This window comes from Pseudopipra pipra, chromosome 3, assembly GCF_036250125.1.
Source record: "Pseudopipra pipra isolate bDixPip1 chromosome 3, bDixPip1.hap1, whole genome shotgun sequence".
Lineage (NCBI taxonomy): Eukaryota > Metazoa > Chordata > Aves > Passeriformes > Pipridae > Pseudopipra > Pseudopipra pipra.
Genome location: NC_087551.1, coordinates 9,117,384 through 9,246,666, shown reverse-complemented (window position 1 = coordinate 9,246,666; position 129,283 = coordinate 9,117,384). Strand labels below are relative to the sequence as shown.

The 129,283-nt window shown below is 44.0% G+C and overlaps 2 protein-coding genes and 2 long non-coding RNA genes across 5 annotated transcripts; 1 reads left to right on the top strand and 3 right to left on the bottom strand.

Moving 5' to 3' along the window:
* Positions 1–7,943: 7,943 nt before the first annotated feature.
* SPRED2 (sprouty related EVH1 domain containing 2) lies at positions 7,944–68,253 on the bottom strand. 2 transcript variants are annotated; one of them, XM_064647629.1, is made up of 6 exons: positions 67,966–68,253; positions 34,672–34,849; positions 33,136–33,304; positions 30,292–30,356; positions 11,851–12,000; positions 7,944–11,424 (listed from the first exon to the last, which is right to left on the bottom strand). In XM_064647629.1, exons 1-6 carry the CDS (start codon positions 68,010–68,012, stop codon positions 10,774–10,776), a joined length of 1,260 nt encoding a protein of 419 aa, XP_064503699.1. In that variant the 5' UTR covers positions 68,013–68,253; the 3' UTR covers positions 7,944–10,773. The 2 variants fall into 2 exon arrangements, with proteins under 2 accessions (XP_064503699.1, XP_064503701.1); XM_064647631.1 differs by lacking the exon at positions 67,966–68,253 and adding an exon at positions 42,742–43,014.
* Positions 67,595–77,440, top strand: LOC135410825 (uncharacterized). The gene is made up of 4 exons (XR_010428891.1): positions 67,595–67,973; positions 69,946–70,063; positions 70,271–75,262; positions 76,770–77,440. It is a non-coding gene; the product is annotated as an uncharacterized LOC135410825 (long non-coding RNA).
* A 21,305-nt stretch (positions 77,441–98,745) lies between these two features.
* LOC135412461 (proline-rich proteoglycan 2-like) lies at positions 98,746–99,288 on the bottom strand. Its single transcript, XM_064651259.1, has one exon. The coding sequence runs from the start codon at positions 99,286–99,288 to the stop codon at positions 98,746–98,748; it is 543 nt and encodes a 180-aa protein (XP_064507329.1).
* Positions 99,289–107,670: 8,382 nt separating this feature from the next.
* On the bottom strand, positions 107,671–107,890 carry LOC135410829 (uncharacterized). Its single transcript, XR_010428896.1, has 2 exons — positions 107,824–107,890; positions 107,671–107,732 (listed from the first exon to the last, which is right to left on the bottom strand). It is a non-coding gene; the product is annotated as an uncharacterized LOC135410829 (long non-coding RNA).
* Between the last annotated feature and the right edge of the window lie 21,393 nt (positions 107,891–129,283).

Here is a 129,283-nt window from a genome sequence, read left to right as displayed (position 1 = left end):
GGCTTGGTTTCCAGAGGATGTGTCTGAGCATGACTGGCTGTTTAAGTGAGAGGTATGGTGTGAAAGCAAAGCTGCTCTGGTGGGGTGGCTGTTCAGTGTCCAGCAGGGCATGACTGCCAGCTGAGTTTATTCACAGGTAAGGCATTCATCACAAGGTTTTTCCCACACTTTTCCCAGTGTTTAATCAGGGATGAGCTCAGCAAGAGCATTAATAGCTCTCTGTTTTACCCAGCTGCCTATTTTTATGAGGCCTGTAGGAAATTAATGTCTTTGAGGCCTCAGTTTGGTTTTCCCTGGACATGTGGCTCAAGAACCATTACTGGAGAAGACTATTATACGCAGAAGATTAATGGTGCAAATACAAGTCTGTCAGAAACCAAGCCAAAGATGAATTTGTCTTTTTATTCCAAGCTGTGATTAAATTCAATGAGGCGCAGAGCCTTAGGATCCACATCTTAGAAAACCCCATACCTGCTATTTTCAGTGATCTGTGGCCTGATTTCCAGAGATGCTGCTCATCTGTAGTTCATGTTGAAGCAATTAAAAACAATCATATTAGAAGTCTCAAATTAGGATCCAAACATCAACCAGTGAGTTTCTGCATCAGAACCCCAAAGTTTCTACGATTTGGCTGAACTGCTCACCTGGCCAGGCCTTGTTTTAAACAAAGCAGGCCTTTCACTTGTGTTGCTTGTGACTAAGACCAAATAAATGACTCTTAAATTGACTGCGATGGCAACTTAGGCTGGAGAATTTTCCTGTATTTCATTATAGGGTATGGGAAAATGCATAGAAGACCTTTGCACAAAGAAATAAAACACACAGAGGCATTCTGGTATTGTTCTGTGTATTAGCTCAGGCTCTTAGAAAAATAGCTGCCACTAATTAGTGTCCTAACTCTGTATTTTGGAGTTGATTATACTTTACTGAAGCCAGTGGGAAGTGTGCCATTGACCTCAGTGGGGCCAATGTTTTACATCTACCAAGCTTATGGGTTTTCAGGAAAAAACTAAAACATTCAACACCTCTCAGAGCAAAGCCCATTGTACTTATGAGCCTGAATACCGACTTTACACCTTCCTCTCAGACACTTCATCCTAGTTTACATTCACAGCTAGAGCATGGATGCTTTGGAAAGTATCTGAGTTCCAGAAAACAAGTATTATAAATCCAGCTCAGTGTCAGCAATCTGACAGATAAACAAACCAATAGGTTTGCTGTCTTTTCAACTACCCGTCTCATACCTTCAATCTGTTTTGGGTCTTTTGATACACAGGAGGCTTCAGAGAAACTGTACAACAACAAGGACACAACAATAAGAAAATTAAAGGATTTAATTTAAAGGATTCATAAAGGGTATTAAAAACTCTTGCCAGGAGAGAGATTTGGAGGAGGAGACACTGGCATTTGCAAAGTGGCTGCTATAGGGCCACAGCTCCTGAACATTGTCACATCTGCAGGGCTATCCGTATAAAAAAATGGCTGGAAAACCCCCTCAAACTATCACTTTAGCACTAGAAAAACCACCAGAGAAAATGGTAGAAGGGTTGTTATGGTATTTTAGAGGAATCAAATACATTTCAAATAAAAATTTGTTAGGTTTAATGAATAAACTTTCATCACTGTTATGCTCAATTGGATTTTTTTTTTTAAGAGGCACATAAACTTTCCTGCTTGAGGAGATAAATCAATGACAAATTGTCTGATGTTGGGAAGAAATTTCCTCTGCTAGCAGATGATTCCAATACAGAGTTTCTTGTATTCTCTCCCTTTGAAGTATCTGGTACGGGCTGTGGTTAGAGACAGGATATCAGCCTGATGAACCCCAAAGACATTTTCTTGTAGCTCAAAGTTCAGCTGGTCACAAACAGCAGTTGTTCTGGTTAGAAAAAAGCATCACGCATTTGCTCTAAGTTCAAAAGCTCTCTGCTCAGCACCTGGATTTGCTGCTCTTCGTGCCACATCTTTACAACCACTTCCTTCAGGAACTGGCCATAAAACGTGCTCTGATGGTGACAGCTCTTAAAATGTTATGTATGTGAGTGGGTTTGAAAACACAGCCCTTTCAGAGGTGCTTCTTTGTTTCAGGACCTTTCTGTCATGAATGTTAGTACACAGGCACCCTTTCAACTTTTTTTTTTTTTTAATCTTCAATTGGAATTTTGACCTAATATGAAAAAGGATTGCTGCCAGCTTGAAACCCTGTCAAAAATGAGTGAGAGGTGGCTGAGGGAACCTCCCTGCCAATTTGTCACTTTTTCAGTCAAAACTGCTTACTCCTCCAAAGATACAGTTTTTTTTCCCAAGCTGGTTTGGGAAGGTCCAAGTAAATGAAATGTCTTAGTAATTGGGCACAGGAAAAAAAAGAGGGGACAAGCTAAGGCGCTAAGTTTAAAACTGGGGATCCTAGGGTCCCAAAAGGCCTTCCTCATCTGTCAGCAGGACACTCTCACTCCTTTGCAGGAGCAGAAAGTGGTTCCCATTTCAAACAGCCCTTTAAAGACAGAATCGGGGAGCTGGAGCACTGTGTAGGATAAGAAATCCCTTTTTATGGACTTGGACATTGTACCCAGTGTCCCTGAGGAGAATGGGGGAAGGGAGAATCAAAGAATCATAGAATATCCTAAGTTAGAAGGGACCCACAAGGATCATTGAGTCCAATTCCTGGCCTTGCACAGAACATCCCAAGAATCACACTGTGTGCCTGAGAGCATTGTCCAGACACTTCTTGAACTCAGACAGGCTTGGTGCTGTGACCACTTCCCTGGGGAGCCTGTTCCAGTGCCCAACCACCCTTTGGGTGAAGAACCTTTTCCTAATATCCAACCTAAACCCCTAACAAAGCTTCGGGCCATTCCCTGGGGTCACCAGAGAGAAGAGATCAGGGCCTGCTCCTCTGCTTCTCCTCATGAGGAAGCTGCAGACTGTGTGAGGTCTCCCCAGTCTCCTCCGGGCTGAACAAGAAGACCATGGAAAGTTCACCTCAGAGTTGCCTGTGGAGAATGTGCCAAACCTTGAGATACGGCATCCAAGTCCAGCAGATCCCAGGAGACAAATCCAGGCTTCACTTTGGCGTATGGGATTTTTGCCACTGACTAAAGTGGAGTCAGGATTTTACCTCAGGGAACTGGAGAACAGTCTCCAGTCATCTCCTACTTTTTGCTGGAAGAAGTCCATTTGTTCAAAACCTAGGGAATAAGAAAGGCAGCAAATAGCATTGCACTGGTGATGGCTGCTAGGGTTTTGAAATTAAATGTGATTCTTGTCACCTCTCTGCCACATTGCAGCCCTTTAAATCTCCCTGCAAAGACACGGGTAAGTGTGAGGACTTTGTTCACCCTACAGACTAATCCAGGCCTGTGGCACATCTGGTCACATGTGGAAGTACAACTATGTCTCAGCCCCGTGGCAGAAACTGTACTTAAACTGTGGAACTGGCACCGCTGCAAAGGCTGCGTTGCTCTGGCCAAATGGTTTGCCACAAACCCCTCCATTTCTGACAGATGAATGAATGCACAGGCTTTCTTGTTTGCCAAAATGCCCATGGTTTCCCCACAGCCCAGTCACTGGCCCCAGAGAAACAGCATCACTGACCAGCCAGCACATGACCCTCAAGCCACAGCAAAGCAGAAAACTCCTCTGAGCAGAATATATCTCTCTGCTTCATCCTACAGCTATTTTGCTTTCTACTTCGGAAGCTTTCTCATTTCTGTGGCTGGCTCAACCACTTAATAGGGTTCTGGGGTTTTCCTCAAGATGAGGATGTTCACTGAGAACTATTCACTAAATGAACAGAGAAATCCTGCAGCAATCCCCAAGACTTGGGGTCACTGCACAGAAAACCCTATTCATTGTTGCCAAGCCACCAGGGGCAGCCACACAGCTGGAGTTTTACCTGTTTGTTTAGTTATTTAAAGGGTAACTGTCACTTGGGTTTTTAGCTCATGTTGGTAATTCCATATTTCTGCTCCAAAAGGATATGCACACACACGTGCATCTATATGTGTATATACATTTCCATTTTGGCAGCCTGTGCCTCAGTGTTGGCCTGAGCACTCCTCTTTGAGGCACAGAGCATCTGCCCTTCCTTGCAGAAATACATGGAAACTGCTAGGGTTACTTTAGCTGGAACATCAGGGCCCCATAGCCATACATTACTGTGACACTGGGAGCTTCATTTTAGGTACCCCTCAAAAAAAAAAAAAACAAAAACAACAACAACAAAAAAAACCCAACAACAAAAAAAAAACAAAAAAAACCCAAAAAAACCAAAAAAAAAACAAAAGAAAAAAAGGACTGTATTTCTACTTATGTTTCATATCTAGGATGAACCATATATCTTGCATCTGCATTCAGTCCTAGCTTCTAATCTGTCTTTTTTTTTTCTAGCTGCTCAGAGTTTTCTGAAATAAATTTACTGGAATTTGAACTTTGCAGTGTTCAGACTCCTGCACAAAACCAGCAGAGTACCGCTTCTTTTGACTGCCCACACCAAAATACTCTCTGCTTTAAGTTGTGGCCAGCACTTTTGCAAAACGTGGTTGAAAGTTATACTTTGTAACCTGGCTTTTATCATTGTTCTCAGGAAGTTGTAAAGAGTAAGCACTTTTAAAGTGAAATCACTTGAGTTCAGTAGTTCTGGAATTGGGCTTTTAAGATAGGAAATGACTCTCTGGGGCACAAGGATGTTAATGCTTCGAATTTTAGAAGTGTCTGAGCTTTTAGTTTCTGAATCGGGTTGGAGGAAAATACAATCTGCATACTGGAAATCTCAGATTTGAAGATATTTTTGAATCTGGGAACATACCAGACTTGATACTTCAAGGATCTCACTGTATTGACAAGTTCCTTTCCCGTGTTCTTTCCTGAGATTGAAATGTCATATCAAGAGCTCTATCAGTTGATAAGAAAACACTGGCACAGCACTGAATTGGAGAAATTCAGAGTGTGAAAATCAGCATAGTGCTGGCTCAAAGCAATAAGCCTGATAGTAATCCTGTCAGTTGCCTTAAAACAGATGTTGGCCAATTCTGCAGCTCATTGTGACATAACCTTAGAAAATGCAAAAAAAAGAAATGCCAGTTCGTATGACATTTTCTATAAAATTAATAATAATTAAGTAATCTAGATAAGAATTAAGTTTAAGGCTGTGTGTGACTTGCCAATGTCTTAGCCATACCAAAGCATGCATTAATTCTAGCTCCCCCATGCAACAACACTTGCTCCTACCTACCATCTGTGACTCTTTAAGTGATTACAGGGATTATATTAAGCCTGAAAATGACTTTGTACTCTCCCTGTCACCTTTGAGCATGGAGCTGTGATTGCTCATGCAGAGAGATCAGATGTGTTACAGTCCTCACAAACCTTTCTCTTTACAACCACCCAGAGTGCTGCCGTGAGATCCCGTCTCACACGACATTAGGCAGCAGTGTTGGAATCAAGCAGAAGCCAAACCAAAGTCTGTCGATTCTTCCTAAATGAATTTACAAGTGGGGAATGGGGGAATGAGATGAATGGCATGGCATGGTTGTGCATGAGTGCAGGGAAGCAACTAAAAATATTTGTGGGGGTCTAAGTATACCACCCAAAAATACACACATACTTTCCACCATTTAAATATCTTGTCTCTGGGCGAAAGCCAAACATTTTTCTATTTATTTCCACATATGTCACCAAGATTCAAAGGAATTTAATTGCCTAATTCAAAATGTTAAGAAAATACCAGTAGGCTGACCATCCTGGAAAAGGATAAGGCGTGAGGAGGATGTTAACTCACCTAGCATGGTGTGCTGAAGACAGGAAAGCATCTCCTTGTTGCTCTCAAAGAAAAAGGCTGCATTTCTTTTGTACAAGAAGCCAAGTTCTGTCTGTGGTAAGCACTGAGAACACATGCAATGATACCTCTTGCTTCCAGGCATCCTGAGAGCTACTTCTAATTTGCATTTCCAAGTGGAATTAGCAGAGAAAGGAGATTTACACACCCCTGGCTGGTGGTTTGGTTTGTGCTCCATGCAGCGAAGCTCCTGCTGAAGCCCAAACTTCCCAATTAATCTTCAGAATGATAGGAGAAATGACCTTTGGATGAAGATGGTGGTGAACTTGTGCTCAGGATACTCCAGGCCAGACTGTGCCACAAAATCCCCATATGACTTTACGTAAGTCATTCAAACTCTTGGACTTACTTGTTTTTACAACAGGGATAGGTCCATTTTGCCTATTTAAATTACAAGTTCTCCAAGTAGAGTGAGAAAAGCTTAGATTACTGAGTGATTAAAGCAGGCCAGGTGAACTCTCCTCATGTAAACATTCTGCCCCTAAAAGCAACGGTAGGCAGCTACACTCCTGAGAGTATTCTAAAATGTAATTTGTATCATGTTTACTAGTGAAACAGATTTTTTTTTAAACCAGAAAATATTCAATCTTGTTTCATATGGTTGCAAGCCTACAGTATCTGTGTCCTTTCCAAACTCAGTCTCTGTGACTCCATCCTATGAAGAGGACAGTACCTGTCCCAGATGATCAGGAGTAAATTAGGTTGCAGAAGGTTGGTTGCCATTCATGCTGTCTTGTATCTTGGTGACACTTTAATTTTCCACAGGTTCGGGGTCCAAATGTACTGTTTTCTGGTTCAGCTTAGAAATCTCCAGGCATAAGCAACACCTTTGATTCACAGATGGAAGCAAGAGGACATTGCAGGCTGTAAGAAATATGGCATAGCTGGGGCATTTGTGGGACAAGCTAAATCCAAGTGGCCAGGAACAGGGTTGGAGGAGTCCTGACATAATTAGTCAAGAGAGCATGGACTATGAGCAACAGGCTGTTGGAGTCACTCTGCAGCTTTGCTGTGGATGGAGCCAAACACCAACACAGACTGAATGATTTTGTGTGCAGCAAGTCCTGAACACAGCACCTGACTCACAGTGTCTGTGCTTGTCATGAGGACTGCAAGTCTTTTTTTAAAAATATGTAACATCCGTACAGTTGTATAATAAGCCTACACAGAAATATTTGTTTATATGAGCATATAACATTTCCAGGAATATGTAAATACAAATATAAACCAACAAAAAGGGTGCTCTTTGCCTCCTCTCTGACACCGCTCCAGGCAGCTCTGCTGTTCAGCAGCGAAACAAGCAGCAGCACATAAAAAGGAGCAACAGCTTGGCTGTGTTACCACTTACCTACGGAAAAATAAACCTGAGCTCAGCAGATGTGGTTGGTGGTGGCCTGACCAACTCTTGTTGGAAATAATTATAAAAATTTGGATATACTCACTAGTTTCCCCCGTTTCCTCAGTTGATTGGGGGAAGCCTGGTGTCCATTTTAACTGGGTTTTTCTCCTGACATCTCCTGCATTAAGTCTCTCTGAGCAGGGATGGCAGTGCCAGGAACCTCAGGAATCCCTCCTTACCAGCCGCTGCAAACCCGCTCTGCGTGCCCTCAGGAATCGAGGCGGCCCTCGCTCAGCAGCCATGTCTGTCACCCTTCTCTGCTCTCCCCTCCTCCTTGGAGCCACTCTGCTTGGGTGAAACAAAACAAAATAAAAACAGCTCCACTGCGTTTTTACCTCGGCCCCAAGCAGCCTGTGGGACGAGGACCTGGAAAGAAGAGCAGGGAGAGCAGGAGGAAGTCCCGGTTGCTGCCAGGGCCTACTGGGGCACGGTGTCACCAGGCCACATCCTCCCACTGAATGTGTGAAACACCTGAAAACCACCCAAAAACCACCTGGAAAAACACCTGTCCTCGTCCTCCCCACTGTGTCTCGGCGAGAACAGCCCGTGCCCAAGGCTAGCAGCCTTTACCACCCAAAAATGTGAAATAAATCAATATTTTTCCTCAGAAACCCCCAGGTAGCTTCAGAGACGCCCCCATTCCATTTTCCCCTCATTTCCCGGACATCCGAATAACAATAAACAGCATCATTTTGACAATAAACGGCATCATTTTGATATGATGTATTTATATTTACATGGTACATTTTAAAGCAATAGCTACACTGATCATACATATTAGAAACAATAAAAAAAGAAGTTAAGAACTAAAATGTACATCATACACTTGTATATATATTTTTTTTTACACAGAGGTAAAAAGGCTTATAAAAATCAATACAACAGGGTTTTAACTTTTAGTATATAGATACATAATGATGAGGCTTCAGGCACTTTAATTTGTTAATGTGAGCAATAGCTTGGAAAAAAAAAAACAAACAAAAAACCAAAACCTTTCCACAACAGGAAAAAAAAAACTGGTTAATGTTTTTGTTACCACAGATACAAAAATAAAATCTGAATAATTTCTCTCAAATGATTGATGTCAGTATTGCAAAGCTGACTGGGAGAACGCTACACACTGTTCAGCAGCAGTGTGGAAATTAAGGAGAAATATTTACAAAAAACCACCCATTTCTATCTTTGTGCCCTTACACCACTGCCATCACAAACCAAATAACGCACGCAGCAAAATCTACAAGTATTACAAAAACCCAAGAGAAGAGGGAGGAAGGAGGAGGGGGAGGAAAAATAAAATAAAAAAAGAGGGACTTTTTTTTTAAACTTTTATTTTCAGACATACAGAAAGGCATGGAGTATGTCTACTTTATTTAAATAAATAGGGGCACTTCAAGACCGGACAAAAAACTGTAAGATCTTTTTGTAGTGTTGTGCTTTATAGAGAGAAGATCTTACAGATGTTTGTTTACATGAAACAACTTTTGAGAACAGAAATAAAAGGAAAAGGTTGTTTCATTAATTATTTTTTTTACGAGGCTGGCTTGATGTTTACTAGACACCATTGAGAGATTTGTCAACTGCTATTAGGCACAAAATATTTATATTTCACTCAGCAAACCCAGACACATCACCCAGAGTGTAACACTCCATCCCTTTTCCACTATCATTCAATTTTTTTCTCCAACTGAAAAAATCCCCAGTAACTGCTATGAATTAAACCTACCCAACTCTATAGTGTATAATAAGCACATTGCATACTTAATTCATGGTTGACTAGAAAGCTGTGATTAACTCTCAGAGGAACCGTCGGGACATTCCACCAAGAAAGAATGGCAAGCGTTCCTTTTACATTTATTTGGCAAATTAATTATTAAAAAAAAAAATTCCTCTCTTTTAAGACTGATGTCAATGTGCAATAGAGGGAGGGAAAGGACATGCGCCCACTGGCAATTTACTGCAGAAAGAAATTATGGCAGGAACAGCAGTGCCAGCTTTGACAAGCCAATCCCTAGCTGCCTCAAAGTATTCGGATTGTACTATGCTAGTTAGAGCTCACTGCGCTAAATCAGTTTTTTTATTTTTTAATAAAAATTATTTGGCTATTCCTTGTAATATATTAGAAAAATACTCTTTTTCCAAGCTAATTACAAGCCTTGTACACAAGACAACATGACATTAAAAAAAAAAAATAAAAAAAATTAAAGTAATAATATCCTGCTGTATGCACCTTATGCATCCACTTGATAAACCTGGGTGGTGAACTGGGGAGGGGGAAAGCCAGGCAGACGCTTTGGTCTGGCTCCTGCAAAGACTCACATGCTTCATCCTACATACAGACTCACAGAGACGCCGGCTGCGTGCGCAGTACGTTGAGACGTGTAAGTATCTGGAGGATTGGGACCACAGGTCACAAACTGGAAGTGGTAGTTAAGATCCTGGCTTTGGATTTTTAAATACCTGTTTAGATTGCTAAATGTTGTTTCTACAGTGGACGCGTATGTTCTCATGCTCATGTATACAGAAAACAAGCAAACACGATTTTCCATATAATCCACCACGTAATGCAGCATTTCCCCAGAATTGCCATAATAGTGCTTTTGACATTGCATTGTTAGTAATTCTTTGCATATCAACAATTTTCCTCATCTGGAACCTTAGTGTTTTATTCACAGATCATTACACTGCTGGCTAATGAAGAAGTTCCCTTTCTTTTTGGGCAGAGCTCTGAAAACACAGTTTTATTTTTCCAATGTTATTTAGGGAAAAAAGAAAACACTAAAATTTTAAGTTTCCCTTTCAAGTAGTGGTCTGAAATGATTACAGGTAAGGAGGACTTCCAGATTCTCAATGGTTATGTGACTATGAGCTTTCTGCTCACAGAGCTTTGCGAACAGAGAAATAATTTAAGATGTTTGCTGAAGGAAATGACGATGGACTCTAAAAGAGGAACTGCAGCTTAGATGGCTATTTTAGCTTTGGAAAACAGAACAAAAAACCCAAAGAAAACCAGTGACAGAAATACTGTGTTGTGGTACAAGTTTGTTACTAGCACACCTTCTATACACACACAATAACTTGACGGCAAGTTAAAATATCTTCCGAGTGAGATTCCATCCACTACACCGCCCCATTTCTAGAAATGTCAAAGCTTGCTAACACGCTGATGGTACCACACAAGCGGAGGCAAGACAGACACAACCTGGAGATGTTCTACAATCCACCACCATTTAAAGCAGTTCTTCTCTCAAACTCATTTTAAATGAAAAAAAAAATAAAATATAAACATGTACAAGACAGTCTGTTTTGATTACAGATTAATAATACAAAAGTCTATGCTGTAGGTTAGTTAGTTAGAACAGTTGATGAGCAAATCAATGCAGTGTGAGCCCCAGACGACCCAATGTAAAGTGATCCAAACTGGTGGTTCCCAGATGCTGTCGGGCACAGTGGCTGCATCAAAATGAGTGATCTCAATGCTCCAAAACCAACGTGTTCCTTGAACTACAGGAGAAACGTAACACTTTGAATGCATCTGTAGTCATCCAGCAGCTTTGTGTTTTCCACCACAGCACCTGCACATGACCCCACAGTGGTAACAAGCCCGAAGCGGCAAGTAACAGCACATACATGGAGCAATGAAAGACAAGGCGATAAGGGCCATCCACCGGAGGCAAAACATTTCATCACTGGTGTCGCACGAGCAAGGATCCGTATAGTCTCCTTCTGGGTCGGACATACAGTGATAGAGCATAGTGTCTGCGCACCACATACAGCTCACTCGATGGATGCAAGTCTTGACGCGGTCTGGAGCATCCTGGCACTGACCCCGTTTGTTCTCCTCGTGGTTGAACATGTCCCTGCAGTACACACACCGCGACCTCTCACCGTCTTCCTTCCGCCTGGGCTTGAATTTGACAGGTTGAGTCTTTATCACAGCACCCTTGATATCTTCACCCAGGTCAAAGTCCGAGTTGTCTACGTAAGGATAAGTGTATTCGTGTTTTGAGGCCTCGCTTTTGGCAAAACGTACGTAGGAGTCCATGTCATCAGGATCAAAGTTCTTTCCTCGTGCTGGGGCATGGCGATAATCCTCATATCCAGTCATCCAGATCTTTTCCCGAGGATTGATGCGCACTATCTCCTCATCATCATCTGGAAAGTTGACATGCCGGTAGGACCGTGGTACTGACTGTGGAAGTAGGAATGGAGAGGAAGAGAGAGAAAAGATAAATAAGCTCTCTTAGCTACTGGCAACAGCTGTCTCCTTGCTTCATGAAGAACCAATATTTAACAATTTTGTCTTTCCTTTTTTGTACGCCCTTCACCGTGATCCATCACAAGAGTTTCAGCCTTTGGCTCAGGAGTGAGTACAACTGTCACAGTCCTACAGTGGCCTGTGTGCACCTGGTACAATGTCACACATTAAACCACAGTGTAATCCCTCCTCTCCCCCCGCTTTGTTTTTAATAACTGGAAGCCATTTAAAGTTAACTGAGAGGGAAACAAGGAGAGTGGAAGCGGGGGAGTGTCTTTCAGGGATGTGGGGGAAAACCACCAGTCTTAGCTCTGGCAGAGACACAGACCTTGAGGTAGCAACACCAGGAAGAAACCTTACTTGTTCTAGATGGTAGTGGTCAGAGCTATAATGGTCGTGAAGGTGTCCACGAGTGCAAATTCTTCGATGTTCGCAGGATGCAGGAGAAGCCAGAGTTCGCACAGGCTGTTCCCTTTTCTGAGAGGAGTTGGAGGAGCTATCTGTAGCATTCTGTTTTAAATGGAAAGGGGAGGGGGGAAATGGTCACACATTCAGCTGTTACCACACACGGTATTAGGAGATGTTTTGCCACTCACTGACTTTGTGCACACCTGCAATATTGGCAACACCTGACGGCTGGAGGCTTCATAAAGTTTCACATAAAATACTTGAAAGAGGCAGATCTGTTGCCAGGCCATAAAAGCTGTCGCCACACACATGGAAAAATAATATGCCATAGCCTGCCCGTGACATATTCACCAACACCACTTGTATTTGCTTGGCATGTTATTTGTTATCCTGGGCATGGCAGGACGATGAGTCGTCACTAGAAGCTCCCTCTGAGGAGGAAAGTTAAACTCCATCAAATGATGCAATCGTGTTAAGTTCTGTGGGCTCAGACAGAGCACCTACCCAGGCTACAAAAACACTGGCAATTTTGTTAACCTTTACACGTTCTCCAAACACTCACCAAATTCCAGTTCATCACAGGCTACTTGAAAAAATCAGCTTTCCTTTAAAAAGTTCAGGGTTTATTTTCCCTCTCATTTTGTCACTGCTCTCTAACGTGCAATGAACATTGGTTGAGTTTTTATATGTTCCTGGCTCACGGTGAGCACTTTCTTTAGGTTAATTAGTTACAACATTATGCAACAATGATCATGAAAGGGTGAAATATCACACAATAACACGCTGTTGCCAATACCTGCAGCTTCTTAACATATGTATTTTTCCTCCTGCAGAAATATACACAGTGGGATAACAGTTTTAGCCATCATCTCTCCAAGGCCCTTCCTAGGTTAGTATAGTTGCCATACGATATCTAGAAATTCAGGATTTTGTCTGTTAATTCTATTTATAGCTTTTGGGCTCTTTCATATTACCATGAATATCAATGGACAGCTGTGAAATGCACCAGCAAACCGGAAGCAGGAAAAAAAGAGCCTCCATGCACAACGATCAGAACAGCTGTAGCATGGAACGTGCCTAAAACATTGCTGCTTTGAAATAAGAAAAATCTCCACCCCATCCCCCCCTCAACTAACAAGATGTGCTGCAGCTACAAGTCCAAGAGAGAGGTTTCCATTTGCCTCCACAGTTAGCTAGAGACACAACGTTGAGAGCAGAGAATTGTATCAGTAGTAGAAGACTGGTTTTACCTGAAAAACCTTCTCTCCTTGTCAAGAATGCACTCTCTAAACACTGTTTTCCAATGAATCGTCCTAGACACATTTTTTACTCCAAGAATACAAGCCACCCTCATTGTGGGTATTTGTTAAATAAAACAATGCTCTGCAAGACTCTGTCCAAAGATGAGAATACCTTGAAATGTCACAACACAAAAATAGATGTTGGTTCTCTTTTACTGGTATAGCACTTAAAAAGCACTGAACTCCCAACTTACTTTGTTTAAAGCAAATACACAGATGTTTGCAGTGTGATGTAAAGCCAGTCAGGGTTATCTGAGAGGTACAACAAGCAGGATGAGTGGCTGACCCACCCACTAGGAACAGACTTTTAAGGCATGTGTTTGCTTTGGTTGTTTTTTTGCCCTTTTTTTTAAACAAGTATGTACAAGCAGATCAACTCTTAACACAGTTAACACCTCTAAAATGGAACTGCACCAATATTCAGGCTCTTCTAAAAAAGTGGTTTTATCAGCCCAGTCTTCATATCTCATTATACAAAGGCACTTCAAATCTGGGGTTTAAACCCTTCAAAGCCAAGTCTTGCACCCATAACTTCAGATCCGACAATAAACAGCACATTTTGGGGACATTTCAAAAGAAAACGAGCAGCTTTTACAAATACTTCATGATAGAATTAAGCTTACAACCTGTTTGAAAAACCTGAGGAGAGCTAGGATTTAGTTACAACAACCATGTTGGTACTCATACAAGTACCTTTTTTTTTCAGAGCTGTACATGGTGCACACCCCATAGTCTGGGCAGCCAGCTTGGTCTCAAAGTTAAATTTTGACTGACATGAACCAAAAAGGAGGCAGGCCTTAAAACCGTGCCGTGGCAGCCAGTAGAATCCTTCACCTTCACTGGATCCGTGACTGAGCCCTGCTGGGACAAGCCTTTTGTGGATTCGCTCTGAAACCATCATGGGTGCTCATGGGTGGAACAACGAAGCCTGGGAAAATTACCCAACTGGAGGTGGTTGCACATACTGTCCTGCAACTCCCTCGCTGTCCTACATGAAAATAAAAATCCCACCCAAACTGGATATAACTCCTAGATAATCTCAGCAGGGCAGCTGGGAGCTATAACCAGCCCTCCGAGCAGGGCTATTCGCTGCCTCTCGGGGAAGGCAGCATTTCTGCAACAGGCAACTGGAAAGGAGGTTGTAGTGATTTTTATCTTGCCCGATTCGTATCTACCTTTGCTTTCCTCCACACCTTCTCCTCCTTTAGACCCGTCAGGGCAACTGAGCCTCTCCTCCACATGTGTTGACACGGCTACAAAACCTGTTTGCAGCACACCACAGAGGCCGTGGCTCTGCTCTCCGCTTTCACCTTATTAAAAATTGCTGCATTTCCACATTCAATGTCCTCAGATTAGAAGGGCAGTTTGCCAACACAAATACTTACTCTTGAGAGCCCAGAAAGGGGAAATAAAGCTATCCTAGACCACGGCTCTGCTCACTGGTCCATAACAAAGTTCATGCTGACTCCTGGTTGGCGACGTTAAAGGCAGCAGCTGGTTAACAAAGGCAGGGTTATCTTGCTGACCATCAGCTGGGATAAGCACTGTTACTTTCCAACACGGTCCCTCATGGAAGCTTCAAACTTCCATAGGAGAAGAGAGGTCTTGACACATATGAATGGTTTGAAGATTGAGGAAAAAGAAAAAAAGGTAGAAAATACCCACCTCCCAAGCAGAAGGTCACCACTGAACCCCATGGGCTCCTCACCTGTGCTGGTGAGAATACTCATCAATGACCTGAGAGAGGTGAACAAGATGACACAATTTTCTGATGAAACTTAAGTTATTCAGAATGAAAGCTGACCCTGAAAACTTGCTTAAGAATCTCATAATGCTGAGAGATTGGATGTTAAAAAAAAACCCCCGAAGTGCAATGTGACGTAGACACCTTGATCTGACATGTGCAATGATGCACTCTGAGCCAGTTATTGCTGCTCAGGAAAGAGGTTTTGGGATTAAAAAAGGCAGCTCTGTGACAGATTAAAAAAAAAAAACAAGCAGAAGCAACAATCACCAAGGCATTGTATCTATCTGCTGTGCTTCCCCAGTCTGTCTGCAGTCCTGGTTCCCCTCCACCCTGCGTCAATAGAGGTTATTTCCACCATGGCAAGGTGACAGAAGCATGGCCAGGACAACAGAGGATATGGGATGGCTTCTCAACAACAGCTAACTAAATACCCTGGGTCCCTCCAGCCTGGGAAAGAGATCATGGGGGAGAAGATGGGAAGACAAGTCTACTGGACTGTGAGTCTCATGGAAATGGGAGCAGGAAGAGATTATTCTTCTAGTATCCTTCAGAAGGGAAGATTCTGAGGCATTCACTGGAACTGGCTCAGATAAGGTTCAGGTAGAACGGGGTACCTCTGATGGTGCCTACAGTTAAAATGTGGTTCAAGAAGCCATAGGGAAACCCTCAGAAGAAAATAGGTATCCAAGGATCAGAGATATGATGATGCCTCAGGCCTTCAAAAGTGTACTGTTCTCTCAGTACCACTCCACTGGGACCAAAACTGGACTTGGTGACCAGAGAAAGTCAGGCATGTTCTCAAAGAAAAGGCACACTCATCTTCAGCCAAGTGTCACTATGAACAAATGATGGCAAGACTTGTTAGTGAGGGAAGCAGTGAACAATTCCTGTCCCTCATGACAAGACTGGGTCTTGGCTGGGATTTTCTACCATCAGCGTAGCAGGGAAACTTTTGGGGAGGATGGTCAAGAGGGGAAACACGAGAGGTTTGCTGCAGGTCATCCAACTACAACACACTCACCTACAGGAATACACCTAGAAAGGACATGCTGTCTGGAGCCAAGCTATTTCACCAACGGGAAATCAGGTCCCAAACCATCGAGCCACTGGCCTGTCAGAGAAACACTGTCTTCTAAAACCTGTTGAAACCAATCCAGCTCCAGCATTTGGTTTTGAGGGGAAGCTATTGAAAACATGCCCAGTAGTCACAAAAGAGAAATGAACCCAAAACTAAAGTTGGAACAGGGAGTCTGATAAGAAACTCTGTTTCAACATGCCCTCAAATGCTCAATTATGAGACATTTGTGCTGCACGTACCAGAGCTTTGTGATTGCTATGGCGGCCCCAAAGTCTTGTGGTTTCACTGCCTGGATAACAAAATCGTTAATCATGACCATAAGAGTCATTTTATAAAACCTGTGCAACACATTTCCTGTTGCAAGGGAGCCGTACATATCTGAGCGAGCAGATGTACCATATGTGTGGTATGGCTGCTGTAAGAAACAACACCGTGCTTCTACAGGCAAATGATGGCACTGTGGTAATTTAAAAAAAGGAAAAACTGTGTCCTTGTTTCCCCCTCAGACTTCTAGAAGTGACTCATTAAATTAAAAAGCCCTAGTCATTAGTAAAGAAGATTATGTTAATCATTTACTGCAGTTTACTTCTCATTGAAATGGATTTGTTACACAAGAAGGCAAATCAGATACCCAAGTAATAGGCATAGATAAGCATCTATCAGAAAACTTTGAGAAAAAGAAGCCTTCTCCTGCTCCTGAACTGGACTGATCAACTTGCCTCTAATGGCTTCACAGAATAGGTTCATCCCACGTGATGCAATACCCAAGGGTGACTACGAAAAAGAAGAAAGATTCCTCTCAGAATTACAAAGCAATACAATCCGTGGCAGCTTGTCAGAAATCGGTTGCCAAAGGGAAATTATGGAGCTCTGTCCCTTAAAACTTCCAGAAGTGCTCTCAGACAGTTAAAGGATTCACAAGTTTGCTGTCAAAAATAATTGTGGGTCAAGCAAGACAAGATGGGGGTTTTTTATTCTCTCTAGGATTTTAACAGTTACATGAGGCAGAGGGGGAACAGAAGTATCATGATGTTGAACAATTAGTTTTGCAAGTAATAGTTCTAAAGGAATCAAAAACCCACGCCAGCTTGGCCTTTGCAAAGCACAAGCCCTCTGCAAACCAACCTGCTCTCTATTGCCACGCTCCACTTTGCTCATCTCCCCCTGACATGCGAGCCCACCCACCACATCACACAGATCCAAGGGGGAGTGCTGACACGCAGCATGGAAATGCAAAACTCGGTGGGGCTCAAGGTCTCATCTTTAGCAAGGCACCAGCCTGTCTGCAACAGCCAAAGCTCCTCACAGCAGCTTCGGGACATGTTAAAGAGGAGCCCATTGCCACATGGCCATCTGAGAAGGCATCCCCACCATTCCCAGGACAAGAAAAACAGCTCTGCACCAATTCATGGCTTGAGGATGAGCCTGGAAAAATGACAGCCAGCAAGCTGCATCCTCCTGTGCCACAGCCCGACCTCCTCCAGCCGAAACTCCCGCAAAGAGCTCCCCAAAGGCAGTCGGAGCCCTTGGAGTGCTCTGCCCAGGTGCATTCCCTTGGGAGCCCAAGTACAAGCCAGACCTTCCTCACTTGACCCGTTCCATTCACTGGCAGAGGGGGAGGCACAGCTGTGTTATCAATACAGAAAGGAAAAATGATAAAGCTGGCAAAACGGCGCAGCAAGGGAGTGATTCCGAGCTCAGCACCGGCCTGGAGCTTATCTGCAGAGCCTCCGCTGTTTAGGAACTTCACAAAGAGGAAGTCTGAGAGTTATTTCAGATGCATGGCAAAGAGACTTCCACCTTTCCAAAGAAATTAAGATAAAATATAGTCTCCCAGAACTCCCTCAGCTTAATCTTGCCAGACCAGAACAAATGCTTCCTTTCCCCTCCAGTTTTTTTTATTTTTTAAAGCCTAAAGAGATACAGCACTTTCGAGTTTCACAGAGAATGGAACGGCACAAATCCTAATTTTTGTCTCAAAACACCTTTCTCTCTCTATTCAAGAAATTTAGAAAAGGAAACAGCTGATATTTTCCATCCACCTCTGACTGTGCCCTATATACTCATGACAGCCTATTTCAAGTATTAAGAAAAAGGTTCAGCATGAAAAATCTCTTAAGATTTGAGTGCCCTGTCTCCTGAGCATAAGCTTTTAATTTGTCATGGTAAGATAAAGCCACGGAAGAAAATGTTTTGTCAAATTTCTGTTTGTTTCCCATCACCGAAGACAGAAACTGTCTTGTAGAAAATTGCTTCTATACATTTTTGAAACATTTTGCCACTCTCATCCACTGAGGATGGCTGAAGCTGAATCTAGTTCTACTCCTTAGCAAAGAGTCTGAAAAAGCTTTGTGTTAGATCATATTCCAGTACAGTTTGAAGACAAATTGGCTGTACGCAACCACTACAATAAGCATGGATTCAGACTTTTCTAATACCAGAACAGGACTAGAATTTCTCAAATGTTTGGAGTGTAGTCATCCCTTACAAAAATACCAATATAAAGTGCAGAAAGCTAGCTGGTTTTACTGCTATGTTTTTTTTTTTTTTTTTATTTTAAGTTTTTGTGGTTGCAGCTTTCAGTGCCAGAAAGATGCTGGTGGCTGTGCTGGCTGAAGTCAGCAAAACTCAGGGAACATTTACAAGAATTTGGTGCACAAGATCATCTCCATTAAACTCCTGCTAAACCCAATTCTGGCAACACTGGTCAGTTCTGCGTGGACCACAGATGTGGCTTAACAGCTCACTTTGAGGAGTAAAAAGAATATATGAGAATCAGACACGGTTAAATGACACGGCAAACTCAGATGTGGTAAGGGGGAAACCTCAGTGAGATTTTCCTGTTTCACTATTTGCCACATACAAGGCACCAGACATCTCTGCAAAAGAAGGCATTTGGACAGATACAAACGTCTGCAAAAGTCAGAGGAGGACTGAGCTAAGACAGTACCACCCATTTTACTCAAACTCAGCCCAGGACCAGAGGCTGTGAGTGGGTCCACACAACATTTCCTTCCCATATGATACCCTCTTCCCTTGCCCTTACTGTGCCACTGGGCTAGAGCATCACTTCAGTGGAAGGAAAAGTCTTTGCATCAGGTACTTATAACGGAAAACCAGAACGTTGTAAGGGGAAAAATCCCCAAACCACAAGCCCCAGCGACTAAGGCTGCTCCCCGAGGCAGCACAGCAACCCCACAGTACAGTGGTGAGAGCAGGGTGGCTCTGTACCCATGTCCTCATCAATCTGGAGAGTCCTTACCAGGACTCCCAACGTTTCCTTCTTCATTCCTGTCACTCCTCCATGCGGTGGCCTGATTGGATTTCTCCATGCTGAGACGAGCTACACTGCTTCAACAAGATCTTTTTACCTAAACCTGGGAACTGTTTAAACTAACCAATTGCTTAAAACCATCTGGGGGTAGAGGCAGGCTTTTCCTTTTTGCAAAAAGGCTCTGTTAATCCCTTTATGCCTTGGAAGTGACATCTTGGTGCAGATTACAGCATTGGTGGGATGATCAGCATCCAGTATTTGTGTTTGTACAGCTCCACGAGGATTAGCAAAGCCTCCCTCCTCTAAAAAGTAATATTAGCCATGTTACCACATGTCCTCTCCTAAGGCCATGGGAATGGCCACCAAGGTCTGTACTGCTGTGGGGAGGTGATGGCCACTGCTTCTCCCTCCCACGAGTCCCATCACCTGCTCTGTGGGCATAGGTGGGTGCAGGACCACAGAAATCCAGGCCAAAATCATTTCTGCATCAGCTCCCTGACCTCAGCTGACCATCTGTGCGGTGGCACAGGAGGGTCTCCAGGTGACACAGAGAGCAGAGGTAGGGGAGGCTGGAGGGGGAGGTCCTAATTTTCAGGTGCTAACAGAGAACACAGCACATCCAACACTGCCAAAAAGCCTTTTGCAAGATGGGTAACGATGCCAGGAAATAAAGGAGGGAAGTTCAGAAGGGGGTGTTAAACACTGGACACACACAGAGGATGGCAGGAGCCTGCACTGCTGCTGAGCACAGCTGGGAACAGATGGCTCCACAGAACCCACCACTGAATCTCAGCTCTCCTACACAGAAACTTTCAAGGAGGGGGAAGGAAGTAATATTAGGAGGGAAAGAAAAATGCTAATGAAAATTAAATTAGCCAAGCTAAAAGAACTGATGCACCTAATCCATCATGAATGTCTTTGCTATGTAAAAATTCCAAACTGCAGCCTCTAAATTCAGCAGTGCTGCTCCTATATAATAACATCAGCTTACAAACAGAGGGGAAAAAACTCAGTTAAATGCAAACTTCCCACAGCAGACTGATATGATATTTTAGGAAGTCAGTTCGGGGTCATTTATTCACACAGTTATGAGCATTGATGTTATTTTAGCTGGTATTTATCACCAAAATAGAATCCAACAGCTGATGCAAACTTTTAAAATACCCTCTTCACATGCACTGCAAATATGTCAGGCTCTGCTTAAAAATGTAATGGTACTTATTTACTTCTGCCTTTCCTTCTCCTTTTGCAGACAGAGCCAGAGACAGATGAACTGCTTCCTATAATGGCTTCTGATTTAATTTTCATAAAATATTTACAAGATACAGGGCAAGCAGACCCTTGGCAAAACACATTAGGCAGGTGAGGGAAGGAAACAGGGCTATTTAGATGCAGTTCTTTATAATGCATTTCTGTACCGGGCAAAGGTCCGTTTTGAGTTCCCCAGACTCTTGTATTTTGTTGTACATCTTCGGTTACTACCAAAAACATACCTGGGACAGAGGGGACACCAACCTGCAGTATTTTGTCAATCAGAAGGTTGTGAGTTTTTTTGTGCTGTGTGTTTTTTTTTTTTCCTTTCTTTAAAGGGGTGGAAGGGGAAGCCTGCCAACTTAAAGGAAAATCTTGAAGCCTCATGCAAAAGCACATTTCATTGTTAAGATTTACCAAAGTCCTTCTTTTCCTTTCCAAATTCTACAAAAAAAAAGAAACTGTAAACAAGCAAAAAAAAACCATTTGAAAGGATGCAACTAAATCCCAGTCAGACGAGCAAAATTCAGGTGCACACCCCAGGAAGTCTCAACTCTGTGTGTTGTTTTTTTTTTTATTTTCTACTTGTTACACAAGACAACAGATTCAAATCAGATTTGCCAGTGTTTAAACATCATATGGAAATTACAGGAAGAGAAGAGCAATACAGTCATTTGCTGCACAGTTCCAGCTCGGCTCCCTCCATATCACTGCCAAGATGGATGCTCCAGCTCAGCAACCCCCTCTAAATTAGGCAGAGGCTGGGGTTGAGCACAGCTTTTGCCCACTTGCTCCAGACCTGCATCTCTCCGGTCCCACCAGGTTATGTGCCAGGCAGCCATTCCCTAATCCCTTCTGCTGCAGCACAGGAAGTTGTCAGTCACAGCTCTGCCCCCTGGCCAAGGTTGTCTCCTTCCAACAGTGTTTACACCCTGTGCAGGGTCCACTCTGCCTGTCACCTTCAGAGCCAGTGCCTGGGGCCAGGAAAGACACCCCAAATCCAGCTGGTGCCTCCTCCTCAGAGCGCCCTGGGACAAAGAGTTTTGTTCCAACACAGCAGCCAGCTGTTTGCTGAAAGTCACTTCCTCAGGTTGAATATTAAAATAATGGAAAAGGTCATTCTCTGTCTTTCTGTCAAGCACCCCACAGCTGAAAGAAAGGATTGTAAACTTCAAAGGCTGACTGCATAGCCCAGATCAAAGAAGGAATCTAATGGAAAACTATAGTCATACCATGTATTTTCAAGGTAAAAGCCACATTTGGCCACAACACACCCACACTGACACCACCTCAGCTATTCTGTCATCTCCTTCTTGTCTCGATCGAAGGATGAATTTCACAGTAGCAACATGAAGGAGGAAAATGCCTTAAATCTGAAGCCAGACTCAGACAAGAGTGCAAGAACCATCTTACTTGTACCACCGGGTCTTGCAGAAGGCGATGTATCCAGGGCCAGGGGGTACATGATGAATTTCAGGTGTCACGATGAATATTAGTGGGGTGGAAGAGGTTTTTTGCCACCCGCTCAGTCCCTCGACTCTTACAGTTTCCCTTGAGCCAGCACTTCTGCTTTTCCAGCCCTACAGCGAGCTGGCTCCAGGAGCCAAACCACAGGAAAAGTATTCGCTTTCTTTTACAGGGCTGGTTTTTGGTTCACTTCCCCAGGCCGGCTCAGCACTGGGTCAGCCGTGCTAGGAAAAGGGGCATGGAGGAGCCCCCTCTGTGCTCTGGTCATGCTAAAGATGCACCCAGTCAAGTTGAATCCCTCGGCTGTGGTTTCACATAGGTGCTAAAATATCTCCTGCCACCCCAAATCCTGCTCCCCCACACCAGCTCCACTCTTGGCATGGCTGTGCTGCGAAAGCAAGGTGGGGGAACTGAGCTGGTTGGAAAACAACTTGCTTTTCACAGGCTTCTTGACTCAAATCAGGTCCCCCCCCCTTACATAATGCTGAAGAAATGCCCTGGGAACCATGGCTGAACAAAAGCAAAGGTAAAAAAAAAATAAAATAACAAAAAAAATCCTTTCCCACCCTGTTTTACTGTATGTTAAGAAATGGCAATTTCATCTTGGCTGTATTTTGTTTCTGACACATTTGTGCCTTAAGCACACAAATACACCAAAGCATTTAGCTCCAGATGAATTAAAAGGGAACACGCTCATAAACAGCTTCACACTTTAACTCATCACACAGTTTAAGTACATTACTACACAGCCAATTTATTTTTTCAGGAGACAAACATGCAGCTGGTTGATTGCAAGTGTGAAATGGAGCTACAACACACTCTGATCACAAACTCACCAGCCAGAAACTACGAACACAGAGAGGCACCAGTCAAGTCACCTTTGGATGTGGAAATCTTACAGGCAGGTTTGCTGGTGACACTTCTCATCCTAAAGCCTCATATTGCAAGAAAACAAGGGTTTCAGTAACCTGAAGGTTACTTAAATATTTGAGTGCAAGTTTGGTTATACGTAACAAAAATAATTAATAGAGTATAAAAGGTAAAGAGCTGGCATGCTAAAGCATGCCATCATATCATCATCTAAGTACAGGGAAAGGCCGAACTGGGTGTTAAAAAGATAAGGAAGGGAGGGAGAAAGAAGGAAAGAAGGATAGATATCCTTTGAACTGCTGGGGCAAACCAAACAAAACCAACACCTAACTGGTGCACAAATTACAACGCAAGCTCTGGCAAGATGCAGCTATAAGGAAACTTCCACCACAGCAGAAGATCAAATTTCCATTTCCTGCAGGATATATCCCAATCCCAGTGCACAACCGTGTTTGCATGTGGGAAAGGTACAGAGCCAGAAAACACACTACAAACATGGTCTTGAGAGGAAATATTGTGACAAGAGAAATTGCTTACCCTCAGCAAGGTAGCTCAACACATCCCAGTTGCAGCTAAAATTAGCTACATAAAAATTACACGACAGCAAGACTTAGAATACTTGATAGCAATACAGATATCTTCTGCTTAATATTTTGTTCTTCTTATTCGTAATTCACTTAAGAGTGAAACAGTGCCAAAGTAACTGAAGTTCAATGCATTTGGGAATTGTGTTGAACTGCTTATTCCTGATCTGCAGCAAGAAAAGCATGCTTTGCCTATCACAGAGTGACACAAAAGCAAAAAAACCAACATGATAAATACAATAAAGCAATACTTAAATTTTGCAAGACCCCTACTCCCCCTTCTTTCTTTTAAAGGAAGCAAATAAAGCTTCAAATTTACCCCATGAATCTCTCTCCTACCAGCTCCCCTGAGCTCCACACTACATCTCATGAATCTGTTATATACACAAGAATAAATGGATTTTATGTTCTGTGTACCTCCAATGCCACAGTAATTTTCACATTTCCTTCTGTCCAGATGACAGGCTATGAGAAAGCAAGGACAATCTATAGGCTGAAGTAGATAGTAATTGCCCCCACAGTTTTGAAGGACTTAAGTAAAAGAGCAGCTGCCATCCCAGACAATACCTCTGTTTCACTGGCAATAGTATTAAATTATCAGTGAGTAAACCTTGCTTGTATTGGTAAAAAGACAAAAAAAAAAGGGTTAATTTCCAGCATCACTGGAAAGAAACAGGAGGTCCTGAAAGAAAGGGAGAAACATAACATTAGAAAATAAGCCTGACGGCCAGAGAAAAAACTTTCCACTTGACCTTCCCTACTGAAAAATCTCTTTGAACATCAGTATCCACTGCCATTGAGTGTCATGAATTTGTGTGGGCAAAGTTAACCTGAAGGCATCAAAAACCCCCCAAACAAACAACAAAGGAAGGGATAAAAAGCAGCTAGCCTTAAAACAGCTGGGTATTCAGGACCTTTTCACTGTTTTAGTGGCATCTCTCCTGCCTTCTGACCCCCGGCATACAAGCAGGAAGAATTCCACTGAAAAGCCGATACACCCTGGGGTTAATGGGAAGAAGGAAAAAAAAACAAACTACAGATAAACCAATGACTTCAGCCTCCAGGACTACCTTGGTAGTGAGCCTGCTGGAAGAGATCAAGGCAGAGCTCCCAGTGCTGAAGTGCGAGGAGTGAAAGCCGTGTTCAGACACGACAAGTGCTCGCTGAACTGGTGCTGCACTGACTGCTTGGGTGCCGGGCAAGGATACCCAGAGCACCGTGAGAGACTCAGCTATAAAAGAGTTCATTGGTCAAAGCCAGCTAAGGTTTCTTTTTGTTTGTTTGTTTGTTTGTTTGGGGTTTTTTTGTTGTTGGTTTTTTTGAGGGAGGGGCTTGAGCCTGCTGGTTTCTGTGTGTGAACTTCTCTCTCCTTAGCAAGTACTTTTTTTTCTTTTTTCCTTTTAAAATCTGAATTAGAATAGCTGTGGTTTACAATGTGAGCCCAAAATCCAGACATCAGAGGATGTGGCTAGCAGCAATGAACCCTCTGGCTGTCCAGGCACAGCATAGCTGGCTGCTGGGCAGGAAGAAGAACAGAAGTGAGGCCATCGAGTCCTGTCACTGTGACAATCCCCTCGTCACTTTGCTCAGCCTCACAGAGCAAACAAGGTGGATTTGCTGAAGGTGACAGCCCCATCATCCCCACAGAGAGCTCTGCTCCTCCAAAAAGCATTTTTCCTGTCTGCTACTCTAGCACAGCGTCAAGAAAAAGGAAATTGCAGGCTCTTGTGGCTCCTCAATCCCTGAGCACAACTTCTGACAGAAACACATCAGTGCTTCTCTAATCTCGGCAACATCTTTTTCCACAGAGGGGTGGGATGAGATGCTCCAGCATCCCACAAAACTTACAAATATATTCCAAAGTATTTGGACCGGGTTTCTGCATGTCTACTTTAGAGAAAAAAAGCTACAGTGGTTCTTTAAAAGAACCATCTGAATGTGAAACGTCCAAGCCAGCAAGAAAAAATTACATTTACTGTTTATCTAATCTAACTAACATAAATCTTACAAATTTTAATAGTGAGGCTCTAACACGCTTGAGGCCCACATGGGAGATGAAAGTAGACAAAAGGTTTCATGGAAAGGCAGCAGGGAGAAATCTGGTTTTTTATTTAGGAAAGCAGGAGAGATGCAAGGAGGACTGTAATGGCAACATCTGCCCCAATGTGCACCACTCTGGTGGGGAATGGGTAATTGTGCCTGTCTCTAAAATGACTACCAGCACCATCCATGACACATAACAAACTTCCTAACTCAAACATCCCCAAGCACAGGAGCCCACGTTCAAAAGGCACAAGGGGCACAGGATCACTCCAAACACACAATTTGGTGATGAAAACACGAGTATGAAGACTCCTGCTGGAAGTCCAAGAAGAAAAGCAGTGGCAGCAAGATCTTCACCTTAGTGAAGCAGGAGAATGTTTTCCCTGTCTGTAGTTGGGGAACAAAGGTAAGCAAGCTTTTAGCCAGGAGTCAACAAGGGAAGCAATGAATTAAATGTAGGCGCCTCAAAACACAACTCTGTGGCTCAGCCATGGGCCTCTAGATCATGCCTGCTTTACTTCCAAAATTTTGCAGGTCTCACTATGAACAAAAACTAGGTTTTTAAAAACATTATTATTGATTACATGAAACAGCTGTGATTGTACAGTGCATGTCAAACTTAGTAAGGCTGAGTTTTGCTGTTTTCTCTCTTACATTCCCCCTAACCCAGAAGGAGACTGCAGTCATTTTTTTAGAGTCACAAAGCAGAATAAACATGGGAGCCGCTGCTCCTCCTGCCAGTGGGTGTCTTTTCTTTAGCACTAAAGCAGGCACAAGGCTGCAGATTTATCTGAAAAACACATGAGTGGTGTTTCAGCTGAACTGGTCATAAGGTTTCAGAACAAAACACCTCTGCTTTTTCAGATGGGATGCTAAAAGAGACCATTTCAGGCACTCTGAAGACTCTGGAAGACATTGACCTTTTTTCCTTGGACTCAATTCACATTTTTCACTTTGTGGTCATGTGGGATTATTATCTGTAATTGAAAGTAAAAGTGTAGATTAAGGAAAAAATTTTACACAAGAACCCAATTATACGACAAATTCTGTGGCTGAGGAACTATAGAATATATTCAGCCTGCACTAAAGGTTACTTCTGAACCGAATGTTAATTAAAGAAGGCTGAAGATGCAGGCTGGATGGATGAAGACAAACAGAACAATCTCAGCCCGTTGCAATGACAGTGTTTTCCCCAATGGAAACAGAACGGATGGCCAGTCTTACTCAGATTGCATCTCTTGAGAGGACGATTTATAATGTACAAGACAGGAAAAATTTATTTGCTAACATATGGAAAACATTTATGGGCTCTTCTGAGGATCTGAAATTAAAGAAACACAACTACATATTGTTAAAACTTCTAAATGGAGATTTCATTTAAGAAATAAGCATTTTTCAACTCGAGTCAGTGACATTTACTTCTATATACTTTTGTTTTCTGCCCTATCAGGTACGAGCTTCAGAACAGGGGTCTGCTGTAGGTCTGAGCCACAGGAAAAGCATTAGATGGCAAAGTCCTGTTTTTAAAGATGTAATCCATGCTTCAGGAAGATGGATGGGGAGCATACACCACAGGGATGGGGCTGGGTACTGCTGCCCACGTTATCATCCTGGCACTGCAAGTTACTGCGATGGGAGGAGATAAGGCTCCTGACACCAAGCAAATGTTCACACTGCCACAACTGTAGATAATTCACCCCCTCAGAAACAAAAAAAATAAATCCACCTTCTGGTACAAGAAAATTATTTTCCACTAAGCCACACAAGAGCATAGCCTGAAGGGGAGCTCTACCTCTAGGGCAAAACTTCTCTTTCCCATGGAAGTACCTTGCTGGATGCCTGGAAGGGCTGCATGATGAATAAACGAAGTGGATGATGCACAAGTTGCACACACAGAAATATGCACATCCCACGGAGCAGGACTGGAGCTAACATTATAAAAGCCAATTGATTGACATTATAAGGTCAGTCAATATCCAACAGCCACGTTGGAGTCACGGCTTCTATGTAACGAGGGTGGTTGTTTTAAAACTGGTTGGTGCAAACATCGGTGCACGATGAACTCAGGGTGGCCGGTCACAAAGCATCCTAGGAAATGTGAGGTTTTGGACTGCTGTGCTTGAACAGATTGAAACATCTTCAAGGAGAGCAGGACCTCAGGTCAAATACTTGAGGCAGCAGTGCAGCAGCAACGGCTGGGATTTTCAGAGATGGGTAAATGACTGATTAAATGACTCAATCATGCAGATGCTTTTGAAAATTCTGCCGCACGCAGTTAAGTTTATTCATGCATGAGTGGGAGAGGGGGAGGACTGTGAAGATTTTAATAACTACCCTAGGAAATAAAAAAGAACAAATGTACTTTCTCTTTAAAACACAGGGTGGGGGGAAAAAAAACCCAAACCCAAAAAATCCACTGCTGTGGCTGTGAAAGAGTTTACAGAAAGTTGCAGGGAAGTTTTGTGTGGAAGGATGACCAAGTGAACTATGATACACTAGTCAAAAATATGTGCAAAGAAAGAATGAAACAGAAGGGTAAAAATAAAACATTTCACAGCCCTATCAATTTCTTCCAGTTTTAAACTGCTCCATGCTTCAGTATGTTATTTCTGGCTTATGCAGACTTCATACTCCACCATAATCTACCAGATAAATAGGAGTTGAGAGCTTTGAAGAGCTGTAGGAAAATGAAAGACTTAATCTCAGGAAAACAAAGAAGAAATATTAGGGAAGAAGATGCCCCTAAAGCCTTATTTTTGCAGTATAACAACACATCTGCCCTGATGCAACAGCTTGACTTAACAGCACCATGAGAGGAAGCACCACCAGTGAAGACCCTCTTGCTCTCTGGAGATCACAAAAACACGCAGAGAGCGCTGCCATGCAGGGCACAACTCATCCCCCAGATCCCAAAAAAATCCTGACTGCTGCTGAGGTTTCCCTGCTTGTTAATGCTATTGAGGATCTTGCTCCTTCTCCATCAGGAATTCCTACCCATAAATATCTGCACGGCAGGGAATTCCCTGTCACCTCCCTGGGGTCAAGACAGTGGGAAAACTCTCTCATAGTTCTGGCCCTTCACTTTGATTGCAGGAGTTTTGAGTGATTTTGATGAAGCTGGAGCACCATTCATCCAACTTTTCCAATGCGAAACAACACCTACTTAAAGGCAACAAGTTCTTCCTCCTGGTAAAAAGCATCCTACGAGTTTAATAATCAACACTCCATCTCAAGATTGAGTGTGTGGAGAAATTCAGGAGCACTCCTAGGTCCCTAAACATCAGCCAGTAGGATTTTAGTAAAAAATATCCCTTCTTATTTCCACAGGCTACTTTTCACTGCTTAAACACTGAGTATTCCCATGTGTAACCCAGTGAGAGCTGGCACACACCCACCCAAGGCACATTTTGACAGTCATTCCCTTTCTGATGAGCACAGAATAGCCACACACACATCAAGAGCGACTGTCCATCCCCAGCAGAGCACAGCTCGTCCGGTGAACCTGGGAGCAAAACAGCACATATCGGTAAACGGCTCTGGCTCCACCGGTGCCTCCCCCCGGTCTGTCCCATCCCAGAGCCTATAAATCACTTCTGGCAGGTAGTTGGGAAGCAGCTGCTAATGATAGTTTTGCTGCAGAGTGCAGGAAGTCACCTTTTAACCCTGCCTGCTGTTGTTTGTCTCCCTGAGCCTTGACAAAAGGACAGATGCGGACAACGTGCCAGCCGTCGGGAGGATCTGGTCAAAACGCAGCAGGGAACCTGACCCGGTCCCACACTTGGTGAAACACCACCCTCAAAAACACCTTTTGGCTTCTGGTGCTTCCTGGTACCCGTTTTCAAACAGCTTGATGATGCTTGTACTCATTTTTTTCCCCGTTCACCTTAACGATCCAGGGAAGTATCACAAAGACAATTTTGTGATACTGTTGCTGCACAGGGGATGTCCCACCTTCCACCCTCCTGGCACTGAGGCCCCACAAAACAGTGACATTTATAATACACTAATGCATATATATATGTGTGCATGGGGGGCTGCAATCTAAGGTGAGCAAATAAATTCAATAAGACCAAGTATACACTGAGCAACTCATTTTCAGCCTGTGAAACAGCCCTGACCAGATCCAGAATTTCACCTGACAGTTTTTTTTATTTTTTAACTTTCCTTTTAAAGTGTGCAAGTGTAGCCACTTCTGTTTCAGCAAAGCTCGAAAATACATTTTAGACAATACCACAAATTAACTGCAAACAGCTCACTCTTATTTAAGTCACTGCTGGTTAGGTAGATGGCACATTACTGTGCCTTCCTCCACCTAAAAAGCCACTTGTTTGAACTTTCTACATTTTATGTACAGGTGAAACATCTTTAAAGTTGGCTTCTGTTAAGAACTGTGATTCAAAATCTTACTTCCATGAGTATGTACCTGAGTAGCAGCCACCTCCTTGAGTTTGTAGGAAGTTTCTCATGGACAGAGAGAAGTATTGAGAGGTGTGTGTGCACCACTCAGACTAAGCCACAGGAAATTTGAGGGTGACTATTTCTTCACTTCTAGCCCCTGACATCATCTACTCTGACATGCTTTTCACGTGGCAGTGGGAGGCCAAAAGAAACCCAACATTCTGTAGAGGATACACTTCCATCAAATAAAACACACCCAATGGCCAAACACGATGGTGGCTGAAAGCCAACCCTGAGGCATAAAAACAAAAAACCCTTTCAAACTTGACCATGTAAAACCTGAGCATGAAAGAGAACGACCTTGGGTGACATGTACTTACAGTGAAGACATCATCGTCGCCGACCTCAGCCTCGTTGTGAAGGGTGGACGAGGAAGTCGTAGATCCTAGGAAAAAAAAACCAACAACTTTTTAAACACATGATGACATTTCCATGCAACCTTTGTTTTTTTTTTTTTAATCAGCCTGGTAAACGTTTGGATTCTCACAAGTTTGTGTGTTGCAGACACGTGAAAGAGTGGCTCAAACTAAGGAAGAAAAACCCATCTTCTGGGTTTTGGAAAGGTAAAATCCAAGCTAGGTTTGCAAAGGTAAAATCTGAAAGTGTCTGTAAAAGCAACTGTGTGGCTGGCAATGCTAATTAACAATGTTAAAAATAGCAGTTACCATTTCCAATTACAGAAGACTTTAATTTCTGTAGAATGGTAAAGCTATGCACTAATCAGTGCTTGAGGCTATATCTGCAGCTGTCAAGAAACCATACAAGAGTTTTTCTTCACATATTCCCTAAATCTGGGGGCAAAATAGCCTTTTGTTTAAAAAAACACCAAACCTGGCTTCGAAAATGAAGAGTTGGACTGAGTTTTTTTCTCCTTCCAAATCTGGAAGTTGTTATATACTCTAAAGGTCTTCTCTGTTATCAGCTGCTTCTCAGAAAACCACCCTGCCCCACGTAAGCAAAGCATTTGAAAGGAGCTGATATGTGTAAAACCATAGAAAAGAGTAAAATATTGGGGTGCCATTTTCACTAGTTACATGGCAATCTTCTGGAAAAGTGGGAAAGCTTATTAAAAAAATCTTCTTCCAGTGTCTTTCCTCACCCTGTGGGTGTTCCCCTCCAGAGCCGCTGGAAAGCCCAGTCAGCACCCACATTCCAGAAGGGCATCACAGAGGGTGGCACACACCATTGTTGGACTTGACAGTAAATTTATGCTGTAGCTAAAAGGGAGTGACCCCTCTCCTTATACTAGCCCCCCTTCCTGTCTGGCTTCACCCTCCATGAGGCCTCCAAGGAAGGTGGGCGCAGCAAGATGGTCCTGGGGGAGAAATCCCCAAGTCAAAGGTCTATTTTTCTGCTGTAAGCCCACTGTTAGACTGAATTACAGCCACATCACATCTCTGACCAAAATAGTTGAACGGTTTGTACCGCCTTCATTCTGGAAATTTGTTAAAATAACGTGCTTTATATAATGCTATCAGCACCAGCCTTGGCTGCTCTCAGTTGCATCATCATGAAGATGCGCAGAGCTAAGTGCGAAAGCCCACTTAAAACACTGAGTAATGTGGAAACATTTGTGCCATTTGCTACATTAGCTTCAAAATTAAAATACCCCAATGCTCTATGGAGCTGCATAGGATTCCTGTACTTGTGCACCAAACTTCTGATGCTACAGGGAATGAACTGCAGGTTAAATATTAACAATAAAGCAGTGATTTCGTGAAGTTCCGAATGCACAGTCAGCTGTGCTTAATATTACCTGCTAAATTCGATCAAGTATGTGAACAAAAAATGAATGACAAATGAAGTCGGCTGCCCGACGCTGTGTGTGCATGAGCCAGTTATTGTTGTTCATTCAGAAAGCCTTATTTGGAAGTTAAGGAGGAACACATTCATGAGGATCAGCCTGTATTGTTAATGGGATAAATATAGATTTGCTGATTTTGAAGCATCTGAGATGCAGCAGAACTTGATTTTAAATACCTCCACTGCAAAATGGATCAAAAAGAGCAAAACAGGAGTTGCCAAGTATCGGCATCTCCAAAAGACCACTCAGTACAGATGAGTTATCACCTCCTTGAAACTTTGCACAGTCCCGTGCCACTTACATAAAAGTCATCACTTTTATGACTCAAAATGCTTCACAGTTTTAGCAAGAAGAAGAAAGTGGAAAGTCTGGCTGTAGCTTCTTCATGTTAATTGCACAGAAAAAAGCAAATGAGTAACTATTTGAGAGCATCCTTCCTCTAACTGATGAGGTATTTGCCAGCAAGGAGCACTGGAGGATTAATTGTCTCCCACTATCTACCATGATTAATTGTCTCCCAGTATCTACCATTTTCATGTTAAAGCAAGGACAGGGTATCTAGAACATTAAGCTGTCTTATGGAGCTGGTGTCCTCAAAAATAATACACATCTGGACGTATATTTGAGTGAGTATCCTCAAAAAATGACACCATCTGTACATAAAAATGTCCCAGTCACACAGAGGGAGAAGGCAAAAGGTTTTGAACCACTAAGTCCCTACATAAAGTGGCATGGTTAAAAAAAAAATCAAGAAAAAACCCCCATGAAGAATCAAATGCCATTAAAATAAAGTACAATAGAATTATAGCTGTATTATGATTGCCTGATTGCAATGAAATGGGAAAAGGAAAAATTTATGACAACTTCAAAGCACGGGCAATTCAAACGCATTTTTTGCAGAATTAAAAAAACAACACCCCAAAACACAACAAAGTCTTCAAGAACTACCATTCAACTAAGAGGATGCAGACAAAACTAATTACTTCAAAATAAAACCAAAGACAAACCAAAGTTTTATTCAACTCCAGGCAAGAATTAATCCTATGATTTAACAAAGACTTCAGCAAGACGAGCTTTGACTGCACATAAAGAAGAGCCTGGGCTGTTTGAGTTGCCATCACTAGCGTGAAACCCAAGCCTATCAAAGAAAGCAATAACAACAAACTTGATGATAATTAAGGGTGAGAAGTGTGGGCAGATAGGATTGAAAAATACTTGGGACTGAAACACCTTATCTCCTTAAGGGAAGAGAAAACTCAGTTCTTAAAAGCTGATTTTAAATCCATCCCTCTTCCCAGCTCCCTGACTCAAAACCCCTTCCCCACTCTTCCAAGGCTGGAAGCGTCCACCTCCATGCTACCTTCAATGAGGTCCTCGATGGCTTTCCTCACTCCTCTGTCGAAGGCTCGAGCATCGGCGGGGCTTTGAAAAGTGAGCCCAAACTTTCTGTTGTCAACTTTCCAGTGGTGGAAGGTGGGGTTTGCCTTCGTGTACACCAGGTCCTTCTTCACAAAGCACTCCAGAACCACCTAGGAGGGCGTGAGCCCCAAAAGAGGAGCAAAGTCACTTTTCCCACCCCAAGGACACAGCCGGCACCATCTCAGGCCGGACCCAAAAGCAAGCCAAGTCATGCCTTGCGTAGGGGAACATCCTTCCCTACCAAACGATGACTAACAAACACCAGACTCTGTAATTGTTCTCATAACCACTGCACATTCATCTTTTGCTTGTGCTTTGAGTAGGCGTTCATTCCATAGCGCAGGAGCCTATTTTAGACCCAGGCTCAGCATCGGCACAGGTTAAGCTACTGGGGGCTCAGGTGGAGGGAGAACCTCTTCCCTCCATAATTTTGCTCAGCAGAAATTTTATCCACCACCAGCAGCAGATTTGGAGGAGCTGCAACATTCCCCTCACCATTTTTAAATTGTTCACTCCCAGCCAGACGCTCATCTCAACATTTGCTGTGCCAAAAACCATCTCTAGGGTGATGCTCTGGGAGAACAGGAATGGCTTGTCATGTCTTACTCCATCCCCCAAAACCATAAGCATGACTCCCAAATAATATCAAAAAAAGCATCCTAAGCAAAATAGAATTGCAAAAGACAAACTACAACCGAAACAGCTTTAAAACACCAGTCTTTTTGAAAGAAAGATCATTTCTGACTCCAATAATGCAGTTTTGGAGCCTGTGCAGGGAGTGCTATTTTTAAGCTGGCCCATATCTTCACAGGAGTCTATTTCAGAAGAATCAAACATATAAAAACAAGATAACAAACTGTAACATCTAAAACTGCCCCTGGAAATCAGGAAAAGGTTTTATTAATTTGATTTGTGCAGGGATAGAAGAGAGCTCCTTTTTAGATAAACAGCTACCAGGAGAAACCGAGTGTGTCAATTCATAAGAGACAACTTGTCTTCATATTCTCACTCAGCTTGTTCAAACCTTGAACGGCACGCAGCATAAATAATTCATGGCCCATTTTAAAAGGCTTGCGCTGCATTACTCAGTGCAATGTGACTGGCTTCATGGGTTCTTTACACTTCAATTCACTTCTCACTTACCCCCGCTAGGTCTTAGAAAAAAAAAGAAAAAAAAAAACCCCAAAACAACACAGGCCCTCTTTCATTCAAAGGGGATCTTTGCATGGATGTCAAAAATTTACCTGCTCTGTCCAGGTGGCAGCTTGCCAGCCCAGATAGCAAAAGGTGGCAATTCTAGATGAGGATAGGTTTGTTTTGTCCAATCTGGTATTATTTGCACATGGCTGTTTTTTATGTTTTTAAAAAACAAACAAACAAAAAAACAAACAAAAAACTTGCACAAGAATACAATAGCAATAGATTTGGGATAATTCTCATTATAAGAACAGACAAAAGTTGAATTAGGGTCTATTACCAGTTTGTCTTTCTGCCTTTCACCATGGATTAGAAATCCACTTCTTCCATTGCCCTCCGGGTACGTGACCTTGCAGACGCCAACTCTACTGAGACCGCCTCCTTCTTGCGGCAACCATCCCCCACTGGAGTCATCTCGGGTCATAACCACAGCTTTGACTCGCACAATATAGCTGTCACTGCAATGGTAACAAAACAAAAACAGAACCTTTTGTGAGCATCACGCAGTCTCATCGCAGTGTTTTTCTCGAGGGCAGCATTTAGATGGCGCTGGGCTGACCCCAGCAGAGAGTTCCTGCCCAGGATGGAAGTCCACCTCCGTGATGGATGGCCTGGACCACTCAACCCACCATAGGAAAGAGACCCATCAAACAGCAGGGGAAGAACCCATGGGGCTTCCAGATATTAACATACAGATCGAACAACCCGTGGTTCCTGACGCTCTTTCCCTCATGCAGCTGGGGACGGGGACCAAGAGAGTGGGGTGAACAAGGCAGCACCCCAAGGCCACCTTCTACAGGGTATGCACTGGGGCATCAGGTCTCCAAAGTGCTGGAAGGACAGGTGGAGCTCAAATAACCCATGCACAAAGTGTTTCAAGTTTTTTGTGATCAAATTCTTGAAGTGGGTTTTGGAAGATGACACTCAAATTCCTTTGCATCTGGGACAGCCTTGGGAATCAGCTCAGCTCAGGTCATCAGGACTACACCAATGTCCCTAAAACAGTTTCACCAGCATTTCAAGGAGCTTTGAAAGGCAGAGCATCACAACCTCACAAGAAACTATTCTGGAAGCACCTAAGATTGGGGGATAATCCAGATGCCCACCGCAAGAGCTCAAAAGAGCCCCCACAGCGAGTGGCTCTGCTCCCCCAGGCCTCCTGCTCCACCCTTTCCACAGAGCAGTCACTCCATCATCTGCTGGGGACGTGACCAGGGTCACTCAGAAGCAGAAAGGCCACCACAGAACGCAAGCAAAAGAAAAAGAAAGCACCTTGCACAGAATACGCAACAGACCTCGAGCTAAAACGGGTTGTCCCCAGCACAGAACTGCTGGGCAATATCCAAATCAGATTTTCGGTCCTCGATGCTGCCACTGAATCAGTGCAGCCCATCACATGTTGGACATGGATTAACACAGTGATGCTCAGGACAGCACTGGTAGCTGCCCTCGCAGGGAGGTCAGCACAGTGTGGCTGGATGTCAACCAGGCACAACCAAGGCACTGCTGGCTGCAGAGCTGCCGAGGCACCCACTGGTGCCCACAAAAGTGCTGCAGGGCACTCAAACCTGAGAACATCAAAAAAAAGGATGCACAAAGAAAACTGCCCAAGGATAGTCCATCTCCAGGCCACCAGGTGAGCTCACCAGGAGGAGGAAGATCAACTTGCTCCAAGAGGCAGCCCTTCAAAATGACAGGCACTATCCTTTAGGAAAAGAAATTTCTCCCTGAGGGAAGCTCTGTATCCGGACATTTTCCCAGCATCCTGTACAACATGACAACATAACCAGTGTCCTGTACAACATTACAAGCAGCAGTAGCTTTCTTCATCCTGCAACCAGGTAGAACCGCCTCTTGTTTTCCGACATAATTTCTGCAACACTTTTGTAATTCAGGTGCTAATACTTTAAGTCTGAGCTTCCCTTTCTCTAACATGACCAGACCTAACATCTAAGCAAGCAGCCTCATGGAGCCTACCTGAAGGCAGTTTTGAGGACAAACCAAGGGAAGCAGTGAGCATCTTTTGGGACCAGCTCATCCCTTCTGCAGCCAGAGAGATCTCGCCAAGCACACGCTGCAATTTTCCCTTCGCCGCCTTTATTTTATGGATACGCCAACTTTGTCACTGCACCTACACAATGAGGGCAGTGCACAGATGCTTGAAGTTCATCCCCTGTTGCTCGGAGGACTTTGCACTGGCTGATAAAAAGCTTTTCAGCACACTCAGATACGTGGCCCATGGGGTACCAGAGCTGACACACACAAGGCATTCAGAGAAGCTTTGGTCTTAAGAATATTTTTGCTCGAGTCCTTAAAGCAGCATCCTGGTACAGAAAACAAGGCAAGTGTGTCTATAAAGAGATCCAGTTACCTTTTTATTTTTTAATGAAAACCCATTTCCAGATTTTACAATAGCAACTTTACTCTTTGACTTCCTGATACTCAGAATTAAGCAAAATACCTCAGCTCATTTCCTACTGTGCAAAAACTGAGCTGCTTCCATGCAAGACAGTTTTTGTTTTCTTCTCTGTACCTTTCCCATATGGTCTACAAGGATTAGCAATTAGCAGATGAAGAAAAAAAGCAAGCCAACTATACATTTCTATATCATTCTACAGTTCCCCAAGGATCCTTTCTAGACTTATTTTTAGCTCTCTTCTGAAGTCGGAGCCGCTCAATACGACCTTCTCTCCCATCCTCCCGCAAAAGTCATCCACACACAAACTGCTGCTTCTACTTCCACACTTGAAAATTGCCACTGGCATTATAGCTTCCTGCAGGATTTACCATTCACTTTTATGGCAGCAGTTGGAGCCTTGGGCTGTCCCAAAAGTAATGTCTGCCTTCAGTTACTCTGCTGCAAAAACAGTCCACTTAAAGGAAAATTAGCCAAGTAGCAGCTACTCAGTACTTTGTGATTCCTACCAATTATTTGTCTTTCCATCAGCTCTCAGTAAATTCTCTAAGTTTGTAGTTATGTTTGAATACTAGTGGATGCCTACACATTAAATTTAGGTGCCCTGACTACTATCCCTGTCCATTATAATGATGACCTGGTGAAGCACAAAGCCATATGGTTTTCATCTTCATATCCACACTGATACTGTGACCTGTAGCTCTTACAAACTCTGCCACCACATGCCAAGAGAATACCATATAAACTGCATTCTTCCCATCCTGGAGAGCTAACTCCTTAAATATATCAAGCCAGAAAACCTAGTTTCCATCCCCTTACCATGGCAAGATGCCCTCTGTTCCCCTATTAGAGCCTTGTCCAGCAGAAGGGTTCACCTTTGGCAGGGCAAGCAGAGCTCTGGCTCTGTTAACGTAATCCCTTGGCACGTTTTCCTGCAGGATCAAAAGTCATCAGTGACGCTGGGCTCCCTGCAGAGCCCCGTCCCCACTCCCACTGTGCTCCAGCCACAGGCACATGCTTCCCAGAGTGCAATCTATGCCCAGGCACTCGGGGAAAAAGGAAGAAAAGACTGAAGGAAAGGAGGTGGTTAAGGGTTCTTAGGGCTTGACATCTTGATTTAATCACTGGATTAGGACTCAGAAGCTGCATGTTGAAGTTTCAAGGCTATGCACAGCTTCCTTCAGTCTTCTGTCTAAATCCTGCCTGCTGCTTCCATCCACAAGTCTAGAATAGGCAATGCTTCTTTCCCTCATGCCAGTGTTGATAAATACTTGGGAGGTACTCAAATATTTCAGGTCCATATAAGGACCTCGCTTCCTTAGTGTAAAAGCTGTTTATTTTCTTTGCTATTTAATTTTACGCGACTGCATCAAGGCTCTCGCTGGTTCCAGGCATTCAAAATCCTGAGGAGCAAAGGAGCAATCTGCAAATCCCAAGTGCATGTCACTGCTGAAACCATGATGCACCGAGGCAGTGAAACACCTGCATTTTTATCATGGCACCTGCAATTTGACTCTTTCAGGAAAAACGGTTAATGAGGTATGTGAAAATATTTGGTCTGTTACAATTAATGAGATACCAGCAGCTAAAAATGAAACAGTTAAAGAAAAACCCCACAGTAGCCTTAGTTCCCCTTGTTTTATTGGCTTCTTAAAACTTTTAAGACTACTCTAACTGTCGGGTTTATGGCCTATGTGTTATGCATTTCATGCAAACTATTCTTAATTATGCTCTTAAATGGAATACTTTGCTATCTTAACCCTACAGATTTGTCTTCAACAGCCTTAAAAGCTTGGGAAGAAAGTATCTGAAGGGATTACCCAGCTGCATGGCAGCCGGCCAGCATGTTCCAGGGCTGCTCCAGGTTGTCTGCCCGTCCCATCCTGAGTAAAAAAAAAAAACAAAAAAAACCAACAAAACCAACAAACCAGAATGAACTTGGGGAGTAAAGGTAGTGCTGAAAAGCACGTTCTGTTTTTATTGGAAGGAAAAGAAAACCCTTTAAAAATTATAGCTTGTGGGTGTGGGTATATATATAAAAGTATTTAAAAAACTGTGTGTGTGTGTCTGTGTAATTGCTATTCTGGAGGACACTGAGCACTTTCCTAAACAAGAAATAACTGAAGGATTACCTTTGCCATCACCGAATGCCAGTTTTACCTACAGCCCAACTTACAAAGCATTTGTGTGTCTAAGTGGTGACATTTAAGGCTGACAGAAGTGCTTTCCCCCAGCATGTACAAACGTGGCTGACACCATCCAGCGCTTTCCAACATGGGCCACATCACTTCCAGCAACACCAATGGGGGACAAAGCCCTGAGCTGCCTTGTATGCTCAATGGGGGCTTATGACTGCTATCCTGCATCCAGGACTAAACACCAAATAATTCACTTGCTAGTTAAGGCTTTAATCTCACCAGTGCCTTTGTAAAAGGAAGGTCAAAGTAGACAGCTCCCTTCCACCTGCTGCTCTTCTTCTCCACTTTGCTTCCAACGCAGCAACTGCAAATACCATGTGAGATGTCTAAAAATCCCAAGGGAAAAAAAAAGTAGACCAACCCACCACATTTACTATTCTTTGTTGAGTCACACTTAGCATCTAAAACACTTCCCAGACACATTCCATAATGCAATAATGTTTTTTCCTCCAGCCAAGCTACTTGACCAAAATATAAGCTTATAAACTTCCTTGCTAATGTAGCCATAAGGCACTTCAGTATTTTCCTCCCTTCCCAACTCTGCAGCCTACAAGATCAGGAGAGATTCAGGTCTCAAACAGAAAGGTAATTGCATTCAATGTGTTTCAAAATTACGGTCTGCTGTCTTTTAACAAATGCATTGACATTCCCAGATCCCAGGTTTCAGGGAAGAGCCAAAAGGACAGCAGGAGGCTGCTAATTCAACAGCAGCAGAGGTCAAGCTGTTCAGCTGAACTGGACACATAAACACAATTCAAACTATTTGGATCCATGCAAACATAACTTTACGATCACTGGGGCATAACCTGCTCTTGGCTGAGCTGGATGTATTTCGCAGTGCCAGGTATTTTCCCTGCCCCAGCAGCTCTGGCAGCTGGAGTTAAAGCCATCCCATTCCGCCCAGGTGATTGCTGCAAATTTTATTGTGAGCATTCCTCTTTGCAGTTCATCCCACAGCCAGAAAGCAGTGACATTTTGGTGGAAGATGTGAAAAACTGCTATTTTTGGAGTCACACGTTCTTGATTTGACGTTTGGTTTGTGAACCTTCCAGCAAGGGTGAAATATCTGAAGATTACAACCAGCATTTTCTCCTTCAAAACCTAATTTACCAATTTGTTGGAAAGCAAACTTCTGAGTGCATGCAGCTACAGCAAAATAAAGTTGATATTTCCATACCAGTTGAATTTTCAGCAGGTTTGAAACTCTTTCAGTAAGTTTCACCATGAAAAAAAAGCCACCTGTGCCTCTCTGGTCAGATCAAATGTTAGAATGCAGCCTGAAGAAAACCATGGAAAACCTCCCAAAAGTTTTCCTTGCCCTCACTTCTGCACCATACCAGGAACACAGAACCACTCTATCTGTAACCCAACTTCAGTATCACAAATTCGCAATCTGTATTTTTCTGTCTTTCAAATCTAATACCACCAGAATAAAAAGGCATCTGAGAAATTTTAATTTCCACACAGTCAAAGTAAATACAAGACAGGTCAGTCTCCACATTCCTTGCTCCAGAGATGCTGGTCAAGAGCAGCCCCAAAGAGGGGTCAGGTCCTCCACAGCCAGTGCTCAGCAAGCCTGGGTTTGCTTCAAGCACTTCAGCGCATCCAAAAATCCTTCATAGGAAAAATTAATAGCAGTTTTGTTTGGGTTTTTTTTTCACAAAGAAAAAGGACTTCTCAAAAAACCAAGACACCTGCAACAACCCAGCCACCCGCCTCCACATCTCCCTTAAATACCGAGGCAGAGAGGAACAAAGGAATCCTTTCACCAAAACGTGTGTTCAACATTTAAGGCTGATTTTATTGAGTTTACGAGAAGCAGCTCTATTCTAACCAGCTCAAATGGGATTTCATAATGCCATAATTATTTCAGATGCTTCCAGGAAGTACATGAAAACTCATTTTTAAAATACATACATATATATATATAAATACATACAATGTAGTCCTGCATGGACTACATCCATCTTTCAGCCTCTCCTGTGCCAGAGTTGCCTGATGATCCCCACAAAGTGCTGTACACATGGGCAAAACCTCGAACAAACTGGCAAGCAGCTTTTAAGGGAAAAAAGCTGGCTTGCAAGAATGCTGATGGGCAAGCAAAGATCCATTGATGCAGCTCAAGTGCATGGAATTTAAGCGGTCTCCCAGAAATCGGCTTATTATGCAAACAATATTGAATTAAAAAGAAAGTCTAACAGCATCAGGGCAGGTTAATTTATGAGTTGTGTCTGTATAGAAGCATCTATGTAACATGTTGAAATTGTGTTAGAGCTATCAAAATCCACAGCAAATCTTGCCATAAAAAGACCCAAAAAGTTGGGGTTTTTTCCTATAAGACAGATGTGACATCAGTGGCATACACACACTCACAACAGAACTTTTAATGAAATCTTATTTCATTTATTTTAATGAAAATGTTAACGAAATTTTAATGAAAACAGAATTATTTAATGAAATCTGTAAAAAAAAGTTTTCTTTGAATTTGTTGAATGGGTCAATTTTGCAATAAATGGCTATAGCTGCATATGGTGGCATGTCTTGAAAAATTATAAGGGACAGCAAAAAACAAACAAAACAATCAGTTAAATAACACAATACATCTGAATAATTTGGCCTGCAGCTTCTGCAGTACTGGCAAGAGTTGCACACTCAAGTCCTCCTATTTTTGTGCAAGAGTATGAAATATTAACAGATTACAAGGAAACTAATTAGTACTATCATTTGCTGTAATGAGAACGGAAGTTGTTGTTGCATGACAGATGGTATTTGTTTTATATCACATGTAAGATAAGCAAAAATCACATAAAAGTTTAGCCAGGCAAACAGGTAGATCCATAAGAACTGCATCCTGAATTAATTCCCCCCCATCTCAAAAAAAGTGCCACAACCAAGTTCTACCCTAATTTTTTTTTCTAACATACACTGACCTTAAACACTGTTAGTGCTATCCTATGCTACCTAACAAGCACAGCAACTGTATTCCATAAAAATAATTATGTATCCACGCCAACATAGACACAGTCTTTCTGAAAACTCAAAGTTAACAAAGGAAAGAAAAAATCCAGAAATTGCTCACCCAGAGCAATTGAATTTCCCCCCACTATCCTCCATTTTCATCAGTGGAGACTACTTTATTTATCCCTCTGTAAACATCCTCCATGACATGTATGTTACAACTACAAAGGGTAGACAATATTTTGCAAATATAAAAAAAAATAAATTCTGTGACTCAATTCCAGCTGAATCTGTATCAGAGGAGGGGTGAGGGAGTAAGCAGGATAACTGTGGTTTAAAGCTAAGGGGTTTTTATCTTTTGCCAGATAAATGAACTTTAAAAAAAAAAGAATACATTCTTAGCTACATCAAAACCAGCATGCACATTGATTTTGCCTTCCACCTCTCTTTAAATCTCCTACTTCTTCAAGTGTCCATGGAGAGGGACATCAAGGGAAGCAGCTTCCCAGGGAGCATCTATTTTCCTCTCTGTATTTAAGAGAGGGTGCATGCTAAACCATTACTTCTGAAAAAAAAAAAGAAAGAAAAAGATATGAAACCAGAAATGAAAGGCAGTGTTTCACAGAAGTAGTCTTACATATTCACTGATAAATCATATGCTGATTTAGACAACATTCAGAAGGGCTGTGGGGGCAGATGGGGGAAGGTGGAGAAAAAAAAAACACCAACCCAAGAGAAAAAAAATATGAAACTATATCCAGGCAGAACACACACTTACCTGCTGGGGGATGCCATTTCCTCTACATTTTACACCCTCTTTGCTCCGTTTTACCATCATTGCCACCGCCAGCCTCCCGTGGCACTGGCTACCCCATGTCCCAGTGTCCCAGCTGGCTGCTGCTGGGCGAGGAAGCGGCTTCCCCCCATGCGTGATTCAGTCTCCTTGAGGGATGTGCTGCATTGTACCGGGTGAGTCATCCCAGAGGTATTCTGCACATTACAGCCCCAGCCGGACCATTACTCATTCGCAATATCCTCCCGGCTCGAAGAGCACAAGCGCACGCATCGACCAAAGATCCTCGCTTCCCCACCCCGGTTATAGGCTGGAAAAAAAATAAAATGATTATGATACAACCCCCATAAATCCATAAGGGGGGTGTTCAGCAGCAGCTGACGGGGCGAACGTGCTGCCCGGAGGTTGCACCAGCCCGGCAGGCGCGGCACTCGCTCACCCAGGACTACAAACAGGTCCAAAGTTGAACGCAGGTGTCACATCCTCTGGTAAACCCGTCAGCACTTTAATTCCCCCAAAGCTGCTAACACAGCGCTGGGACCAAGGGTCCAAACAACTCAACAGGCCCAGAGGAAGCACTCAGCCTCCCAATGTGTCTGTCTCCATCGCAAGTTTTAATGGGATTTTAAATATTTCCAGCTTGCAGCAGGTTGGTATTTCTAAGTATCAGCTACAGATCCTTGTGTACCATACCTTTGCAGGCAGCCCAGGCTACTGAAGCGCCAACACAGCGACATCCCTACACAGGAGCTTAATTTTGGACAGCTGGTCTCAAAGTGCTCCATTGCAGCTCAGAAACTTTCCCAACCACTGGATCTCCTCAGAGCTCAGCCAGTTTGTTGTGTATGTCCCCCCAAGTTATATGATCATCCCTAAACACCCTCTCATTAAAGCAGAAATGTTGCTCAAGAGCTGCTTCGGCACCAATGACAAGAATAAAAATTGTGACACTGGGGCTCTGAAAAGCAGCTTCTAAAAATACTTGTCCAGTTTCTGAACTAATCTATGCTGATGATTAGGCAGGAGGGGAGAAGAAAGCTAACTGAAGTGTTTCCAGGCTCAGCTGCTTCTGCCTTCCTTAAATCCAATCTGTTTTAACCCTGATTTGGAGCAAAAATTACTTTTTTCTCCAAGATGGAGAATGGTGAACGCCTGAAAACATCCTTTAGGAAAGGTGCATCCCCACCTTGGAGACATAGTAACCTAAATCCATACGCTCTAGAAAACTTCAAGCTTGGACCACAGAAATGCTGAGCCTGAGATCAAGAAGGCTTGAACCCAGCTTCAGTGCATAGACACTGGGCTGCACAGAGGACGTTGAGGACACCTGAGGGGGCTGGACTAGATGGCCTTTAAAGGTCCCTTCCATTCCAAACTATTTTATGATTCTATGACATTCAGAGTCACCAGCATTTATTCACTGCTTCTCTCCAGCACCCAGCAAGCACTTGTGCAGGTGTAGCTACAGGCACCTATTTGCAGCTTGGCTGGTTTGTGTCATGACAGTGGAATCAAGCTACACTCCAAAGCCATGCTGAAGGCAACAGGCAGCATGTTAAGTTTGTTGTAGTGGTATCAGGTGACAGCTGCGTGTACAGTATTTCAATATAGAACATAAAAGGGTCTTTAATTTAATGGGCAAAGAGTACTGTGTTGCTAGTGGTGCATTTTCAGTTGATGGGTAGCTCTTTACTCAGAGTACCATGGTATGCAAGCAATTAAAAAAATATGTGTTTTTTTTTTTAAGTTTTAATTGCACATCCCCAATCCACTTCTCATCCTATTCAGTTCTACTAAAATTTGCTGCCTCACTTTCTTCTTCAAGCTCTGCAGCAGCCCTGCTTCCTACCATCAAATGCTTAAAGCAGCAGCCATCAGCTCTGTTCTCAGCTGTCTCCAGCAAGAACTCAGAACAAAAGTCCAAGGCAGCATCTGCCAAAAAAAAATTAAAAAAAGCTGCCTGGCACTTTTTGCTGCAAGTCCAGTTTCTAAAGCTTTTCTCCCAAGGGACAGAAGATGAAATTAACCTCCCCGTGCTAAGACAAAACTATCTTTGAATAAGTTGTGTTGTAATCATGTTTTTGAAACAATAATCTTGAGTGGTTACATCTCCCCAAAGCTTCCCTGTTTTCTTGCCTTTCTACTGCTCTGCAGACCATCCCGCCACTGGTCCTCCTAGAAACTCAAGGCTCAGCACACGGAGAGACTCGGGACTATGAGAAGGTTTTTATGGAGAAGCGGTGTAACAAACACGATTCCAGCATTACCACGTTACATGGAAAAGCCATCACACTGTACAGGGAACACGGTCTCACAGCTGCTGCAGGGCAGCTCTCAGCTCACAGGGCTGGGTTCATCCATGACCTGGGTATTCTCTGCAAAGCTGTCTGTTTGCTGGTCTGCCCAGGGTCAGGAGCAGGTAGGGAGAAACACTCTGCATATGAAAATGCAAGACAGAGAAAAGCTCTCTGTTACAAACGTTACAGCGTGCTCAAGCCAAAGTGATGTCTCCTGTCTACACTGAGAAGCTGTTGCATCAGTCAAGAAGAACCACCACTTCATTCAGGTGGCTTCAAGCCCTGCTCCCAAGGGTTTTCTCCGAAGGGAAGCAAGTATCAAGTCACCGGATCAGCATCAGCTGAATCACTGGTTGGGTTCTCACCTTTGCACGTGTTCTTTAACTTAAAGTCTAAGCTAGCAAACCTCAGCTCCAGTGTTGGCAATGCTGCTGCACTTTTTTCTTTAATTATTATTATAACAGCAAATATTATTTTTCCCTTCAAATACTACCCTGTCCAGCAGATTGCACACCCATCCCTACTAGCTCAGTGCCACAGTGAAATATCCTCTAAAGCTTTCCTGCGATTCCTGCCTTGGACTGGTGAGTGGCTGTGCCAACACACAAACACTTCCCCCATTTCCCAGAGAGGTGCACACTGCTATGGGGTTTTGCTGTTAGAAATCCAAAGCAAACATTGCAACTGGAGAGCCAACAAGGTGGTGGATCTGCCTCTTGCTGCCCACCTTGCCAACTGCAAGCATGGTTCAAAGAGCTGAGACTGTGGTCGGAGCGAGAGGAGCCCGTTTTCACTGAGGCTGCTGGACTACTTGTGGTGAGGAGAAAGAAATCCAGTCACCTTGCTAATACCAGTCATATTAATGGGCTGAACTTCTGCAGCACAACATTAACACGGTGCATGGGACCAAGCCTGACAGCTTGTGAACCAGGAAAAAAGATGTTTCAGCACATAATTTCAGTGCAGTGTAGGGTTTCTGAGTATCTGCAGTCCCAGGTTCATATGGGGGACATATACTTGTCATGATTCATCATATGGGAACACCAGGCAACCTATCTTGGGTGTAGCATTCAAGATTATCTACAGAATACTGCCTAAACATTGCTTACCGTACCTTGTGAGAGGTAAAGAAGGTCGCTTTTCTCCATTTTTGTTTTAACTAAAAAAAAAACCCCAACAAAACAAAACAACAACCAAACCCCCCTCCCCCCAAACAAACAACAAACCCAAACAAAAGATTTTATAGACATGGCCAGTGTAGCTTTGTGCCTAGCACTTCAGAGACACCCATTGCACTCATGTTGTCCTTGTTGCCCACAAAGTTGTCTTGAATACAGCGTTCATTAAGAATTGTGTGGTAGGGAAGAGCAGGAAGTATGGCAAAAATAGGAAAAAGGGCACAAAAGTAGATCCTTAGGAAGGACTCAAACATTTTATGATGTGCTTGGGGCTTCTGAACATTCTGGGAGCACTGAAATGCTCCTCCCTACATACCATTATCCATGTTTTCCTTATTTTCCACGTCATTCTCAGGGATGAATGGACCTTTGTACATATGGATGACAACAAAAAAATGACCCCAGCATAGATGGTATTTCCAGCCAGGACGCAGAAAGGCTCCGGGTGGAGGCCATATGGATTTAATTTTCCTGCACAGAGATCAAAGGAGAGCGCTCAGAGTGTCTTACTTGACTCCAAATAAACATCCATGACCAGAAAAGAGGTTACACAAATGACATGCATCGAGCTCCTCTGTGCCGGAAAAGCCTCATGTGCTTTTCTTCTAATTAAACCCTTCCTCCATGGCTCCTAATTGATACCTGGACAAACAGCTGTAATATACTCCAGGAAATCTAACCCTGTACTTTGCTTTACTTATGTGACATGGACTCGATCATCACAGGGCACACTGCAAACTTTCATTTCCCTGATAGAAAACTGATTAAAAAAAACCCCAACAACAAACTGAAATAGCAAGGCCTTCCTCCTCCCCTTTTTTGCACTTTAATACTTAGCTCAAAGTCGAAGTACTTCACATGAGAATCTTTTAACCACTGCATCTTTGCTTTCTCTTTTTTTCCCATACAAGTGTTCTCAGACTAATTATGCACATCCTAGACAACATATATCCGGTTTCTTGTCTTCTCCAGTTTCTTCCTTCTAGATTTCCAATCATCTTTACTGCTCTTTGAGGGCTGGTTATTTCTTCTGCAAAGCCCTCGTGCCAGGACTCCACACTCCATGCCAGAAGCACCTGCAAAAGCAGACGAAGAAGCAAGCACCACGATACGATAACCTTTATCCACCTACATTTCTAAAATCACTGAGAACTCCCATAAAACCATGTTGACCAGTTCCAAGTTCATACTCTCAATCTGATGCTGACTGCACCTCCTGTCAGCCAGCTCCCTGTTTTGCTGGGGCCTGACTTCAGCTAACCAGCTTAAATTTCCAGGATCACTCTGCTTCTCCTGTCAGTGTTAGTAAAACATTATCCTGCCCTTAAAATGTACCTTGTCCAGCTCTTTCCAGCGCTCTTGGGAACAATCTGCTACTTTACAGACTTAAAGGAAGATGGTTACCACTTACGAGTCTACTTTCATTTTTAGTAGTGTGGGAATTATTGCTCATTTATGACAGTGATCCTCACAGTCTGCTTTTGTCAGAGCACAGAAGACAACACTGGGCAGGCTTTGCCTCCTGTATGGAGCACTGCAAGCTTCACCATGCCTGCCCTGGATCAGGACATCCAGCATTAACTATTTTTACAAGGGCGTGCAGTGATAAGACAAGGGGGGAACGGCTTTAAAGATGAATGAGGGCAGGTTTAGATTAGACATTAGGAATAAATTCTTACTCAGAGGGTGGTGAGGCACTGGCACAAGTTGCCAAGAGAAGATGTGGATGCCCCATGCCCCATCCCTGGAAGTGTCCAAGGTCAGGTTGGAGGGAACTTTGAGCAACCTGGTCTAGTGGAAGGTGTCCCTGCCCATGGGAGGGGCTTTGGAACTGGGTAAACTTCAAGGTTCCTTGCAACCCAAACCGTTCTATGGTTCTACGATTCTATTTCCTAGCTCTCTGATTTTATTAAGTCCTCTAGCAGGCAGCACCAATACCTTTGGTTTCCTCTGGCCCAACTGTGTGCATCTCCTAACCTCTACTTTGTTCTCCCTGCAGCCAGCTTTCCTGTTTACATCTCTGCCGTCGTTTCCCTTGGAAAGCCGGAGGGCTATGGAAAAAAAGGACAAACAAACAAGCGCTTCCTCAAAATGCTGGCAGTTGCGTGCCTGCGCCTCTCCTCCTACCACCGTCCTTCGCCCGGTCACAACAGTGTCACATGCATTTAACAGCTTGTATTTCCTGAGATCTGCTTTAACAGGCAGATCTTTTAAATGCTAAAAGACGTGGTGGTGCAAAGTGCCTGCTGAACGTATCACTGGCAAGAGGCATTTTGCTTGCAGAGAAGTCAGTCAGGGGATCATCTTGGGGTCGTTCTGTATTCTCATTCTGGCAGGTAAGTTATATATCAGGTGAGTTATTCAACATGCTGCACATTCACGTTCTCACACCAATTCCTTCCAAAAAGGTTCAGTATAGTGACAGCTGGAGTCCTCTGGCACCTGAAGGAGGTTGAAGCCTCTCATGGTCTTTCCTTTTAGCACCAAAGATGGTGAAGGAGCTTCTCATCCTGTACCCATCAGAGTTTTTGGTGCACTCAATATCAGCTGAGAGCTGCCATCTCAAATCTCCTGGAATACCATAACATCAATGCCCCACATAAGGCCAAAAAAACCGCTAAGCAAGACCTTATGCAAGTCCCATTTAATGGGTGACAACACTGTTCAAAAACATCAAAAAATGAATACTGAAGAAAAGCAACATTATCTTTTTGTGGAAGATCTGTGAGAGGAAAGCATTTACCTTTTCTCTTTGTGTAAAGCCCCATCTATACCATGCACTGCCCAATTCCAGTAAATTATTACAGTAATATCTACAAGAGAAGAAGATATACCCTGATTTTTTTCCCTAACTTCCCATTGGTTTTTTGCTGTCTCAAGCTCTGTTACCACCACTCTACGCATGTTCAGCAGATGATAATGAAACCACAAGTGTTTATCTCAATCCAAAATGGCTTCTTTTTTTTTTCCTTCTCCCCTTTAACTCAGATTTAACTAGGGTTTTAATTCCTGTTTATCAAGGTCACAAAATCGACAGGAGATGCACACTTATCCTTTGATGCCCCATCTACAAACTTGGTTTTCTTTTTTCTCAAGGCAGTTTGATCCAGATATAAGTCTGACTTCCTTGCTTAGGATTTGCCTGCCTCTGTCACTACCTCCAGTAATATCTTGCAGAAAGAGAAATTACAGCAAGGAAGAGCCTCGGTCTTTAGATAGGTCTCTGCTGCATTCATGCAAAGGGAGGGCAGCTCCATGCCCAGCACTCCACTGTGATGTTTTGGCTCCCAGACAAGACAGTAGTGAAAGACTGACATGTCAAGACTGCCCTGCAAGGCCTTCTTTTGCACTAGAAATTAATGTTCAGAGGAAAGAGCAATGGCTTTGCAGCTTTTCGGCCTCCTAAGGGAGAGACATATGCACACACTGCCCAAAAGCAAGATAAATGCAAGCTTTGCTAACAGTTCTCACCATGATGGGAAATCACAAGTTGACAAGATGTCTGAAAAAAACCCATCAAATAAACCCCCGCATCCAAGACTCTCTGAGGCAGATGAAGTGCTATTTTCAGTATTAATCTGCAAGGTGGGGCAAGGACCTGCAAGCTGCTTCTTCATCCAGGGATGCCTTTTTATTAATGTTAGCACCATGAGGAGGCCGGTGCCCAAACTGTGCTTCCTCCACTGCAAGGACAGCCCTGGGAGCTACCAGGCCAACACTGTGAAGATGCTCTGGGATATCAATGCAATCCAGTGCATCCCACCACAGAAATCCGAGGCAGTGCCAGAACGAGCACCGAGTTACAGGCCCAGCTCCAAAGGATTCAGTGACAGAGTCGGATGATGACAGCTCCATTCGAAATAGAAAGCTGAGGGGGAAAGCCAGTTACTCATCCAAATCCAGTGCTCTCCCTTGGAAATGCATGGATGATGCATACTGTCAATTCTGAGATGGGAGAAATCACATTTCTCCCGTCTTCACCCCATCCAGATGTGCCTGGGCTGTAACGAGTCCATGGAGGATTTGGGAGTTCAGTCTTCATCCAACACACAAGCGCATGCATGTTTTAGGAGGAATACATTTACATGCCCACATTTAATGCATGTATTTTAAAACTGTGCTGAGATAAGCTAACAGTAACAAAAATTAGTAGTGTAGCGGCTGAAAAGATTGCCTCCATCCCATTATAACAAGGTAACACAAGAGCTGGATGTAGAAAATGGGCACTTCTCTGTTGACTAACACTCAACCTTGCTAATAAATTAGGTGGAGATTTGTGGTCTCAAGAGAAAGCCCAGATGTAGTAGCATCCCTCTTCCAGGAGTCCAGCTCACACTTGGACAGGAGACCTCCAGATGCACTCACAACCAAGTAAATGAAGTCTAGCTGAAACAATGCTTTGCCAAAACCAACACAGAGACAGTGACCTCTGGAATTTGGTGCTACTTGCAGATGTCCTAAAGGATGCCATCAACTAAGTCATAAAGAAGGTACTTTAACCCCTGGCAGTGATTCATCAAGATATTTTTTCTAGCAAAAAAGCCTTATTACTGAGGGGAGGGTTTCCTAATATTTGTAGGAAAACTCAGAAGAGAACAAGTAGATACTAATTTGTTAAAAAGACAGATAAACATGTACAGGAAATACTTCTATGAAGGTCCTGATCCTCTGAAGATTAACAATCTACAGTACTGGAGACAAAACCATGACACTGAGGAAATAACGAACTATAAAAACAGGAAGAAGTGGAAGTTTATTTTTTTATGTTATTTTGAGGGAATATTTGTTTTTCTGAAGCTTAAGATACCAGCAAAAACCTCCATCTGCAGGTCACACTATTCTCTATACAAAAGCAGCTGCACAGATTTTCCTCACCCAGGTCCCCAGAGCTGTTGGATGAGGAGGCCATCCTGCACATTACAGATCTGCTGCCTCCTTAATCGACATTGTTATTCAGTTTTCACCTCATCTGAAGTCATTACAAGTTGTTGCATGGACAGTGTTCTGTCCGTGACGCCAATAAATCATGTTATTTTGCTGTTGCATTTCCCCCCACAGCCACAGGGCTGGGTGCTCCCTCCAGATACGTATTTTGGTATATTTACCGTAATAACATTAAGGTAGTACTTGTTGGAAATGAAGGGTTTTGCCACTAGTGTCATGTCTTATACCTAAGTTATCTCCAGTGAGTCAGTCTGAGGCACAGCACTGCCCAGGGGTCTTCTGCTGTTAAAGGAGGTGGAGAGTGTAGGAGACAGGGACACCACATCAATTTATCTTCACCCAGGATCTTTTTGAAGCAACTTCCCCACCTTTTCCCTGCAAAAGCCTAACAGAAATTTAGATAATTCCCACCGCAGCCAATGCTATGCACACGTGCTGAGTGCCAACCTAGAAGCAGAACGACGCTCACATCTGCCTGCAGGACTCCCAGAGCACGAAAAGCCATCAATGCAGAAAATAAGTTTAACTTAACCCGAAAGAAAGGTTTAAGTATTTATTCTCCTAATATGTCCTCATCGCTTCACTCTTTACTGCCACTTATAGTTGAATTATTTTTGCCCACTGAAAACGATCCCTTTGAACTGGGGCATTCGTAGTTTAGGAAATATAATTAAATTTCCACGTTAGTTAGCGGATGTTAGTCAACTATCGTGGGGAAATGATCTACATTAAAAAAAGACAAGTACAATCAGCTTTCCGCTTGGATTTGACCTCTACCACAACTGGAATGAAGATGTAGATGCTATTTGTATGCTTACTGCATGGAGCATTTGTACAAATATGTAAGTATCTATATATTGGATCAAATATTAAGCATTTGCTTTTTGTTTGACACAGAATATACCAAGCCACATGTCTTCTGGTTTTGTGTCAAGTAGGACTATGATGGTATGGTCAACAGTGGGTACCTGCCTTTTGCCAATTCACATTCCCTTTTCACGTGATACATTACATTAAAATCCTTTAATGAACTGCTGCACATTCAACAGACCAGCTGTTACCTTTGCCATCTTTTGGTTTTGTCTCTCATGTGTCCTAATGTACCAGGGTTTTTATGAGACCAAATGTTCTACATCACCTTGTAGCTCCTCATGTTAACTACCAGTGTTGGTAATTAAACATCTCACATCAATTACAAGCAGAAATTGGAATAATAATAACACAGAGACAGAGCCCTTGAGCACCAGCTTCTAGGAAATTACTATCAAGACTGTTAAAGTTTATGCTCTCTTGCTAATTAAGTATTTGAGGTGGACCTGTATACAGTGCTCACCAAGGTTCCCTAAGCTTTGCACTCTGAAATGCCACACAGAAATGTCATTTCAACCTTGAAATGATACCCAGACAATCTGGCTTCACCCCTTCTTTGCTCTAGATGAAGATGAAGGAATGAGTTACCAAAAAAACCTGGACAGTACTTCCACAAAAATACCAAACTTTGACTTCCACCATTCAGGTAGATCATCAGGTGAGAGCCAATACCCAAGAGATACTTTCACAAGTCACAGACTGGCTCTTCAAGTCCCTGCCTTCAAAGCACATAAAAATAGCATGAAGTAAGACAAAACCAAACTAAAATGCTGGGTGTCTTCAAGCTTTGGCAGCCCTGGTGACAGAACACATGGGGTCCAGGACAGTTGTAAGCCAGCTGATGCTGAAAGTATTGGACATTTCTTCTTCTGGGACATCTCATGGTTCCTTGGCTTTGCACAGCCCTGGCTGGCATGTTTTTGCCTTATCCAGTAAATCCACCAGTTTTGGAGATCCATGGGTACTTGCATGCCAATGACACCAGGAAAAAAAAAAAAAAAGTCAAGCAGCTTCAAAAATCTTGATGGCACTTACAGACTGTGGACTCTCCTGCCAACCAAGGTAGCAAGGGGAAGGCTGGGCTCTGGTGCCAGGGACCCCAGATGCCCAGCATGCCCATAACGACCACCTGTTGCTGGTATGGAGGATGGTACAGGGACTATTTCAAAAATCCCACTCCTGGATAGCGCTTGGGACTTCCGTGTGACCCTCTGCCAAGCACGTGGCATTTCAAGTTCCACGTGGCTCCTCACTTGCTTTCCTGAAACCCTGCTGTGAAATGGGCAAGGATGGCTCTGCTGAGCCCAGCGGTGCTCACACCATTTCCAAACAGCAGGTTTTATTAACTTCAACCTGCTAGCAGCTGGCAAGGCAATAACCTGCATCCACGGGCTGCTGAAAGTGCTACATCCCATTGAGATTTGTAGGGATAAAATTAAGTTTTTCCTTTGATAGGGAGTGATTCTTGCTCGGTGCCACAATGCTTGTTCGGGCAGGCTTTCTATTCACCTGGGGCAAGCACGCTCTTCAAGCTTAATTAGATCATATCCCTGGCTAAAACACTTAACAGTTAATTGAAACTTTGTGCCAACCTATGGTCTTCTCTGCATGTCTCTCATGCCTCGTGTAGTGGAAGTCCAAGGGTGGGAGTGCATTGAGAGGTGGGAAGAAGGTTTAATTTGAGCCAAAAGGAATAACACGTTCGGCAGTGCCTAGCTAAAGAAATAAAAATAAAATGAAAATCCACCATGCCACAGTCCTGCTCCATGACATGAGCAGACTAATATACGCACGATCCATAATGCAGAGGAGAGCTAAATCCCAAAAAGCGTTGACAAAACTAGAGGCACAACCATGGACAACACAAGCCAAGACTGCTGTGCTACACAAGATGGGGGAGACAGCCTGAATAAGCCTTGGAGCTACCAACAACACACTCTTGACAAAACTAAGGCCATCCAGCAGAGGGAAGTTAGCACATAGAAAAGCAAGTATTTTTCTGAATCACAGAAGAGGTTAGTGTACTTAGCATTTAATTAGATCATGAATGACAAAGCTACAATGTCGCAAAAGAAAGTTCCTGTATTTAAAACGTTCCAAAATAAAATGAATAGAAGGACTGGATTTTAGCCTTTCAGGTATTTCCTTCCTCATATTTAAGGTCTAGTTTTCAGAATAAGTTAAATATAAAACAGTAAGAACATGTACAAGCTGTGAACAAGCACAATCCTTTCAGTTTTTCTCTATTCAATTAAGTGAAGAAACTCATTCATGTTCCCTGCAACACAGCACCTTCCAACAAGCCACACTTTCCCCTCTCTCCAGTTGTACATTTTCTCTGGGTTTTAAAAATTTACCTTTGCTGTCAGAGGAGTTTCTAAATCCCCTCTGTGAATGATGCAGCCAGAGATGCCTGAAACAGATGCTCAACCAGGGACAATTCTATTGAAGCCATGCAAGGAAAACCCTACTCAGGGAGCTGTAAGGACATCTGGCAATCTACAGGTAGGACTTTCCTGGACCTTATATAATACATCCTCAAGCAAAAGATCATAAACTTTCCAAGTGTTCTGCTGTCCAGAATTCGAAGCTAAACATCAAATCAGCAAAACACCCTAGTGGGCTATTTCCTTTCACTGATGAAGACTTATAACTTCCAAGTGTCTTGAAATGCACGACATAACAGGAAAATTCACCTCTGGATTCAAAAAGACAAAACAAAAACCCAACAAACTTTTCTGCATTTTCTGTACTTTTTGCAAGAGTTCTTGGGCAGAGCTTTAGGCGCTAGACAGTTTTTTCTTAACACAACACCACTTCTGTGAAACACAGCACGGCTCCCTTCATTGTTTGCTCTGCACTGTGGACTTCCACGCTGCACGTCCCTCCTTGCCAACCACAGCCATCCGTCATGCTTCACTTGCCTCTCCCTGGCTATTTACTTAAGGCTGGGTACAGCCAGGAATTCCTTCGTGTAACAAAGTGTACAAACGTGCTTTTATACCGGGCATTTCGACGCTGGAGAGTGCTCTCTCAAGGAGTTTCCCTTTTCTTCCCTGAGGAGCCGGTTTTACTCAGAAGCTCAGGGACCAGCAGAAGTCTCTTGCTGACAAAAGTCACATGCAGAAGTGGAGGAAAGGGGCTGAACATTTATTCCATCCACCTAAGGAAACGAGAGCTTAAAAGAGTGGTTGGGTACTGTTGAGAGCCTTTTTCAATTAAAGAACTTGCAAAAACCCAGAGCACCCCTCTCTCTTGAACCATTCTGTAAACAGGGGTTCGGTGTGACCTTCTGCTCCCCACCACTTCATGGAAGAAAGCAGAGTTGCTTTTCCTTTGGAAACATCATAGCAACTCAGTACTGCCAAGGAAATGCACAAAACTGGTGGCTCTGAAGTCACCTGAAGATACACTGTTATCATGCATCTGCGTGACATCACGCAGGCAAGGTGATGAGGATGAACCCGAGGCACCAGCAGCTGAGGTAGAAGCCAACTGCCACACTGCTGGGCATCTGCACCCTGCAGAATCCAGAAAGGAAGACATGATAGGGCTTAACAGGCAAGAAAAAAGCCAAGTGTTCTGTATCTGGTAAGGTATGCACCTCTGAATGATAAGCCAAGGAAGACTCATCACATCTGACACTGGAAGGTACCGTCTGCAGACAGAAGAAGATTCACTTATCCTGGTCTAAGAAAAATACAGTCACGACCTTCCTGTGCCCCCTGTAGCAAGGAGTGACCCAACTGGCCCCAATTCACACCATGGCAGTTAATAAAACCATAAACTGGAATGAATCAGTACAAAAAACTAAGTGTTTTTTCTGCTGACCTATCACTAATTAAGACAAATTTCTCTGCCATCCTATCCTTGCCTTCTCTCCCCGCTGCTCTCACTACATGCAGGGATGTTTACATCAATATACACTGCAAAAAAAAAAAAAATCTAGTGCTTAGCACACTCAAAAGTAACATTGGTAGCTATTTACCAAGTATTTTTTAATGCATGCTAAGATTTGGACAGTCCCTTTCATAAAAAGATGAGAGGATGTGAAGGATCTGTCTTCGATGCTCAGTTCTCAGCTGAAAGTCAGTTAATGTTGACCATCTGAAGAGACAAACTCTTCCAGTCACAGGCATGTTCCCTACAACCATCATCATCAGCTTTCAGCTAGATCCCTGAAGTCCATTAATGAGTCCTTTATAGCATTAATCACAACAAACAGCATATGTTATATATTGACTCCAACTGTTCCTCAGACAACTGGTCAGAGACAACAGATCCAGATGCCTCTCCCAAAGCAGCTGGGTTTTTCCACCCTTGCTTACAAGGTAGGGCTTGCTTTAATATTGGACAAAGGCAGCACCTGGATGCTTTAAATATCTATACCATGAGTAGGTATAGCCAGGGCTCACTACCTGTGATCCAAGGTAGATGATCACCAGGAGAAGGTCCAACCAGGGATGCTCATTTTTAATCCCACCTCTACCATTTATATCTCAAGAAATCAGAGCAACCTTTTCCTTCTTAAAACATGTACAGGCAAGTGCTACTTGCAGTTGAGTATCTTCAGGAAGGTACCAGATTCATGTAGAACCACAATCCAGTAAATGGTCTTGTGAAAAATTATTCTTCCCATTCCTGCAGCAGAGAATAAGCAGTAGAGGGAAACAGTCTAGTAATATTTAACTGCCTTTTTTTTTTTCTTCATATCAAGTTTGCACAAAAGGTATGTGTTTTACTGAAATCTCAAAATTTAAGTGCTGGAACAAAGGACACATTTTCCCCTGTATCATCGTACCCAAAATCAACACAGAAACCTTAGATATATCTGTAATCCAACGAGAACTGATTCAGAAAAGCACCTTGTGATTTTATTGCTTTAATCACTGCAGAACGTGGAGAGCATTTGGCCAACAGATGCAAACCCAAAGCACTAAGTGCTGTCCTGCCCACTGCTATTCCCCTTTGGTTTTCTTTTAAGTCAGCACTGAAAAAGCAAATTAAGCTTCCAACTCTCAGCTCCTATAATCACATGAGATACATGGCACCGACTCCAGAAGTTTATATATTTTCTTTTTAAAACATGAATGGGAAAGTGTACACAAACACCCTTCTTTCCCCATCCCTTCCTTCCCATAAGGAGGGCTGTTTGTTTTTTTATTTGACCTTATGAAAGGCTAGGGAAGCTATTCCACCAATACTCTGATAAAGGTAGCCCACGCTTCCTTAGAGATACAGCAAAGGGAAGGAGGAAAAAAAAACCCAATCACCAAAACACCCCCAACCAGCCACAAAGCTGCTAAATGTATTTTTTCATGACTTTTGTAAAGAACTGCAAATTTTATCAACAAATTCTCCCAGTTCACAGTTCACTTAGGGCCTTCCTGAACAAGAAAATATAGAGTACATGAATGTAGAGGCACTAAGCACTGTAGAATCTCAGTGGTCCACAGCCAAACCCTCGTATTCAAGATAAAAACACCTCAGACGGGGATTTCTGTGTTTCAATTTATGGATCCTTAGGACCACCATTTCTAAAACAGTCCATTCAGCTGCCAACTCTAGGGAAGAGTCTTTTTTGTTGCTTATGGAGGTTTGGAATGAAGGGGAAGGGGGGGTTGCTTTTTTGCATGCCCTGGAAATTTATTTCAGGAATCTTGTTTAAAGGCGTGTATGCAGAACCAAACCAAATGAATGGTTGGTGGTAGACTTTGTTAAGCCATAATTTTTTTCATTCACAGGCTGTGATTTTAAAGGGCTCCTCAACCGCTTGCTGGGGGAGGATCAGCACAGCTGAGGTGAACAGGAACACCAGCCACTATCTCCACACCCAAAAACTGGGAGACCCTGGCTAGATCTTGGCCTCTGGGCACATGAGCATTTTTGGGATCTAATAATAAATCTTGGACGAAAGCAAGAAGATTTTTAGTGTTCAAGCACAGGAGATGACTTGGGTAAAAACATCACACATATTTAACATCATCCAGCCCGGTATCAAGCAAAGACAGCCACGGCAATCCCAGGACCAACAGACTCTTTTGGAGTTCAATCCAAGGCATCAAAATAAGTATATTTCTGGCTCCTCTTTATGTGCTGTCTCTTTATCATTTCTGCACATACCACATACTTAAAATCCTAACTTTTAGGTGGGGGAAGATCATCCTCCCCCATGTACACATCAAGTCGAACGGATAAAATCCCTCACCTTCCTCCTGACTCTGCCCATCCGCACAACTCTGTGTTTGGAAGGATTTTAACCAAAAATGGTCACTTATCCAGACAGACTGACCTGGGAAGATTTAAGAATTCTGGGGAAGGGCAAGGGAGACATAGACTTTAATGACTAATAAACAAACCTGATGAACAGCTCAAAAAACAAACAAACAAAAAAGGCTGACATTTATCATATAACTTGTTTTAGGAACTACTGTAAAAAGGCACATCACTGACTTGATAAGATCTTTCAAACCAGTGGAGTTTATGTATACATAGGCACAAGGGGAAATGGTTTATTTGGGCTTTAAGGTTCTTCCTGCAGGATGCAGTGTTTATAAAGGGTATTTCTAGAACTTCCTCATTGCATTTGTGAGATCGTGCTCTCCGTAAGTCTCCAGCTCATGTCTGCACCAGCCTGACCCTCTCCTATCACTCCCCCTTTAATTATTTTATTTTATTTATTGTTTTTAACCAACCTAGCTAACTCTCTACATTTCACTTCCTTCAGACAACAAGCAGAAGCTCATCTCCAGCACTGCTTAATAACTTTCCAACCATTCAACACACTCTCATGAAGCATTACTATACCAAAATGCCAAATACTTTCACAGAAAAAAAAAAAAAGGAATTTTTTTCTCTTAAGCAGCTCTAGTGGTTTAATTGCAATTAAACAGAGAAAAGCTCTTCACTAAGCTCTTCCTCTAGGTCAACCAAACACCAGGTGCCTTTTTTAAAAACACGAGCTCACTCAAGCAATGCAAATATCACAATTACTATTTTATAAAACTCTGTACCATTTCCTAACCTTTTTATCTTTACAGCCACCAAACTGCATACATCCAGTAACAACATGTAAAGCAATGACGAGCTGCAACCAGCTTAACAGCTCCCATGCCAAGTTTCAGTCAAGGATGAATTATGTTGGCAGCACTATAAATTTCCAGCGATAAACTTTTTGCTGTAATTTCACTAGTATTTAAAAAAAAAAAAGGGCAGCACACTGCTGAAGTATCAGTGTAATTTAGACATACAGACTTTAAATACATGGAGCATAACAAGCTCCTGAAATACAGGGATTTATGCTGAGGTCTAGCAGGGGTGCCTATCCTGGCTCTCCCCTGCCATTGAGGCAAGTACGGGTTTTAATAAAAGTTAAATTAAAAAATTAAAAAAAAAAAATCAACACTAAGGAACCAGGCACCTTGGGTTTTAACAAATGTGATCACATAAGGCAGCAGCATTGCTGAAATCGCAGAGAAGATGGTAGAAGGCAGGCCTAGCCCCCACTTTCAGCAACGTGCTCTCCCATGCAGCTCTTCAGTAGCCAACCTGGAAGCAGAGGAGGGTGAATTTCTCAGCTTGGCATGATCAGGACCCACTGCATGGGGCATCTAAGGCAAAACTGGGCATTCACCACCCCACTGAGTCGCTGGACTTCTGATCTCACACCCTCACCCACACAGTACAGACGAATCACGGAGAGATGCAAAGACCCAAGCATTACAGCAATCACTCAAATAAATCGAACAAAAGTAAGTAACTGCACAAAAACTAAGCTACACAGCTGAGAAACTCCAAGCCTACTTTAAATTAGCCCAGGTGACACTTTCAGATCTCCACACGACTTTTAAGAACCAGACAGTTTGTAAATAATCGCAACCCCAGAGCCAGATCCCTGCAGCAGCGGCTGAGCGCACTCGCCAGCTCTGCTGATGCCTTCCAGCAGCTCTTTATGGCATCCCTTGGATTACTGCAAGACAAAAGAAGGAGCTCTCCAGTATTAACACCTGGATACTTTTTCTCTTCTCAGTCCTCAAGGTTTTACAAAGGTCCCAAGGACAACTGTCTCAGTGGGACCTTCCTTGCATTCCAGCCCAGAACGCCGCTCGCTTCCAAGGTACGATCCCAGCAATTCACCCGCCCCTTGCCTCGTTTTGTCCCAACTTGAGGCAAAGCACACGCTTCCCTATATGCTGCAACTTGAAGCATTAGTTAGCAACCCTCCATCAGCTCGGGGGCATACCTTTCCACTCATAAAACCAGGTAAACAGCCAGGATGCCTTCCAAGCACTTGGAAACCTGGGCGGGAGTGTTTGGACATGTCAGCGGAAGAAATGCAGCGAGCGGAGGTGAGCTGAGCTCTCTGCCTTCAGCCTGGGGGGTGAACACGATGGGTATGTTTTTGGGCAGCATCCAACTCACCATGGGGACCTGCTCAAGGTGTTACAGATGAGGAGTCTCTACAGCGGCAGAAAAATGAGTGCTGCCAATATCTAAAGGGAGGAACACCCCACCTAAAAACAGATATACACAAGGCTATGTGTATGTCAGCTCATGTCCCTGCCCCCAAAAAGCGCTTTCCACCACCAGTATCTGAATTAATAAAAATAAATAAAAAGCATAAATGAGTCTAGAGACTCAAACAGAAAAGAAGAAAAAAAAAAAACACGCAGATATGTTCTAGCTCAGATGCTAATTGCTGCTAGTGGCATCAACTAATCCTAAGCATGGACTTAACTCCTATAAAACCACATCATTTAAGAAATCTTGTCTTTCCGCAGGCGAGGGGAGGACCAGGAAGGAGCTGGTAGGTGAGACCGTGGTGCTGCAACAGGCTCTGGTGTTTAGGGAAGGAGCTTTGCGATTTCCCACAGCGTATTGAAACTCCGACTGCTGTGCAAATGCCTTCAGTGTATTTCAGACACTGCGACGGAAACTAATCTTGCTCCCAACTATTCAACAAACAGGCAAGCAGTGCTCAACACTTCAATGTACAGCACAGGGGGAGAAGCTGCCTAGTCCTCAGACTCACTTTTAACCGGCAAGAAAAGGAGTAATGGGACTATCCAAACAGGATGTATGTATAATGCAGTTAAAAACCCCCCAATCTAAGTGTTTCCAGATCTCCTTGGGACTCGAGTGCATGTGCAGAACACGCTCCTGTCCTTGCACGGCAGCGCAGGTCCTTACAAGCAGAGAGATGTGTTTCCCATACGCAGGATCAAAAGACGCTATCAGGTTTTACAACACATCTCCCAGCGCCATCAGCACCAGTCTGGCAGAGAGCAGCAGCAGAGGTGGAACAGCCACCAACTCAACTTTCCTATTAAAAAAGGTGGGGGGAAGTGGTTGCTCTCAACAAGACACACACACTTTTTGTTCCTAGGAAGAGATGTATGCAGGTAACAAGTTCTAATGTTACTTTTAAAAGCCCATTTAATACACATGCAAATAAAACCCATCTATTTATTGTTTAGGTAGTTCACTGAAGACTACTTCTGGCTTGCCTTTTGCCTGATTTCTGTAGTACCTTGGACAAAAAGAACTAGCTAGCAAGGAGTAAGTTCCATCATCACATCAGTCTTCAGGTCATGAAATGCTTCTCTCCTTGCCAGGCATCTCTGTCAAAGTCCAAACATTTTGGGCAACTCTGCAATTCCACTGTTTTTGAACACACCTGCAGATGGGGAAATCAACTTATGTTGTTAGAAAGCCCTGTAACCCCTCCTCCCAACGTCTGCCAGTAAGAAGTTTCCTTCCTAGCTGGAATAGCCATCAGCAATACTCAGCTGATAGACTCAAGATCTCTCCTCCGATTACGGCACACGTAGGAGTTGAGAACAAAGGAGGCGGGGAGTAGAAACACAACAAAAACCCAAAACATAGTCCTTGAAGTGTGAGTTGCAAGTAGAGAAAGTCAAAGAATAAAGTTATTCAAAGAGCAGGCCGGAGACAAAAACAGTAATTTGGGTTAAATCTCACTTAGACCTATTGCAACAGGTAGAACCTGCTGGCTGTTGGCAGAAAGGTCTCCAACAGCCTTGAAAGTAGACCTTGTAATGCTGCTTTTGATAAAACACACCTTATTTTAAGGTGAAGCATCTACTTTTACTGCATGGGGCAGACAGTATTTCACTCCAATGGTTACATCAGGTGCATGTTACCGTGATCACCTTCTCCTGATGTGAGGAGAAAATACTGCCAGGAGGGTTTTGCTGCAGCAAGAGAAGTCCTGCTTCCAGACAAGAGCGATACATGAGGAAATAGAAATAAAATAGGCAAGAGGCAAAAAACACCCCCCCCAAGAGCTTAGGGAAAAGAAATGGAGACAGAAAATGAAATGCAGCAAAGACATCCTCTGGACTTTGAGATGATGTCCACCTGCCCACCCAACGCTTGTCTGGTATTCAGCTGGAGTAGAAAAACAAGGTAGGGAACACTGCTATATTTTTGGGTACCAACACTGACGGTCACACTGATATGATAAACCCCCCCAAAACCAGCAGGCAAAAGTGCAGTATTTGGGCACGCTTTGCTGTTCTTGCTGCCTCAGCAGGGCTCGCCCTTCATCCCAATTCCATCCTGCCAGCCGGCACCCTCGGCTCACCGAGTAGAGGGGGCCAAGCAGATGGTTTGCCTTCTGAGGAACTAAAGCAGGAGAAACTACCTGGGCAAACCCAACTTTGCTCTGAAAAGCTGATGCAAAACCAAAGGTGAGGGTTAGGCATCAATAAGGCAGTCTGCTGCATTTCTCTGCAGCTTGAGAGGGTCAGGTTTTCAGTACTGAGCAAGCACCAGAAAAATAAATGATTAAAGGAAATTTGACAAGGAAAGGGGGTGGACGTGGGTAGAGAAACGGGAAGGAAGGAAAGCTCACAAGATCTTGGCAGAAAACCAATAGGTAAGAAAAGAAACAAAAAAAAAAAAAGAAAAAAGAAAGCATTAGAAACCATCAGCTGAGTATACCCAAGGCTAAGGTGCAAAGCAATGGTCAGTGCAAGCAAGGCTGGGAGATGCTGCCCTGCTCTGCTTGCTGCCAGGCTTGGAGCAGACCTCTCTTTCCAGTGCTGGGATTTATGTGACAACAGCTTCTTGCTTGCCTTTGGTAGCCCACAGAAATGGGGACTGCTGCGGCTTGCATCTGCTGTCAATCAACTCTGCAGTCTATTTGTGCCTTTTTTTTAGTCAACTGACCTTTTTTAGTTTTCTTCTTTTTAAATTTCTGCACTGCTTTAGAAGTGTAAGTCCTCCAAAAATCAAACGCTCCACAATGCAAACAGGGCATGTATCAAAAACAGTCTACAGAGCTGTACTTTTAGTTTCACTGATCTCTGTGCCCTCTCCACCCCTGCACAGCTCCTGCAAAAAAGATCACCTTCTTCTGTTAAAAAAAAGGGGGCGGAAAAGAAAGAAAAACAAAACCCTCACATTTTTCAATGAATTTGTTGTAGGAAGCAGTTCCTATGGCCATTCTGCTGGAGGGCAGAAAATTGAATTTATCGATTCCTCAAGCATGCCAGAGCGTGTAAGAAAGAAACAGGAGGGATTGAAACAAATAGTTGTGTCTCATTCCTGAGCTCCTATTTTCCAGCCTGGTCCAGGAAGAAGGAGGACAACTACCATCATCTCCCTGCAATTTGGTGGCCGACAGGAAACGATTTTGTGGTTTAAAACCAGCTAACAGCAAACCAAGCCCATGTTGAGAGCGAGCCTTGCCACACAACGTACTTTTGTTTGCAGCCTCGGGATTTAATTAAACAGGCAGATAAAACCTACCTTTTAACCCACGCTCCAGGGTGTGCCCCGGCGAGATAAAAAACAGGCTGCAAAAACAGGTCAAAGAGGATCCCATTGCTGGTGCGGCATCTGCGCTGCACTCCAGCACCATCCCACCACCAGCATCCCAAAGCACTTCTGGATGAGGGGAGTCACACCGAAAAACCTCACTTTTTGGCCCAAAGGTGGGTTGTTTAGGTTTCTTCTCTTCAATGCAGAATCGGGGTTATCCAAGGGCTGCCCAGGGCCACGGTGTGGACTAATAATGTGCTGATGAATTCAAAATCCATCTCCCTCCTGCTTGTGGCAACCCTCTTCCCACAGGTTTCCTTTCCAGTTGTCCGACAAAATACCCTCTCCATATATCTTCCACCTACAATTTCTTTTTAAAGCATTTCCAAGACAGAAGGAGAGAAAGAGTAGAAAGGGTAAATCCCTTCTTCCCTCCCCCCCCTTTTTTTTCATCCAACAGAGCTATTATTCCCTTATAAACAGCAACTTCTCCCAGTGACTGAACAAAGCAGCTACTTACATGTCATATTTTAAACAGGCATGTTTTCAGGCCAAGAAATAAACAGTTATATTTTGGCAATCCTTCATTTCCTGTCCTATTTGCAAGCAATAATGTCATGACACGCAGCATGTCCCATGCCTTCCTCCCTGGCTGAAGCTTGCAGCAAAATAATTTGGCTGAATGAGCTGCCTTTGATACCTACAGAAAAATCACCAGGCAAAAACACAGTGAAAAATGAAAGGGGGGGAAAAAAAGGAAATAAATTATTTTTTTCAGCATAAAGGGCAAACTGCAACATTGATGGACTCCGTATTTAGACAAGCATCGCTGATCTCTGCTCAGGGGTGGAGGGAAGTGGGGTTTTGGGACCAGCAAAAGAACAAATGAGGCTTAAGTTTAATTTTCTTTCCCTAGACTGGGAAAAACGCATCGGTGTGATCTCACACCACATTCTGCTGTCCTGGACAACACCACAGCAGCCCTACACATATCCCACTTAACCCAGCTCGTTAAAAACCTCCGGGGGACCAGTCCCAGTTGCAAACACTTGGCAGGCGTGCTCTGTGCCCGCTGGAATAAATCAAGCGCGCGTTCCGAGGAGCGGGGACACTTCGGGGACACGGGCTCAGGCAGGGCACCGCGGCTCCATCCCAGGCAGCGAGAGGCTGCGGACCAACACTTCCTCGTTCTCTGACCTTTTCCATTTAATTACTTCCTGTGACTTTCTTGGAACCATGCATCGGAACGAGCAGGCGGCAGCCTCCGGCCATAACCGAGTCACTTTAAGTGTTCAGCTCCATCCTCCCTACGGAAAGACACCGGCAGCCCATCTGGGAGCTGGTGGTTTTGGAGAGGGTCGCCGCTCGCAGTGGGCAGCTGCCCATCGTCTGGATACAGAGGCAGCACTTCCCGAAAACTCTCCCACCGTTGCAGCTTTATGCCTCCAATTTATTATCAGGCGTCCCCGCTCTCCCCCAACCCTGCGACGTGTGGAGGGGGGGAAGGAGGGGAAGCAGAAATAAAGGCTGAGATGCAGATTGAGGCGCTCGCTTTGCAATGACAAATTGACCTCTAAGTATCGATCCGAAATGGTGCAGTGGTGAAGGGACCGATGAGTTTACAGCATCCTAAGCCCCATTTTTTTTCCTCTCCTCGGTTTTATAACTTGTCTCAAAACTCAAAATCTTATCTAGCTGTTCTCAAGAAATTATTAAAAAAAATAAAATAGGCAAAAAAATGGAGGGAGACCCCCTTTGTTGTTTACTTGAAGAGGGTTATTTTAAAAGGCATCCTGACAGTGGTCCTTTTTTTTTTTTGTAATCTGGCTGTTAACATTTGCTCACAGTGCACTCTGTGAAACAAGAATAGCTATGCAAATTAAAGCCAGATATCTAGGGCAAATAGCACGCTATACTACCATTGTTCTGACAGCTCGAGAAAACTTATCAGGAGAGCCTGTCCTTATTTCTTTTAACACCATATATATTGGAGGAAAAAAAAAAAATCAAATCACTTCACCCACCACTGAAATGAAAAAACAACCCATGAGTCACCGGCTTCAGCGACGCTATCAATCAATGCAAGGCTGGAAGCGAGGAGCTTACAGAGGAAACCATGGCTTACCTAAAACACCTCGCTGTGCCCTACAAGGCAAAGGCCTGGACTGAACTCTGACGAGCCCAACCATGGCCTCCAAAAGAGCCACTCGGGGTAAGGACCATGAGGCATCATTTATCCTGAAAGCCACCACATCCAAACCCCAATAAAAAGGCTATTGGTGGCCTGGGAATGGGTTGGATACCAGCTCCCTGTGGCCACCAGCACTCCCCATCTCCCAGGGATTGAAGCACAACGTTGTTGGGTTGACTGGTGACCCCACAAGAGGTGGTGTGACCCAAGAGCTTCCCTCTCCAGCTCAGGTAGGGACACACATGAAACCCATCCAGCTGAAGCCTCCACCAGCATGGCAGCGCAGTGGCACGTGGAGGAAGAATTTACTCCAAAACAAACTGCAGCCTACAATTAAGGGAAGAAAACCCCAACCAACCACCAGAGCCAAGTGCTCGCTGTTTTACACCGACACTCACCTCCACACCAAGCCCTGCAGGAAAACACATTTGGAGCAATATCTTGCCACAGGATGAAGGCTGGTTGAGCATTAGATTTTGTCCACTGAATTGGGTTAGGTTTGGCCCTGTGTTCTCAAACCCAGAGACAAGGACCCACTTCCCCTCCTCTTGTCCAATTTGCAAAATTAAACAACAAAAAAAATAAACCCCAAACAAAGAACCGGCAGGTTTTTATTGGAAATGAGTTGGCCACATTTTTCCAGCCTGTTAGGTCATGGCAATCCATGCAAGAGAAACTCAGCTTTTTCTTTTTTTGTTGCAAGAACCTTACCAACTTCAAAATAACCACAATTTCAGAAGCTACATATAAACACATATTTATAGTCTCTTCATTAAGAACTGCCAAAATAACAATCCCTCTCAGCACGTTGCAGGCAGAAGCCATTTCCTTCGCCACTCATGTTTCTCCAGCAAATCGCCCTAAAATAAGTTTACCAGGACGAAGGTGCGAGTGTGGCACATGCCACCAATTATGATATTTTCTCGGGCTCCAAACGAGCCAAAAAGTTGCACAATTTTGACGCTGCTTTATAAGCCCTGCGAGGAGTCATTTTAAAGCACGGTACATCCTATGGCGCTTGGCACCAACCCAGTCCTGCACGCCAGTGAGTCATTCCTCTTGACTGTCAAAACCCCGAAGGAGATAGCCAGGAACAGCCCTTGGGCCAGCGCGGCGTGAAAAAGCCCTTCCTGCCGTCCCCCTGCAATAGCTTTGGGTTTTATTTTTGGGGAAGAAAACATTAAAAAAAAAAAAAAAAAGGGAAAAGGGCACCGTCAGGCATTTTGAAAGCCTCGGCGCGGCCTCTCCTGAGGGGGGGGTTATTCGTGCGGGGGGTTTATCCGCGGGGAGGCGGCGGGAGCGGGCGTGGGTACCCGCATCCCCCCGGGGGTGCGGCGGGGGGGTGCCGGTGAATGGGGAGGCCGCCGGTGACCGGGTTTATGAATGCGGCGTCATGTGACGGCGGCGGCGGCCGCCCTCCTATTCACAAAACGGCGGCGGCCGGGGCGGGGACCCGCGACGTCGTGTGTGTGTGTCCCCCCCCCCCGCTCCCCGCCTCAAGCTCCGCGTCCCGAACCCCCCCACGCACCCCCACAGACCCGGGGGCCGCGGGGCGGGGGCGCGCAGCGCTCCCCCTTCCTCCTTTCGCCGCCGCTTCCGCCGCCCCCGCCCGGGCGCCCCGAGCCCCTCGGCCGGGGCGGGGAGCGGCGGCGCGGGGCCCCCTCCCCGCGGAGCCCCCGGAACCCCGCGCCGCCCTCCCGGGGGTTTTTTATGAATGAAAGGGCCGTATGCAAATGAGCGCGGCCCGGGGGGGAGCGCGAAATGGCGGATGCGCGGGCGGGCGGCGCGCACACGTACGCGCGTGCCCGCCGTCCCTCTGTCCGCCCGCTCCCGGTCCGTCTGTCCGAAGGGAGCGAGCGACCCCCGCACCGCTTCGCGCCGGGGGCAACAAAGGGTGCCCCCCAACCCCGGCCCCTCTCCGCCCGCCCGCGGCCCCGCTCACTCGTCAGGGTAGGCTTCCTCGGTCATCTTCTCCCCGTCTAGGCTCATCCCTCGCCGCGGGCGGCCGGGCTGCGCCTCCGCATCTTCCCCGGCGCTTCACATGGCGAGGGAGGCCGCGCCGCGGCGGGCCGGGGCTGGCGGCCGCGCCGGGCCCGACGGCGCGGGAGCGCGGGCGGCGGCGGGGGGTGGGGGGGGAGGAGGAGGAGGAGGAGAAGGGAAAGGGAGGGGGGGGCTACGGCCGCGCTCGTCGCCGGGCGGCGGCGGCCGGGGGCGGAGGAGGAGGAGGAGGCGAGGCGGCGGTCAGCGCGCCGCGGGGGCGCGGCGGGGCGCGGCGGCGGCGGCGGCGGCGCGGGGTCCGGGCCCGGGGGAGCGGCGCAGCGCCCGGGGGCAGGCGGCGGCGCCGGGCCAGCCCCATGGCCGCGCTCACGCCATGGCGGGGCGCCGCGGGGGGCGGCGGAGCCGGGAAGGGAGGGAAGGAAAGGAGCGGGGAGCCCCGGCAGGAAGCGGCGGCGGCGCTGCCGCGGCCGCCGGGAGCGGGGCAGGGCAGCGCCGGACCCGGGAGGGAGGGGACGGAGCCGCAGCGGCGGCGGCGGTGGAAGGAGGAGACGCGGGCGGCGATGGCGCCGCCCCGGCCCGGCCCCCCGAGCCCCCGCGGCGCAGCGCAGCGCCCCGGGTGCGGTCCCGCCGCGCTCGCCCCCGCCCGCCGGCGCCGCCCCCCGCGCCCGCCGCAGCCCCCGCGCCCCGCCCGCCACCAGCGCCTCCCGCGGCCAGGCCCGGGTGGGGTGGGATGGGATGGGATGGGACGGGACGGGATCGGCCCTCTCGGCTGCGAGTCTGTCCGACCCCCGCTCGGCTCGCCCGGTTCAGCCTCCCCCGGCCCCGCTCAGCCCTGCGCAGCCTGACCCAGCGAGTCCTGGCGCAGCACTCCCAGGCGGCGCTCAGGATCACGGAATCACAGAATCAGTTAGGTTGGAGAAGACCTCTGAGATCACCGAGTCCAACCTTTGGCCGAACACCGCTATGTCAACTAGACCATGGCACTGAGTGACATGTCCAGTCTTTTCTTAAACACCTTCAGGGACAGTGAGTACACCACCTCCCTGGGCAGCCCATTCCAATGTCTAATCACCCCTTCTGTGAGGAAATTCCCTCTGATGTCCAGCCTAAACCTCCTGGGTGCAGCTTAAGACTGTGTCCTCTTGTCCTGTCACTGATTGCCTGGGAGAAGAGGCTGATCCCCACCTGGCTACAACCTCCTTTCAGGTAGTTGTAAAGAATGATAAGGTCACCACTGAGCCTCCTTTTCTCCAGGCTAAACATCCTCAGCTGCCTCAGCTACCCCTCACAGGACTTGTGCTCCATTCCCTTCACCAGCTTTGTTGCCCTTCTCTGGACAACTTGGCTCACCTCATCCTGACCTCTCCAGCCCAGCTGGGTTTGGTTCAGTTTGACCCAGGGGAGCCTGGATCGGCACAGCTCCTTGTCATGGCTGATGAGACCCATAGGAAGAATTTCCATACCACGACGCCATGTGTCCAGTGGGGGATCTGGCAGCCAGTTGGTAAAAGAAGAGCCCAGGGAGCCAGTGTTGGCCCCACAGCAGCATGTCCTGAGGTGATGGGGCTCCTCAGCCCATACATCTGGTTTCTCACCACCCTTGTGTTCTTCCCACTGCACCTTCCCCTCGTGAGAGCTCAAATCGACATGTAGCCATGTTCAGCATTGCTATGGGATCTGTGCTGGCATTCTGGTAGCATCGTGCAGCTTGTTTTGTAGGCCAGTTTAAATGTTTTTTTGCTGCAGTGAACAGTGCCACAACTGTAAACACTCTCTCAACTCGTGACTATAGCTACACCTTGCCGTCTGCCCTCAGGACTTGTTTGGTTCACAGAGGAGGGGGTAACAGGAGCTCACTATTGAAAAGAAAGTTTCATGAATCTGAGTAACCAGCAGTGAGTTTTGGTTTTGCTTTCTCCACCAGATGCTCTGTGATCAGGCAATCCTGGGAGAAGAAATGTGTCTGTCCCACCCAAGCTCATCACCTTGACCTTCCAGCTTCCATAGGCCCCTCCCGTTGAAGCATCCCTTTCTCATTGCAGGTAGGGAGATGTGCCTTCTCTGCTCTCATTGCATAGGGATATTCAGTCTCAATGTGGCTGCAATTCCTGAGGGAGCCACTTGCTCATTTGTCTTTCAAGTCTAGTCTGTGGGATTTAGTCTTCAAGGGACCTTCAAGTTTTGGTGTGGAAATTGTGTTTCTGCTCCATTGGGTTTCAGTTTCTAAGTTCTGCTAATTTTCTTTTCAGGAACAGAAATGGACACTTGGAGAAAAATCTGTGGACTGCTAGTAATGCAATGAAGGCAAGAGCTGATGAAAGCTTTGAGGCCTTCCTTCTGGGCAGTCACTCCCAGGGAGAAGCGGCATATCCTTTGGAGGTGGTACCAGAATCCACTGCTTTGGGGGCATTACAATGTTATAGTGATGCTCCTGCCACTGCCAGAGGTTTGGCCACAAAACCAGACAATATATGAGAGTACAAGCCTTCTTTCCAACCCTTAGCAGCCCATGGCATGCTCTTTTGGGTGGAAATGCTGCCTATATCCCCACCCCCTTCCCACCCATTCATTCCTCTGCAGAGCATAGTTTGTCACCCCCTCGGCTGTGCTAATGCACCCCCCGAGCTGAGGAGTGACACTGCTGGATCTGCTGAATGGTCCCAGCTAATAATACCCCCCAATACCTCTTTATTTTGGAAAGTTATTCAAGGATCCAACTTGCAGAATGGCATGATAAACATCTTGGCAAAGCTGAGTTGGCAGCAAAAGGAAGTGTCAGGGCAGGAGTAAATGGTTAGGGGCAAGGAAATGGCAGGAACGTCTTCAGCTGCTGTACAATAAAAGACCAGAAGTAATGATTTGACTCATTTCTACCCATCCTATGTCTTTTTTTTTTTTTCCAAATGATGTTGTGATTGCACAGACCTCTAAGATCCTTAAAACCTTTCATGCCAAAAATTTCTGTGGTCAGCAGGAACATCAATGCACCTGAAGTGGGGAGTGTGGCATTTAGCAATTGGTTACTACAGAAGCAGAATAAGGGCAGAGTTATGGCCGTATGAAAAACCCAGGGCACAATCTTGTAATTAAAAGGCCATCATAATGCATGTACCACTGAGGAGGACCGGGTATTAATCACTGTCTGATTAATACTTGAGAGCTTGTCTGTGTGATCTGGATGTATTTTTATGTGCTCGCGTTGTGTATGCACGTATTTGGCCCAGTGGTGAGAAGCAAATGTGTCTGAGGCTTGGAAGCTGAAGTTTCACTTGATCTGGCTTCTTGAGTCATTTCCTGTGGATTTGCAAGATCTCATATTTGATCTCTGCTTTCACTGTCCTACTAATTTAGAAGCTGCTGAGCGATGTATTCTCTGAATGATTTCTCTCCCTCTTGGTATTACTTTCATGCCGATAGATGCTCAATTTTATTTCTCTGATATTCAGGTTACTGTGGCGGTTCTTGCGAGTGGTGCATTCGAGATGACTGACTTTTCTGAATGAAAAGACTCCCTCTCAGAGGTGTGATTTCTGTTTGTGCCTTGTGTTGTTTGTATACAGAGTTTCTGCTCAGACACAGAATAGTGCTTCCCTGTGATGTGTTCATTACAGTACCTAGAATTAATTAGCTATGGGTGGCAGAGCTTCAAGGCAGCAGCTCCTGCATACTAACGATTTGCATGCTGTGACTGTCCTGTGTTTTGTATTCAAAAGAAACATTTATTTTGCAAAGTAATGCTTTAGCTGTTGCAGAGAATCTGGCATATGGACCTCGTTTCTGCTTGGATTGAAATGGACTTCCCTGAGTGCTGTTACACCTTTAGCTATCACTTATTTAGGGTGAGAAGTAACTGGAATTTGAAGTGGCAAACTTCAGGATGGCATTTACTGCATGCTTGCAACGTAACCTCCTACCTTCACTTACTCTTGCTTGTAAAACCTTTGAGCTGAAGTCTTCCACACTGTTGATTTAGGAACCTAAATATGAATGTTGGTACCCTGTTGACTGTGCTGAATTCAATGATTTTTCCACTGACTCACTCGGTGACTTTGAATGAGTGAGGAGTGGAAGTCAGCAGTCCTGAATCATGCCATCCTCCAGACAATTACCCCCCTCACCGATAATTCTTTCGAGCAGCAATCATATTTTAAAAGCAATGATTACATCTGTGTTTTCCCCCATTATAATCACTCAGAATTTAAGAGCCACAGAAACAATCTGCAACATTTGCAGTCAGCTTGAAATCTTTCAGTTGACACTTTTTGGGAGGTCAGAGACTGTGGAAATACTAAGGGTTCTTTTCAGCAGGAGTGGGATTTCAGCATGCCTTTGGAGAATTGGTTTGGAGAATTGTCAGGATCATTTCAGGCACCTGCCAGGGGAAGAGAAGGTGGAGAACTCCTTGCAGTCTTCCCAGGATGTCGTTTTGGAGGGTGGTAAGATCAGAGCAGGAAAGCAGAAAGGACCCTCACTGCCAGATGAACTGGTTTGCTCAAGAACTGACTATGCCACTGTTTTCTAGTTTTTATTTCTTTGTAACTCTGTGTTTTACTAGGGCTGAAAGTGGCAACAAATCTTAGGAGATCTCTTGTGCTGTTGCCTGTGTGATTTTTCAGGACACCAAGGGATCAACCTGGGCAACAGCAATGACTGTGCTGGTGTCTGGGAAGGCATTGACCAGTGCATGCAGTCAGCCATGAATCACTTGTGTGGGACAAATCTGCTGTCATTTGTAGCTGATTTCACGAAACCATGCGCTCTCCTTCACCCTCTCCCAAAATACAAACAAAGTTTATTGAAATGAGGAGACTGTGAGGAAAAGGGGTCTTTTCAAAACCCTTGCTTTCTAACTGGGCACTCTGTTGCCCTCGTAATATTCAGCAGTATGTGATTTATAGCTCCCCTGACACGATGGTTTGGTGTTTCCTTTGTGTGCATAACTTCCTTTTGATATAAAGGGATGATAACAAACCTAAACTGTAATCTCACTAGCACATGACCCATTGTCTTTGTGGTGCAGATGGCAGGAAAATGCTCTGATCTTGAGTTCAGCACTTCAGCCTTCCCACCCCCACCCCAAATTCCACCCTGGTAACAGGGTGGGCATTAGCAAGTTTAGTGAGACACCAGTGTTGGTGGGGGCGATTCCTTCAGATGCAGTGATGCAGGATGATGGTTTTGGGAGTCCCACTGGAGTTGAGTCCCTGGTATGGACTCAGCAAGAGATGGGTGCACAGCTGCTTCTTTATCTTCTTCTTACCTTTTTGTGCTGAATGACTAGAAGGAAAAACTGCTACAAAACCTTCACTTACCGCTGTCAGTCCCCCAGCAGAGCTTTCCTTCTGTGCATTTCCAACTCAGCGTGCCCTGGCCCATCAAATCAAAAAAATAATGTGCACGAACTCTGCAACTGTCACGGCAACCTCAGCATTAGTCCTAAAGCCGGGCTACTTTTGGCATGAGGGAAGGGCTGCTCTTCTCTTGAGATGCCTTTCCACCCTTGAGAGGTTTCTGCATTTTTGATACAGCTGCTTCCAGAGCCTCATGGGAGCTGAACAAACAGATGTCAAATACTCTGTTCTTACTTCAGGGAGCACAAAAGTGGATGGGTCTGGGATAAACACTGGAGCTGTGCACACCTTTTCCCCCCCTCCTCGGGGATTATTTGAATTAGACTTGAACCCTTAAGTGTATTTCAAAAAGTTGCCTTCTGATGGCCAAAATTCACTTGGGTGTTCCTCCCTGTCTTGCACAGCTATTGTGAGACCAACCCTTCTGAACACTCATGTCCCCTTTATTGCAAAACTCTTTGATTGGCCTCAGCAGGTGACACAACGGACAGTTGACTACTTACTTTAGCAAAACCAGTTTTCATGGCTTGACCTCCTTTTCTGACCCAGTGTCTTGCTGTGAGTAGAGGGTCCTATTCCGTGTCTGAGCAGTTGTAATTGCAGGATTACCCAGTCCAGGCCCAGACGTGGGAGAAACCCCCCCACAGGCATTGATCAGGAAAGGCTTCTGGAGTTAAATTAAGCTTTTGAAATATGGAAATGAGGACATGGCTTAGTCAGGCGTTCAGTGGCATATGATGCACAGGGGAAATGAGTTATATGCACCCTATTTGTGTCCCTCTGAACCCAGCCCTCAGCTTCAGGGCTGCTCAGTGACATGACCCATGCAGAACTTTAAAGATGCTTGACAATGTTTGATTTCAAAGGGTGCCAGTCCACCCTCTTCTCCAGGCAGATATTTTTCCTTGTGTCAACATCCTCATAACAACTCCAGCTAGGCAAATATAGCACATGGCTTATGAGTGTCCTGGAAGGACTCAGAGGTGGAGAGTTAGAGCTAAAGAAGGTTCATGGTTAACCCCATGCACCACTGAATAGCTTTTCCAGGGATAAATCACAGCACATGATGAAGAGGCTGGGAGGAGAGTTTAATGGTCCTGCAGAGAGCACCACCTTAGACAGCCATCCCTCAAGATATTCCCAAGGATTCTCATGGAAAATAATCCTACGCTCCTTTTATGTCCTTGTAATCACACACATATTATGCTTCCCTGCCCAGTTCTAAGGAGAAAGGTAATTAGTCACTCCACACAAACCTTTTGGGACTATGCATATACTCCAGTATGGAATACAGCTCTGTCTAGAAGGGAATAAAAATGCACGACTCTGCTCTGTGTGTGGTTATTAACAGAAGCTGCCATTCGCAGGAACTGGGTGCAAGGCCTTCCACGTGCTCCCTGCCAGCTGCATCTCCAGCAGCATTGGCTGCCAGGCTTAACAAAGCCCAGAAATGGAAGCCCAGGTTATGAGAGCTTCACACCTGTAATGCCAAAAGCACAGGCTTGACTCCTGCTCACAAAACTCCCTTGTTTTAGATAGCAGGCTCTCCAGTTTCTTAGAGAAAAAAAAAAAAAAAAAAAAAGAAGAAAGGCTGGTTATTGCTGGGTGTGTGTTCTGACCTTAAAAGCTGAAAGTAAAAACTCTTCCAGATATGGGGTGTGCTGAAGTGGCAGCTGAAGGGCTTTTTTGGTTTGTTCTACAGTTAATACCATTGTGCTAAAATTGCACAGGGAGGAGTGGGGGTTAATTTAAGATTTAGTGTGACCAAAAAGAATTATTTAAAAAACAACAAATGGACGACATTCTGAAAAATAAGCTTGATTTCCATAGTCAGGAGTACTTGACTTAAGTTGCAGGGACTGTGAAGGAAGCCTCCTGGATCTATTGCAGGTAAACATTTGCTTTTGATTCTGTTTTTCTCTTCAAGTGTAGAAACCCCAGCATTTACACTTAAATGGATGTGCTGTAAGCTATGTTTAGGAAGAGAATTTCATCCCCTCCTGCACGTACTTTTAACACATGATAATTATTTGACTGCAGCTTTACAAAGTATGGCTGGAGGGATGGTTTGTAAGGGAGGAGTTACATGGCACTGATAACTGCCTGACTCAGCCCCACTGAAGGCAGTGGCAGCAGGATCAGGCCATCCAGAAGAGATATTTTATTTTAAATGTCAGTTATGTACCTTCAGTGGCCTATGGTAAATTCCTGCCTCCTGATTTCACGTGTTGGAGAACACGTGTATGCTGGAGTGATGAATGTCTTCAGGGTCACGTGTTCAATGTGGACAGGAATCTCTGCATTTTATAACCCTTTTTAAAAAAAAAAAAACAAACCAGGGAGCCAGAGAGCTTATGAAGATGATGTTTTGGTGACTGATACCATCGGTTTTGTCTTCATCAAACATATCACAGAGTCTGTGCTCTTCCTTTATTTTTTGCTTTCTGCTTCTTCTCTCCCACCTGATCTGTTCCTTCTATACAACAGGAGCTATAGTCCAAGTTCATCAAGGGGGAAAAAAATTGCCCTAACCACATGTCCAGATGCATTACCTTGCATATAACTGGTTCTGCTTGTGCCGAAGTCATTGCCACATTACCAGTATTTAATTTATTATTGCACAAAATGCTCTGGATAGCTGTGACATTAAAAAGGTTTTCATAAATTGGTTGTTGCTCAGCTCTGAAGAGATTTGGGTCTTTTCTTTGATGTTTCTCGGTCTAAGAAAGTGAAAGCTCTCCTACAAGACTTGATCAAAGTCCTGTGAGATGGCAGTCTGAATTTTGGCCCTTCCTCTCTTGGAGGAAAGCAAACCAGGACAAGTCTTTGTCTTCTTGAAAGAAACATGGATAACTGTCTTCTTTAAAATCCTGTGAGGATGGAAAGCAGAGGTTATTTTCACCTTCCTGTAGAAAGGTCAACTCTATCCCCTCTGCAGATGGACTTAACCTCCCCAAGTAACAGGATGAGCAAGGCACCTTTTGAGAAGGGTCACCAGAGCCTGTTGCTTTGTGCTTTCTGAAGAATGCTAGCAGTGGAAAGGGCTTCATGCCACTACCATACAGCTGTCACCAAAATCACAGCCAGAGGTTTATTTGATCATAAAATCTACTACAGCAGGAAGCAGTGGAAGCTCTGCAGTAACTTACTTTGCTGCACACAGCTACCCCAACAGGGGCTTTGACCTTTAAACAATGGCACTTTGTTATATGGAATTTTCTTATGTTAATTTTCCAAGTATTGAGGGGAAGAGGATCACTGAGAAACAGGAGATCTTGAAAAAAAATTTAAAAAATGTAATAAATCATATATTGTGACTTTTGATATAGTTAGTACATCCATGTAATAACGTCTGGTATGACTAGTCTTCATTCGTATCCTTCACAATCATTTGTAGGGGTGAAGAGTGTTGCTCTTCCATTACAGCAGAAGAAATCACAGCCTGAGGAGATACCCAGGTGTCAGGGAGAGGACTTGAACTCATGAGCATTTGGGAGTCATCTAGGACAGGAAAACAACATCTACTCGAGTTTAATTCCCTGTGCTTTTTTATGTGTGTCTAGTTGCTTGGCTGTGAGTGGTATTTAAATCCCCTGAGCCTCTCCGTTCCCTTGTAATTTACTATCAGAAAGGACAGAAATAAATTCTAACATGTTTGTGAGACATATCAGAATTACTTCAAACTTAGGAGAATTTTGGAGTAAACTTAAATGCTTCAAAGCCTAAATATCACACTGCTAATTATCTTCTTATTAGTTTAAATCATCATGGATAAAAATGAAATGCTGCTGTGAAAACTGCCCCATCAAACTGAACGTGGTTGTAGCTGTTTGCCTGGTGTGGCCTGAGTAAAAGTGCTCTACTGTGCATTTCTACTTTAGAAAAATTCTTTGTGCCCTGATTTCCAAGTTCGAAAATAACTCTCTACAGATGAAACACATTTTTCACCCTTCAAAGAAGTGTTTTCACCTACAAATACTCCTTGCTGCCTAAACAAGAGCCCTTTCCTTTACACTTGTGCCAACATGTAACTTGGATAAAGAATTAAACTTAGATTCTTAGTTATAATGCTTCCCCTGACTTTTTTTTTTTTTTTTTTAAATAATGACTGTAAGACCTGTGCCTTCTTCTTTCTGAATTTTAATCTTTCTAGTGAAGGTGTGTTTGAAGAAGGCACACCCTTCAGAAAATGTTTTGTGGTATCGTATTTGTGCCTTTAGTGTTGAGGACGAGCTTGCCTTTTCAATATTAAATGCACTTTTCAGGGTCTTACATCACAGAGGCCTAAATTAAAACATGCTTACCATAAAGGGGTGCAGCATATGCATTCATCCTGGAAATTGCACTGTGACATGAAAGATATCCAAGCACTACATGTAATTTTGAAGATGAGCAAGGCTTGGCCTTTCAGATGTCCCACGCGAGGGAAGCACCCACATCCCGCAAAATTGTAAGCTTCTGAATCATGGAAGTCGGATCATAAAGCCTCTAATTCCTACTGGTTTGAAGATGTGTGGGACTGTGAAAATTAAGCCCAGTGCTGGATCGGGGGTGGATGTGAGCCTGTGCAGGAACCCCTGTGACCTGGCACCCAGCATGACCCAGGGAGCTGCAGAGCTCAGGGATGGGGTAGCTCTCACTTTCTGCCTCCCAGCTCCTCCTCCACGTGGTTTTAAGGCTCCGGGGTCAGGATCTGGTTGCTCACCACGGTGTGAAAATTTTGCTTAGTGGCTTGCAGGCTGAGAAGGGCTGGTCATGCCCTGTGTAAAGAATTATTTGTTTAGCTCTAAGTGTCTTTCTCTTAATTAAGCCTGACAAAGAAAATGTTTCCCCTCTGGTATGGTGGTATAGACCAGGAGTAAGACCACTGGCACCCTTATTTTGGATATATATACCATGGTGAGACCAGCAGCTGGCCTTTAACATACTGTGAAAGTATGCAGCTATGGGTGCACCTTGCTGCAGGCTGTGCACCCCTGCAGATCTAGAGACCTTCTTTCTGGGTTCATATGGGATTAATGCCAAGTTCATTCTCCACATCCATGTCTCCCAGGGGCCAAACTGTAGCTTCCAAGAGCCATCGGCTCCATGAGCCTGTGGGTATACAGAGGGAACTCCCAAACTCCAACCAGAGTGAGACTTCCTGCCTCTATTCAATGTCAATTTTTACTCATAACTGTTGCAGGGACAAATTTTGCAATCCATTCCAAGTATTGGATATTGGCAATCCCTCTCCTAAAGTGCCATGGTTGGAGAGTATCCTGGGCTAACTTTGGAGGCTCTAGACTCTCCTGTTTCTAGATATTGCAGTAAATGTTGTTATTTAGCCTCCTGTGATGTTACTGGGCTCTACACAAATGTCCTAGTCAAGCTCACAAGGAAGAGGAAATATGGGAATATTTGCCACCAGAAGACACTGCCTCCCCTGACATTTTTGTCTGCAAAACAATGACTTATAGAGAGTTTTAAACTGGAAGGTGTTGTTGGCTGTTTTCTTTTTAATTTTTTGATTTTTTGTTTCCTGTAGGAGACCCTCTGAATTCCTTAATGTTGTCATTGAGTCCTAGGGATTTCCCTCCCTCTCCTCTTCCAGTTGTGCTAGCTACATCTCCCAAGTTGCCTGCAATGTGAAATTGCTGAGGGAAGACATTTCTGTTTAAACTGAAAGCCATGAATACAAGAGCTGCTCCTCCCAAAGGAAATGTTGTTGTTCTTTTTACTTCCATGTCCTCAAATAAGTCATAATCTTTGCTCTGTACCCTGGTATTTCCACTTGGGACTTCCCAGTTTCCTATAAATTCTGTTTTACTCTCTTGCTGGGTCTGTGGAACCAGATACTAAATCCATCTTACTGAAAAAAAAATAAAAGAACAATAAAACCCTAATTGAAATATTTTGCTGAAAAATGCCACACCATAGTGATTTTTGAAACAAAAGCCCTAGAAATACTTTTTTTTCTTTTCTAAACTAGGAAAAGAAAAGCAATTCACTTTTAGTGGAATTGGAAGTCTTGTGTGGTATGCAGTGCCAGCTTCAGGAAGAGGAGAGCCTGACTTTGTCTTTTTATGTGTATTTGTGTATCTTTGTTATCAATATTGTAGAGTCACTCTTGTCAAGTTTTGCCATGATGTTAAGGAGAAGGTGGCTGTTCCAGGTACTGTGAACTCCTCTAAAACCTCAGTCAAACCTCAGGGGCTCTGCCCCCCACTTCTCTCTGACGGAGGGCAACCAGATGTCCAAGCTCTGTGTCCATTCTGGAGTCCTAAGAAGAATCTTTGGGATATTGTTTTGTCCTGGTTTTTTTTGGTGTGTGTTTTTTTGGTTTTGTTTTGGTTTGTTTGTTTTGGGTTTTTTTGTTTTGTTTGGTTTTGGTTTTTTTGGTTGGTTGGTTGGGTTTTTTTGGGGCTGGATATAGTTTTTCTCCCAGCAAGCCATTCTTACTTTTCAGTGATCTGATGTTATTCCATGCCAAGAAGACAGGAGTCTCCCACGCAGGAGACTTGTGCCTGACCCACCTCACTACCCTCCCCAGCTCTTCCTCCCTTCACTGCTCCTTTCTCCCTTCAGAATCATCACCCAACTAAGTTCCTTATAACTTTGGTGCATTTATACCCTTGCTCTCCCAGATCTTGAGGGATGAATTCCCTGTTGATCCCACCCAGAGGGATCATTCTTTTGTGTGTAGTGACTTTAGGCTGCACCATGCAGCACCTCAATCCGGGAGTCCCTGGCCAAAACCCAAACACCATGTTCCCCTCCACCACGTGAAAATGAAAGTCAGCTTGGCCACAGCGAAACCACAGAGCCGTGGCAGAGCCTCATGTGTTTGTGGAGACGGTGTAAAGCACCCAAACCTTTTCTTCAGATTTTCAAGGGGTGCAAAATACACAGACGTGTCCGTCAGCGGGACCTCCAGAAGAACAAAAGGCCACTGGGATCCCCACTAGGAAAAGCTGCCCTAAGGTCGGTGACACAGTATTTCCACAAGCTTGTGCTTATCTTACAGACAAATCTCCTGGGGAGGAAAAGTCAGACACACACACAGGTACAGTGAGCACAGCTGTCTGTAGTGGGGCTGTAAGGAACCGCCGGAAACCCATGGAGGAAGATGCAAAAGAAAAAAAAAAAAGAAAAGGGGAAAAAGGCGGGGAGGGAAGAAGCTGTTTTTCTCAAAGCTTGGCTGCCCTTGCAAGCAGAGTAACATCACAAAAGAGACACATGTTAGGCAGGTTTAGACTATCAAATCCTTTCAGTGTTCTGTAGATGGTGAAACAGAGGGAAAGAAATTTCACTGTGCATTAGTGCAGTGGTAACATGATGTTTTCAGGAGAGTGCACCCATGAGCAGGCACAGCAGCTTGCCATGCTGATAAAGCTTGTTTCTGGTCTGGAATAGGGGAAACTGAGCCATGGGAGCAAACCAACTTGCCAAAGCCACACAGCAAGTGTGACAGAGTTAGAAAGATTAAATATGAACAGATTGCCCTTACCTTTCCTGTTTCATGCACACATGCAAAGACAGTGCCTGCACTGAGCGTTTCCGATGCTCCTGAAATTCTGAAGTCAGGTGGCCTGAATAATATTTACTCGCTTCTTATGTAGAAGTTATAGACGGAGTAAAAATGAGCCACTCGAGTGTTCAGTTTGCCCCAACAGGAGCAGAAATTTGTTGCTCACTCCATGTTAGCCCATGCACTGTATGTCAGGGAGGCTCAAAGCAGAGAATATGCCCTCTGAGAGATCTGGGGAAATAAGAGCTGCCTCAGTTCAGGGGCTGAGCTGGAAAATGGAGAGAAAAAGAACTGGATTGGGTCAAACCAAAAGGCAAGGTAATTTTTCCCTTTTTTTTTTTTTCCTGTTTTTGTTTGGTGGAAATGAGAAAAACCCCAATGTGTTATTTTGGGTCAACCCGAATCACATTTTGAATGTAATGTTTTTTTTGAGGTTAGTTGCCCCTCTTGTTTCTCACACTTTCTTTTATTTCAGGTCTCTTTTGAGTGGAAAATGCTACTTCAAAATAGCAAATCAAAGGGTTGTGTTTAAGAGGCAGTGAAATAAAATGCTGTGGCATTTTCAAAACAAACCATTTATTTCAAGAAATGTAGATATGTATGTCTTTCCCCCATAAATTTTGGATACAGTTGTAAATGTTTGCCATGTTTCATTAATCTTGGAAGTTCCAAAATTGCATAGTTTGGGTTTGTCTTTTTTTTTCCCCAAGATATTTTAGTGTTGGTTTGTTTTGGTTTTTTTTTTTTGTGTCATTCAATTCCTGCTGAAGCAATTGGCCGTGCAGAAACAACAAAAGGGAGGTGTGTGACCTGAGGAATGGGGGGTCATAAGATTTCAGGGCACAGGACAAGGCTCACAAGAGCACTTGGGTCAGAGGCCAGTCTATAGCTGAAGGCAAAAGCATTACCAGTGCCCTCTTATTTCCCAGCAAAGCTACCAAAGTAGCAGCAGTGAGGAAAGAACAGAGGCCACAGGGGATGGATGTGTGTGGCTTCATGTTGCTCGGTTTTAAATGGCTGTGCCACTGGAGGGTTGGTTTTCTAACACCCAGATCACCAGCACAAACCTTTCACCCCAGGCTTTCTCAGTTTGCTAGCAGGTCCTAGGGAGGTAGATGTGTAGGGTTGTGCAAGAGATGTTGGGGTCAAGTTTTATCACTATGCACCCCATGCCCTGTGGGGATCTGCAGGGCTCTCTCCTTCAGCTGGTTTGCCCTATTAGGTCTACGGATGTGTAGGTGCACTTGGAGCTACTCCTCTGCTCCAGCTGTGGGGCTGCTTGCTCGCCAGCAGGCAGGCCAGGGATGTATGGAGGAGCAAAATGCCTTGTGCTCACTCCAGATAAGAGAGGTGATGCTGATAGGCATGAGGGAAACATCCCAAGCAACTGACTGAAGCAGGAATGTGGTTTGCAGCTCAAGTGTTTGCCTGACTTGTTGGCACTCTCGGGCAGGGGCAGACGGGAGCTGGTCCAGGGGGACTGTGCTGCACGACCATGTCCAGTCCTAGAGCTTTTCTTTCCAGTCATAACATCTACTGCGAAGGCAGTAGCCCTTTAAAAACAGATATATGGTGACTGGCAACTTAGGTGAGAGGCCTTCCTTTCCCAACCAACAAATAATGCTGTGTGCTTTGACTAGCAGGGGACAGACATTCGAAATTCAAGCTGTTTTAAGTGAGCAAATTCTTTTCCGATTTCCCCAGAGCTGGCCAGCTGTGGCCTTCTGTGGTTGCTCCATCATGAGATGTTTTGTAATGAAGTGGTGGGGTCTCAGCAGGCCTTATTCTGTTGCTGGAACAATGGAGCATGGACTTTCTTTATATCCTGAAGGGCATCAAATAATGAGAACAAGAAAAGTTGTCCAGCTGTGCTTCATCTGGACTAGTTTTCTCTTTTAATTTTTTTCAGTCAGCCTTAGTAGACAGTACGGCTGCTCAACTCACTTGTCTTCTGAGGAGGATACTTGAAATGTAAATAGAAAACTGGTTTTAAGAAGTGAAGTGTGTCTAGCACGAAGAAGTAAGAATTAGTCCTGCTGGAATAACCTTCCTTTTGTTGGGATTATATTACGGAGGGATTTGGTCTGCTACTTGGGCAGCTCCATGCTCAAGCTGGCTGTTGTTTTTAACATCTAGAAATTCATTCCTAACCTTACTCACCTCAGGTGATTTGCACTTGAAAAGATCACATAGCCTGGTAAATTTGGGAAGGATAAATAAAGGAATAGCAACACCAAACTGCCTTCTGGCTAGTAAGGGCTGTGGTTACTCAGGTTTCTTGGCAGTGCTGGGCTATTCACTACTTCAGTTTAACCCCCTTCAAAGTCCATGTAGAGGTGGAGAATTGCAGGCTAATCCCACTGGCTGGTCCTGCACCTCAGAGCAGTGCCCAGAGGTGGCTGTCACGGCTCAGGGTGTCACAGAGAAGGAAGCCAAAGCATCTGTCAGGCCCCCCTGGCCTGTGGGAGATGCGCCTGTGAAGGTGCAGGCGGATATTTGCTGCTCACAGCCTGTCTCCAGCTGTGCGTCACAGCAAGGTGAAAATGAACCCAGCAAGTGGCTTAAAGAGCAGATTTTGAAGGGAGCAGATCAAGGGACCTGTGGGGCCTGGCAGTGGGAGCAACTCAACCAGCACAGCTGCAGCTGGAGGAGAATGGGCGGCTCCACTTGTATTGTCCTGCTTGGAAAAGACTGGCTGGCAGGTAAAGCCCACTGCAGCAGGGGCCTGGGAAAAGGGGGCTGCAGATGATTCACCTGCATCTATTGAAGCAAATCAAGTGGGCTTCATGGAGAACAACTTATCTGCTAAGCCCGTCATATTTGCTGTCGTATTTTTTGTTGTTTTTCTTGTTGAAACCACTACAGAGAGCAGCACTTTTCCAGGAGCCTCACTCCAGCAATGAAACTTCCCTGTGGCTTCCCGCCGGCTTGGGGAGGATTCGTGACTGGGGATGCTTTACCTCTTCCGTGCCAACTCGACTGGAGCCATGTCTCAGGATAGTTCTTTGATATCCTGTACAAAGGCTTGTTCCTCATTTGTAATGAAATAATATGTTTCTGCGAAGTTTAATCTGATTAAAATACAGAGAATTGGAATGGGGGACTGGGTACGTGCATAGTGGTATTTATGTATCCATTTCTTTTGTTAATAGATAGGCCTGCCAGTCCCACAGAAACTTAAACATGCACTTAATGTTCCCAGTGGCTAATCCCATGAAAGTCTACTCCCAGAATATAGTCAAGCACACATCTGTATAAGGCATGGACTGCACGGCCCTAATACTGATATGCTGACTTAGGGCTGTTGGTTGTGAATGTTCTCGTGTCTGGAGCGTATCCTCAGACTCAGGGGTGCCTAAATCCTCACTGTCTGGATCTGCAAGATGTTAATAGGAGTTGGAAAATGGAGGGTTGGAATGGAGAGGCAAGAAGTTACATTTAACGATGTGAAATAATGGTAGAAGCCAGGCACAGAATTATGAAGTAGTGGCTTTGGCTAGCAATTATTTACTTCAGTCTTCCTTCTGCCTCTGTGAAATGCTGACTCCTGCGCCCTCCATCTAGTAATGGCACAGTTGCCACCACTTTTTCCAAAGGGACATTTTTGTTTAATATTTCAAAAGCAGGCCTGGAACATCCACAGGTATCAGTGTCAGGCAGGGGGACAGAAAGCTCAGAGATAATAGGGTACATAGTAAGGCATGCACCTTATCCCTCAGCAAAATTGGTGAATTACTATCAGTGCCACAACACTGTTCCAAATTACTGCAACAAGTTTAGGACTTTGATACAAGACCACCAGAATTTTGGTCTGCAATCTGATAAAAAGCCAACTGTACCAGAGCAGCAAAGAGATTAAAAGCAAAACAAATAATTAATGAAACTGGAGGGGGGAAAAAACACCTCCAACAAATGAAAAATTACAGACTAGAATCTTTTATGCTAAAAACTCTCAACATATATTCCAGTATTGTTTTGAAGGCAGATCTGTTGCCCATGTGAGACTGGAATGGCATACCAGTGTGTAGGTACTGCTGTGCAATTATGGGATCTCTAGAGCACTCATGATTGTGAGTCCTTTCTTCTTACAAGGACCCATAGGCTTGGATACTTGGGGAGATGTGCTGGGTTTGGTTTTCAGTGTAACCTGAAGCAAAAGTCAGCTTGAGGCTGCCAGATTGTGCCTGGTTTCAGATCAAACCCCTGTGAAAGTAGTGAATTGAGTAGGGTTTCCACTCAAAACCATAAATCGGTCTTGGTTTGCTTGAAACTTTGCCCAGATTTTTTTTCTTTTTCTTTTTTTTTTTTTCTTTTCCAAACTTGGCCTGTGTTCTAGCTTTGTAACAAAACCTAAAACAAACATCTCTGGGTTTCGGGTTTAGTTGTGAAAGTTTAACACAGAAACCATTTTCCTCCAGGATGAAGGGGGGATGCTGGCCTGCGTGCTAAGGCTGAGCTTAGTTTTTTATTCTTTTGAGAATGATGGTGACAGTTTTTAATTTCTACCTTGAAAGCAGCTGGAGAAGAGGCTTTGGCTTAACATCTGATCTGAAGGACAGAGCAGAGGAGGGTAACCATCCCACCCCAGCCTGGTTTTCCCATTCGCTGTTAGCAACGGGGAGTGCAGAGAAGTTCCGCTGTCTCACTGTGATGCCACTTAACTCAGACCAGAGCAGCTTTTGAATCAAGGTCAGCTTTTGATAGCATGGAGGCCAAAGATAGCAGGAGGACAGATTTTTGCCTGGCACATGGTAAGATCAGCAACTGGGAACCATGCCACCACAAGAGAAGGAGCTGTCAGAAATTGCAGCTTCCAGCTCACGCTGAATTCCCATCTCACCGGGAGTGAGGCTTGTTGTGTAAGGAAGCAAGATACCATCTATTAATTGCTGGCAGCATTTTGTCTTTCTGTGAGACAGAAGCTTCCGACTCCTCTTGTGTTTCTCCCAGCAAGCTGGGCCTCACATTTTGTAAAGAAAGTCCAAGCTGGCATGCTCCCCTTGCTCTGGTCTGCATGGCAGGGAATCCAGGACTCCAGCATTTTCCCATTAGCCTAGTGCTCCCTGTGCCACATTGTGTGGCGTGAAACAGAGATTTTTTATTTCTAATTTTTTTTAGTCAAGATTACTAATGTGCACAAGGTCAAAGACTACAGGAGTCACCATTTGCCATGCTAAAAAAGGTTGCTGCTGTCTCTGATGAGCACAGATACACCGTGTGGTCCTCACAGCTTTTGACCCAGAGGCGTGAATGCCAACACCAGAGTTCTCTCTCGCTGTGCCTGGCTATAATCACAGGAAGCTCATTCATTACGCAGGTCCTGAAGATGTGGAAGTCTTGCTAATCATTTTAGATGGGAGGGGTAAATTAATCATTTCCTTTTACACTTGTTGATAGAGCAATTCATTCTGTCAGGAGAAAATTTGGAAGTGGGGGGAAGTTTCAGTAAACTGTGAGTAAAACCTGAGATTTCAATCAGATGTTGTGGTCCAGCTTTGCTGCTGCTTTTCTCTTTAATCTTACTTCCCCTGTCTCCTCACAGCAGGGCCTTTTCCAGGGCTAAGCCACACTTCCCAGAGCTGTCCTTTTGAGATAACCGGGATGGATGGTAGGTAACTTTTCAGCCAGGGAATGGACAGGGAACCTAGGGAAACATATCTGCTATCCTCATTCAAGGGACTAGATAAGATCCTGGGAGAAAAGAGCCTAAAGCAGTACAGCTACTGTTATCTCCAGACATTAGCAGCTAAAGCAGATTAGGGACCTCCCATGCTTTCCATGGAAAGTAGTAAAGGAGTGTCCCAAGCAGCTGGGACAAATCCTTTCTGCCTCTGCCTGTCCTGTTGGGCACTGCTGAACTCACTGCTACAAAAGGATCCAAAATAACGCTCCTTTGGCTGCTGCCCTGGGCTACCTTCATGGAATGGGGGAAATAGTGTGTACCTCCAGCACTCTGTGTCCTTCTCCTGGCAGGGCAGTGCCTGACTCTTGCAGGGATATTTTAGCGACTTCAGAGGCAGCTGCTGAAATATTGTTGAGCATAACATTGGAAAATGAGGAGAACTGAAGCTGGGTTTTTTTGTTTTGGTTTGTTATAGTATGGTTTTTTTTGCTACATCAGGCTTTAAACTGTTAGTTCTAACAATAACATTCCAAATTACAGTCCAATAATACCACCAAGTGTTTTAGGGATATTGATGTCATGGTGGTTTTAGATGCTGTCTAGGTCCTACAAATTTTGGTGGGGTATGTACATAAAGGAGCTTCACAATAATCCATAATGCTGAGGTCTGAAACCAGGGATCATTAACAAAATGTATGTGTCAAACCCATTTAAACATCCTACATCACCTGGATACAGTAGTTGTCACAGAAAATGAATGGTACCTTTACATGGCTCTTGTATTTGAAGAACTTGCCGCTTATTTTGCCTGATTTCTTATCTGTCTGTTGCAATCTCCTTGTGCTAAGTACAGACCTCTCTAAAGCTCCTTGCAGGGGCTATTTGGTAGGGTGGGACTGCATATTATTTAAATTAGGAGGGGGGAGGAAAAAAGCAATTAGTGTTTCCTTCGATCACAGAATCACCTTTCAGTTGCACTAATGGGAGATAAGGTTTGTTAGTTAATTGGAAGGGCTGAAGCCCCAAGGCACCAGATGCCTTCGCTTTTAGAGGCTACAAAAGAAGAGAGAACTGTGTGCTGCGGGAGTTTTTAGTCTGCCAGGCTTGCATGAGTGTGACTGCATTTTCCATTTTACAAAACAGAGCTATTTTTGTTTTTATTAAGTTAGTACAGGTGTGAAATGGTCTCTTTTAGATCTTTTCTCCTCAAAGCAGCAGCGTTGCTTTATCTGTGTTGAGGCAGTGAAAATGTTACATTCTACCAACCCAGCTGTGCACCACACTAGTTTATGGAGCTGACAAAGGGGTTTTAAGTTAATCCAGCCGATTTGGGAATGCTCTGATATGGAGCTGACCTCTAGCTTTTTGTTGATGACAGGCAGCAGCGAGTAGCACCATCAAAGGAACTTGGTACTTAGGTGTCTGTAAGCTGATGTAAGTGCTCCTTCTCACTCAGGTTGTACTGGTATGATGCCTTGGGTATTTATAGTTAAAGCTGTCATTGGGCAAAACATCACCCTGGGCTTGCAGAGACCTTGCCAAATCAGGTAGTACCAGCTGGACCGAGCTTGAAGTGAAATGATGAAATGTTGGCTACACGCAGATGCCTGTGGGTTGGGTGTTGGTAGCCCTGCTGCTTGCCAGGACCTACTGCTGGAAGGCAGTAGCCACAGCTGCTCCTTTGACAGTCAGTGGCCCAAACCTGTCTTGATTGTGCCAAACTTTTTGGCTTCTGCCCTTGCTCTGGTTCCTCAGGTCTTGAGTGCAGCTTCTGCTCCTCAGCTCCCGCTCTCTTCCTGGGAAGCTCATGTGGTAAAGACCCTACTCTGGCAATACAATGCTTTTACCTATGCAATTCTGGCCCTGAAGTGATTCTTTGCTGCCGTGATAGTACATATGCGACATTGTTACTGACAAAATGAGGTAGTTCAGTCTTCCCTACCTCCTCATAGCACTGCCACCCAAATCGCTGTGTTGGTAAAACAAATGGCAAAGTTTCAGAAGAGAGCTTGAGCTGGTCTAATGGCAGATTACTGCTAGGAGAGGGGAGCATATCCCATTTCTCTGTCCATCCCCTTTCTGCCCATAACTGTGATTAGCCTGCTTCCCCCTTTGTGCCAGTCTTCAGCCAGTTTGGGATCTTTCAGTTGCAAGCACTGAATCAGGGGCTTGATAAAAGTGAAACCTAAAGTGAAAAAGTAAAAAACCTAAATCCGCACATACAAAAAAAAAAAAAAAAAAAAAAAAAGGAGATTTTTTGACACTGGTAAGCAGAGGGTAGAGTCCAGCACATGGGATGGGACAGAACGCAGAGTGAAAATGAGACGTGCAGTGAGAATGGAAGTGGGATAAGGAAAAAAAAAAGAAGATAGGGAGGAGGAAGAGGAGAGCAATGAGCTGTTATTTAAGCCCATCCACTGGATTGAACTTCACTTTCTTTGTGTAGCCCAAGTCTCAAGGTGAGAGACCTGTCCTCTGCCTTGCATCTTTGGCAGAAACCTTTGCCATTTTTTTGCAAATGGATCTGGCAGCAGCAGCAACAACCACAGCACCCATGGGCCTACAGGAACATGGGATAGATATGATGAATCAGGACTCCCTGCTCTGGGCACTGGGATGAGGCTGTTGGCCTCAGCTTACTGAGCACTGCTGCTGGACACATTCATATACAACAACCTGGAAAGAAGCAGGGAGTTAAGCTCTGAGGCAGGGAGGAAATGAGCTGAAATGAATGTAAGAAGCACTGTTTTCAGGCTGCAAGACATGTAATGACTAACCTGAACAAAAGCTCTCTATCCCAGCAAGGTGTTAATTATATGCCTTGTCTTTCTGGATATGTGTGAACAGGGTCTCTTTGCCCACTGGGAACAATAGGTGTAATTATTATTTAGTTGGAAACAGAGGAAGCCCAGCTGCCTTTAATGCACAGGATCAAATGAAGGCCAATAAAGTGTATGCACACGTGGCCTGCACTCTGTGGCTTAGTGTAACCTACAGAGTTTGCCAGTGTAATTCTAGGGTGTGGAAAGAAATCAACTCCCCCACTGCTGGCAAGGTGCTGGTGTAGACAGAGCTGTGCTGACAGATGAGTGTTTCTGACAGTTTAGCATGTCTGGGTACGTCGGTGGCGTTGCCGGAGGCTGAAATTCCCTTTGGTGGCACAGGCCGTGTCTCTGCGAGGGGATTCAACCCACGCCCCTCCATGGCAGTAGTACAGGCAAGGACAGTTTCACTTGTTGTTGTTACTGCGAGATACCTCCTAGCCTATGTTTTTCATGTGTCACTTTGCTGATGTTCCAGACGTATTACGGGGTGCAAGCACATGTTTGTAACAGTAGAGCTCTGTGTTTCAGGCTCTGGCTAAGGAGAGCCACAGTGGAATGAAGTCTCTGAGGCTGAAGCAGGAAAGTATTTATGCCAGAAAGTGATGCAGAACTGCTCAGGTCTCTTGGAGGGGGGCAGGGGGCTGCATCATGAGGATTTTATAGAGATAGAGGACAACCCACTAGAGCCTGTGTATATGACACCCTCTCTCCTATCATTCCACAGCTAAATTAGAAGATAAGTCTCAAAAGTCACCATGAGACTGCCCAGGTAGGGCCTGATACTTCTCTGTCTCAAGCAGCATCTGTTCAGTTCTCCCAGTATAGGACATCTCCTCTGCAGAACAATCCCGTGCACAAAGCTGCCCAGCTCTGCTCCCTGACACAAACCCTGGATGCTGCTGACCACCTTGTCAGCACGCTCTTGTTATAGTGTGTTCGTCCAGCTTGCTCATTTGCTCCTTCACTTTGGGAACCAGAGGATTTTCCCCCTCCTGGCTGAGCACACGAAGTGTGGACCATTATGTCAACATCCATGCTGGCTCTGATTTCAAGAGCTGACTGTCATCAAGCATCAGTGCCACCAGGGAGCATTCTGCTAGGTATGGTCCAGACAACTCCTTGGACTGATCTTGCTAATGACTTATGTGCAGCTGTAGAAGAACATGGAAACCTTCTCTGCCAGAATGCTAGAGGAGTTTCTAGGTTTAACCCTCCATGGAGTATCCTAGGATTTTGAATGTGAATAAAAAGGCGTCTTCTGGTAAATGAGATTACTTTTAGCAGGAGGGAAAATGTAAGAAAGTTAGCATTAAATTTATTCACAAGTACGGTAAATGTTGGTTGGAAAAAAGCACAGGGACCACCTTATGGATTACTTAAACAACCACAGCTAACCAAAATCTAAGAGTGCAAACGTAGAGCACAGATCTTTCTGCTACCTCCTCAAAGCGTAAGGACCTGGCAAAAAGGTGCTTTAATGAAAGTTTCTTTCCTTCTGCTAAGTGCATGCTTTTCCTGAAGAGGTGCCATGCATAAAGAAGAAATCATGCTAAAGGCATAATTTTGTTTTCCAAGTCAATGTTTCATTTGCCTCCTCTTAGAATATACTTTTCTTTGCTTATGATCTTGGCATGGCTGTACATATTTTCTATTCTCTTCAGGGGTGGTTTGCTTTGTTGTCATAGCAATGCCTTCTAACTCCTGCACTCACCAGTTTCTTTTCAGGCTCCTGCAGGCTGCAACCAGTCCCTCATTGTGATGATCACATCTCCGAATAGCTTTAACGCCTCTTTTTTTATCTCCTAACTATAGGCACATTCAGTAGCATGATTCCAAAGAATTCTGGCCCAAACAGGTTTACAGCTTAAAAAAAAAAAAAGAAAAGAAAAAAAGGCAATAACATTGTTTGTAGCTGTTTGTAGCTGATGATCTAATATTTCAACATTTTTATTTATTCATCTTCTTAGTTTTTCTTGGATATGAGCTATAATTGCCTTGGTGGTCTGGCTATTGGGGATGAGATGCACCAGGCTCATCACCTGGAGAGGTCCCAGTTGACTGGAAGCTGGCTAATGTTTTCAAAAAGTGCAAGAAGGATGACCCTGGAAACTACAGGCCTGTCAGTCTCACTTCAGTGCCTGGTAAGGTTATGGAGAAGATTATTCTGGGAGGTATTGAAAAACACCTGAAAGAAAGACAACACAGTCATTGGTCACAGCCAGAACAGCTTCATGAGAGGAAAGTCCTGCTTGTCGAACCTGATTTCCTTTTATGACAAGGTAACCCATCTAGGCGATCAAGGGAAACCAATAATCTTTCTGGATTCCAGTAAGGCTTTTGATATTCTCTCACAGGATCATTCTGAACAAAATGTCCAGCACAGTTGGACAAACTCATTATGTGGTGGGTGAGCCATTGGCTCATGGTTTGGACAAAAAGGGTAATAGTGAATGGGGTAACATCAGACCGGTGACCTGTCAGTAGTGGGGTTTCACAGGGCTTGATCTTGGACCCTGTACTCTTCGACATCTTCATAAATGACTTGGATGTAGGACTCAAAGGGATACTAAGTGTGCAGATGATAAAAAATTGGGCTGAGCTATTGACTATCTTGAAGGCCTGAAGTTTTGTCCAGGGAGGTTTAGGTTAGATATTAGAAGAAAGTTCTTCAGAGAGTGGCACTGGAACAGGCTCCTCAGAGAAGTGGTCACTGTACTAGGCCTGACAGAGTTCAAGAAGCATTTGAAAATTCTCTCAGGCACATGGTGTGATTTTTGGAGCTGACCTATCCAGGGCAAGGAGTAGGACTTTGATGATCCTTGTCGGTCCCTTCCAACTCAGGATATTCTGTGATTCTCTGATCAATGTGGCTTTAGGACTGTTTTTCTCTAGGTTGTGATCACGATGGGAATGTGAGGCTGGGACCAGACCAGCTCAAACAAAATTGTCCCCTTTTTCTGTGCAGCTCAGCACCTTTCCTTCCACAGAGCTCCATTTTGGAACACTCTACCTTCTCTTGTGTCCAACTCCACCTTGAGTGGTTGGTGGGGCAGAGCTGTTCATCTGTTCACTGTTAAGCCAAGCAAGAAAGAGTTAAAGGTACAGGAGTCAGGAAGGCTAGATGAATTCCTTAAACTCCATCCCCTCATCCAGAACAGTCTTTTACTATGAATCAGATTATCTCAGCCTTGGGATATTGCTGGACATGGGCAAAGTGGGATGGGGTAAGAATTCAACCTTCGTGCCCAGCTTCGCTATGGGCTTCTCTGTCCTTGAACAAGTCAGTCCCTCCATCCTGCACATCAGCACATCCAGGGCAAAAGAGAAAACATTTTCTGCCTCAGGTGGGAGGGCAAAATCTTTCCAAGCACATCTAGGCTTAGGTGTCCCCATGGAAGGGATGATGACAGATACTATGTAGGGAGAGCACAGACTTTCCTTGTCAATTCTGATGTTTATGAGAGATTACAGCAGGGAGAACTGTGGGTTTGAGGGTACTCAGCTGAGGCAGTGATGCTACTTTGAGCAATGTACCTAGATTTGTGTGACCTCCTTGTGCTACACCTCCACAGTGTGTTCTGCAGCTGCTGGTTTTAATGTGTATGGGAAATGCTTTCAACAGGATGGGATGATCTCACCATCTTCCACTGCACAGCTCTCCCTCATTTTCTTGATGCAAGCTGTGTATCTACAAGGATACATGAGGCTTCCAAAGTAGTGAGCCAAAGGAGCCATAGCCTACATGCTCACCCCCAAATATTCCCTTGAGACAGATTAATACAAGCTTGCATTCCACCCTTACCACACAAAATACAAATCACATAACAGAGATGGTTCCTGCTCCAAAGAGCTTTGTTCATCACACAGTGGCTGTATGAGGTTGCTGGCTTATATTTTGTTGCTGTTGGAATTAGTTTCAATATGAATCAATACCTTTTTTTTTGTGCAGTAGGTGCAGACGCTATACAATTGAAACCAATTTTAAAGGAACTTGCTCTTAAATGAAACTCCTCTTGGGTTTCAGTTCCAAAGAGACTATCAGGCAGGTTTTTTTGCTGTCTTGTAAACATTACATTCAGTTTGGATTGTTGTTGTTGTTGTTTTTTAAACCAAAGACATTAGATTTTTTTTTTCCTTTTTCCCCAAAGTAGGAATATTTAACTTAGAATCCTCCAACAGCTTTGGAATGCAGCCTCCACACAGACTTTAATAGCAAAACCCACTTCTTCTGACTCAGGGACCATTTGATGAAATGTCTAGAGAAGCAAAAAGCAGCAACAAAAAAAGCTTTACACAGATGCTTCCCTGTGACTAACAGAACGTCCACCCAAAGTGGGGAGAGTATAAGTACGTTTGTCATATGTGGGTGTATTTTTCCCATACATTCATTTTTAAAGCTATGCAGTAGAGCACTATAAAATTATAGTTTTACAAATAAGCATTATTTGACCGTCACTGGGCTGAGCTGATGACTCACTCTGTGACCTCCATGCAAGTCATTTGATTTTCTTGTTCCTCAGTAAAACTATCTGGGAGACAGGATGGGAAAAAAAAATTAAAAAATAGACAAACCCAGAAGGCATTCCTGACAATGTGTTCCCTACCTAAGCTTTGTGTGTTGACTGGAAACACAGCATTTGAAATAAGAGCTTTACAGCTGTTGGCTTGGTGTCTGGGCCCAGCCCTGTAGGAATTGTGGGTGGCCAATGTCTCTGAAAAGCATGCTCTAAATATGGCTTGTGGTGTCTGACCTATTCTAAAAACATTAGCAGTAGAAGACTTGGAGGCAGCTGCCAATATCATTATAGTGTCCCACCAATCTCATTATAGTGTCCCATTGTCATTGTGGTGTGAGTCTTTTCAGTCTCCAGAAGCACTGGGAAACATTATCCTTACAATACAGAGCTTACAGGCAAGTGTGTCTCTTGACATGGTTTACCTCCTGATACTAAGTTTCTCTTTGACCTGAGAGCAACCTGCACAGAAACACTTTTTTAAAATTTAAAATAGTCCCATTATGTCTAGAAAGCAGCACATCTGTATAGTGTTTCCAGGGCCCAAACTATTAATTCATCCAACCCATGCAGTATTACCAGCATTTTGAATGCTTTCTTGATATTCGAAAGTTGTGGGGCAAATCTCAAAGAATTACCAGGTTTTGATCTGGTTTTAAAGATCCAGTGTTTGCTGGCCAAATCTGGGTGCCTTTTCTGGGTTTTCTTTAAAGCATATCTATGTCAGGTTTTTGAAGCCTTCTTTGCAGAGGATAGCAAGAAGGAGAAAATAACTTCCTTTAATGACATTGGGGACCATATGTAATCTCCTGGCTCTAGGAGCTGGAGCTTAAAGGGTGAGGTTTGGAAAGGCCTGTCGGTTTTGCCTCTGTCCTGTTTTACATATGTTTCTAGTTTATTTTTCTGTTGCCATTCATTGCTTTTTTGTTTTGCTTTCATTATGCTTTTCCCTCAGTTTCCACCTAAGGGGCCTTGATCTATTTTGAGGAGGACACAGCAGTTATCTTAAAAAGAAATCTAATTAACTTTATTTTGACTCCTTCTTTCTGGTTGCCAGTTATGTGAACCCCTCCTTCCAACCTGCTGTCTAGTGTAATTGCTGCCTAGGAACAACTATGTTAAGCTTTCCATACATCCAGAGAGACTTATGAGGTGTCAACTCTGAAGCATGTATACCATACCTTGAAGGCACAAGCCTTGCTTCAGAGCTGACTCATGACTGACAAACCAAATCTACTGGATTTAAGTGCCACAGCCAAAGAAATAATTGCCCTTCTTAGTTTGGATTGCCTGTCCATCAGGTGCTGGCATTTCTGCAGCAGGGTTGGAGAGCTGGCCTTGCTTCTCTCTGTCTTTAGGCCCAGTTCAAGCTCTGTCATTTAGATTATGTGTCTGATGAGGATAGGACAATGGTACCAGGTGAGCAAAGCCAGTGTTTCCCTATGCTAGCAGGAGTATCTTGCTGGCTCCTGATGCTGTAGCTGTCCTTATCCTTGCCCACTGTGGTCAGCTGCCTGGGACAAGACAGGGATCTGGGATGGGTGAGACCTGCAAAAGGATCTGTGTGATGGACAAACTTGCCAGGCAATGGAGCCATAGTGAAGTCAGCCCTGGGAGGGTGACTCTGAGGATGTAAGCTGCTGAAGCTGAGTCACAGTCCCAGGCATTTGAAAGAATGTGGGGCTGGAATGAAATATAGCAACAATTAACGAAAGCAAAATCTACTGGATAAGAGCTTCCTCCATTTCATTTTCCTTATGGATGTTATTGATTCATCACTCTAGCAGCCCTGGCTCCCACCCAGGATGCAAAGTGCATAATATAGGTTGTCTGGAGGCAGTGGCCATGGAAGATAAGGAACATTTCTGTTCAGTGTTTTGTACAGGAAGCTCTCTTGTACGTATCCTACCCAAATTGCTCACGTAGAACAGCAAAATGTATCATGGGGAAAGAGTCGTGCCTGTTTGGATTACTGTGCTATTTGAAGGTGGCTATTACCAAGTGGGTTGTATCAGTCACTGCAAGTAGTTGTTCTGGGAGCAGATGATGCAGTGAAAGCTGCTTCCTATGAATCTTTATTCCATTCCTCTGTTCACCCAACCCTTTATATGCAGCTTCACCCAGTGACTTGCACAGCCCCACACCACCACCTCCGGTTCCACCGTCACAAAAGTCCCACCTGCTTTCCTACACCACAGTGCCAGCTGGCCAAGCAGCAGACACTGGCAGTGAACTGGGAAAGCTCCAGTAACTGGTGTATAGACTGGCTGGTATGTGCACCCTGCTGGGTCACCCCATCAGCCAAACGAGTGACTCTGGAACTATAGGGTCTGTCCTAAAACAAGGGCGTTCATTTGGGTATCTCTTCTCAGCTTGGTGCTGATTTTCATTAAGCTTGGTGAGGTTGCAGAGATATTATTTTGCTACCTCTCTGCCAAATTTAGATGGAATTGGCCAACAGGTTTAAAAGCATTTGAACAGAGGAGGAAGGTGGGAAAGGAGAGGAAAACAGACAGAAGGATCGCATAAGCCTCATTTCATTAGGAAGCCAGGCTGAAAAAAAAAGAGTTTATCATCTAGCTATTAATTTTTTTGATTTGTTTTAAATACATGAATACAAAGAGAGCTGTTTTTTGGTCCAGACCAGTAAATAAACAGGTACCACTTAAGTCTGAGAGATGGTTTTTCTGTTACCTGTGTGAATGAAAGGAAGAAGGAAAAAATCCTGAGGCTTACATATTTGGAAGGGGAAAGTGGAGGAGTAGAAGAGATTATGAGCAGACAGAAGGGGCAATGGTGATCATATACAATTAGAATAATTTTCACCATGGTAACAAAAAATAACCTCCCCTAGAAGGCACTTGAACCTACAGGACCAATGTAAACAAAGAGAGTGATGAAGTATGTCTTGTTTAGAACATAATTCATTGCAGCTCCAATGAAATTCTTAATGCAGGATGATATTTTCCCCTTAAAAATCACTTTTAGAAGATGGAAGCTGTTAAACTCTTTTAATCTTCACTTCCAATGGTTGCCAGCAAAATCTGATCCAGAAAGTCAATTAGAAAGAATTCTCCTGTGTGCCAGGTTTAATTATCTCCTTGTTGTGCATTGAATCACTATGTAACTCTTCTCTTTAACTTCCTGCACAGAGTTTAGGATTGTTAAATCTACTTTTCCAAAGGTATCAAACAGAAAAAAGTTAGTGCCATTCTGACTGCCTTGCAAAGGAAGGGAGATACTTAGATTTAAACAGAATCTTAGGGAAAACTTTCCCTCAACAGTCATGGTTTGCTGATTAATACAATTATGTGTAAATAGAAACTTTGCTTGGTTCTTGTGTGGAAGAAGCTACGCATGAAAAAAAGAGTGCATCTATACCCTAGAGTCTGAGTCTTACTACGCTAAGCCAGCTGTCTGAAAGGAAATGGTCAGAATCTTGTCAATCGTTAGGAAAGAATTTGTTTACCAGATGTTCATAATAATCCTGTGAGTATAAAAGATAGGGAAATCTGACTCCTTACTGAGGACCAGGGCTTGCCACTCCTGTTTCATTGACATCAGCAAGACTCCTCATGTCACAGAGGGCAAATATTTTCTGGGAGCAGATTCCTGTTCTGAGCCCTCCTACGTCATTTACATACACACCATCGTTACAGGATTGCTCAGAAGCTGCTGTGGGTGACCTCTTTCTTCCCATCTCTCCCACACTTACAGTCACATATGTGTAAGCTCTCTGTCTCAGAACCCAATTACCAATGCGTGTGGTCTGGGCTGGGTCTAAATAATATGTGTGAAAGGGACAAGAGACCTGCTCCAGAATCTCCAAAACATCTCCAAAACAGTGAAAGGTGAGTGGTACATTTGAAAAGGGTCGTTCAGCCTGGGAAGCCACCAGAGACTGAGAGCCTAGGACACTCATTCTCTTCTCCACCTTATTGGACCTACAGAAAGATAACACCACTGTTATTTTAATGGAGTTGTCCATCCAGTATCTGCCACAGGCTTCAAGGAAAATCCACTGAGCTCAGCCCACCAATTCAGACTGCTTGAGCCAGGCTGTCTTGATTGTGCGGGAAGGGGATTAGGCAGCACTTAGGTAAGGTGATCCTACCTACAGAGTCAGGAAGGTGATAACCCTCTAGCAGATGGGAGCTGACAAGTAAGTGGGAGGTGGACACATATCCCAGCCGACTAGCTGTTGCCATTCCAGCCAGGTCTTTTAGTCTTAACTTGTGACTGCCATCCAGGGCTCAACTGAAAAGGAGCCTTGCAAGAGACCCATTTTAGGATCAAATGGTCGCATTTAGTTAGGTTTGGAGGGATGCTTGGTCCGTATGGGGGATTAAGTAAGACAGTGGCTTTACCTAGAGTCACCATAAGATGCTGCTGCACTCTCCTAGCAACAGGAAATAGCAGGAATCCTGTTAGACTGCTGGATTTGGGAGTTTTTCACTGCTCAGAAGACAAAGTGAATAGGTTGGGCTAAAGGACTTTGGTGTCACAGGAACAGAGCAAAAGGAACTGGCCATGGAAAGGAAGCCTGGTGTTGCTCAGGGCTCAGTTTTGGGGCCAGTCCTGTTTAATATCTTTATCAACAACCTGAACTGAGGTTGTAGCAAGGTGGGGATCAGTCTCTTCTCCTAGGTAACAGCTATAGTACAACAGGAAATGGCTTCGAGTTGTGCCAGGGGAGATTTAGGTTGGGTATTAGAAAAAATTTCTTCACCAAAAGGGTTGTCAAGCGGAACAAGCTGCCCAGGGAAGCTGCAGAGTGACCATCCCTGAGGGGGGGTTTGAAAGACGTGTAGATGTGACACCTGGGGACATGGTTTAGCGCTGGATTGGCATTGTTGGGTTAATGGTTGGACTCGATGACCTTAGAGGGTTTTTTTCCCAATCTAGGTCGTGAATCTGCGCGGGGACTCCAGGACAGAGGGAGCCCTGAGGGGAGGAGGACAAGCGGCCCCGACCCCCTCCTCCCCCTCGGCCGTGGCCGGGCGGCCCTCGAGCGGCCCCGCGACATGGCGGCCGCTGCCCGAGCGGCGCCTTCCCGCTCCAGCCTCCGGCAGGCGGGACCCGGCAGCTCCCGGGCGGCCCCGCAGAGCCTCCGCCCGCCGCCCTCCCCGCTGTCCCCGCCGGCGCGATGGCGGGTCCGGCCCCGCGGGGGTCCCCGGCGGCCCCGGGCCCGGCCCTGCCTGAGGGGAGGGCGACATCTTGTGGCGCCTGGCGCGGCCGTCGGGGCGGCCCCTGGGTCGGGCCGAGGGCGGAGGGGGCGGCCCGCGGGGTCGCCGTCGTGGCGCCCGCCTCCTCTGCCTGAGGGCTTCGTTGTGGTGGCTCCGCAGGGGTAACGCTGAGCTGCTGGTGGAAATCACGGAGTCGTAGCAAGGTTGAAGGAGGCCTTCAAGGTCATCCAGTCCAACTGTCAAACGCAGCACCACCATGATCACCCCTGAACCATGTCCCCAAGTGCTGCATCCAGATGCTCTCTCGAACACTTCCAGAGATGGTGACTCCACCACCTCCCTGGGCAACCTATTCCATTCCAAAGCCTAACCTCTCCTTCAGTGAAAAAAATTATTTTAATATCTAGTCTGAGCCTCCCATGCACAACTTAAGGCCATTTCTTCTCATCCTTTCATTTGAGACATGGCAGAAAAGATCTACCCCCACCTCACTACAGCCTCCTTTCAGGGACTCAGAGACAGTGATAAGATCACACCTGAGCCTCCTTTTCTCCAGACTAAACACTCCCAGCTCCCTCAGCTGCTTCACAAAGGACATGTTTCCTAGACCCTTCACCAGCTTTGCTGCCTTTCTCTGGACGTGCTCCAGCACCTCAGTGTCCTCTTTGAAGTGAGTGGCCCAAACATGGACAAAGCACTCGAGTTGTGGCCTCCCCACTACTGAATACAAAGGGACAATCGCGGCCCTTGTGCTGCTGGCTATGCTATTTCTGATACAGACCAAGATGCCATTGGCCTTCTTGGCCAACCAAACACACTTCTGGCTCAAAGCCAGCTGTCTGTCAACCAGCACCCCCAAGTCCCTTTCTGCTGAGCAGCTCTCAAGCCACTCTTCCCCCAGCCTGTAGCACTGCATGGGGTTGTTGTGACCGAAGTGCAGGACCTGGCACTTTGCCTTATTGGATCTCCTACTGTTGTCCTCAGCCCATTGATCCAACCTGTCCAGATCCCTCTGCAGAGCCTTCCCACCCTCAAGCAGATCAACACTCCCACCTAACTTGGTGTTGTCTGCAAACTGACTGAGGATGCACTCCATCTCCTTGTCCAAACCATCAACAAAGACGTTAAACAGGACTTGCTGCAATACTGAGCCCTGGGAAACAGCAATACTGAGCCCTGGGATTTGTTTTGCTCAAGTCCAGTATGAAATTACACTGCCTTTTCAGATGTGGGTGGGTCCCTGTTTCATCTTAGTGCCTTTAGTTGCATAAGGAAGAGGGATTTGTGGCAGAGCATCCTTAAGTGCTGTTACATCCCACCAGGTTTCCACATGGATTCTCATGAAACCACAATGTGAGGGCCCACAAGTAAACAGATTAGTTATCAACTACTGTTCCAGTCATGCGTGTGATAGAGATACGGTTAAGGGAAACTGGCAGTGGTCTGGGGATTAAGACATTTTGTTTATATTCCTCTTTCCACTACTTAGTTGTAAAATGACATTGGATAAATCCTACCACCTTATAAGGCCTTGGCTTTCCCGTCTGTAAAGTTAATAGCTGCACTTCAATACCTTTCAAAGAGAATAATAGGATTTCTCTTTACTAAATTGTTCCACAGCCTAAGAAACCTTATTTTAAAACAACTGTTTCTTACTGGTTCTTTAAGAATTTCAAGTAATTAATTAGTTAATTGATTTGTAAAGATGATTGCTTTTCTTTTTGTTTTAGTGTTGAGATAGCAACATGTATTTTATTTCAGGGGAGGGGGTGGTTTGCTACTTTATATATTTTCAGTTTACTAAGATGGATAAATAAGCAGATGGCTCATTCTGATATAAGATTGCAGGCAGAGTTTTATAGACTATGAATTAATCCTGCACAGAAATATTTTAAACATTTCTGCTCTTTTTTTTTTTGTGTATGTAGAAATAGCTGCTCTACAGTCTTTTGTATCAGTCCATCCCCATTCCAAACAGTACTGCCTCTTGTGAAATATTATCTCTTGCTTTACTCATCTATTTATTGTTATACAATAAAATGAATGCCTAAGTCAAGAAATCTCAATACTCCCCACTAAAAACAGTGAGAGCAAGGCTGGTGGTCCTGGAGAGCCTTCTCTAGGTGACCTTACTTGAGTGGGGAGGCTGGACAAGGTGACCTCCATAGGTCCCTTGCCACCTCAACCAGTAGTTCTGTGACACCTCTGAAAGTCAGGCCGTGGATTTGCCTGCCTTTTCCATGCTGGGACTGAGAATATTGGTCTGGGAAAACAGGACTGTTTATGCTCTACCCAGGCATGTTACGCTCAGGGGAATTTGAGAACAGCTTCAACTGACAGGATGCAAGTCTCAAACTTTGCTCCTGTCTTTGTCCCCAAAGAGGACTTGACAAAAGTGCTGAGGTCATGTAACATGTTCTAGTCCCCGTGCATCAAAAGGAAGTCACTGCCACAGAAGGGATTCACTTGCCTTACAAGGATCAAGGAAAAGGCATCTGATGAAGTTCCCAAAAGAAGGAATAGTATAGGGATGAAAGAAGGAATTTTCTCCTTGTTCTACCATCCATGGGATAGAACTTGCTGGCACATCTGTTGCAATAGCAATGGTGATCATATCTTTAAGTCCCTGCACGTTGTGCCCTCCTTTCATATATCTCTGCCTCACACTTTTATGACTCAGTTGTCCATTCATTCCTATTTCGTGAGAAAGAGTGTGCTGATTGTCTGCATCTGTAAACCTGCCCTCATTCCAGCTTGAAATGTGGGGCCAGGTGGGTCTCTGATCTTTAAGGAGACTTGCTCCTTGCTAATCATTTACTAGTTTTAATAAATTGATTTGCAAGGGGTCTCTTTTTGGTATCGTGATTGTCACCCTGTGACACAGGTCCAGCCAGGAACATGCCCATGTCCTCTGAAGTCACACAGAAGAAAGAAAGAAGCAGAGAGAGCCACAGAGGTGATGCTCACTGTAACAAAAATCTTCAAAGCTACTGATGGGTGGGACTGAGGGTTGGTTGTTCTGGTGTCTGCATAAAAGGAGCTGGTAATGTCAGTCAATCAGACAGTTCAGTCGTGCATCTCTCAGTGGTCACTGCTCATCACAAGCACCGTGATAATCAAAGACCTAATGGGCTTGGGGATGGACTTTTGAATAGCTTTGTCTAGAAGCATTGTGCAGCTTCTGGTCAGATAAGGGTTTGAGTGGAGGGAGTGAGCATTTGATCATTCTGCTTTGCTGTTTGTAGTAATAACACACAACCAGTGTGACTGACCCTCAAAACAGGCAGCCAGCAGCTGTGTGGCTTGCACTGGGATGAAAACTGCTCTAGAAGCACTGTTGTCATCATTAGCATGTTTGACAGGGAATAATGCTAGGGAAGCCTTTCCACTGTCCTTGTGAGGGGCTTTGCTTTTATTCTCCAAGAGATTATGAATGGTCCAATCTGTTGGTCTTTTAGTCCCTTCTGTGTCCTGTGTCCATGGGGATTTCCAGGGACCCCACAACTCCAGAAAAATGCTCTGTTCTCCCCTCTATAGAGAATAAAATGATTTTCCTTAATTGTTCCCAGTCAGCCCGTCTCATTCTTCTTGGGGGTTCTGGATCTATTCCCTTGACAGCTCCTTGCCAGACTGCTGTTTCTGAGAACGCTCCGCCTTCCTTGGGCTGTAGTCTTTTATTCCAACCACTGCTAATCAGTACATACATAGCTGCAGAACATGAAGTAGGCTGCTCAACACATTAACTCCTTGGTGACTGGATAAGTATGGGGCTGGAACTCAACATTCTCCTCCTTAAAGGATATGAAACTGTGGGACTTCCTATTTTCCTATGGGTGGTCTTTCTGGAGAGGAAGCACTTTGCTAAAGACTGAAAGAAAACCTGACTGTAAGGAATTACCTGAGGAATATAAGTTCCCATAGGAAAGAATAGAAAAGAATTTCAGTCTGTAGTCTCAGCTAGTGAGTTACTATGGGGAAAATTTAATTGGCTACGTGGATAATCATATATAGCATAATAGAGCAAAAATAGGAATCCTGCACTTGGGATCCTTCATTCTGCTTCATATTTTTTTTCTTCTTTGTGCTTAACAAGAAAAGTTGAGCAAATCTAACAGGAGTGACAGAGCTCAGCTTCATCAGAGTGCATTTTGAGGAAGGTGATTCCCTTACTTCCCAGACAGGGATGTGTGTGGCTGCATTCTGTCCTCCATTTTCTGCAGAAACTATCCCACCCGAAATCCTAGTGTTGTCACAGGGCAGGATGATCTTCAGCTACTTCACACTATTGCTACATAAAGATTCATTTCTGGCTGTTGAGGATAAGGGCCATGGTGCTTGGTAATCAGCATTTGACTTTGTTTATTCATTTAATTATTATGACAGCTTTTGGAAGCCATCCTTAGATGCCTTAGATATTTCAGTGTGATCAGGATTTCCTCCCCAGTGCAATTGTATATCCTCATGTTGTTTCTTTTCCTCTTGCCTTTTGGTGTTCTGAGTGATCTAAAAGTTCCACTGCCAAGAAGAACAAGAAAGATGAGGCCTTTTCCCCATTCTTTGATCTCTAATAAATTTGAGCCAGTAAATAATATCTGCTAGCAATTCTTGTGTGTATCATATCTCTCAGGAAACCACACTGAGACTTCTATAATAGTTTAAGGAGAAAAGTGTGCTGAAAGTAGCCTTTCATTGTCTGTATTTGATCAGGAAATACATGACCTAAAATTTATTTCTATTTTAGTAAAAACAAATCAGTGGCTTTTCAAATCCCAAAGCAAAGGAAAGAGATAATACAGATAATAATAATAATAAGAAAATATTTGAGTTGTTTTTGTTAATCTGTGTGTGTGTTTATAGACAGAACCAGCAAGATGATACTGATCCAGATTGATGTGTGACTCTGTTAAGGCAGAAACAGAAGGCTGCCTTTCAACAAAGGGAAAAATAAGGATAATTCCACAAAACCTGATATTGTTGGGAAAAGAAATTTTCAGGATCCAGAGACTTTGGTATGGTAATGTGCGGTGATTAGGCAGGGTGAAAAACTCAAAAGAGATACTGCAGAAAGTCACATGTAAGTGTATCTTTGTCCAGTTCTCCACAATTGACTTTCTATCAATGTGTATATAGGGGAAAAAAAAAAAGATATTGGACCCCGGAGAAGGTGCTCTGTTTGTGGGCATATATGTATTTATAAACATACAAATGCGCACACACACACATACACACCCACGCTTATATACATGTGAATGGACATGTTTATGAAAGACATTTGGCCTTCTCAAACTGCCAAAAAAGAACTGTAATAATAAAAGTAACTTACACCATAATTGTAAATTTGAAAAACACTCAAACAACTTCAATGGAGATCGAATGTCTTGGGCCAGGGTTGGTAAAAGATGCCTAAAGAGTAGCGGAAGTTGGATTTAAGAAGTCCAGTGTGTGGAATATCAAAATGTTATTTGCTTTCCTATCTTAGTCATTTAAAAGAATGCAGGGTACCTATGTCCTTTGGGCTGTAGAAAAGAACTGCTTTTCCTCCCTCTCCCAGAAAATCAGGCCATTGAATCGAGGTGCAACTAGCAGCAGAGGAGGCCTTACTGGGATGTGTTGTTCTTCTTTGTGCTTGAAAGGAAAAGTTGAGCAAACCTCGCAGGAATGGCAGAGGCCAGCTGGCCATGACTGACTTGTAGCTGGTCTTGCCAACTCTCTGTGTGAATTCAGGAAGGAGAACTACCCTCTTGGCCCTAGAGCTGAAGGGTGGCACGAAAATTATGTTGAAAGAGCTACAACCTCTATGAGCTTTTAGTTCCTTATCATCCTACTCAAGGAACTTGCTGTTTCTGCCCAACTTCGGGAGAAATAATCCTGTATATCTTGGCAACAGCTTAGACTTCCCCCGAGGTCTCAGTTATACAAGACCCTGTTGCTTCACACACAGCTTTGTCTGTGCTTGTGGAGGACTGTCAGGGCTTGAGCGGTCTCTGGGCTGCGGTCACTAGATGGCAACATGATCACACACAGAGGCACGTTTCCTATTCCCTTCCTTGGAAGACACACTCTCCTGTGGAAGGACCGAAGACCGGAAGATTGCATTCAACTTCCTTGATGCCCTAAAGCTTTCTAAGATGGCAGGCAGTGAGTACAGCCTTATAGGAGACGTGCTGTGTCAGATACAGCATCTGCAAGTTACTTCATATTGCTGATTTCTCACTGTCTTCAAGGTGTCCCATCGTCTGCCTTTAGGGATTTGTAGTGAAACGAAACTCATCACATACTTTTTCCCCTGGTGGTTCTTAGCACAGTGTTGTGAAAACATATTTTTCAACTTTCTGTTTCAGTGTACACATCTCTGTCTGCACGGGAGTGCATTTATACAATGATTTTTACCTTGTGCCTTGCTATTTAGAAGAAGAGTGGTCCCTCTGGGCATGAAGGCAAGTAGGATTCGTTTTCCTGTAGGCTGTTGATAGTGCGTTGCCAAATTCTATCTTAGCTCAGTGGAAAGGGGGACAGCACATCTCAATTTCACTTGCAGGTCAGCATTTCTCCCAGGGTTGGTGTATCCTGTTTGCTGGAAGAGCTGCACAGTCTCAGATCCTTCTAAGGGGACATTATGGGTTAGCAATGTCCACTGCTGATGGTAGAAGTGTGTAATCCACAGACTGACACGAAACTGCCATCACAATTGTGCAAAGGTTCTCGCGACAGCTAACAATTGTCATCTGCATTAGTCTTGTTCCTGTCCTTCTCCAAGCTATGGGGTCAGAATATTTAACAACTGCAATGTTCAGTGATAATGAAATTAATACATTGAGGCTCCTGAGATAACTCATGTCTTTATACAAGATTAGCATTATTTGTTTGGCTGAAGGCATTGGTGCCTCTGTTTTAAGATGTGTCAGAATATTTATCAATATTTTGGAGGGCTACATACCTTGCAAACACTCTTAGGCATGTCTCCACTTTCCAAAAGAATCATCAAGGGAATGAACATTCATTAGCTGTGTGTTTACAGTAAGTGGATCACAAAATATTGGCAAGACCTGTACATCTGTGTGCCAACTGACTTGGGAACTTTAGTGGCTGAACCTTTCAGAATGATTGAGATTGATGGGAAATGATTCCAGGGACAGGACTCCTGTCTAAGTCTGTTAGCAGCTGCAGGAGCAATATCTTGCACAGGTGAATTAGTCACCAAGTATAGATAACTTCTCTGCCATCAACCCACAGCGTTTTGTAAAGAAAAATGTCATCCATACTGTGCAATGAACACACTGTTTTCTCTCTGTTGAGTGGTTTACCCGAGACTTTTCTGCAACTTCAGTGCCCACAAAACACATATTTGTTAGCCTGGCCTTCAGTGGGTAGTGTAGGTACAAAGCATCTATTGCTTTCAAACTTAAGCAAGTGTATTATTCCAGGTATGTGAGAAATCTTAACAAGCCGACATTTCCTGGTGCGCTGACCTCAGCCAAAGACATCATCTTCACATGCAGTCTGACAGAAAGACCCTTTGCAGGGGACAGATCCCCAGCCATTTCACTCACTTACTTCCAGCATTGCATTCATCCTCCACTGATGCTTCTTCCACAGTTGCTGAGAAACAAGAAGCATAAGGAAATATAAGGGCATGTGAAAATGCAAAGTCTACCTTCCTCCTTCCAGCAGGATATCTTACTTCAGTGTTGCTGTAGTGGTGGATTCACTTAAAGGCTGTATCTTCTCTTGCTCTGCTGAGTGGTGTCCTGTGTTTCGCCTTGAAAATTGTTTCCTATGCCAACCATTCTTTGGGAGGAAGAACTACCAGTTGCAATAACTAGTCAATGTACTGTTATTGCCTGTTCAAGTTATTTGATCTTTTTTTTTTCTGACATCTTCACCCTGATTCACCTTATTTTTCACTCCAGCTAACAATCATCACTCTCTGCAACTCCCTGAAAGGAGGTTGTAGCCAGGTGGGGGTTGGTCTCTTTTCCCAGGCAATTATCAGCAAGACAAGAGGGCATGGTCTCAAGTTGTGCCAGGGGAGGTTTAGGTTAGATATTAGAAAGAATTTCTTTACAGAGAGGGTAATCAGACATTGGAATGGGCTGCCCAGGGAAGTAGTGGATTCTCTGTCCCTGGAAGTTTATAAGAAGAAACTGGATGTGGCACTTTGTGCCATGGTCTAGTAGCTGCAGCGATAGTGGATCAAGGGTTGGACTTGATGATCTCGGAGGTCCCTTCCAACCCAGCTGATTCCATGATTCTATGATTCTATGATTCTATGATTCTATGATTCTATGATTCCATGAATAATAGGAATTAGTAATGGAGAAATGAGCTCTTTACTCCTTCCAGGCACAATACTAGCTTAGTAATTCAGTTGGAACCTTGTATAGGAGAGCAGAGTTAAAACCTGATCCAGAAGTCCCCATTTTTGTTTTACTTTATTTATTTAACATTTCATTATAGCCCCATATGAGTACATGCCTGATAGAAAGCGTAAATGCACAGAGCCAAATTTTCCTTGGAGGGCCCTATTCTGCACGAGGTGTTAAACAGCTGCACAACCACAATATCTGCCTGGAGAAGTCCCACTGCAATAGATGGAATTACCTGGATGGTGTAAATAAGAGCAGATTCTAGCCCCAAGGCTACTTGCTGTTATTTTGATTTTTATTGCTGGCCAACAGATGAATACTCTTTCCCACAACAGCCTGCCAATAAAATAGCACTGTTGTTATGATTCTGGTTTTTTCCTGTCTTAATTAATTGAAATTGTTATGAAAATTCAGTGGTCATACCTACCAAAGTATTTGGGAAGCCTTTTTACCCCATTTTAATTGTTGTCAGCGCTGTCCAAGGTAGGCACTGTAAATAGGAAAAAGTGTGATATCTTTTGTTTAAATCTTAAACTGAAAAGACTTGACTGACCTCCAAATAATAACTAAAAAAATTATCATGGCTATTTATTTATATCATGTAACGGATTTAGGATTCATGAAGTGTGCTGCTGTGACCTCCTTTAAAAGGAAATAATAATGCATAGCCTACATTTGCTAATTCATCTCTTTTTAGCTGAATTCAAAGCCTGAAAATGATTCTCAGCTGTAACAATGTGTCTCCGTGACACTAACTCAATCTTTCTGGGTGTTGCATTTATTAGAGGAAATGCTCAGTAGACTACAAGAATGACTGCAGGAGCTTTTCCAAAGTAACTTAGGGGAAAATCTTCAGCATTTCCCATATTTATTCAGCAGAACACAAGTGAGCACACAAAACCATTGCATGTTGTTATTCTCTTGTGGGGTCAGGCACATGTAATGTACAGTGTAAAGGAGGGATACATGTGCTTTAAAGCTGAATGTTCCAGGAATAGTTTAGTGTTTGCTGCTTTTGGTGATATGAAAACAGAGAAACATCCAGCCCCCAAATGGGCTTGTTTCAGAAATGTGAGCAGGAACAAAACTGGGCCATAGGTTTCAGATGGCTTTTCTTAACCTGTACTTCAGTGTTTGCATGCTTAGATGTCTTTCCATTAAATTAGCAGGGATGCTCCAAGGTAAGCTAAATTCAAAATGCCAGGGGGTTTGTATTTTTTTTTTTCTTCAGTAAGTCTGCATTTCATGGATAATAAGCTTTCCTCAGGCTTTAATTTTTTTGGCTGTGAAGGTGATTCATCCCAAAGGGAGCCCTGCTAGTACTGTGTGGAAATCGGCTTCAGAGCTCATTGGTGTTGGGCACTTCAGACAAGCTTTTCGTGTGTGAGGAGCTGATCTGCTTATGGCCTACACAGCCACCCCTGACTTACTGTGCTAACGTAAGGAAGGCACAGGTTTGGTGCTGACAGGCAGCAGGGATGATGCTGAAGCTGCTGCCTCGGTTTCCCCGACTGGGGACACAACAATTTGTCTTGCAGAGACTGTGTGAAGTTGTTGAGTATTTGTAAAGCCATGTGGGGAGGAACATTCCCACCCTCTAACAGGCAGAGGAGCATTAAGAGGCTCTCAGTCAGCCTGGGAGTCCTGTGCAGCATGAGAAGGCTGGGCTATAAAAAGATACTCGGTTGGAGTGGAGTAGGACAGCTGTGCCCTTGTGGGAAAGAGGGTTCTGGAGATCTATCCCTTTATTTGATGTTCAGCAGGATTCTGGGGTTAGCAGGCAGCAGAAGCTGCTCTCTGAAGGACCAGTGAAGTGTTGTTAACTGCTGGCTGTGTGGGAGCTGATAAGGATGTGCTTGGTGGTGGGCAGTTTCAGGGGTGAGGAGGAAGCAGTGGATGTTACACCCTCAGGTACTCCAGGCGAAGCTGTGCTGCTTCTTGGGCAGATGAAACTCTTTGCAGGAGGTTGTTAGGGTTCTGTGAGTGGCTGTCTGGTTTTGGGGCAAACTGAGCTTGCTCTGTGCAGAGATATGAAGGGTGTTGGCTCAGATGCAGGAGTGAGAATAGTTATATGTCTTTCAGGAGTAGCTTGATGCCAGAAGTGGTGGTGTTGGTGTTAAGCAGCCCTTGAGCAGTTAGCTGATAGATCTGGTGCCTCTAGAAGTGAGACCACAGGCAGAGACAACCTGCCCCTGTGTCAGTGGGGCTGAAAACTCTGATTGTGACTGTACTGGACCTGATATATGTCTGTGTACTGTTGCTTTGCTTGAGCTGTCAGTGATTCCATTTGCTGGCTTGGGACTGGTGTTGTTGCAGGGGTCAGGAGGCCTCATGGATCTGAGCTGAATCTGTGTGCTCAGTTTGCCTGCTGTGTGCTCCTTGGTGTATCCCTTATCCCTCAAATTATTTGGAGTTTGCCATTGCTGGGTGTTTGTTAGGGGAGATATCCCTGTCCTTTCATAGTCTTGCTATATGAATTATACTGTTTACTGCAATATGTAACTACAAAGATATACAATTACACAATCTTTCTTCCTACTTTAAATAGTAACCTTTTACCATTAAGCTGCCTAGAAAAAGCATAAATCTTCATGGCAGATTTTTTCTAAAGAAAGCTCAGTTATTTCTAAGACGTGTTCTTTTAGAGTTGTCAAGAGCTGGGATAATATTAAATACATACAAACAAATGTGTACTCAATTTAATAATTGGGTGGCTGGTTGTATACTAAAGCAACCTCAGGAAAGATGCACGTGGAAAGGCAAATTGACTTTGACACGTTAAACATGTTGGATAAAAGCTTATTGGGGGCTGTAAAGCATTCTGGTAATAGCAGTGGGTAGTATTATGAATAATCAGTCTTGTTTCTAGATAGCAGCTTCATTGTTAGGCAGAACAAATGATTTGGCTCTGAAATATCATACTGTTGCTGCACTTTCTTCATATCTCTCTCTCTCTCTGTCTACATATATCTCACAGTGATTGAAAGCTCTGGTGAATTTTACTTGATTCCCCCATGTGGCAAAAATTTACAATGGTATGAAAATTATGAGAGAATGCTTTTACTTAAAGATCCAAATGATAAATGAATTAATTGACAGGCAGATGAAAATATACCTTCTGGTCATCTGAAAAAATTATATACTGTAAATCCAACTGTAGTGGCTTTTAGCAAGTGCCAAACTAATGTGAAAAAATGTGTCTGGACTAACTTCTTGCAGCTCTACTAACACACAATGCAGGCTCCAGCATTTTGCTTTGTCTTAGCTGAAGGGTAGAGTGTATTCTATCCAGAAAGCGGTTGCCAAAGTTTGCAGTCCTTCTTTAGTTTTTCTTGCAAGCTTAGGCTCTTGTCCTTCAATCCCATAGGATCTTCCATGTTCTTGTGAACACATGCAAAGTCATACATGCTTGTAGGAGACTCTAAAACCCTGGAGTCCTCCCATGCCATCCACATCTTCCACTGCCTTTTGGTGGCAGTCACATCCTGGTCCCAGGCTCTGATTGCTTGAGCAAGGAAGGAATTTCCCAGATGTCATGATCTAGCCAGAAAAATAAGTTTATCTTGCCTGTGTAACAAGCTCCAGCCTGTAACAGGAGCAAGGATAACTGAAGTCTGTAGTCCATAGACTTGGAAGATGGCAAAGCTGGAACAGCCTCAGGGAAGAATGTTGGCAGACAGAGGGGAGGCAGGAAGGGGATTTATATCGGTGCCATTCCTGCTGCTAGAGTTTTTTTTAGAAGACACAGTAGAACTTTTCTACCTCTGCCTTTCTCCCTGGAGAGAGTATCCCAGTTTTATTATCTGTATGATACTGTGATACTGTCTCTACTATTGTTCTGTGTATACTTTGGATAATCCTTGGAGGCTTTTTAACTATTTAGACAGGAGTTGTTGAGAATGTTGTCTCTGTTCCATTCCATTCCAACTCTTCCTTTCTTTCTGTTAACCAAATTTCAAACATTTCTAAGTATCCTATTTCTCTGGCTCTTCTCATGTCTGTTTTCTACCATCTACAAACTCTGGCTTGTTTTTAATTCTATTTTCGTTATTGCTTAAAAACAAGACTGGACACAACCAAAATTCCCCGTGGCATCCCCTGAGACACATCCTCCCCACTTTCTGCTTGTAATCCTTTGTTTATGGTATTTCAGCCAATTCTCAATTAAGGATCATGTGACAGTGTTTATATTCAAACTGAATGCAATTAATAAGTGTCAAGACATCATGAAATGCTGTGTGAGTTGTGTGCTAAAAGACAAATGTTCTATATCTAGGCCTTTCCCTTCAGGCAATTAATTAGATAATATATGTTTGAAAGGGTTGAGTCTGTCAGTCAAGCTACAGATCTGTAAATCCATGTTGAAATTCATATGGCAACACTCATCAAAACACTTAAATGTGTGCTTAAGTCTTTTCTGTGTTCAATCAACTACATAAGCATGTGCTTAAGATTTGGGTCTCCAGGCAGACCCATTGAGATTAATGAGAGAAATGTTTTTCATCTCTATGCACCAGATCTCCATCTTGCTAGCAGGAAAACTGAAGCCTTCATTTACCAAGAGCAGAGTCATTTCAAATCTGACACTTCAGTAGATATTTAGTGCACTTATTTAAAGCACTGGAGTTATTTAAAATAATGCTTAGGAATGTAGTTTCTTTCCTGTCTTCTACATGTAGTTAAGGTCCTTTAGGGTGAGTATAGGACTCATCTACAGACTCTTATCAGAGGTTCTGTTTCACATCCGTAAGTCGTGGCAGTCTTTTCCATTGACCCCTTAATAGTTCATCATGAGGTCAGCGTGGCCTTTATTAAATTTTAGTAGCTGTTCTTTTCGATCCTGTGAGATGGAAAATGGGAAACCCTAAGAAATAGCATGGCCTTTGTCACTCATACTGCTGACACTGCAAGTTTCAGAGAACTCCTCATTTCCCAGAAGTATTTGGGCATTTACCTGGGAGAAAAGTATCAAAGGACCTTTGGACATTGCCTCAGCCTTGAGGCACTCAAGAGCAAACCTATCTCTTCTAGAGATAGTTAGGCTGGACTAGTGATCCTGGCTTGCTTAGATAGGCTGTCTCTGACATGGCTGTGGAGATGGTGGATGGTTTGATAGGGATGCCCAGAATATTGTGCACTTTTGTGGAGACTCTCCTTCTATTGTTCACAGAAGAACAATAGAAGGCTATAACAGCTGCCATCTGACTTATATGCTTTTTTTTTTTGGTCTGAAACTTTTCCTTCAAGAAACTGCAGGTTGTAAACAGCCAATGTTTTTCTGGAAGAATAAGAAATGCAATAGGTTCAAACAGGTAGAAATAAATTTAGCCATTCTAGAGGGCAGAAAAAGAAAAGAGAGATTGACTGGGACAAAAACTAAGGTTTCCTCTGAAGTCAGTTAATTACAACTGTTGAAGAAAGGTGAAGCTCCAAGTCCTGGGCAGTTCTGGGAACTGATATTAAGAATACCAGTTTGAACATGGTGACCCACATCTGTGATGCCTGCAATTCTATAAGGTAAGCTACTATTATAGGACAGCCACTCTGAAATCTCAACTCCTGTTCTGCCAAGACTCACATGTTTCTCTAAAAAGATAAATTAATATATTTAAAGGCAATGACCACTACTTGGCCTGCCAACAGAGCCTTGGCTACTATTAAAATGAAGCTATAGGGATTTGCTTCTGCTTTCCAGTAGTTAGTGTTTCTGCCAAAGGGTAGAGGGAACCAAAAAATTTGAAATGGGTAAAACTGAAAGCAAGTTTCAGATCTTCTTGCTAGTCCTTTCCAGGGACTGTCTATATTACCCCAGGGTGTTGACATTACAGTGCTGAAAGAATGGATGGTTTAAAGCCTGAGGGAGAGCATGTTTGCATCCTCCAGGAGTCCTTTAGTAGAATTCCAAGAGGAAAATGTGTTCATGTGACACAGTGCTATGCTGTGACCAAATCAGAGTGAAAGTGCTGCCTGAGAGTTCAAGAAGCCATTAAGTGAGTCCAAAATGTAGTTGTAAAACAAGACAACAAAATCCATAGCCAACAGAATGAGGTGACAGGGTTGAGTTAGATTTGAGTAACCTGTAACATAAATTAAGGGTAAACCAGCAGTGACTGGTGGTGTAAAATCTAGTGGGTGAGTCCACACTGTTGGCTGTTGTCATCTGATATGAGGCAATGGAGTTCAACCAAGGCCTATTTTAGCCAAGGTGAGCCTTTCTGGGAGCTCTGAGCAAGCCCTCAGGGTTGTACCTGGCTTTGTGGTGTCTGCTGGTGCCCCAGCACGCTCGGGACAGATGTTGTTTTGTTCGGTTGAGCGCTGTTAGCAACAAGGCTGGAGGGCAAACTACCAAACCCCTTATGGCTGGGAAATAGGCAGTCAATTGGCAAAGGCTTATGAATACGTGCAATTTTTTAGCGTTCATTGAATCTGCCCTGCTTGGAGGCAAACCCACCTCATGTGATGGTGAGTAACCCAGTACGGTTTTCCTGGCAAGTGGTGACTCGATGCCAGCATTATGAATAATCCAGGGCAAAGCAAGGTCAAGTGTTCAGGTAACACAGGTGTTCTTAAATAATCCGTGGACCATGAGTAACTTCTGTGATTTCTCACCTTCTTCCCCTCCCCCTTGTTTTTCTGTTGTTTTCATTACAAGAGCTGCCAGATCCCGGGCCTAACTCCTGCAAACTGAAAGCAGCCTTCTCTATCACGCACAAGTGGATTGTCAAAATGGAACAGCAGATTGTGTTCTCATCATCCTTAATCACAGGGACAGACAATATTTCACAGCTTTTCATTCCTGAGCACTTGGAGCCATTCTAATAGAAGCTACTATAACTAGTAAGCAACATTTAGGTGGCTTCCTTTTATTTTTTTTTATTTTGGTGGAGGGGAAAACTATAAATACAACTTAGTATCTAGATCAGTACAACCTCCATCAAGAACAGGTCACATGCGGGGAAACCCAGCCAAGTGTCATCATTCCTGAAGCAACCTTGTTGCAACAGGTTGTGTTTTACTTAATCTATTCCATTGGCCTAACTCTTTTGTTCTCAGGAGATGGCATATTCTTGTTTTCAATTGTTGACCTGGCTAACTTTTTTCAAGTAGTTTCTCTTCAGATTCTGTAATGAAAGCTATTCAAATAACTTAAACTCAATTAACTCTCAAGATAAATGAAAATAACTATGCTAATAAACTCATGGGGAAATTGAGGTGATCACCTTGAGGCCTGGCAAAAATCCTGTTCACACTTAGTTGGAGGCCACCATTCTGTCAAAAACACACTGGGAAAGATCATGGGTTCAGGGCCTAACTCTTGATCTGAAAAGGTGGACTGAATGTTGAGGCGAAGCATTCAAAAAAATCCTTATTCTATATCCCTACACTGAATTTTAAGATCAGTTTTACAGGGCTTTGTGTTTTCCTACTACACAACCTCTGCTCAATGGTGGTCTGCCTTGGTCTCCTGAGCCCTCCCATGTCTTTGGATTCTTCTCTCAATGTGTGTTTGGGCTAATTCCATTACTAAGAAAAAAATCAGGGTTTGGGCAGAGTGAAAAACTGTGAAGGCATCTCTGGGAACATGGGGTGAAATGACAGCCAGAGAGATGCTTCTACGGCCTTCATGTTTGCTTTGAATGTGTTATTCAGCCTTTATAGAGTCCATCAGACCCAAAAGAAGTTACTGAGAAGGAAGTGTTGATTTTGGTTGAATTACAATGGGAAATGGAGCTGCTGTACAGCCCAGGAAGAGGAACTGAGGCAGGCAGAAGAAGAGAGAGAGAAGAAGAGAGAATTTATCTTGATTTGAATAAATTTTTGAAATCCAAAATTTGCAGAACCTTTCTATTCCATAGGGAAGAGTGGAAAGTGTGAAACTTTCATCTGTTCCTTACATAAGTAAAGGACTTAGTATGCTTACTCTTCCTTTTTCTCTTCATCTTCTTCCCCTTCCTCCCTCCCTCACTCCTGTGCTATCTCATGAGTCAGAGTGGGTGTATCACATGTAATTAGTCTAGATTGCTGTTCGTGTTGGGACAGCTACCTTGCACAACCATCTTTCATCAAGAAAAACTTGCCAACTGAATGACCTGCAGCAGATAGCCAGGTGACCTATTCCACTTGAGAGACTGCTGTGCAGTTTGATGCTTGTTGGATTAGGAAGTGTGACCACAGTAATTAGCAGGAAGTTTCTGGATCTGGATACAGCACATTAAATGCAATCTGGCCCTTGGAGAAATCTGACCTCGGTAAATGAGAGTGGGCAGGCTGGGCTGGGGTGCAGAGATGAGATGGGCAGGAGAGGACGTGAGAGAGATGGATTTAATGTCACAGAGCTTGTCACAGGCTGACGCTGGACACGCTTTTTTCAGAGGCTGCAAAAAGAATTGCTTGCAGCTCTGTGACAGAGAAAGGTACGAGTTAAAACAGATTGACTTTCCTCCCCCAGCGCACACGTGCTCCTTAAATACCAGGGGAGTACAAAGGGAGCAAGTCTTTAAAAAAAGATTTGTTCTGTAGACTGCAAAGATGTGCGATTATTAGCAGTTCTACAATTTGTGGGAGGCAAATGTGCATGTGGGGCTTTTATGATGTGCAAGTAAAGTAAGAAGATAGAGAGAAGGAAAAGGCATGCTCTCCAAATGCCCATCTTTTCTATCAACAAATGTTCCCTCAGAGGCAGAAGCTTGGGTGTTTCTTTTTCCCTTGGTGTTCTGTGTGCTTGTATTAGTCACACCCATTTATTTTTGGCATAATTCATGCACTATTTGAAACTTGGCAAGAGTAGGGATGTTATGGCCAACAGTCAGTCTTGCTTCAGGAGTTTCTATGAATATGAATGCCTGAAGTTCACATAAGCTTACTCTGTTGCTATAGCAACAGATTTGTTGTGAAATCCTTGTATTTTAAAGGCTAGATTCTGTAAATTAACTTCATCTTCACTATGTTTGATGATAGTGATTTGTACATGTATTGTTTTCAGTGAAGTTGCAAATATTAGGGAAATGAATAAATTCGAGGATTTAATGAAATTAGGTTTAATCACAAACAATTCCAGCACTTAAGATCAAAGTAAACTAGTTTTATGTCCCATCCAGAGAGGGGCTGAGTGCCCTCAGCTCAAGCAGAGTTCAGAAAGAGTTGAAGGTGCTGAATAACACAGCTCAAGGTGCCTCAGAATGGTGCCTTACACATGAATAGTGCAGACCCTGCCGAACATCCGACACCTACAGGGATGTGTTCAGTTGTAAAACAACAGGATAGGAAGTGTCTCATAGAAGCAGAATAGGGAAAACCTGCTGGACTTTTTATTTTTTTTTTTCTTTAAAGGGGAATATTAAAATACGCTTTAGTTTTTCTGCTTGCTCAGGGATGTTTGAGTCTCAGTTGACAGTGAGCCCTGTTTAGGCAAACCCCTGCACTGAAGTCCATATGTTCTGTGTGGAAACAGGGGTCATTTCAGGTTCAGGGTCTTACTGCCTCTTCATCAAGGGCCATCAAATACACATAATAAACTAACTTGGGAGTGGAGAGGAAGTAGGAGCTATTTTTTTTTCCTTCCTGCTGTTTTCTTTCAGTGGACTAATCATGGTGTAATGTAACTGTAATAAGTTAACAACCCCAACACCCCAGTCTTGCCCCACCATTCCCCTGATGCAAAGGGGCTTTCCAGATAGATTAGATCTTTTTAAAAGAGATAGTGGAGCCTGATTTCCAGTTGTAAGTCCTTGGGCCTCCCAGTGTTTGCAGTTGTTGGAGTAAATGGAACCCCATGCAGTGTGCAAAGCAAAATCTGTGTGTGAGTTTTTGCAGGATCCAGGTCCAGAAACAGCTAACACCAAACATCTAAAAAGGGAAATGAATGCCAAATTAATGACTTTTCTTACTCTTTGACTTGGGCGCCTTTGGTATTTCAAGGGCTTAGAGGTTTATGGGCTGTTGGATCATTCCCATTCTGCCAGCGGGAGTGTACTAGGGAAGGGGGCAAGACCCTGCAGGCCAAATGACCTTTTAGCAGTATCTTAAGGGGATAGTTCTCTTTATGGAAGTGGTCTAACTTGAAAAACTGTATTTTTATACATAGCTGGTTTTGGTTAGACCAATACATAAAAGTATCTGAAGCACAAAACTTTGATTTTGTAGTTGTAGACTTTAAATATTAAAAATGACCAAAATATATTTAAGATTTGTTTAATCTTAACTTAAGAACTGTTCCCACAATTCATGTCAAGTTTTCACTTTTTATGATGATTCTGCAGTCAAGGATAAAGTAAAGCTGTGAGATTTTGGGGTGGGAAAAAAGAGGATGCTGGTGGCAAGAGGAAAGGCTCAAGAGTCTCTGGAAACATTTGTTTTTTATGCGTATCTTTGCTGAAGGTTTTGCAATGACCATGTACAATAAGCAATGTACAGTCTTGCCAAAGGAATTATCTGATTTCCCTTTTAGAGCACAAAACACACTTATTGGCATATTCAACAACAATCCAAATTGCCAATGACATTTTTTTCATTGCTGTAGTCTAGTACAGGATGGTGGGTTGGAATAACCTGTCTTTTGTAAGAATTGCTGCTTTTCTTTTAGTAAGGAATGGATAGGAACTATATTTTAAGGACAATCAGAAGCTTTCTAAGAACAAGATGGGCACCTGATAATTAAAGAAATATATGAATGAAGCAAAGCATGTACAGTTCCTAATTCATACAAAGAAAGATTCCCAAGCAGTTTCACAGGGCACATTTGGAGATAGAGAGGGAAATTACAGATGAATCAGAGTCACTTATGATGATTTTTCTTGTCATCTCTGAGATCAATGAATATGTATGTCTGTACTGCAGAGCTACAGCGTAGTGCAGAGCCCAGAGCTGGCCTTAGGTACACACAGCTTGTGGATTCACCCTTGGACTCTCCTCCTTTCCTTCTGTCCATCTCCTCATCTTGTTAAGCTATGACCCATCATCTGGTAGAGTTATACTTCCTGGGCTTAGCAAGTATCAGGTTCACTTCTTACCTGGCCACTGCCTGCAGGGACTGTTCTACTGTTTTGTTACATCTTTCCCATGGAATGATTCATAGAATCATAGAATCATAGAGTTATAGAATCATAGAATCATAGAATGGCCTGAGTTGGAAGGGACCTTAAAGATCATCTTGTTCCAACCCCTCTGCCATGTACAGGGACACCTCCCACTAGACCAGGTTGCTCAGAGCTCCATCCAGCCTGTCCTTGACCACATCTAGGGATGGGGCATCCATAACTTCTCTGGGGCAACCTGTTCCAGTGCCTCACTATGCTCAAAGTAAAGAATTTTTTCCTTATATCTAATGTAAACCCATTCTCAGTTTGAAGGTATTCCCCTTTGTCCTGTCACTCCATGCTCTTCTAAGAAGTCCCTCTTTATCTTTCTTGTAGGCTCCCTTTGGGCACTGGAAGGCTGCAATTAGGTCACTCCTAAGCCTTCTCTTTTCCAGGCTGAACCAATCCAATTCTCTCAGCCTTTTCTCACAGCAGAGGTGCTCCATCCCTCTAATCATCTTGGTGGCTTACTCTGGACTCTCTCCAACAGGTTGATGTCCTTCCTGTGTTGGGGACCCCAGACCTAGATGCAGCACTGCAAGCGGGGTCTCACCAGAATGGAGCAGAGGGGCAGAATCACGTCCCTCACCTACTGCCCATGCTGCTTTGGATGCAGCTCAGGACACACTTGGCTTTCTGGGCTGTCAGTGCACATGGAGGGGTCATGTCCACCCTGTCATCCACCAGCACCCCCAAGTCCTTCCCAGCAGGGCTGATCTCAATCTGTTTGTCCCCCAGCCTGTGTTGATCCCAGGGGTTGCCCTAACCCACGTGCAGCATCTTGCACTTGGTCTTGTTAAACCTTGTGAGATTCCCATGAATCCACTTCTCAAAGTTGTCCGGGCCCTTCTGGATGTGTCAACCACACCACTCAGCTTGGTGTCATCTGCAAATTTGCTGAGAGGGCACTTGATCCCTTATCTACATCATTAATGAAGATATTAAACAACACCAGTCCCAATACAGACCCCTGAGAGATACCTCTTGTCACTGATATTCACTGGGACTCTGAGCTGTTGACCACGACCCTCTGGATGAGACTGTCCAACCACTTTCTTATCCATCTAACAGTCCATTCATCAAATCCATCTCCCTCCAATTAACAGAGAAGGATGTTGTGGGGCATCATGTCAAAGGCTTTACAGAAGTCCAGATAAATGATATCTGCAATCCTTCCCTTGTCCACTGATGTAGTCACTCCATCATAGAAGGCTACTGGGTTGATCAGGCAGGACTTGCCCCTGGTGAAGCTCTGCCAGCTGTTCCAAATCACCTCCCTTTCCTCCCTGTGCCTTAGCGTAGCTTCTAGGTGGATCTGTTCCATAATCTTCTCAGGCACAGAGGTGAGGCTGGCAGGGTCCTTTTTTCTATCATTTTTAAAGATGGGTACAATGTTTCCCCTTTTCCAGTCACTTGAGACTTCGTCACAACTTTTCAAATATCATGGAGAGTGGCTTGACAACTCCATCCGTCAAGTCCCTCAGGACTCTGCGATGCATCACATCTGGTTCCACAGACACAATGATGTTTCCCTCCTTTTCCATTTGTGTGCAGTGAATCTATGCAGGAGACTGATCTGTCTGCAACTTAATCACTTCTATTTTCTCTCTTTGTTGGGGATTATTTTCATCTGTGCTGGCTCTTTAAACTGGTCCACATGTACCACCATTAATCACAGTGCAAAGAAGGAGGCTGGATTATGTGACTTGTATTACAGAGATGAAGATGGGATCAAAACAGTCTTGAACTCAAGCTACAGTGGAACCTTCCCCTCAGGCTTGGATGCTTGAGAAGGGAGAGAACTTAGAAAAGGAAGGACAGGGTTGCAGACAGAGTTGAGATCTGCATGTAAAAGCACGAGGAATTTAAGTCATACTGCAGAGACACAACCCACACATTGCTGGTATCTTTTGTCAAGATAGACAGGTTATATTTTAGAAGCTGGAGCAGGGACTGAGGGTTTGTGAGGGCAACCTTGTTTCAGGCCAGCTCTGGCTGAGATACTGAACTGGTCAGTTCTCCTTAAGGTTACATTAGCTTGCACAGAGACCTGAGCTATCATTGTGGGGATTCTTGAACACCCAATGTGTGTTAGTCACAGTTCCCAGCCAGAAACATCCCCCAGAGTGCCAGAGAGATGGACAAAATGTGAGGATTTCAGTATTGTTCTTTTTTAAGTGGTGTCCAGTTGCTGTGTTCTTGGTGCACAAAAAAAGCTGGAGGTCAGGATGAGTCTAACATAGAAAGTCTTACACAAGCCTGTCTTCAGTCTGCCTGGGGTGTAGGTACCTGCCTCTGGGTGCAGGAGGAAGGCAGATACTAAAAATTGGAGATGCATCCCAGGGCATCCTTTGCAGTGCTTGCTGCTTGCTCAGTTGGCTAAGAGCTGTACCTTGCTGTGCTTCCAGAGCAGGAGCATTTGCTGCTTGGAGTCAATACCAGAGAGGATTAGTAGTTCAGCCCTTTGCTGGGACAGACTGTTCCACATTACACTGTGTCCATTAGGTTTCCACACAGACAAACCGTTGGTTTTCCAAGGTGCAGATATTGGCCTTTCCTTGAAATGTCTTGATAGGCAGCCTGGCTACATTTCCTCAAAGATGGGGGATGGCATGGGAGACTTCTGGCTCCCTTAAAGGAAACAAACACAATGGGGCTTCAGTACAATGACAAATTACTCTCAGGATCAGGAGGCAGGCTATGCTCTGCATGTTCTAATGTGCTGTAAGTAGCTCTACTGGCTCCTATCTCTGGCTTATTTTGACATTTTCTGGCAAAGCAGCAGTGTGTTCCCCCCCTCCTTCTTCCCCTTCCCCATTATTTGTTTTGTATGTTTAATTGGCAAATTGGAGCAAGTGTGGAAGCTTGGAAGCTTGTTTAGCCTGGAGCTTGGCTTTCTAACAAACAGCTGGCCCCAGCTCCTGGTCCAGATAGTTTGTTCTGGGCACTTGAAGGAAATGCATACTTTGCAAGTGGTCCATTGAATGTCACTGTGATGCTCTGCAGAAATTCAGCTCTAATGAGGTTTGTCTGGTTGCAAACAAGATGAACAGAAAGCAGTTTGAAATTGTCTTTTTTTCTTTTCTTTTTTTTTTTTTCCCCCTGGTTTGGGATGCTGAGCTCATCTCTTATTCTAACTTCATTTCTTAAGCACAGAGGTATCTTGTCTTCATTCACTCCTTTAGATGACCAGGGAAATAATACCAGTTTAAGGGGCTTGTTAGATTCAGCTTATTTGTTTCTTTGCTTTTATTTTGGGACAGAGAGAGCTCCATGGAAAGCTGAGTTACCTTAGGACTGTATTAATAGGAAAAGTACTGCTGGCTCACCATTTTTAGGATATGCTAGGTCTGTAAAGAGTAGTATTACACAAGACTTGCTCTCACTGGACTTCAAGTATTATCCTTCATTATACTTAATTATCCTCTGTGAGAGAGCTGAAAAGGCTTCACTAAGGTTATGCAAAAAAAGAAGTAGTTGAGCAGTAAGAGGTTACTTCACCCCCTTGTGCTGCTGTCCTGCTCACTGAGCAAGATGAAGCAGCAGTACAAGGAGTAACTGAACAGAAGTGGTGATCAAGAGAAAATGGACTGCGAACACAATGCCTGTAATTAGTGAGACTAGTTGGGGTTTTTTTCCACATGACTGTTATTGCTAATGAGAAGAGTTATTTTCTCCAGTTCTTGAATTGCAAGTTTTAAGGGGGAATAGAAGCAGTTAAAAAGTACTAATCAGTGAGCAAAGGGAGAGAGATGTTATCTCTCTTAGGCACAGGCTTATTTTTTTTCTGGGTTCAGACTTTCTGAATCAAGTTCTGGGCTGACACTGCTGGGGCAGAAGAGGTGTGCGAGGAAGAACAGAGTCAGCAGCTGAAGTAGCACAACCAGGAGTCAGCTCCCCATACCTGGCCTATAAACACTGCAGGCAGGTGGCTGCAAGAGTTGTGGAGTCAGGAGTGTGACCTATGGAGATTCCAGGTAGAGCCACTGCTGCTCTCAGTTAAGAAACGTGCTATCCCAGGTGTCCCTTTGCAAGGTAGGTAGTTATGATTCCTGAAGGAGTCTCCCCTCTCAGCTTCCATCAGTTTGACACCTGTGGGCTCAATGATAGGGGTCAAACTCCTTTCCTTTCCTTCCCATTTGCTGCCTGAGCTGTACGTGTGGTCACTGCCTGAACTGGTGTAAGTCCAAACGAGCCCACTCAGATTTAGTCTTCACAGTCCGGTTAAGTGATTGTTAACAAGCCTTGCCCTTTTACCTTGAGTTAGTCTTACTAGGACTTGCTGTTTGTTTATTTAGCTTGACTTGTTTAGAACAGCACTTAACTGTTGCTGTCTTGCTGTCTTACTGTCTTCTAGCAGAGGTAGAATGGTGGACAGTGACTGAGGTAGGTCTTCTGTGATTAGAAGAGAATGTATGAAAGCAGTAGCAGTTATACCATTGTTCATCTGTAAAAGTGTCACCACGAAGGGTGTATGTAGATTTACTTTTGTGAGTTTATGAAATAAATCCCACATCTGAAATAATTAAATCAAGACAAAGGGTGTCAACCAGGTTTGGGAATAATGCATTTAATCATGTTGTCTGACCTGTGGTAAATATGCATGTACAAGCACTTACTCCCTGAGCTGGTAATATACTTTGAGCATAGCTAATTTCTGTTGTTGAAAGTGAATCTAATTCAGATCACACAAAAATTGGGAAAAATCTGTGGCAGGCAAGCTGTCTTTTTGCTTTGCTTAATAGCAGGCCTAGTGGATACTAGTTGATATCACAGGAATATGGAGACAGCACACCAAATCTCTTTGAAGTTCCATTTATAGTTCTCCTAGAAGCAAAGGGAGCCTCGACCATCAAAAACATCTAGTCCAGGGTGTATTTTGCAGAGCAAGAGTATACTTCTTATCCTTGTAGAGCATTTCACTGTGCAAGGAGACAAGAATCCTGGTGACTACTCTTCTCCAGCCTATCCGATAACGCAGAAACCTGTTTCTCATCTGGAAGGACTGCTGGAAGACTTTCTGTCACAGGATTTCAAATTTCCCATTTGCCCAAGAGTGGAATCCCTCCAAATTCTTCACTGGTGAAACATAAGCCATGGTATGAGCAGGGAACTGTATCACTTGGAAATCTGATGCTCTGATGCTAGAGAAATCCATCTTTGACTAGCATACCTAGTAAGGAGTGGCCTGTGCTGTCATGTTCTGCACACAACCTTACAAAATAGCACTTAAAATTCTTTACAACCTCAAGAGCACTTTGCAAGCATCAACTAATCCTGGAAGTGCCCCCTCCTGTTGTGAGATACTAAAATAGGTGGTATTATTCTCAACTTACAACTAAGAAGATGACCTTCACGTAGTTAAGTGAGTTAACTCCAGGCCACCCAATGCAGGTACAAACCTTGGCTCCTGCCTCTGTGTTTGACCACACCCTTAACGCTGGTATTTCAGCCTGTGGCTTGGAATGTGTCAGCACTGCAGGTGAGAGACCACGGCTCCAGGGAAAGTCAAAGCTCTGCAGGGGCCAGTTTGCAGTACAAAACCAGTCACAGTCCCATTAAATACCTTCATGTCCTGGTTAGATCACAGGAAGCAAAGGTCTCCAGCCAAGCCTGTGTCCATGACTAACTGCTTTGAAGAAGTAAAAGCGCACCGTATCCTGCTATATAATAAGCCTCCAGCTGGACTCTAATTAGGCAAATGCTATTACATATCAGCCCAGAAATTTGGGCTCAGCCTTGGAGTCAGTTCTTTTCCCATAGAAGCCAGATGAAGTGGCATCTCTGGCTTCAGGGTGGCTCAATTGCTGTGTCTTTTGGGTCTGAATCACGGTTCCAGTCATTATAAAAACTCTTCGACTGAAATTTTTCAGTGGCACCATTTCTTTCTGGAATCAGTATAAAATATAAGAGAAAATAAAACAACTTTGGCTCCCGATTAATTTTTTTTCCTCCCGGAGAATGAAGGAATCTGGGCACATCAGCTGTCTGGCCTGGAAGCAGCTGGCAGTGTTTCAAGTACATGGACGTCTTTCCAGTTTTCGAAGAAGCTGTGTGTGGGTTGCCTCCAACTGATAGATGAGCTTTGGAAATTCTGCCCTTGTTTTTAGATATTTTCAAATATTTGGAGAACAATATTAAAATAAATGACTGACAAAATGCTGATTACACTTTTCAATATTTCCATGGTTGAACAATAAGGACAGCACATGAAGAAAGAGCTGAAAGTTACATTATCATTGTAGGAGCAGCAAAAGTGTCAACATTGATTTAGGAACAAAGTCACACAGACGATTTTATTTGTTCCTGATCCTCCTCTGTGATACTTCAGTCTGTTTACACAGTGTTACCCAGACTGACATTTCCTATGTGTGTCCAAATTAGTTTAATTTAAAATTGCAATGCATATTGACGACAGAGAATTACAGCTCATGTGCAGTAATCTTCCAGAAATTCACCATTGCTACTGATTAGCTTTTATTAACACCACTAACTACAGAATTCAGACAGAATATTATTTCAGATCACATTAAACTGATGATGAGTGCAACATTTCTATTGTTTGGAGCTGACACAGATCCACTGGAAAAATTATTCCCTGAGAGGTACAGATGGATTTTTCAGCAAATCAGAACACAAAATGCATTTGTTTCAGACTCAGTATTCTAGACCAAGAAAATACCCTGAAATGTGTCACATTGTCTCTTAAAAAGGTATGTTTCCAAAATCAGGGGGGAAAAGTATTCTGGATAATAAATAAATCCTTTCAGCTTCAAAGAGTCCACTGTGGTAAGGATGAATGAAAACACAGAGTTTAGGAATATGAGGAAAGTGGTTTAAGTAACAAGGCTGAATAGCAAAGCCCATCAAAGCCATTAAGGCATAAACCAACAGATTTTAAAAAGTGAGAGTTGAAGATTATTTAGCATGGTGTGGAGGCTTTGCAGAACCCATTTCAAATGAGGATGGAACAAAAGAATGAGCAATTGCAGCTTTAGGGGAGATTTATTTCAGTGGAAGGGAAAACACTTGCTCTCTGATACCAATTAACCAACAAGAGGACGGCGTCACAAGCCCCCGATATTAAAAATGTAAATCCCAAGCCCAAGGGTGCCTGAAATGCAGGTCATACAATTTGAGGAGAGAATGCATAAAGAGATAACGAGACTTGTATTCAGACCACATCGGCTGCCTGATTATCTCCTTGCCTTCTGCCTATTCTGCTCGCTCACAATAGGAGAGTGTCAGGAGAGAGGCGCAGGAGGCTCCACGGATGAACAGGATCACCTTGGGAAGTGGGCTGAAGTTGATCAACTGTGTGTCACAAAGGTTAGGAAAACAGAAGATTAAAACCTGATATGGTACTAGGAGGTAAACAGGTGAGGGAGAAGCAACATAAAGGAACTGTGGCATAGTTTTTGCGCTCTACGACCCTGGGGCTTTGTGTGGGGCTTTAAATCAGTGGTTCCCAACAGAGGGCATGACAGGAATCCTTTGGAAACTCTCAGAGAGATAGGATGCATTTACTTACTTTCACAAGGGGTCATGAACTCAGCTGAGACCATGACATCCAGAAGCAGGGTTTCAGGGTGTCATGAGCAGCATGGGAATCCTGCTGCAGATGTGTGGTTTGCAGCTCAAAAGACAGCATGAGCCAGATGGAGCAGAGGGATTCTGGCTGGGAAACTTTGGACCGGCTGCGTGCCATGTTCAAGGAAGCTGAGAACTTGAGTGGGATAGCGAAAAAGCTAAGCATCCTTATTAGCACTGATGCAATTAAAGGACCACATTGCACCCCTGAGGACCTGCCTGAACTGAAAGTCTGGGTCTGGAATCTCTCAGGCCTTGGGCTTGATTCCAAGAGGCAAAATAGGCTACTTTAATAATACCAGCTCATTTCCATGCTGCCAGGGCAAGAGGTGAACAGTGATGAGTAGATGAGCTGAGGTTCTAGCACTGGGAGAATCATATCCTTATTCACCCCAGGTTACCTGGGTTTAGTGTTAAATATAAAAGACTTTTAATGTAGCTTCTGTGTAATTGCTGTGGCTGATAGTAACAGTCTGATGGTAGAGAAGAAGGGACAATATTGCAAGCTCCAGAATGCAGCCTCAAACACAAGACTCCACTGCTATAAAAGAACCGTGGATCACGGAAATGCTATTTTTAATGGCTGTAGGTGTTTCTTCATTATATTAAGCAGACATGTTGCCACAAGACAGGGTTGCCTTTGATTTATGGTAAAGAGATTGTGATAGGAATTAAATGAAAACTCATAGGAAAATTAATCTAAATAAGAATAATTGAAGAGATTCATGGTTCATTTGCGCTTATATTCATCATACCTATTGTCTGAAGAAATACACTTATTTAAAGCCAAATGACAGATTATAATTTACTAACTTTGCATTCATGACATCACTGTATTGTCTATTCCATAATCAGAAATGCTAAGCCTGAACAGTAATTTTCACAAAATACTATTATAGAGTTATAAATGTCATTAAACAATAGACCGAGATAGTCCTTGTAACTTCAATCTCTGGGTTAAGAAAGTATTCTGGGAATGAAAGTATTCTATTTAAAACCAAAGCCTTGGCACTGTCTGTTCCATTACTGCTATGCAGTAAGTAATTTAATTTACATCTATTTTCCACTTATTTTAGGGTAATCTATAAATTTTATTTCTTCTTTGCATTTTAAAAGTCTTCTTCTCCAGTTTTGGTGGAACATAATTCAAAGGTCTACAGCCCTTTCTTGGGAAATGGGAAATGTTAGAAGTGGATTTACAGTGCTGCTGGGCAATCTGAAGTTTGTAAGAGCAGAAGCTATAGTGGAAGAGGAAGCAGATACTTTGGATCAGAAAGCCTGGCTGATAAGACTGTGTTGGGTTATAACAATTGCATTTAATTTTCAAAAAAATTGGATATTTTTGCAGAGCCCGTAGCAATTTAATTTCTAGGAGCATAATTTTTACTGCTCTTGGACATTGACCATAACATACTACATAAAAGCTCACCAGACCTGGGATCCCCGCTGCTGGAATCACACCTCTCCCCCATCGAAAGTCACTCCGTGCATTAGCAGCGTGTCTCAAGGACACTTTGACCATGTCAAAAACTGAAGCAGGTAGTGAGCAGCTCAAGGAGGCTTGTTAGAAGAAAATCAGATCCTTCAGTCCTGTTTCTTACATCCCCCCCAGCATGATGGTGAGATGAAAAAGGTTTGAGTGGCAGACCAAGTACTTTTGCAATCTCTGGTTAAAGCCTGTCGTTTGTCTTTTCTAGAAGTGCTTCTCCTTCAGAAACATTTGGAGCGTTGCACATGCTGCCGACGACTTAGGTTATTCTCCATCGTGGCCACTAGAGAGAGCGAGTGGCCAAGGTAATGCTTTGCTTAAGTACTGCCAAATGTTACTCGAGTTGAAAAGAACACAGCCACCCTCCGGACCAGCCTATCAAGCGCCGTTAGCTGGCCTGTCCATTTTTACATCTTTTCTCTTTCTTAATACAGAGGTGTGGCTTGGAGCCTTCATCCCAAATAACTAAATCTTCCTATTTCACTGACCAAAGTTAAGCTATTGATATCAAGACATACTTTTCCCTCTGTTGAAGCCATAAATTTCAGTTGTTGCAATGCTCTTACTACGGCCCATTGTTCCTGTGTCACAGTAGCTCTTAGCAGTCTTGCTGGAGAGATGTGAGGATTTTTGCCAGTGGTCTGTAATTTTCCCCCAGACGGGGTAGAAGGAATGTCTATATTTCTGCCAGTGCTGGGGTAATGTGTAAGTCTTTTAAGATTTCTGTAGTAGTTGTATTTGCTCATGTTATTACATATGTGACAAGCTATTATTGTTTACAGCCAATATTGGACAGGGGTATAAGAGGAACTCCTTTCAGTGGGGCTAATACGGTTCAGGGGTGGATGTTCTTGTTCTTACTGACAGGCCCCTAACTGAGAAGCTGAAGAAATGAGCTGGGAAGTTTAAGGGAAACCATCACTCATTGAGATCTTAACACACCCTTTAATGCCCAGCTGGGAACTCTGCTTATCTCAGAAACCACATTTTACAAATTATTTACCCTAGCAAATAACCAGGCAGGCATGTTAAGAATGGCCATAGCACCACACAAGAGTGGGCTGTGAAACAAAGGGACTTGCCAGTGCCTGAGATCCTGTCTCAAAATTGTAATTGCTTAGGGAAAGTGATTCTCTACTTCATAAAATGTTATGTACTGCAAAGTGAGTGACTCATCAATATGGGGATATTACCACTAACTCTTAATGCAACTCTCCCCTCTAAAGGGCAGAAAAGCTAGTGCCTGATTCTGTTTCCTTTAGAAATTATGGGAGTTTTGTAGATGATTTAAATGAAGACTGAATCAGACCTTCGTTATTTTTATGGGCTAAATGTCCTATGCATTCAGTGCTTATGCCATTACAAAGACTTATGTTTGTAATAAGAGACATATTGCTTTGGATATATATACAGCCATGAGTATCGAACACAAAAAAATATTTAAGCACGTTGAGCCAAATTTGTCCCTGTTGTAACTCCAAAAACTTAACAGAAATACAAAAGGGATAGTATGGGAGTACAATAGCAATATAAATGACTGGTAACAAAATAAGCTTTTAATTGTCTTAATCTAACCCCTTGTCCCTCACTCCCAAATTTACTGGTAGCAAACACGAGTATTCAGAAAACCAGCCACCCCAGTTGCTGTGAAGGAAATACACTGGTATGACTATGACCAATATGCTGTGATATGACAGAGGATTCCTTATGGGTCCTGATGCATGGGGAACCCA

What these genes read in the sequence shown, in the direction of transcription:
- SPRED2 (XM_064647629.1), bottom strand. Translation starts at nt 68,012, where the DNA reads ATGAGCCTAGACGGGGAGAAGATGACCGAGGAAGCCTACCCTGACGA. An exon ending in CATCGAGGACCTCATTGAAG is followed by an intron (nt 30,357 to 33,135) that starts GTAGCATGGAGG and finishes TTTTTTTCCTAG; the next exon opens with GATCTACGACTTCCTCGTCC. An exon ending in ACCACTACCATCTAGAACAA is followed by an intron (nt 11,425 to 11,850) that starts GTAAGGTTTCTT and finishes CTACTTCCACAG; the next exon opens with TCAGTACCACGGTCCTACCG.
- LOC135412461 (XM_064651259.1), bottom strand. Translation starts at nt 99,288, where the DNA reads ATGGTGGTGCTGCGTTTGACAGTTGGACTGGATGACCTTGAAGGCCTC.